Here is a 144,179-nt window from a genome sequence, read left to right on the forward strand (position 1 = left end):
ACGCCTCTGATTCCCCACCTCTGATTCCCCACTTCTGATTCCCCACCTCTGATTTCCCGCCTCTGATTCCACGCCTCTGAATCCCCGCCTATGTTTACCCGCCTCTGTTTACCCGCCTGTTTTCCCGCCTCTGATTGCCCACCTCAGATTCCCTGCCTCAGATTCCCTGCCTCAGATTCCCTGCCTCTGATTCCCTGCCTCTGATTCCCTGCATCTGATTGCCCGCCTCTGATTACCTGCCTCTGATTCCCCGCCTCTGATTCCCCACCTCTGATTCCCCACTCCTGATTCCCCGCCTCTGATTCCCCGTGTCTGATTCCCCGCCTCTGATTCACCTCCTCTGATTCCCCGCCTCTGATTCCCCACCTCTGATTGCCCCGCCTCTGATTCGCTGATTCTGATTCCCCGCCTCTGATTCCCCACCTCTGATTCCCCACTTCTGATTCCCCGCCTCTGATTCCCCGCCTCTGATTCCACGCCTCTGATTCCCCGCCTCTGATTCCCCGCCTCTGATTCCACGCCTCTGATTCCCCTCCTCTGATACCCCGCCTCTGATTCCCCACCTCTGATTCCCCGCATCTGATTCCCCGCCTCTGATTCCCCGCCTCTGATTCCCTGCCTCTGATTCCCTGCCTCTGATTCCGCGCCTCTGATTCCCCGCCTATGTTTACCCACCTCTGTTTACCCACCTGTTTCCCCGCCTCTGATTCCCCACCTCAGATTCCCTGCCTCAGATTCCCCGCCTCTGATTCTCCGCCTCTGATTCCCCGCCTCTGATTCCCCACCTCTGATTCCCCACTTCTGATTCCCCGCCTCTGATTCCCCGCCTCTGATTCCCCGCCTCTGATTCCCCGCCTCTGATTCCCCACCTCTGATTCACTGCCTCCCTTTCCGCTCAACTTTCCTGGCCTACTTTTCCCCACATATCTTTCCCCGCCTCTGATTTCCCGCCTCTGATTCCACGCCTTTGATTCCCCGCCTATGTTTACCCGCCTCTGTTTACCCGCCTGTTTTCCCGCCTCTGATTCCCCACCACAGATTCCCTGCCTCAGATTCCCTGCCTCAGATTCCCTGCATCAGATTCCCTTCATTTAATTCCCTGCGTCTGATTCCCTGCCTCTGATTCCCTGCATCTGATTGCCCGCCTCTGATTCCCCGCCTCTGATTCCCCGCCTCTGATTCCCCACCTCTGATTCCCCACTTCTGATTCCCCGCCTCTGATTCCCCGCCTCTGATTCCCCGCCTCTGATTCCCCGTCTCTGATTCACCGCCTCTGATTCCCCACCTCTGATTCCACGCCTCTGATTACCTGCCTCTGATACCCTGCCTCTCTTTCCCTGCCTCTATTTCCGTGCCTCTTTCTCTGCATCTCGTTTCCAACATCTCATTTCCCCCCTTCTGATAACCCGCATCAGATTCCCTGCCTCCGATTCCCTGCCTCAGATTCCCTGCCTCAGAATCCCTGCATCAGATTCCCTTCATCTGATTCCCTGCCTCTGATTCCCCGCCTCTGATTCCCCGCCACTGATTCGCCACCTCTGTCTCTACGCCTCTATTTTGCCTGCACTCTTTCCCCTCCACTCTTTCTGTGCCTCTCTTTCCCTCCCTCAATTTCAACAACTCTGTTTGATCTGTTCTGTGTACCTAATTTTCAACACACAAGTTCCAACCACTATGTTTCGCCCATCTCTTTCGCTGCCTCTATTTATGCAGCTATGTTTACCCGCTTCTGTTTACCCGCCTGTTTCCCCACATCTCTTTCCCCACCTCTGATTCCACGCCTCTGATTCCCCGCCTCTGATTCCCCGCCTCTGATTCCCCGCCTCTGATTCACCGCCTCCCTTTCCGCGCAACTTTCCTGGCCTACGTTTCCCCACATCTCTTTCCCCACCTCTGATTCCACGCCTCAGATTCACCGCCTCTGATTTCCCGCCTCTGATTCCCTGCCTCTGATTCCCTGCCTCTGATTCCCCACCTCTGATTCCCCCCTCTGATTCCCCGCCTCTGATTCCCAGCCTCTGATTCCCCACCTCTGATTCCCCGCCTCTGATTCCCTGTCTGTCTTTCCCTGCCTCTATTTCCGTGCCTCTTTCTCTGCATCTCGTTTCCCACATCTCATTTCCCCCTTCTGATAACCCGCATCAGATTCCCTGCCACAGATTCCCTGCCTCAGATTCCCTGCCTCAGATTCCCTGCATCAGATTCCCTTCATCTGATTCCCTGCCTCTGATTCCCCGCCTCTGATTCCCCACCTCTGATTCCCTGCCTCAGATTCCCTGCCTCTGATTCCCTGCCTCTGATTCCCTGCCTCAGATTTCCTGCATCTGATTGCCCGCCTCTGATTCTCCGCCTCTGATTCCCCGCCTCTGATTCCCTGCCTCTGATTCGCCACCTCTGATTCCCCGCCTCTGATTTCCCACCTCTGATTCCCTGCCTCTGATAACCTGCCTCTGAATCCCTGCCTCTGATTCCCGGCCTCTGAGTCCCCACCTCTGATTCCCCGTGTCCGATTCCGCACCCATGTTTCACCACCTCTGTTGCTCTGCTTCTGATTTCCCGGCTCAGATTCACCGGATCTGATTCCACGCCTCTCTTTCTGTGTCTCTGATTCCCCGCCTCTGATTCCACGCCTCTGATTACCCGCCTCTGATACCCTGCCTCTCTTTCCCTGCCTCTATTTCCGTGCCTCTTTCTCTGCATCTCGTTTCCCACATCTCATTTCCCCCTTCTGATAACCCGCATCAGATTCCCTGCCACAGATTCCCTGCCTCAGATACCCTGCCTCAGATTCCCTGCATAAGATTCCCTTCATCTGATTCCCTGCCTCTGATTCCCCGCGGCTGATTCCCTGCCTCTGATTCCCCGCCTCTGTTTACCCGACTGTTTCCCCGCCTCTGATTCACCACCTCATATTCGCCATCTCAGGTTCCCTGCCTCTGATTCCCTGCCTCTGATTCCCTGCCTCTGATTCCCTGCATCTGATTGCCCGCCTCTGATACCCTGCCTCTGATTCCCCACCTCTGATTCCCCGCCTCTGATTCCCCGCCTCTGATTCCCCGTCTCTGATTCCACGCCTCTGATTCCCCGCCTCTGATTCCGCGCCTCTGATTCCCCGCCTCTGATACCCCGCCTCTGATTCCCCGCCTCTGATTCCCTGCATCTGATTCCCCGCCTCAGATTCCCCGCCTCTGATTCCCCGCCTCTGATTCCCCGCCTCTGATTCCCCGCCTATGTTTACCCGCCTCTGTTTACCCGCCTGTTTTCCCGCCTCTGATTGCCCACCTCAGATTCCATGCCTCAGATTCCCTGCCTCAGATTCCCTGCCTCTGATTCCCTGCCTCTGATTCCCTGCATCTGATTGCCCGCCTCTGATTACCTGCCTCTGATTCCCCGCCTCTGATTATCCACCTCTTATTCCCCACTTCTGATTCCCCGCCTCTGATTCCCCGCGTCTGATTCCCCGCCTCTGATTCACCTCCTCTGATTCCCCGCCTCTGATTCCCCGCCTCTGATTCCCCACCTCTGATTGCCCCGCCTCTGATTCGCTGATTCTGATTCCCCGGCTCTGATTCCCCACCTCTGATTCCCCACTTCTGATTCCCCACCTCTGATTCCCCGCCTCTGATTGCACGCCTCTGATTCCCCGCCTCTGATTCCCCGCCTCTGATTCCCCGCCTCTGATTCCCCTCCTCTGATACCCCGCCTCTGATTCCCCACCTCTGATTCCCCGCATCTGATTCCCCGCCTCTGATTCCCCGCCTCTGATTCCCTGCCTCTGATTCCCCACCTCTGATTTCGCGCCTCTGATTCCCCGCCTATGTTTACCCGCCTCTGTTTACCCACCTGTTTCCCCGCCTCTGATTCCCCACCTCAGATTCCCTGCCTCAGATTCCCTGCCTCTGATTCCCTGCCTCTGATTCCCTGCCTCTGATTCCCTGCATCTGATTGCCCGCCTCTGATTCTCCGCCTCTGATTCCCCGCCTCTGATTCCCAACCTCTGATTCCCCGCTTCTGATTCCCTGCCTCTGATTCCCCGCCTCTGATTCACCGCCTCTGATTCCCCGCCTCTGATTCCCCACCTCTGATTCAATGCCTCCCTTTCCGCTCAACTTTCCTGGCCTACTTTTCCCCACATATCTTTCCCCGCCTCTGATTTCCCGCCTCTGATTCCACGCCTCTGAATCCCCGCCTATGTTTACCCGCCTCTGTTTAACCGCCTGTTTTCCCGCCTCTGATTCCCCACCACAGATTCCCTGCCTCAGATTCCCTGCCTCAGATTCCCTGCATCAGATTCCCTTCGTTTGATTCCCTGCGTCTGGTTCCCTGCCTCTGATTCCCTGCCTCTGATTCCCTGCATCTGATTGCCCGCCTCTGATTCCCCGCCTCTGATTCCCCACCTCTGATTCCCCACTTCAGATTCCCCGCCTCTGATTCCCCGCCTCTGATTCCCCGCCTCTGATTCACCGCCTCTGATTCCCCGCCTCTGATTCCCCGCCTCTGATTCCCCACTTCTGATTGCCCGCCTCTGATTCCACGCCTCTGATTCCCCGCCTCTGATTCCCCACCTCTGATTCCCCACTTCTGATTCCCCACCTCTGATTCCCCGCCTCTGATTCCACGCCTCTGATTCCCCACCTCTGATTCCCCACTTCTGATTCCCCACCTCTGATTCTCCGCCTCTGATACCCTGCCTCTGATAACTTTTTACTGATTCCCTGCCTCAGATTCCCTGCCTCCGATTCCCTGCCTCAGATTCCCTGCCTCAGTTTCCCTGCATTAGATTCCCTTCATCTGATTCCCTGCCTCTGATTCCCCGCCTCTGATTCCCCGCATCTGATTCCCCACCTCTGTCTCTACGCCTCTATTTTGCCTGCACTCTTTCCCCTCCACTCTTTCCGTGCCTCTCTTTCCCTCCCTCAATTTCAACAACTCTGTTTGATCTGTTCTGTGTAACTAATTTTCAACACAAAAGTTCCAACCACTATGTTTCGCCCATCTCTTTCGCTGCATCTATTGATGCAGCTATGTTTACCCGCTTCTGTTTACCCGCCTGTTTCCCCACATCTCTTTCCCCACCTCTGATTCCACGCCTCTGATTCCCCGCCTCTGATTCCCCGCCTCTGATTCCCGGCCTCTGATTCACCGCCTCCCTTTCCGAGCAACTTTCCTGGCCTACGTTTCCCCACATCTCTTTCCCCACCTCTGATTCCACGCCTCAGATTCGCCGCCTCTGATTTCCTGCCTCTGATTCCCTGCCTCTGATTCCCCGCCTCTGATTCCCCACCTCTGATTCCCCTCTCTGATTTCCCGCCTCTGATTCCCCACCTCTGATTACACGCCTCTGATTACCCGCCTCTGATACCCTGCCTCTCTTTCCCTGCCTCTATTTCCGTGCCTCTTTCTCTGCATCTCGTTTCCCACATCTCATTTCCCCCTTCTGATAACCCGCATCAGATTCCCTGCCACAGATTCCCTGCCTCAGATTCCCTGCCTCAGATTCCCTGCATCAGATTCCCTTCATCTGATTCCCTGCCTCTGATTCCCCGCCTCTGATTCCCTGCATCTGATTCCCAGCCTCTGTTTACCCGCCTGTTTCCCCGCCTCTGATTCACCACCTCATATTCGCCACCTCAGGTTCCCTGCCTCTGATTCCCTGCCTCTGATTCCCTGCCTCTGATTCCCTGCATCTGATTGCCCGCCTCTGATACCCTGCCTCTGATTCCCCGCCTCTGATTCCCCGCCTCTGATTCCCCGCCTCTGATTTCCCACCTCTGATTCCCCACTTCTGATTCCCCGCCTCTGATTCCCCGTCTGTGATTCCACGCCTCTGATTCCCTGCCTCTGATTCCGCGCCTCTGATTCCCCGCCTCTGATACCCCGCCTCTGATTCCCCGCCTCTGATTCCCTGCATCTGATTCCCCGCCTCAGATTCCCCGCCTCTTATTCCCCGACTCTGATTCCCCGCCTCTGATTCCCCGACTCTGATTCCCCGCCTCTGATTCCCCGCCTCTGATTCCCCGCCTATGTTTACCCGCCTCTGTTTACCCGCCTGTTTTCCCGCCTCTGATTGCCCACCTCAGATTCCCTGCCTCAGATTCCCTGCCTCAGATTCCCTGCCTCTGATTCCCTGCCTCTGATTCCCTGCATCTGAATGCCCGCCTCTGATTACCTGCCTCTGATTCCCCGCCTCTGATTCCCCACCTCTGATTCCCCACTTCTGATTCCCCGCCTCTGATTCCCCGCGTCTGATTCCCCGCCTCTGATTCACCGCCTCTGATTCCCCGCCTCTGATTCCCCGCCTCTGATTCCCCACCTCTGATTGCCCCGCCTCTGATTCGCTGATTCTGATTCCCCTCCTCTGATTCCCCACCTCTGATTCCCCACTTCTGATTCCCCGCCTCTGATTCCCCGCCTCTGATTCCACGCCTCTGATTCCCCGCCTCTGATTCCCCGCCTCTGATTCCACGCCTCTGATTCCCCTCCTCTGATACCCCGCCTCTGATTCCCCACCTCTGATTCCCCGCATCTGATTCCCCGCCTCTGATTCCCCGCCTCTGATTCCCTGCCTCTGATTCCCCACCTCTGATTCCGCGCCTCTGATTCCCCGCCTATGTTTACCCACCTCTGTTTACCCACCTGTTTCCCCGCCTCTGATTCCCCACCTCAGATTCCCTGCCTCAGATTCCCCGCCTCTGATTCTCCGCCTCTGATTCCCCGCCTCTGATTCCCCACCTCTGATTCCACACTTCTGATTCCCCGCCTCTGATTCCCCGCCTCTGATTCCCCGCCTCTGATTCCCCGCCTCTGATTCCCCACCTATGATTCACTGCCTCCCTTTCCGCTCAACTTTCCGGCCTACTTTTCCCCACATATCTTTCCCCGCCTCTGATTTCCCGCCTCTGATTCCACGCCTCTGATTCCCCGCCTATGTTTACCCGCCTCTGTTTACCCGCCTGTTTTCCCGCCTCTGATTCCCCACCACAGATTCCCTGCCTCAGATTCCCTGCCTCAGATTCCCTGCATCAGATTCCCTTCATTTGATTCCCTGCGTCTGATTCCCTGCCTCTGATTCCCTGCATCTGATTGCCCGCCTCTGATTCCCCGCCTCTGATTCCCCGCCTCTGATTCCCCACCTCTGATTCCCCACTTCTGATTCCACGCCTCTGATTCCCCGCCTCTGATTCCCCGCCTCTGATTCACCGCCTCTGATTCCCCGCCCCTGATTCACCGCCTCTGATTCCCCACTTCTGATTGCCCGCCTCTGATTCCACGCCTCTGATTCCCCGCCTCTGATTCCCCACCTCTGATTCCCCACTTCTGATTCCCCACCTCTGATTCCCCGCCTCTGATTCCACGCCTCTGATTCCCCACCTCTGATTCCCCACTTCTGATTCCCCACCTCTGATTCTCCGCCTCTGATACCCTGCCTCTGATAACTTTTTACTGATTCCCTGCCTCAGATTCCCTGCCTCCGATTCCCTGCCTCTGATTCCCCGCCTCTGATTCCCAGCCTCTGATTCCCCACCTCTGATTCCCCGCCTCTGATTCCCTGCCTCTCTTTCCCTACCTCTATTTCCGTGCCTCTTTCTCTGCATCTCGTTTCCCACATCTCATTTCCCCCTTCTGATAACCCGCATCAGATTCCCTGCCACAGATTCCCTGCCTCAGATTCCCTGCCTCAGATTCCCTGCATCAGATTCCCTTCATATGATTCCCTGCCTCTGATTCCACGCCTCTGATTGCCCGCCTCTGATTCTCCGCCTCTGATTCCCTGCCTCTGATTCCCCGCCTCTGATTCCCCGCCTCTTGATTCCCCGCCTCTGATTCCCCACCTCTGAATCCCTGCCTCTGATAACCTGCCTCTGATTCCCTGCCTCTGATTCCCGGCCTCTGAATCCCCACCTCTGATTCCCCGTGTCCGATTCCTCACCCATGTTTCACCACCTCTGTTGCTCTGCTTCTGATTTCCCGGCTCAGATTCAGCGGCTCTGATTCCGCACCTCTGATTCCACGCCTCTCTTTCTGTGTCTCTGATTCCCCGCCTCTGATTCCACGCCTCTGATTACCCGCCTCTGATACCCTGCCTCTCTTTCCCTGCCTCTATATCCGTGCCTCTTTCTCTGCATCTCGTTTCCCACATCTCATTTCCCCCTTCTGATAACCCGCATCAGATTCCCTGCCACAGATTCCCTGCCTCAGATACCCTGCCTCAGATTCCCTGCATGAGATTCCCTTCATCTGATTCCCTGCCTCTGATTCCCCGCGGCTGATTCCCTGCATCTGATTCCCCGCCTCTGTTTACCCGCCTGTTTCCCCGCCTCTGATTCACCACCTCATATTCGCCACCTCAGGTTCCCTGCCTCTGATTCCCTGCCTCTGATTCCCTGCCTCTGATTCCCTGCATCTGATTGCCCGCCTCTGATACCCTGCCTCTGATTCCCCGCCTCTGATTCCCCGCCTCTGATTCCCCGCGTCTGATTTCCCACCTCTGATTCCCCACTTCTGATTCCCCGCCTCTGATTCCCCGTCTCTGATTCCACGCCTCTGATTCCCCGCCTCTGATTCCCTGCATCTGATTCCCCGCCTCAGATTCCCCGCCTCTGATTCCCCGACTCTGATTCCCCGCCTGATTCCCCGCCTCTGATTCCCCGCCTCTGATTCCCCGCCTCTGATTCCCCGCCTATGTTTACCCGCCTCTGTTTACCCGCCTGATTTCCCGCCTCTGATTGCCCACCTCAGATTCCCTGCCTCAGATTCCCTGCCTCAGATTCCCTGCCTCTGATTCCCTGCCTCTGATTCCCTGCATCTGATTGCCCGCCTCCGATTACCTGCCTCTGATTCCCCGCCTCTGATTCCCCACCTCTGATTCCCCACTTCTGATTCCCCGCCTCTGATTCCCCGCGTCTGATTCCCCGCCTCTGATTCACCGCCTCTGATTCCCCGCCTCTGATTCCCCGCCTCTGATTCCCCACCTCTGATTGCCCCGCCTCTGATTCGCTGATTCTGATTCCCCGCCTCTGATTCCCCACCTCTGATTCCCCACTTCTGATTCCCCGCCTCTGATACCCCGCCTCTGATTCCATGCCTCTGATTCCCCGCCTCTTATTCCCCGCCTCTGATTCCCCGCCTCTGATTCCCCACCTCTGATTCCCCGCATCTGATTCCCCGCCTCTGATTCCCCGCCTCTGATTCCCTGCCTCTGATTCCGCGCCTCTGATTCCGCGCCTCTGATTCCCCGCCTATGTTTACCCACCTCTGTTTACCCACCTGTTTCCCCGCCTCTGATTCCGCACCTCAGATTCCCTGCCTCAGATTCCCCGCCTCTGATTCTCTGCCTCTGAATCCCCGCCTCTGATTCCCCACCTCTGATTCCCCACTTCTGATTCCCCGCCTCTGATTCCCCGCCTCTGATTCCCCGCCTCTGATTCCCCGCCTCTGATTCCCCACCTCTGATTCAGTGCCTCCCTTTCCGCTCAACTTTCCTGGCCTTCTTTTCCCCACATATCTTTCCCCGCCTCTGATTTCCCGCCTCTGATTCCACGCCTCTGATTCCCCGCCTATGTTTACCCGCCTCTGTTTACCCGCCTGTTTTCCCTCCTCTGATTCCCCACCACAGATTCCCTTCCTCAGATTCCCTGCCTCAGATTCCCTGCATCAGATTCCCTTCATTTGATTCCCTGCGACTGATTCCCTGCCTCTGATTCCCTGCATCTGATTGCCCGCCTCTGATTCCCCGCCTCTGATTCCCCGCCTCTGATTCCCCACGTCTGATTCCCCACTTCTGATTCCCCGCCTCTGATTCCCCGCCTCTGATTCCCCACCTCTGATTCACCGCCTCTGATTCCCCGCCTCTGATTCCCCGCCTCTGATTCCCCACTTCTGATGGCCCGCCTCTGATTCCACGCCTCTGATTCCCCGCCTCTGATTCCCCACCTCTGATTCCCCACTTCTGATTCCCCACCTCTGATTCCCCGCCTCTGATTCCACGCCTCTGATTCCCCACCTCTGATTCCCCACTTCTGAATCCCCACCTCTGATTCTCCGCCTCTGATACCCTGCCTCTGATAACTTTTTACTGATTCCCTGCCTCAGATTCCCTGCCTCCGATTCCCTGCCTCAGATTCCCTGCCTCAGATTCCCTGCATCAGATTCCCTTCATCTGATTCCCTGCCTCTGATTCCCCGCCTCTGAATCCCCGCCTCTGATTCCCCACCTCTGTCTCTACGCCTCTATTTTGACTGCACTCTTTCCCCTCCACTCTTTCTGTGCCTCTATTTCCCTCCCTCAATTTCAACAACTCTGTTTTATCTGTTCTGTGTACCTAATTTTCAACACACAAGTTCCAACCACTATGTTTCGCCCATCTCTTTCGCTGCCTCTATTTATGCAGCTATGTTTACCCGCTTCTGTTTACCCGCCTGTTTCCCCACATCTCTTTCGCCACCTCTGATTCCACGCCTCTGATTCCCCGCCTCTGATTCCCCGCCTCTGAATCCCCGCCTCTGATACACCGCCTCCCTTTCCGCGCAACTTTCCTGGCCTACGTTTCCCCACATCTCTTTCCCCACCTCTGATTCCACGCCTCAGATTCGCCGCCTCTGATTTCCCGCCTCTGATTCCCTGCCTCTGATTCCCTGCCTCTGATTCCCCACCTCTGATTCCCCCCTCTGATTCCCCGCCTCTGATTCCCAGCCTCTGATTCCCCACCTCTGATTCCCCGCCTCTGATTCCCTGCCTGTCTTTCCCTGCCTCTATTTCCGTGTCTCTTTCTCTGCATCTCGTTTCCCACATCTCATTTCCCCCTTCTGATAACCCGCATCAGATTCCCTGACACAGATTCCCTGCCTCAGATTCCCTGCCTCAGATTCCCTGCATCAGATTCCCTTCATCTGATTCCCTGCCTCTGATTCCCCGCCTCTGATTCCCCACCTCTGATTCCCTGCCTCAGATTCCCTGCCTCTGATTCCCTGCCTCTGATTCCCTGCCTCTGATTTCCTGCATCAGATTCCCCGCCTCTGATTCTCCGCCTCTGATTCCCCGCCTCTGATTCCCCGCCTCTGATTCGCCGCCTCTGATTCCCCGCCTCTGATTTCCCACCTCAGATTCCCTGCCTCAGATTCCCTGCCTCAGATTCCCTGCATCAGATTCCCTTCATCTGATTCCCTGCCTCTGATTCCCCACCTCTGATTCCCTGCCTCAGATTCCCTGCCTCTGATTCCCTGCCTCTGATTCCCTGCCTCTGATTTCCTGCATCAGATTCCCCACCTCTGATTCTCCGCCTCTGATTCCCCGCCTCTGATTCCCCGCCTCTGATTCGCCGCCTCTGATTCCCTGCCTCTGAGTCCCCACCTCTGATTCCCCGTGTCCGATTCCGCACCCATGTTTCACCACCTCTGTTGCTCTGCTTCTGATTTCCCGGCTCAGATTCACCGGCTCTGATTCCGCACCTCTGATTCCACGCCTCTCTTTCTGCGTCTCTGATTCCCCGCCTCTGATTCCACGCCTCTGATTACCCGCCTCTGATACCCTGCCTCTCTTTCCCTGCCTCTATATCCGTGCCTCTTTCTCTGCATCTCGTTTCCCACATCTCATTTCCCCTTCTGATAACCCGCATCATATTCCCTGCCACAGATTCCCTGCCTCAGATTCCCTGCCTCAGATTCCCTGCATCAGATTCCCTTCATCTGATTCCCTGCCTCTGATTCCCCGCCTCTGATTCCCCACCTCTGATTCCCCACCTCTGATTCCCCGCCTCTGATTCCCTGCCTCTGATTCCCCATATCTGATTCCCCGCCTCTGATTCCCCAACTCTGATTCCCCGCTTCTGATTCCCCAGCTCTGAATCCCCGCCTCTGATTCCCCGCGTCTGATTCCCTGCCTCTGATTCCCCGCCTCTGATTCCCCATCTGTGATTCACAACCTCTGATGCCCCACCTCTGGTTCCCCATATCTGATTCCCTGCCTCTCTTTCCCCGCCTCTGATTCCCCGCCTCTGATTCCACGCCTCTGATTCCCCTCCTCTGATACCCCGCCTCTGATTCCCCACCTCTGATTCCCCGCATCTGATTCCCCGCCTCTGATTCCCCGCCTCTGATTCCCTGCCTCTGATTCCCTGCCTCTGATTCCGCGCCTCTGATTCCCCGCCTATGTTTACCCACCTCTGTTTACCCACCTGTTTCCCCGCCTCTGATTCCCCACCTCAGATTCCCTGCCTCAGATTCCCCGCCTCTGATTCTCCGCCTCTGATTCCCCGCCTCTGATTCCCCACCTCTGATTCCCCACTTCTTATTCCCCGCCTCTGATTCCCCGCCTCTGATTCCCCGCCTCTGATTCCCCGCCTCTGATTCCCCACCTCTGATTCACTGCCTCCCTTTCCGCTCAACTTTCCTGGCCTACTTTTCCCCACATATCTTTCCCCGCCTCTGATTTCCCGCCTCTGATTCCACGCCTTTGATTCCCCGCCTATGTTTACCCACCTCTGTTTACCCGCCTGTTTTCCCGCCTCTGATTCCCCACCACAGATTCCCTGCCTCAGATTCCCTGCCTCAGATTCCCTGCATCAGATTCCCTTCATTTGATTCCCTGCGTCTGATTCCCTGCCTCTGATTCCCTGCATCTGATTGCCCGCCTCTGATTCCCCGCCTCTGATTCCCCGCCTCTGATTCCCCACCTCTGATTCCCCACTTCTGATTCACCGCCTCTGATTCCCCGCCTCTGATTCCCCGCCTCTGATTCCCCGTCTCTGATTCACCGCCTCTGATTCCCCACCTCTGATTCCACGCCTCTGATTACCTGCCTCTGATACCCTGCCTCTCTTTCCCTGCCTCTATTTCCGTGCCTCTTTCTCTGCATCTCGTTTCCAACATCTCATTTCCCCCCTTCTGATAACCCGCATCAGATTCCCTGCCTCCGATTCCCTGCCTCAGATTCCCTGCCTCAGAATCCCTGCATCAGATTCCCTTCATCTGATTCCCTGCCTCTGATTCCCCGCCTCTGATTCCCCGCCACTGATTCGCCACCTCTGTCTCTACGCCTCTATTTTGCCTGCACTCTTTCCCCTCCACTCTTTCTGTGCCTCTCTTTCCCTCCCTCAATTTCAACAACTCTGTTTGATCTGTTCTGTGTACCTAATTTTCAACACACAAGTTCCAACCACTATGTTTCGCCCATCTCTTTCGCTGCCTCTATTTATGCAGCTATGTTTACCCGCTTCTGTTTACCCGCCTGTTTCCCCACATCTCTTTCCCCACCTCTGATTCCACGCCTCTGATTCCCCGCCTCTGATTCCCCGCCTCTGATTCCCCGCCTCTGATTCACCGCCTCCCTTTCCGCGCAACTTTCCTGGCCTACGTTTCCCCACATCTCTTTCCCCACCTCTGATTCCACGCCTCAGATTCACCGCCTCTGATTTCCCGCCTCTGATTCCCTGCCTCTGATTCCCTGCCTCTGATTCCCCACCTCTGATTCCCCCCTCTGATTCCCCGCCTCTGATTCCCAGCCTCTGATTCCCCACCTCTGATTCCCCGCCTCTGATTCCCTGTCTGTCTTTCCCTGCCTCTATTTCCGTGCCTCTTTCTCTGCATCTCGTTTCCCACATCTCATTTCCCCCTTCTGATAACCCGCATCAGATTCCCTGCCACAGATTCCCTGCCTCAGATTCCCTGCCTCAGATTCCCTGCATCAGATTCCCTTCATCTGATTCCCTGCCTCTGATTCCCCGCCTCTGATTCCCCACCTCTGATTCCCTGCCTCAGATTCCCTGCCTCTGATTCCCTGCCTCTGATTCCCTGCCTCAGATTTCCTGCATCTGATTGCCCGCCTCTGATTCTCCGCCTCTGATTCCCCGCCTCTGATTCCCTGCCTCTGATTCGCCACCTCTGATTCCCCGCCTCTGATTTCCCACCTCTGATTCCCTGCCTCTGATAACCTGCCTCTGAATCCCTGCCTCTGATTCCCGGCCTCTGAGTCCCCACTTCTGATTCCCCGTGTCCGATTCCGCACCCATGTTTCACCACCTCTGTTGCTCTGCTTCTGATTTCCCGGCTCAGATTCACCGGATCTGATTCCACGCCTCTCTTTCTGTGTCTCTGATTCCCCGCCTCTGATTCCACGCCTCTGATTACCCGCCTCTGATACCCTGCCTCTCTTTCCCTGCCTCTATTTCCGTGCCTCTTTCTCTGCATCTCGTTTCCCACATCTCATTTCCCCCTTCTGATAACCCGCATCAGATTCCCTGCCACAGATTCCCTGCCTCAGATACCCTGCCTCAGATTCCCTGCATAAGATTCCCTTCATCTGATTCCCTGCCTCTGATTCCCCGCGGCTGATTCCCTGCCTCTGATTCCCCGCCTCTGTTTACCCGACTGTTTCCCCGCCTCTGATTCACCACCTCATATTCGCCATCTCAGGTTCCCTGCCTCTGATTCCCTGCCTCTGATTCCCTGCCTCTGATTCCCTGCATCTGATTGCCCGCCTCTGATACCCTGCCTCTGATTCCCCACCTCTGATTCCCCGCCTCTGATTCCCCGCCTCTGATTCCCCGTCTCTGATTCCACGCCTCTGATTCCCCGCCTCTGATTCCGCGCCTCTGATTCCCCGCCTCTGATACCCCGCCTCTGATTCCCCGCCTCTGATTCCCTGCATCTGATTCCCCGCCTCAGATTCCCCGCCTCTGATTCCCCGCCTCTGATTCCCCGCCTCTGATTCCCCGCCTATGTTTACCCGCCTCTGTTTACCCGCCTGTTTTCCCGCCTCTGATTGCCCACCTCAGATTCCCTGCCTCAGATTCCCTGCCTCAGATTCCCTGCCTCTGATTCCCTGCCTCTGATTCCCTGCATCTGATTGCCCGCCTCTGATTACCTGCCTCTGATTCCCCGCCTCTGATTATCCACCTCTTATTCCCCACTTCTGATTCCCCGCCTCTGATTCCCCGCGTCTGATTCCCCGCCTCTGATTCACCTCCTCTGATTCCCCGCCTCTGATTCCCCGCCTCTGATTCCCCACCTCTGATTGCCCCGCCTCTGATTCGCTGATTCTGATTCCCCGGCTCTGATTCCCCACCTCTGATTCCCCACTTCTGATTCCCCACCTCTGATTCCCCGCCTCTGATTGCACGCCTCTGATTCCCCGCCTCTGATTCCCCGCCTCTGATTCCCCGCCTCTGATTCCCCTCCTCTGATACCCCGCCTCTGATTCCCCACCTCTGATTCCCCGCATCTGATTCCCCGCCTCTGATTCCCCGCCTCTGATTCCCTGCCTCTGATTCCCCACCTCTGAATTCGCGCCTCTGATTCCCCGCCTATGTTTACCCGCCTCTGTTTACCCACCTGTTTCCCCGCCTCTGATTCCCCACCTCAGATTCCCTGCCTCAGATTCCCTGCCTCTGATTCCCTGCCTCTGATTCCCTGCCTCTGATTCCCTGCATCTGATTGCCCGCCTCTGATTCTCCGCCTCTGATTCCCCGCCTCTGATTCCCAACCTCTGATTCCCCGCTTCTGATTCCCTGCCTCTGATTCCCCGCCTCTGATTCACCGCCTCTGATTCCCCGCCTCTGATTCCCCACCTCTGATTCAATGCCTCCCTTTCCGCTCAACTTTCCTGGCCTACTTTTCCCCACATATCTTTCCCCGCCTCTGATTTCCCGCCTCTGATTCCACGCCTCTGAATCCCCGCCTATGTTTACCCGCCTCTGTTTAACCGCCTGTTTTCCCGCCTCTGATTCCCCACCACAGATTCCCTGCCTCAGATTCCCTGCCTCAGATTCCCTGCATCAGATTCCCTTCGTTTGATTCCCTGCGTCTGGTTCCCTGCCTCTGATTCCCTGCCTCTGATTCCCTGCATCTGATTGCCCGCCTCTGATTCCCCGCCTCTGATTCCCCACCTCTGATTCCCCACTTCAGATTCCCCGCCTCTGATTCCCCGCCTCTGATTCCCCGCCTCTGATTCACCGCCTCTGATTCCCCGCCTCTGATTCCCCGCCTCTGATTCCCCACTTCTGATTGCCCGCCTCTGATTCCACGCCTCTGATTCCCCGCCTCTGATTCCCCACCTCTGATTCCCCACTTCTGATTCCCCACCTCTGATTCCCCGCCTCTGATTCCACGCCTCTGATTCCCCACCTCTGATTCCCCACTTCTGATTCCCCACCTCTGATTTCCCGCCTCTGATTCCACGCCTCTGAATCCCCGCCTATGTTTACCCGCCTCTGTTTACCCGCCTGTTTTCCCGCCTCTGATTGCCCACCTCAGATTCCCTGCCTCAGATTCCCTGCCTCAGATTCCCTGCCTCTGATTCCCTGCCTCTGATTCCCTGCATCTGATTGCCCGCCTCTGATTACCTGCCTCTGATTCCCCGCCTCTGATTCCCCACCTCTGATTCCCCACTCCTGATTCCCCGCCTCTGATTCCCCGTGTCTGATTCCCCGCCTCTGATTCACCTCCTCTGATTCCCCGCCTCTGATTCCCCACCTCTGATTGCCCCGCCTCTGATTCGCTGATTCTGATTCCCCGCCTCTGATTCCCCACCTCTGATTCCCCACTTCTGATTCCCCGCCTCTGATTCCCCGCCTCTGATTCCACGCCTCTGATTCCCCGCCTCTGATTCCCCGCCTCTGATTCCACGCCTCTGATTCCCCTCCTCTGATACCCCGCCTCTGATTCCCCACCTCTGATTCCCCGCATCTGATTCCCCGCCTCTGATTCCCCGCCTCTGATTCCCTGCCTCTGATTCCCTGCCTCTGATTCCGCGCCTCTGATTCCCCGCCTATGTTTACCCACCTCTGTTTACCCACCTGTTTCCCCGCCTCTGATTCCCCACCTCAGATTCCCTGCCTCAGATTCCCCGCCTCTGATTCTCCGCCTCTGATTCCCCGCCTCTGATTCCCCACCTCTGATTCCCCACTTCTGATTCCCCGCCTCTGATTCCCCGCCTCTGATTCCCCGCCTCTGATTCCCCACCTCTGATTCACTGCCTCCCTTTCCGCTCAACTTTCCTGGCCTACTTTTCCCCACATATCTTTCCCCGCCTCTGATTTCCCGCCTCTGATTCCACGCCTTTGATTCCCCGCCTATGTTTACCCGCCTCTGTTTACCCGCCTGTTTTCCCGCCTCTGATTCCCCACCACAGATTCCCTGCCTCAGATTCCCTGCCTCAGATTCCCTGCATCAGATTCCCTTCATTTGATTCCCTGCGTCTGATTCCCTGCCTCTGATTCCCTGCATCTGATTGCCCGCCTCTGATTCCCCGCCTCTGATTCCCCGCCTCTGATTCCCCACCTCTGATTCCCCACTTCTGATTCCCCGCCTCTGATTCCCCGCCTCTGATTCCCCGCCTCTGATTCCCCGTCTCTGATTCACCGCCTCTGATTCCCCACCTCTGATTCCACGCCTCTGATTACCTGCCTCTGATACCCTGCCTCTCTTTCCCTGCCTCTATTTCCGTGCCTCTTTCTCTGCATCTCGTTTCCAACATCTCATTTCCCCCCTTCTGATAACCCGCATCAGATTCCCTGCCTCCGATTCCCTGCCTCAGATTCCCTGCCTCAGAATCCCTGCATCAGATTCCCTTCATCTGATTCCCTGCCTCTGATTCCCCGCCTCTGATTCCCCGCCACTGATTCGCCACCTCTGTCTCTACGCCTCTATTTTGCCTGCACTCTTTCCCCTCCACTCTTTCTGTGCCTCTCTTTCCCTCCCTCAATTTCAACAACTCTGTTTGATCTGTTCTGTGTACCTAATTTTCAACACACAAGTTCCAACCACTATGTTTCGCCCATCTCTTTCGCTGCCTCTATTTATGCAGCTATGTTTACCCGCTTCTGTTTACCCGCCTGTTTCCCCACATCTCTTTCCCCACCTCTGATTCCACGCCTCTGATTCCCCGCCTCTGATTCCCCGCCTCTGATTCCCCGCCTCTGATTCACCGCCTCCCTTTCCGCGCAACTTTCCTGGCCTACGTTTCCCCACATCTCTTTCCCCACCTCTGATTCCACGCCTCAGATTCACCGCCTCTGATTTCCCGCCTCTGATTCCCTGCCTCTGATTCCCTGCCTCTGATTCCCCACCTCTGATTCCCCCCTCTGATTCCCCGCCTCTGATTCCCAGCCTCTGATTCCCCACCTCTGATTCCCCGCCTCTGATTCCCTGTCTGTCTTTCCCTGCCTCTATTTCCGTGCCTCTTTCTCTGCATCTCGTTTCCCACATCTCATTTCCCCCTTCTGATAACCCGCATCAGATTCCCTGCCACAGATTCCCTGCCTCAGATTCCCTGCCTCAGATTCCCTGCATCAGATTCCCTTCATCTGATTCCCTGCCTCTGATTCCCCGCCTCTGATTCCCCACCTCTGATTCCCTGCCTCAGATTCCCTGCCTCTGATTCCCTGCCTCTGATTCCCTGCCTCAGATTTCCTGCATCTGATTGCCCGCCTCTGATTCTCCGCCTCTGATTCCCCGCCTCTGATTCCCTGCCTCTGATTCGCCACCTCTGATTCCCCGCCTCTGATTTCCCACCTCTGATTCCCTGCCTCTGATAACCTGCCTCTGAATCCCTGCCTCTGATTCCCGGCCTCTGAGTCCCCACCTCTGATTCCCCGTGTCCGATTCCGCACCCATGTTTCACCACCTCTGTTGCTCTGCTTCTGATTTCCCGGCTCAGATTCACCGGATCTGATTCCACGCCTCTCTTTCTGTGTCTCTGATTCCCCGCCTCTGATTCCACGCCTCTGATTACCCGCCTCTGATACCCTGCCTCTCTTTCCCTGCCTCTATTTCCGTGCCTCTTTCTCTGCATCTCGTTTCCCACATCTCATTTCCCCCTTCTGATAACCCGCATCAGATTCCCTGCCACAGATTCCCTGCCTCAGATACCCTGCCTCAGATTCCCTGCATAAGATTCCCTTCATCTGATTCCCTGCCTCTGATTCCCCGCGGCTGATTCCCTGCCTCTGATTCCCCGCCTCTGTTTACCCGACTGTTTCCCCGCCTCTGATTCACCACCTCATATTCGCCATCTCAGGTTCCCTGCCTCTGATTCCCTGCCTCTGATTCCCTGCCTCTGATTCCCTGCATCTGATTGCCCGCCTCTGATACCCTGCCTCTGATTCCCCACCTCTGATTCCCCGCCTCTGATTCCCCGCCTCTGATTCCCCGTCTCTGATTCCACGCCTCTGATTCCCCGCCTCTGATTCCGCGCCTCTGATTCCCCGCCTCTGATACCCCGCCTCTGATTCCCCGCCTCTGATTCCCTGCATCTGATTCCCCGCCTCAGATTCCCCGCCTCTGATTCCCCGCCTCTGATTCCCCGCCTCTGATTCCCCGCCTATGTTTACCCGCCTCTGTTTACCCGCCTGTTTTCCCGCCTCTGATTGCCCACCTCAGATTCCCTGCCTCAGATTCCCTGCCTCAGATTCCCTGCCTCTGATTCCCTGCCTCTGATTCCCTGCATCTGATTGCCCGCCTCTGATTACCTGCCTCTGATTCCCCGCCTCTGATTATCCACCTCTTATTCCCCACTTCTGATTCCCCGCCTCTGATTCCCCGCGTCTGATTCCCCGCCTCTGATTCACCTCCTCTGATTCCCCGCCTCTGATTCCCCGCCTCTGATTCCCCACCTCTGATTGCCCCGCCTCTGATTCGCTGATTCTGATTCCCCGGCTCTGATTCCCCACCTCTGATTCCCCACTTCTGATTCCCCACCTCTGATTCCCCGCCTCTGATTGCACGCCTCTGATTCCCCGCCTCTGATTCCCCGCCTCTGATTCCCCGCCTCTGATTCCCCTCCTCTGATACCCCGCCTCTGATTCCCCACCTCTGATTCCCCGCATCTGATTCCCCGCCTCTGATTCCCCGCCTCTGATTCCCTGCCTCTGATTCCCCACCTCTGATTTCGCGCCTCTGATTCCCCGCCTATGTTTACCCGCCTCTGTTTACCCACCTGTTTCCCCGCCTCTGATTCCCCACCTCAGATTCCCTGCCTCAGATTCCCTGCCTCTGATTCCCTGCCTCTGATTCCCTGCCTCTGATTCCCTGCATCTGATTGCCCGCCTCTGATTCTCCGCCTCTGATTCCCCGCCTCTGATTCCCAACCTCTGATTCCCCGCTTCTGATTCCCTGCCTCTGATTCCCCGCCTCTGATTCACCGCCTCTGATTCCCCGCCTCTGATTCCCCACCTCTGATTCAATGCCTCCCTTTCCGCTCAACTTTCCTGGCCTACTTTTCCCCACATATCTTTCCCCGCCTCTGATTTCCCGCCTCTGATTCCACGCCTCTGAATCCCCGCCTATGTTTACCCGCCTCTGTTTAACCGCCTGTTTTCCCGCCTCTGATTCCCCACCACAGATTCCCTGCCTCAGATTCCCTGCCTCAGATTCCCTGCATCAGATTCCCTTCGTTTGATTCCCTGCGTCTGGTTCCCTGCCTCTGATTCCCTGCCTCTGATTCCCTGCATCTGATTGCCCGCCTCTGATTCCCCGCCTCTGATTCCCCACCTCTGATTCCCCACTTCAGATTCCCCGCCTCTGATTCCCCGCCTCTGATTCCCCGCCTCTGATTCACCGCCTCTGATTCCCCGCCTCTGATTCCCCGCCTCTGATTCCCCACTTCTGATTGCCCGCCTCTGATTCCACGCCTCTGATTCCCCGCCTCTGATTCCCCACCTCTGATTCCCCACTTCTGATTCCCCACCTCTGATTCCCCGCCTCTGATTCCACGCCTCTGATTCCCCACCTCTGATTCCCCACTTCTGATTCCCCACCTCTGATTCTCCGCCTCTGATACCCTGCCTCTGATAACTTTTTACTGATTCCCTGCCTCAGATTCCCTGCCTCCGATTCCCTGCCTCAGATTCCCTGCCTCAGTTTCCCTGCATTAGATTCCCTTCATCTGATTCCCTGCCTCTGATTCCCCGCCTCTGATTCCCCGCATCTGATTCCCCACCTCTGTCTCTACGCCTCTATTTTGCCTGCACTCTTTCCCCTCCACTCTTTCCGTGCCTCTCTTTCCCTCCCTCAATTTCAACAACTCTGTTTGATCTGTTCTGTGTAACTAATTTTCAACACAAAAGTTCCAACCACTATGTTTCGCCCATCTCTTTCGCTGCATCTATTGATGCAGCTATGTTTACCCGCTTCTGTTTACCCGCCTGTTTCCCCACATCTCTTTCCCCACCTCTGATTCCACGCCTCTGATTCCCCGCCTCTGATTCCCCGCCTCTGATTCCCGGCCTCTGATTCACCGCCTCCCTTTCCGAGCAACTTTCCTGGCCTACGTTTCCCCACATCTCTTTCCCCACCTCTGATTCCACGCCTCAGATTCGCCGCCTCTGATTTCCTGCCTCTGATTCCCTGCCTCTGATTCCCCGCCTCTGATTCCCCACCTCTGATTCCCCTCTCTGATTTCCCGCCTCTGATTCCCCACCTCTGATTCCACGCCTCTGATTACCCGCCTCTGATACCCTGCCTCTCTTTCCCTGCCTCTATTTCCGTGCCTCTTTCTCTGCATCTCGTTTCCCACATCTCATTTCCCCCTTCTGATAACCCGCATCAGATTCCCTGCCACAGATTCCCTGCCTCAGATTCCCTGCCTCAGATTCCCTGCATCAGATTCCCTTCATCTGATTCCCTGCCTCTGATTCCCCGCCTCTGATTCCCTGCATCTGATTCCCAGCCTCTGTTTACCCGCCTGTTTCCCCGCCTCTGATTCACCACCTCATATTCGCCACCTCAGGTTCCCTGCCTCTGATTCCCTGCCTCTGATTCCCTGCCTCTGATTCCCTGCATCTGATTGCCCGCCTCTGATACCCTGCCTCTGATTCCCCGCCTCTGATTCCCCGCCTCTGATTCCCCGCCTCTGATTTCCCACCTCTGATTCCCCACTTCTGATTCCCCGCCTCTGATTCCCCGTCTGTGATTCCACGCCTCTGATTCCCTGCCTCTGATTCCGCGCCTCTGATTCCCCGCCTCTGATACCCCGCCTCTGATTCCCCGCCTCTGATTCCCTGCATCTGATTCCCCGCCTCAGATTCCCCGCCTCTTATTCCCCGACTCTGATTCCCCGCCTCTGATTCCCCGACTCTGATTCCCCGCCTCTGATTCCCCGCCTCTGATTCCCCGCCTATGTTTACCCGCCTCTGTTTACCCGCCTGTTTTCCCGCCTCTGATTGCCCACCTCAGATTCCCTGCCTCAGATTCCCTGCCTCAGATTCCCTGCCTCTGATTCCCTGCCTCTGATTCCCTGCATCTGAATGCCCGCCTCTGATTACCTGCCTCTGATTCCCCGCCTCTGATTCCCCACCTCTGATTCCCCACTTCTGATTCCCCGCCTCTGATTCCCCGCGTCTGATTCCCCGCCTCTGATTCACCGCCTCTGATTCCCCGCCTCTGATTCCCCGCCTCTGATTCCCCACCTCTGATTGCCCCGCCTCTGATTCGCTGATTCTGATTCCCCGCCTCTGATTCCCCACCTCTGATTCCCCACTTCTGATTCCCCGCCTCTGATTCCCCGCCTCTGATTCCACGCCTCTGATTCCCCGCCTCTGATTCCCCGCCTCTGATTCCACGCCTCTGATTCCCCTCCTCTGATACCCCGCCTCTGATTCCCCACCTCTGATTCCCCGCATCTGATTCCCCGCCTCTGATTCCCCGCCTCTGATTCCCTGCCTCTGATTCCCCACCTCTGATTCCGCGCCTCTGATTCCCCGCCTATGTTTACCCACCTCTGTTTACCCACCTGTTTCCCCGCCTCTGATTCCCCACCTCAGATTCCCTGCCTCAGATTCCCCGCCTCTGATTCTCCGCCTCTGATTCCCCGCCTCTGATTCCCCACCTCTGATTCCACACTTCTGATTCCCCGCCTCTGATTCCCCGCCTCTGATTCCCCGCCTCTGATTCCCCGCCTCTGATTCCCCACCTATGATTCACTGCCTCCCTTTCCGCTCAACTTTCCGGCCTACTTTTCCCCACATATCTTTCCCCGCCTCTGATTTCCCGCCTCTGATTCCACGCCTCTGATTCCCCGCCTATGTTTACCCGCCTCTGTTTACCCGCCTGTTTTCCCGCCTCTGATTCCCCACCACAGATTCCCTGCCTCAGATTCCCTGCCTCAGATTCCCTGCATCAGATTCCCTTCATTTGATTCCCTGCGTCTGATTCCCTGCCTCTGATTCCCTGCATCTGATTGCCCGCCTCTGATTCCCCGCCTCTGATTCCCCGCCTCTGATTCCCCACCTCTGATTCCCCACTTCTGATTCCACGCCTCTGATTCCCCGCCTCTGATTCCCCGCCTCTGATTCACCGCCTCTGATTCCCCGCCTCTGATTCCCCGCCTCTGATTCCCCACTTCTGATTGCCCGCCTCTGATTCCACGCCTCTGATTCCCCGCCTCTGATTCCCCACCTCTGATTCCCCACTTCTGATTCCCCACCTCTGATTCCCCGCCTCTGATTCCACGCCTCTGATTCCCCACCTCTGATTCCCCACTTCTGATTCCCCACCTCTGATTCTCCGCCTCTGATACCCTGCCTCTGATAACTTTTTACTGATTCCCTGCCTCAGATTCCCTGCCTCCGATTCCCTGCCTCTGATTCCCCGCCTCTGATTCCCAGCCTCTGATTCCCCACCTCTGATTCCCCGCCTCTGATTCCCTGCCTCTCTTTCCCTACCTCTATTTCCGTGCCTCTTTCTCTGCATCTCGTTTCCCACATCTCATTTCCCCCTTCTGATAACCCGCATCAGATTCCCTGCCACAGATTCCCTGCCTCAGATTCCCTGCCTCAGATTCCCTGCATCAGATTCCCTTCATATGATTCCCTGCCTCTGATTCCACGCCTCTGATTGCCCGCCTCTGATCCTCCGCCTCTGATTCCCTGCCTCTGATTCCCCGCCTCTGATTCCCCGCCTCTTGATTCCCCGCCTCTGATTCCCCACCTCTGAATCCCTGCCTCTGATAACCTGCCTCTGATTCCCTGCCTCTGATTCCCGGCCTCTGAATCCCCACCTCTGATTCCCCGTGTCCGATTCCTCACCCATGTTTCACCACCTCTGTTGCTCTGCTTCTGATTTCCCGGCTCAGATTCAGCGGCTCTGATTCCGCACCTCTGATTCCACGCCTCTCTTTCTGTGTCTCTGATTCCCCGCCTCTGATTCCACGCCTCTGATTACCCGCCTCTGATACCCTGCCTCTCTTTCCCTGCCTCTATATCCGTGCCTCTTTCTCTGCATCTCGTTTCCCACATCTCATTTCCCCCTTCTGATAACCCGCATCAGATTCCCTGCCACAGATTCCCTGCCTCAGATACCCTGCCTCAGATTCCCTGCATGAGATTCCCTTCATCTGATTCCCTGCCTCTGATTCCCCGCGGCTGACTCCCTGCATCTGATTCCCCGCCTCTGTTTACCCGCCTGTTTCCCCGCCTCTGATTCACCACCTCATATTCGCCACCTCAGGTTCCCTGCCTCTGATTCCCTGCCTCTGATTCCCTGCCTCTGATTCCCTGCATCTGATTGCCCGCCTCTGATACCCTGCCTCTGATTCCCCGCCTCTGATTCCCCGCCTCTGATTCCCCGCGTCTGATTTCCCACCTCTGATTCCCCACTTCTGATTCCCCGCCTCTGATTCCCCGTCTCTGATTCCACGCCTCTGATTCCCCGCCTCTGATTCCCTGCATCTGATTCCCCGCCTCAGATTCCCCGCCTCTGATTCCCCGACTCTGATTCCCCGCCTGATTCCCCGCCTCTGATTCCCCGCCTCTGATTCACTGCCTCCCTTTCCGCTCAACTTTCCTGGCCTACTTTTCCCCACATATCTTTCCCCGCCTCTGATTTCCCGCCTCTGATTCCACGCCTTTGATTCCCCGCCTATGTTTACCCGCCTCTGTTTACCCGCCTGTTTTCCCGCCTCTGATTCCCCACCACAGATTCCCTGCCTCAGATTCCCTGCCTCAGATTCCCTGCATCAGATTCCCTTCATTTGATTCCCTGCGTCTGATTCCCTGCCTCTGATTCCCTGCATCTGATTGCCCGCCTCTGATTCCCCGCCTCTGATTCCCCGCCTCTGATTCCCCACCTCTGATTCCCCACTTCTGATTCCCCGCCTCTGATTCCCCGCCTCTGATTCCCCGCCTCTGATTCCCCGTCTCTGATTCACCGCCTCTGATTCCCCACCTCTGATTCCACGCCTCTGATTACCTGCCTCTGATACCCTGCCTCTCTTTCCCTGCCTCTATTTCCGTGCCTCTTTCTCTGCATCTCGTTTCCAACATCTCATTTCCCCCCTTCTGATAACCCGCATCAGATTCCCTGCCTCCGATTCCCTGCCTCAGATTCCCTGCCTCAGAATCCCTGCATCAGATTCCCTTCATCTGATTCCCTGCCTCTGATTCCCCGCCTCTGATTCCCCGCCACTGATTCGCCACCTCTGTCTCTACGCCTCTATTTTGCCTGCACTCTTTCCCCTCCACTCTTTCTGTGCCTCTCTTTCCCTCCCTCAATTTCAACAACTCTGTTTGATCTGTTCTGTGTACCTAATTTTCAACACACAAGTTCCAACCACTATGTTTCGCCCATCTCTTTCGCTGCCTCTATTTATGCAGCTATGTTTACCCGCTTCTGTTTACCCGCCTGTTTCCCCACATCTCTTTCCCCACCTCTGATTCCACGCCTCTGATTCCCCGCCTCTGATTCCCCGCCTCTGATTCCCCGCCTCTGATTCACCGCCTCCCTTTCCGCGCAACTTTCCTGGCCTACGTTTCCCCACATCTCTTTCCCCACCTCTGATTCCACGCCTCAGATTCACCGCCTCTGATTTCCCGCCTCTGATTCCCTGCCTCTGATTCCCTGCCTCTGATTCCCCACCTCTGATTCCCCCCTCTGATTCCCCGCCTCTGATTCCCAGCCTCTGATTCCCCACCTCTGATTCCCCGCCTCTGATTCCCTGTCTGTCTTTCCCTGCCTCTATTTCCGTGCCTCTTTCTCTGCATCTCGTTTCCCACATCTCATTTCCCCCTTCTGATAACCCGCATCAGATTCCCTGCCACAGATTCCCTGCCTCAGATTCCCTGCCTCAGATTCCCTGCATCAGATTCCCTTCATCTGATTCCCTGCCTCTGATTCCCCGCCTCTGATTCCCCACCTCTGATTCCCTGCCTCAGATTCCCTGCCTCTGATTCCCTGCCTCTGATTCCCTGCCTCAGATTTCCTGCATCTGATTGCCCGCCTCTGATTCTCCGCCTCTGATTCCCCGCCTCTGATTCCCTGCCTCTGATTCGCCACCTCTGATTCCCCGCCTCTGATTTCCCACCTCTGATTCCCTGCCTCTGATAACCTGCCTCTGAATCCCTGCCTCTGATTCCCGGCCTCTGAGTCCCCACTTCTGATTCCCCGTGTCCGATTCCGCACCCATGTTTCACCACCTCTGTTGCTCTGCTTCTGATTTCCCGGCTCAGATTCACCGGATCTGATTCCACGCCTCTCTTTCTGTGTCTCTGATTCCCCGCCTCTGATTCCACGCCTCTGATTACCCGCCTCTGATACCCTGCCTCTCTTTCCCTGCCTCTATTTCCGTGCCTCTTTCTCTGCATCTCGTTTCCCACATCTCATTTCCCCCTTCTGATAACCCGCATCAGATTCCCTGCCACAGATTCCCTGCCTCAGATACCCTGCCTCAGATTCCCTGCATAAGATTCCCTTCATCTGATTCCCTGCCTCTGATTCCCCGCGGCTGATTCCCTGCCTCTGATTCCCCGCCTCTGTTTACCCGACTGTTTCCCCGCCTCTGATTCACCACCTCATATTCGCCATCTCAGGTTCCCTGCCTCTGATTCCCTGCCTCTGATTCCCTGCCTCTGATTCCCTGCATCTGATTGCCCGCCTCTGATACCCTGCCTCTGATTCCCCACCTCTGATTCCCCGCCTCTGATTCCCCGCCTCTGATTCCCCGTCTCTGATTCCACGCCTCTGATTCCCCGCCTCTGATTCCGCGCCTCTGATTCCCCGCCTCTGATACCCCGCCTCTGATTCCCCGCCTCTGATTCCCTGCATCTGATTCCCCGCCTCAGATTCCCCGCCTCTGATTCCCCGCCTCTGATTCCCCGCCTCTGATTCCCCGCCTATGTTTACCCGCCTCTGTTTACCCGCCTGTTTTCCCGCCTCTGATTGCCCACCTCAGATTCCCTGCCTCAGATTCCCTGCCTCAGATTCCCTGCCTCTGATTCCCTGCCTCTGATTCCCTGCATCTGATTGCCCGCCTCTGATTACCTGCCTCTGATTCCCCGCCTCTGATTATCCACCTCTTATTCCCCACTTCTGATTCCCCGCCTCTGATTCCCCGCGTCTGATTCCCCGCCTCTGATTCACCTCCTCTGATTCCCCGCCTCTGATTCCCCGCCTCTGATTCCCCAACTCTGATTGCCCCGCCTCTGATTCGCTGATTCTGATTCCCCGGCTCTGATTCCCCACCTCTGATTCCCCACTTCTGATTCCCCACCTCTGATTCCCCGCCTCTGATTGCACGCCTCTGATTCCCCGCCTCTGATTCCCCGCCTCTGATTCCCCGCCTCTGATTCCCCTCCTCTGATACCCCGCCTCTGATTCCCCACCTCTGATTCCCCGCATCTGATTCCCCGCCTCTGATTCCCCGCCTCTGATTCCCTGCCTCTGATTCCCCACCTCTGATTTCGCGCCTCTGATTCCCCGCCTATGTTTACCCGCCTCTGTTTACCCACCTGTTTCCCCGCCTCTGATTCCCCACCTCAGATTCCCTGCCTCAGATTCCCTGCCTCTGATTCCCTGCCTCTGATTCCCTGCCTCTGATTCCCTGCATCTGATTGCCCGCCTCTGATTCTCCGCCTCTGATTCCTCGCCTCTGATTCCCAACCTCTGATTCCCCGCTTCTGATTCCCTGCCTCTGATTCCCCGCCTCTGATTCACCGCCTCTGATTCCCCGCCTCTGATTCCCCACCTCTGATTCAATGCCTCCCTTTCCGCTCAACTTTCCTGGCCTACTTTTCCCCACATATCTTTCCCCGCCTCTGATTTCCCGCCTCTGATTCCACGCCTCTGAATCCCCGCCTATGTTTACCCGCCTCTGTTTAACCGCCTGTTTTCCCGCCTCTGATTCCCCACCACAGATTCCCTGCCTCAGATTCCCTGCCTCAGATTCCCTGCATCAGATTCCCTTCGTTTGATTCCCTGCGTCTGGTTCCCTGCCTCTGATTCCCTGCCTCTGATTCCCTGCATCTGATTGCCCGCCTCTGATTCCCCGCCTCTGATTCCCCACCTCTGATTCCCCACTTCAGATTCCCCGCCTCTGATTCCCCGCCTCTGATTCCCCGCCTCTGATTCACCGCCTCTGATTCCCCGCCTCTGATTCCCCGCCTCTGATTCCCCACTTCTGATTGCCCGCCTCTGATTCCACGCCTCTGATTCCCCGCCTCTGATTCCCCACCTCTGATTCCCCACTTCTGATTCCCCACCTCTGATTCCCCGCCTCTGATTCCACGCCTCTGATTCCCCACCTCTGATTCCCCACTTCTGATTCCCCACCTCTGATTTCCCGCCTCTGATTCCACGCCTCTGAATCCCCGCCTATGTTTACCCGCCTCTGTTTACCCGCCTGTTTTCCCGCCTCTGATTGCCCACCTCAGATTCCCTGCCTCAGATTCCCTGCCTCAGATTCCCTGCCTCTGATTCCCTGCCTCTGATTCCCTGCATCTGATTGCCCGCCTCTGATTACCTGCCTCTGATTCCCCGCCTCTGATTCCCCACCTCTGATTCCCCACTCCTGATTCCCCGCCTCTGATTCCCCGTGTCTGATTCCCCGCCTCTGATTCACCTCCTCTGATTCCCCGCCTCTGATTCCCCACCTCTGATTGCCCCGCCTCTGATTCGCTGATTCTGATTCCCCGCCTCTGATTCCCCACCTCTGATTCCCCACTTCTGATTCCCCGCCTCTGATTCCCCGCCTCTGATTCCACGCCTCTGATTCCCCGCCTCTGATTCCCCGCCTCTGATTCCACGCCTCTGATTCCCCTCCTCTGATACCCCGCCTCTGATTCCCCACCTCTGATTCCCCGCATCTGATTCCCCGCCTCTGATTCCCCGCCTCTGATTCCCTGCCTCTGATTCCCTGCCTCTGATTCCGCGCCTCTGATTCCCCGCCTATGTTTACCCACCTCTGTTTACCCACCTGTTTCCCCGCCTCTGATTCCCCACCTCAGATTCCCTGCCTCAGATTCCCCGCCTCTGATTCTCCGCCTCTGATTCCCCGCCTCTGATTCCCCACCTCTGATTCCCCACTTCTGATTCCCCGCCTCTGATTCCCCGCCTCTGATTCCCCGCCTCTGATTCCCCGCCTCTGATTCCCCACCTCTGATTCACTGCCTCCCTTTCCGCTCAACTTTCCTGGCCTACTTTTCCCCACATATCTTTCCCCGCCTCTGATTTCCCGCCTCTGATTCCACGCCTTTGATTCCCCGCCTATGTTTACCCGCCTCTGTTTACCCGCCTGTTTTCCCGCCTCTGATTCCCCACCACAGATTCCCTGCCTCAGATTCCCTGCCTCAGATTCCCTGCATCAGATTCCCTTCATTTGATTCCCTGCGTCTGATTCCCTGCCTCTGATTCCCTGCATCTGATTGCCCGCCTCTGATTCCCCGCCTCTGATTCCCCGCCTCTGATTCCCCACCTCTGATTCCCCACTTCTGATTCCCCGCCTCTGATTCCCCGCCTCTGATTCCCCGCCTCTGATTCCCCGTCTCTGATTCACCGCCTCTGATTCCCCACCTCTGATTCCACGCCTCTGATTACCTGCCTCTGATACCCTGCCTCTCTTTCCCTGCCTCTATTTCCGTGCCTCTTTCTCTGCATCTCGTTTCCAACATCTCATTTCCCCCCTTCTGATAACCCGCATCAGATTCCCTGCCTCCGATTCCCTGCCTCAGATTCCCTGCCTCAGAATCCCTGCATCAGATTCCCTTCATCTGATTCCCTGCCTCTGATTCCCCGCCTCTGATTCCCCGCCACTGATTCGCCACCTCTGTCTCTACGCCTCTATTTTGCCTGCACTCTTTCCCCTCCACTCTTTCTGAGCCTCTCTTTCCCTCCCTCAATTTCAACAACTCTGTTTGATCTGTTCTGTGTACCTAATTTTCAACACACAAGTTCCAACCACTATGTTTCGCCCATCTCTTTCGCTGCCTCTATTTATGCAGCTATGTTTACCCGCTTCTGTTTACCCGCCTGTTTCCCCACATCTCTTTCCCCACCTCTGATTCCACGCCTCTGATTCCCCGCCTCTGATTCCCCGCCTCTGATTCCCCGCCTCTGATTCACCGCCTCCCTTTCCGCGCAACTTTCCTGGCCTACGTTTCCCCACATCTCTTTCCCCACCTCTGATTCCACGCCTCAGATTCACCGCCTCTGATTTCCCGCCTCTGATTCCCTGCCTCTGATTCCCTGCCTCTGATTCCCCACCTCTGATTCCCCCCTCTGATTCCCCGCCTCTGATTCCCAGCCTCTGATTCCCCACCTCTGATTCCCCGCCTCTGATTCCCTGTCTGTCTTTCCCTGCCTCTATTTCCGTGCCTCTTTCTCTGCATCTCGTTTCCCACATCTCATTTCCCCCTTCTGATAACCCGCATCAGATTCCCTGCCACAGATTCCCTGCCTCAGATTCCCTGCCTCAGATTCCCTGCATCAGATTCCCTTCATCTGATTCCCTGCCTCTGATTCCCCGCCTCTGATTCCCCACCTCTGATTCCCTGCCTCAGATTCCCTGCCTCTGATTCCCTGCCTCTGATTCCCTGCCTCAGATTTCCTGCATCTGATTGCCCGCCTCTGATTCTCCGCCTCTGATTCCCCGCCTCTGATTCCCTGCCTCTGATTCGCCACCTCTGATTCCCCGCCTCTGATTTCCCACCTCTGATTCCCTGCCTCTGATAACCTGCCTCTGAATCCCTGCCTCTGATTCCCGGCCTCTGAGTCCCCACCTCTGATTCCCCGTGTCCGATTCCGCACCCATGTTTCACCACCTCTGTTGCTCTGCTTCTGATTTCCCGGCTCAGATTCACCGGATCTGATTCCACGCCTCTCTTTCTGTGTCTCTGATTCCCCGCCTCTGATTCCACGCCTCTGATTACCCGCCTCTGATACCCTGCCTCTCTTTCCCTGCCTCTATTTCCGTGCCTCTTTCTCTGCATCTCGTTTCCCACATCTCATTTCCCCCTTCTGATAACCCGCATCAGATTCCCTGCCACAGATTCCCTGCCTCAGATACCCTGCCTCAGATTCCCTGCATAAGATTCCCTTCATCTGATTCCCTGCCTCTGATTCCCCGCGGCTGATTCCCTGCCTCTGATTCCCCGCCTCTGTTTACCCGACTGTTTCCCCGCCTCTGATTCACCACCTCATATTCGCCATCTCAGGTTCCCTGCCTCTGATTCCCTGCCTCTGATTCCCTGCCTCTGATTCCCTGCATCTGATTGCCCGCCTCTGATACCCTGCCTCTGATTCCCCACCTCTGATTCCCCGCCTCTGATTCCCCGCCTCTGATTCCCCGTCTCTGATTCCACGCCTCTGATTCCCCGCCTCTGATTCCGCGCCTCTGATTCCCCGCCTCTGATACCCCGCCTCTGATTCCCCGCCTCTGATTCCCTGCATCTGATTCCCCGCCTCAGATTCCCCGCCTCTGATTCCCCGCCTCTGATTCCCCGCCTCTGATTCCCCGCCTATGTTTACCCGCCTCTGTTTACCCGCCTGTTTTCCCGCCTCTGATTGCCCACCTCAGATTCCCTGCCTCAGATTCCCTGCCTCAGATTCCCTGCCTCTGATTCCCTGCCTCTGATTCCCTGCATCTGATTGCCCGCCTCTGATTACCTGCCTCTGATTCCCCGCCTCTGATTATCCACCTCTTATTCCCCACTTCTGATTCCCCGCCTCTGATTCCCCGCGTCTGATTCCCCGCCTCTGATTCACCTCCTCTGATTCCCCGCCTCTGATTCCCCGCCTCTGATTCCCCACCTCTGATTGCCCCGCCTCTGATTCGCTGATTCTGATTCCCCGGCTCTGATTCCCCACCTCTGATTCCCCACTTCTGATTCCCCACCTCTGATTCCCCGCCTCTGATTGCACGCCTCTGATTCCCCGCCTCTGATTCCCCGCCTCTGATTCCCCGCCTCTGATTCCCCTCCTCTGATACCCCGCCTCTGATTCCCCACCTCTGATTCCCCGCATCTGATTCCCCGCCTCTGATTCCCCGCCTCTGATTCCCTGCCTCTGATTCCCCACCTCTGATTTCGCGCCTCTGATTCCCCGCCTATGTTTACCCGCCTCTGTTTACCCACCTGTTTCCCCGCCTCTGATTCCCCACCTCAGATTCCCTGCCTCAGATTCCCTGCCTCTGATTCCCTGCCTCTGATTCCCTGCCTCTGATTCCCTGCATCTGATTGCCCGCCTCTGATTCTCCGCCTCTGATTCCCCGCCTCTGATTCCCAACCTCTGATTCCCCGCTTCTGATTCCCTGCCTCTGATTCCCCGCCTCTGATTCACCGCCTCTGATTCCCCGCCTCTGATTCCCCACCTCTGATTCAATGCCTCCCTTTCCGCTCAACTTTCCTGGCCTACTTTTCCCCACATATCTTGCCCCGCCTCTGATTTCCCGCCTCTGATTCCACGCCTCTGAATCCCCGCCTATGTTTACCCGCCTCTGTTTAACCGCCTGTTTTCCCGCCTCTGATTCCCCACCACAGATTCCCTGCCTCAGATTCCCTGCCTCAGATTCCCTGCATCAGATTCCCTTCGTTTGATTCCCTGCGTCTGGTTCCCTGCCTCTGATTCCCTGCCTCTGATTCCCTGCATCTGATTGCCCGCCTCTGATTCCCCGCCTCTGATTCCCCACCTCTGATTCCCCACTTCAGATTCCCCGCCTCTGATTCCCCGCCTCTGATTCCCCGCCTCTGATTCACCGCCTCTGATTCCCCGCCTCTGATTCCCCGCCTCTGATTCCCCACTTCTGATTGCCCGCCTCTGATTCCACGCCTCTGATTCCCCGCCTCTGATTCCCCACCTCTGATTCCCCACTTCTGATTCCCCACCTCTGATTCCCCGCCTCTGATTCCACGCCTCTGATTCCCCACCTCTGATTCCCCACTTCTGATTCCCCACCTCTGATTCTCCGCCTCTGATACCCTGCCTCTGATAACTTTTTACTGATTCCCTGCCTCAGATTCCCTGCCTCCGATTCCCTGCCTCAGATTCCCTGCCTCAGTTTCCCTGCATTAGATTCCCTTCATCTGATTCCCTGCCTCTGATTCCCCGCCTCTGATTCCCCGCATCTGATTCCCCACCTCTGTCTCTACGCCTCTATTTTGCCTGCACTCTTTCCCCTCCACTCTTTCCGTGCCTCTCTTTCCCTCCCTCAATTTCAACAACTCTGTTTGATCTGTTCTGTGTAACTAATTTTCAACACAAAAGTTCCAACCACTATGTTTCGCCCATCTCTTTCGCTGCATCTATTGATGCAGCTATGTTTACCCGCTTCTGTTTACCCGCCTGTTTCCCCACATCTCTTTCCCCACCTCTGATTCCACGCCTCTGATTCCCCGCCTCTGATTCCCCGCCTCTGATTCCCGGCCTCTGATTCACCGCCTCCCTTTCCGAGCAACTTTCCTGGCCTACGTTTCCCCACATCTCTTTCCCCACCTCTGATTCCACGCCTCAGATTCGCCGCCTCTGATTTCCTGCCTCTGATTCCCTGCCTCTGATTCCCCGCCTCTGATTCCCCACCTCTGATTCCCCTCTCTGATTTCCCGCCTCTGATTCCCCACCTCTGATTCCACGCCTCTGATTACCCGCCTCTGATACCCTGCCTCTCTTTCCCTGCCTCTATTTCCGTGCCTCTTTCTCTGCATCTCGTTTCCCACATCTCATTTCCCCCTTCTGATAACCCGCATCAGATTCCCTGCCACAGATTCCCTGCCTCAGATTCCCTGCCTCAGATTCCCTGCATCAGATTCCCTTCATCTGATTCCCTGCCTCTGATTCCCCACCTCTGATTCCCTGCATCTGATTCCCAGCCTCTGTTTACCCGCCTGTTTCCCCGCCTCTGATTCACCACCTCATATTCGCCACCTCAGGTTCCCTGCCTCTGATTCCCTGCCTCTGATTCCCTGCCTCTGATTCCCTGCATCTGATTGCCCGCCTCTGATACCCTGCCTCTGATTCCCCGCCTCTGATTCCCCGCCTCTGATTCCCCGCCTCTGATTTCCCACCTCTGATTCCCCACTTCTGATTCCCCGCCTCTGATTCCCCGTCTGTGATTCCACGCCTCTGATTCCCTGCCTCTGATTCCGCGCCTCTGATTCCCCGCCTCTGATACCCCGCCTCTGATTCCCCGCCTCTGATTCCCTGCATCTGATTCCCCGCCTCAGATTCCCCGCCTCTTATTCCCCGACTCTGATTGCCCGCCTCTGATTCCCCGACTCTGATTCCCCGCCTCTGATTCCCCGCCTCTGATTCCCCGCCTATGTTTACCCGCCTCTGTTTACCCGCCTGTTTTCCCGCCTCTGATTGCCCACCTCAGATTCCCTGCCTCAGATTCCCTGCCTCAGATTCCCTGCCTCTGATTCCCTGCCTCTGATTCCCTGCATCTGAATGCCCGCCTCTGATTACCTGCCTCTGATTCCCCGCCTCTGATTCCCCACCTCTGATTCCCCACTTCTGATTCCCCGCCTCTGATTCCCCGCGTCTGATTCCCCGCCTCTGATTCACCGCCTCTGATTCCCCGCCTCTGATTCCCCGCCTCTGATTCCCCACCTCTGATTGCCCCGCCTCTGATTCGCTGATTCTGATTCCCCGCCTCTGATTCCCCACCTCTGATTCCCCACTTCTGATTCCCCGCCTCTGATTCCCCGCCTCTGATTCCACGCCTCTGATTCCCCGCCTCTGATTCCCCGCCTCTGATTCCACGCCTCTGATTCCCCTCCTCTGATACCCCGCCTCTGATTCCCCACCTCTGATTCCCCGCATCTGATTCCCCGCCTCTGATTCCCCGCCTCTGATTCCCTGCCTCTGATTCCCCACCTCTGATTCCGCGCCTCTGATTCCCCGCCTATGTTTACCCACCTCTGTTTACCCACCTGTTTCCCCGCCTCTGATTCCCCACCTCAGATTCCCTGCCTCAGATTCCCCGCCTCTGATTCTCCGCCTCTGATTCCCCGCCTCTGATTCCCCACCTCTGATTCCACACTTCTGATTCCCCGCCTCTGATTCCCCGCCTCTGATTCCCCGCCTCTGATTCCCCGCCTCTGATTCCCCACCTATGATTCACTGCCTCCCTTTCCGCTCAACTTTCCGGCCTACTTTTCCCCACATATCTTTCCCCGCCTCTGATTTCCCGCCTCTGATTCCACGCCTCTGATTCCCCGCCTATGTTTACCCGCCTCTGTTTACCCGCCTGTTTTCCCGCCTCTGATTCCCCACCACAGATTCCCTGCCTCAGATTCCCTGCCTCAGATTCCCTGCATCAGATTCCCTTCATTTGATTCCCTGCGTCTGATTCCCTGCCTCTGATTCCCTGCATCTGATTGCCCGCCTCTGATTCCCCGCCTCTGATTCCCCGCCTCTGATTCCCCACCTCTGATTCCCCACTTCTGATTCCACGCCTCTGATTCCCCGCCTCTGATTCCCCGCCTCTGATTCACCGCCTCTGATTCCCCGCCTCTGATTCCCCGCCTCTGATTCCCCACTTCTGATTGCCCGCCTCTGATTCCACGCCTCTGATTCCCCGCCTCTGATTCCCCACCTCTGATTCCCCACTTCTGATTCCCCACCTCTGATTCCCCGCCTCTGATTCCACGCCTCTGATTCCCCACCTCTGATTCCCCACTTCTGATTCCCCACCTCTGATTCTCCGCCTCTGATACCCTGCCTCTGATAACTTTTTACTGATTCCCTGCCTCAGATTCCCTGCCTCCGATTCCCTGCCTCTGATTCCCCGCCTCTGATTCCCAGCCTCTGATTCCCCACCTCTGATTCCCCGCCTCTGATTCCCTGCCTCTCTTTCCCTACCTCTATTTCCGTGCCTCTTTCTCTGCATCTCGTTTCCCACATCTCATTTCCCCCTTCTGATAACCCGCATCAGATTCCCTGCCACAGATTCCCTGCCTCAGATTCCCTGCCTCAGATTCCCTGCATCAGATTCCCTTCATATGATTCCCTGCCTCTGATTCCACGCCTCTGATTGCCCGCCTCTGATTCTCCGCCTCTGATTCCCTGCCTCTGATTCCCCGCCTCTGATTCCCCGCCTCTTGATTCCCCGCCTCTGATTCCCCACCTCTGAATCCCTGCCTCTGATAACCTGCCTCTGATTCCCTGCCTCTGATTCCCGGCCTCTGAATCCCCACCTCTGATTCCCCGTGTCCGATTCCTCACCCATGTTTCACCACCTCTGTTGCTCTGCTTCTGATTTCCCGGCTCAGATTCAGCGGCTCTGATTCCGCACCTCTGATTCCACGCCTCTCTTTCTGTGTCTCTGATTCCCCGCCTCTGATTCCACGCCTCTGATTACCCGCCTCTGATACCCTGCCTCTCTTTCCCTGCCTCTATATCCGTGCCTCTTTCTCTGCATCTCGTTTCCCACATCTCATTTCCCCCTTCTGATAACCCGCATCAGATTCCCTGCCACAGATTCCCTGCCTCAGATACCCTGCCTCAGATTCCCTGCATGAGATTCCCTTCATCTGATTCCCTGCCTCTGATTCCCCGCGGCTGACTCCCTGCATCTGATTCCCCGCCTCTGTTTACCCGCCTGTTTCCCCGCCTCTGATTCACCACCTCATATTCGCCACCTCAGGTTCCCTGCCTCTGATTCCCTGCCTCTGATTCCCTGCCTCTGATTCCCTGCATCTGATTGCCCGCCTCTGATACCCTGCCTCTGATTCCCCGCCTCTGATTCCCCGCCTCTGATTCCCCGCGTCTGATTTCCCACCTCTGATTCCCCACTTCTGATTCCCCGCCTCTGATTCCCCGTCTCTGATTCCACGCCTCTGATTCCCCGCCTCTGATTCCCTGCATCTGATTCCCCGCCTCAGATTCCCCGCCTCTGATTCCCCGACTCTGATTCCCCGCCTGATTCCCCGCCTCTGATTCCCCGCCTCTGATTCCCCGCCTCTGATTCCCCGCCTATGTTTACCCGCCTCTGTTTACCCGCCTGTTTTCCCGCCTCTGATTGCCCACCTCAGATTCCCTGCCTCAGATTCCCTGCCTCAGATTCCCTGCCTCTGATTCCCTGCCTCTGATTCCCTGCATCTGATTGCCCGCCTCCGATTACCTGCCTCTGATTCCCCGCCTCTGATTCCCCACCTCTGATTCCCCACTTCTGATTCCCCGCCTCTGATTCCCCGCGTCTGATTCCCCGCCTCTGATTCACCGCCTCTGATTCCCCGCCTCTGATTCCCCGCCTCTGATTCCCCACCTCTGATTGCCCCGCCTCTGATTCGCTGATTCTGATTCCCCGCCTCTGATTCCCCACCTCTGATTCCCCACTTCTGATTCCCCGCCTCTGATACCCCGCCTCTGATTCCATGCCTCTGATTCCCCGCCTCTTATTCCCCGCCTCTGATTCCCCGCCTCTGATTCCCCACCTCTGATTCCCCGCATCTGATTCCCCGCCTCTGATTCCCCGCCTCTGATTCCCTGCCTCTGATTCCGCGCCTCTGATTCCGCGCCTCTGATTCCCCGCCTATGTTTACCCACCTCTGTTTACCCACCTGTTTCCCCGCCTCTGATTCCGCACCTCAGATTCCCTGCCTCAGATTCCCCGCCTCTGATTCTCTGCCTCTGAATCCCCGCCTCTGATTCCCCACCTCTGATTCCCCACTTCTGATTCCCCGCCTCTGATTCCCCGCCTCTGATTCCCCGCCTCTGATTCCCCGCCTCTGATTCCCCACCTCTGATTCAGTGCCTCCCTTTCCGCTCAACTTTCCTGGCCTTCTTTTCCCCACATATCTTTCCCCGCCTCTGATTTCCCGCCTCTGATTCCACGCCTCTGATTCCCCGCCTATGTTTACCCGCCTCTGTTTACCCGCCTGTTTTCCCTCCTCTGATTCCCCACCACAGATTCCCTTCCTCAGATTCCCTGCCTCAGATTCCCTGCATCAGATTCCCTTCATTTGATTCCCTGCGACTGATTCCCTGCCTCTGATTCCCTGCATCTGATTGCCTGCCTCTGATTCCCCGCCTCTGATTCCCCGCCTCTGATTCCCCACGTCTGATTCCCCACTTCTGATTCCCCGCCTCTGATTCCCCGCCTCTGATTCCCCACCTCTGATTCACCGCCTCTGATTCCCCGCCTCTGATTCCCCGCCTCTGATTCCCCACTTCTGATGGCCCGCCTCTGATTCCACGCCTCTGATTCCCCGCCTCTGATTCCCCACCTCTGATTCCCCACTTCTGATTCCCCACCTCTGATTCCCCGCCTCTGATTCCACGCCTCTGATTCCCCACCTCTGATTCCCCACTTCTGAATCCCCACCTCTGATTCTCCGCCTCTGATACCCTGCCTCTGATAACTTTTTACTGATTCCCTGCCTCAGATTCCCTGCCTCCGATTCCCTGCCTCAGATTCCCTGCCTCAGATTCCCTGCATCAGATTCCCTTCATCTGATTCCCTGCCTCTGATTCCCCGCCTCTGAATCCCCGCCTCTGATTCCCCACCTCTGTCTCTACGCCTCTATTTTGACTGCACTCTTTCCCCTCCACTCTTTCTGTGCCTCTATTTCCCTCCCTCAATTTCAACAACTCTGTTTTATCTGTTCTGTGTACCTAATTTTCAACACACAAGTTCCAACCACTATGTTTCGCCCATCTCTTTCGCTGCCTCTATTTATGCAGCTATGTTTACCCGCTTCTGTTTACCCGCCTGTTTCCCCACATCTCTTTCCCCACCTCTGATTCCACGCCTCTGATTCCCCGCCTCTGATTCCCCGCCTCTGAATCCCCGCCTCTGATACACCGCCTCCCTTTCCGCGCAACTTTCCTGGCCTACGTTTCCCCACATCTCTTTCCCCACCTCTGATTCCACGCCTCAGATTCGCCGCCTCTGATTTCCCGCCTCTGATTCCCTGCCTCTGATTCCCTGCCTCTGATTCCCCACCTCTGATTCCCCCCTCTGATTCCCCGCCTCTGATTCCCAGCCTCTGATTCCCCACCTCTGATTCCCCGCCTCTGATTCCCTGCCTGTCTTTCCCTGCCTCTATTTCCGTGTCTCTTTCTCTGCATCTCGTTTCCCACATCTCATTTCCCCCTTCTGATAACCCGCATCAGATTCCCTGACACAGATTCCCTGCCTCAGATTCCCTGCCTCAGATTCCCTGCATCAGATTCCCTTCATCTGATTCCCTGCCTCTGATTCCCCGCCTCTGATTCCCCACCTCTGATTCCCTGCCTCAGATTCCCTGCCTCTGATTCCCTGCCTCTGATTCCCTGCCTCTGATTTCCTGCATCAGATTCCCCGCCTCTGATTCTCCGCCTCTGATTCCCCGCCTCTGATTCCCCGCCTCTGATTCGCCGCCTCTGATTCCCCGCCTCTGATTTCCCACCTCAGATTCCCTGCCTCAGATTCCCTGCCTCAGATTCCCTGCATCAGATTCCCTTCATCTGATTCCCTGCCTCTGATTCCCCACCTCTGATTCCCTGCCTCAGATTCCCTGCCTCTGATTCCCTGCCTCTGATTCCCTGCCTCTGATTTCCTGCATCAGATTCCCCGCCTCTGATTCTCCGCCTCTGATTCCCCGCCTCTGATTCCCCGCCTCTGATTCGCCGCCTCTGATTCCCTGCCTCTGAGTCCCCACCTCTGATTCCCCGTGTCCGATTCCGCACCCATGTTTCACCACCTCTGTTGCTCTGCTTCTGATTTCCCGGCTCAGATTCACCGGCTCTGATTCCGCACCTCTGATTCCACGCCTCTCTTTCTGCGTCTCTGATTCCCCGCCTCTGATTCCACGCCTCTGATTACCCGCCTCTGATACCCTGCCTCTCTTTCCCTGCCTCTATATCCGTGCCTCTTTCTCTGCATCTCGTTTCCCACATCTCATTTCCCCTTCTGATAACCCGCATCATATTCCCTGCCACAGATTCCCTGCCTCAGATTCCCTGCCTCAGATTCCCTGCATCAGATTCCCTTCATCTGATTCCCTGCCTCTGATTCCCCGCCTCTGATTCCCCACCTCTGATTCCCCACCTCTGATTCCCCGCCTCTGATTCCCTGCCTCTGATTCCCCATATCTGATTCCCCGCCTCTGATTCCCCAACTCTGATTCCCCGCTTCTGATTCCCCAGCTCTGAATCCCCGCCTCTGATTCCCCGCCTCTGATTCCCCATCTGTGATTCACAACCTCTGATGCCCCACCTCTGGTTCCCCATATCTGATTCCCTGCCTCTCTTTCCCCGCCTCTGATTCCCCACCTCTGTTTCCCCATATCTGATTCCCCGCCTCTGATTCCCCAACTCTAATAACCCGCCTCTGATTCCCCAGCTCTGATTCCCCGCCTCTGATTCCCCGCATCTGATTCCCCGCCTCTGATTCCCCGCCTCTGATTCCCTGCCTCTGATTCCCCGCCTCTGATTCCGCGCCTCTGATTCCCCGCCTATGTTTACCCACCTCTGTTTACCCACCTGTTTCCCCGCCTCTGATTCCCCACCTCAGATTCCCTGCCTCAGATTCCCCGCCTCTGATTCTCCGCCTCTGATTCCCCGCCTCTGATTCCCCACCTCTGATTCCCCACTTCTGATTCCCCGCCTCTGATTCCCCGCCTCTGATTCCCCGCCTCTGATTCCCCGCCTCTGATTCCCCACCTCTGATTCACTGCCTCCCTTTCCGCTCAACTTTCCTGGCCTACTTTTCCCCACATATCTTTCCCCGCCTCTGATTTCCCGCCTCTGATTCCACGCCTCTGATTCCCCGCCTATGTTTACCCGCCTCTGTTTACCCGCCTGTTTTCCCGCCTCTGATTCCCCACCACAGATTCCCTGCCTCAGATTCCCTGCCTCAGATTCCCTGCATCAGATTCCCTTCATTTGATTCCCTGCGTCTGATTCCCTGCCTCTGATTCCCTGCATCTGATTGCCCGCCTCTGATTCCCCGCCTCTGATTCCCCGCCTCTGATTCCCCACCTCTGATTCCCCACTTCTGATTCCCCGCCTCTGATTCCCCGCCTCTGATTCCCCGCCTCTGATTCACCGCCTCTGATTCCCCACCTCTGATTCCACGCCACTGATTACCTGCCTCTGATACCCTGCCTCTCTTTCCCTGCCTCTATTTCCGTGCCTCTTTCTCTGCATCTCGTTTCCAACATCTCATTTCCCCCTTCTGATAACCCGCATCAGATTCCCTGCCTCCGATTCCCTGCCTCAGATTCCCTGCCTCAGATTCCCTGCATCAGATTCCCTTCATCTGATTCCCTGCCTCTGATTCCCCGCCTCTGATTCCCCGCCACTGATTCGCCACCTCTGTCTCCACGCCTCTATTTTGCCTGCACTCTTTCCCCTCCACTCTTTCTGTGCCTCTCTTTCCCTCCCTCAATTTCAACAACTCTGTTTGATCTGTTCTGTGTACCTAATTTTCAACACACAAGTTCCAACCACTATGTTTCGCCCATCTCTTTCGCTGCCTCTATTTATGCAGCTAAGTTTACCCGCTTCTGTTTACCCGCCTGTTTCCCCACATCTCTTTCCCCACCTCTGATTCCACGCCTCTGATTCCCCGCCTCTGATTCCCCGCCTCTGATTCCCCGCCTCTGATTCCCCGCCTCCCTTTCCGCGCAACTTTCCTGGCCTACGTTTCCCCACATCTCTTTCCCCACCTCTGATTCCACGCCTCAGATTCGCCGCCTCTGATTTCCCGCCTCTGATTCCCTGCCTCTGATTCCCTGCCTCTGATTCCCCACCTCTGATTCCCCCCTCTGATTCCCCGCCTCTGATTCCCAGCCTCTGATTCCCCACCTCTGATTCCCCGCCTCTGATTCCCTGCCAGTCTTTCCCTGCCTCTATTTCCGTGCCTCTTTCTCTGCATCTCGTTTCCCACATCTCATTTCCCCCTTCTGATAACCCGCATCAGATTCCCTGCCACAGATTCCCTGCCTCAGATTCCCTGCCTCAGATTCCCTGCATCAGATTCCCTTCATCTGATTCCCTGCCTCTGATTCCCCGCCTCTGATTCCCCACCTCTGATTCCCTGCCTCAGATTCCCTGCCTCTGATTCCCTGCCTCTGATTCCCTGCCTCTGATTTCCTGCATCTGATTGCCCGCCTCTGATTCTCCGCCTCTGATTCCCCGCCTCTGATTCCCCGCCTCTGATTCGCCGCCTCTGATTCCCCGCCTCTGATTTCCCACCTCTGATTCCCTGCCTCTGATAACCTGCCTCTGAATCCCTGCCTCTGATTCCCGGCCTCTGAGTCCCCACCTCTGATTCCCAGTGTCCGATTCCGCACCCATGCTTCACCACCTCTGTTGCTCTGCTTCTGATTTCCCGGCTCAGATTCACCGGCTCTGATTCCGCACATCTGATTCCACGCCTCTCTTTCTGTGTCTCTGATTCCCCGCCTCTGATTCCACGCCTCTGATTACCCGCCTCTGATACCCTGCCTCTCTTTCCCTGCCTCTATTTCCGTGCCTCTTTCTCTGCATCTCGTTTCCCACATCTCATTTCCCCCTTCTGATAACCCGCATCAGATTCCCTGCCACAGATTCCCTGCCTCAGATACCCTGCCTCAGATTCCCTGCATCAGATTCCCTTCATCTGATTCCCTGCCTCTGATTCCCCGCGGCTGATTCCCTGCCTCTGATTCCCCGCCTCTGTTTACCCGACTGTTTCCCCGCCTCTGATTCACCACCTCATATTCGCCATCTCAGGTTCCCTGCCTCTGATTCCCTGCCTCTGATTCCCTGCCTCTGATTCCCTGCATCTGATTGCCCGCCTCTGATACCCTGCCTCTGATTCCCCACCTCTGATTCCCCGCCTCTGATTCCCCGCCTCTGATTCCCCGTCTCTGATTCCACGCCTCTGATTCCCCGCCTCTGATTCCGCGCCTCTGATTCCCCGCCTCTGATACCCCGCCTCTGATTCCCCGCCTCTGATTCCCTGCATCTGATTCCCCGCCTCAGATTCCCCGCCTCTGATTCCCCGCCTCTGATTCCCCGCCTCTGATTCCCCGCCTATGTTTACCCGCCTCTGTTTACCCGCCTGTTTTCCCGCCTCTGATTGACCACCTCAGATTCCCTGCCTCAGATTCCCTGCCTCAGATTCCCTGCCTCTGATTCCCTGCCTCTGATTCCCTGCATCTGATTGCCCGCCTCTGATTACCTGCCTCTGATTCCCCGCCTCTGATTCCCCACCTCTTATTCCCCACTTCTGATTCCCCGCCTCTGATTCCCCGCGTCTGATTCCCCGCCTCTGATTCACCTCCTCTGATTCCCCGCCTCTGATTCCCCGCCTCTGATTCCCCACCTCTGATTGCCCCGCCTCTGATTCGCTGATTCTGATTCCCCGGCTCTGATTCCCCACCTCTGATTCCCCACTTCTGATTCCCCACCTCTGATTCCCCGCCTCTGATTGCACGCCTCTGATTCCCCGCCTCTGATTCCCCGCCTCTGATTCCCCGCCTCTGATTCCCCTCCTCTGATACCCCGCCTCTGATTCCCCACCTCTGATTCCCCGCATCTGATACCCCGCCTCTGATTCCCCGCCTCTGATTCCCTGCCTCTGATTCCCCACCTCTGATTTCGCGCCTCTGATTCCCCGCCTATGTTTACCCGCCTCTGTTTACCCACCTGTTTCCCCGCCTCTGATTCCCCACCTCAGATTCCCTGCCTCAGATTCCCTGCCTCTGATTCCCTGCCTCTGATTCCCTGCCTCTGATTCCCTGCATCTGATTGCCCGCCTCTGATTCTCCGCCTCTGATTCCCCGCCTCTGATTCCCAACCTCTGATTCCCCGCTTCTGATTCCCTGCCTCTGATTCCCCGCCTCTGATTCACCGCCTCTGATTCCCCGCCTCTGATTCCCCACCTCTGATTCAATGCCTCCCTTTCCGCTCAACTTTCCTGGCCTACTTTTCCCCACATATCTTTCCCCGCCTCTGATTTCCCGCCTCTGATTCCATGCCTCTGAATCCCCGCCTATGTTTACCCGCCTCTGTTTAACCGCCTGTTTTCCCGCCTCTGATTCCCCACCACAGATTCCCTGCCTCAGATTCCCTGCCTCAGATTCCCTGCATCAGATTCCCTTCATTTGATTCCCTGCGTCTGGTTCCCTGCCTCTGATTCCCTGCCTCTGATTTCCTGCATCTGATTGCCCGCCTCTGATTCCCCGCCTCTGATTCCCCACCTCTGATTCCCCACTTCTGATTCCTCGCCTCTGATTCCCCGCCTCTGATACCCCGCCTCTGATTCACCGCCTCTGATTCCCCGCCTCTGATTCCCCGCCTCTGATTCCCCACTTCTGATTGCCCGCCTCTGATTCCACGCCTCTGATTCCCCGCCTCTGATTCCCCACCTCTGATTCCCCACTTCTGATTCCCCACCTCTGATTCCCCGCCTCTGATTCCACGCCTCTGATTCCCCACCTCTGATTCCCCACTTCTGATTCCCCACCTCTGATTCTCCGCCTCTGATACCCTGCCTCTGATAACTTTTTACTGATTCCCTGCCTCAGATTCCCTGCCTCCGATTCCCTGCCTCAGATTCCCTGCCTCAGTTTCCCTGCATTAGATTCCCTTCATCTGATTCCCTGCCTCTGATTCCCCGCCTCTGATTCCCCGCATCTGATTGCCCGCCTCTGATTCCCCGCCTCTGATACCCCGCCTCTGATTCCCCGCCTCTGATTCCCTGCATCTGATTCCCCGCCTCAGATTCCCTGCCTCTGATTCCCCGACTCTGATTCCCCGCCTCTGATTCCCCGCCTCTGATTCCCCGCCTATGTTTACCCGCCTCTGTTTACCCGCCTGTTTTCCCGCCTCTGGTTGCCCACCTCAGATTCCCTGCCTCAGATTCCCTGCCTCAGATTCCCTGCCTCTGATTCCCTGCCTCTGATTCCCTGCATCTGATTGCCCGCCTCTGATTACCTGCCTCTGATTCCCCGCCTCTGATTCCCCACCTCTGATTCCCCACTCCTGATTCCCCGCCTCTGATTCCCCGCGTCTGATTCCCCGCCTCTGATTCACCTCCTCTGATTCCCCGCCTCTGATTCCCCGCCTCTGATTCCCCACCTCTGATTGCCCCGCCTCTGATTCGCTGATTCTGATTCCCCGCCTCTGATTCCCCACCTCTGATTCCCCACTTCTGATTCCCCACCTCTGATTCCCCGCCTCTGATTCCACGCCTCTGATTCCCCGCCTCTGATTACCCGCCTCTGATTCCACGCCTCTGATTCCCCTCCTCTGATACCCCGCCTCTGATTCCCCACCTCTGATTCCCCGCATCTGATTCCCCGCCTCTGATTCCCCGCCTCTGATTCCCTGCCTCTGATTCCCTGCCTCTGATTCCGCGCCTCTGATTCCCCGCCTATGTTTACCCACCTCTGTTTACCCACCTGTTTCCCCGCCTCTGATTCCCCACCTCAGATTCCCTGCCTCAGATTCCCCGCCTCTGATTCTCCGCCTCTGATTCCCCGCCTCTGATTCCCCACCTCTGATTCCCCACTTCTGATTCCCCGCCTCTGATTCCCCGCCTCTGATTCCCCGCCTCTGATTCCCCGCCTCTGATTCCCCACCTCTGATTCACTGCCTCCCTTTCCGCTCAACTTTCCTGGCCTACTTTTCCCCACATATCTTTCCCCGCCTCTGATTTCCCGCCTCTGATTCCACGCCTTTGATTCCCCGCCTATGTTTACCCGCCTCTGTTTACCCGCCTGTTTTCCCGCCTCTGATTCCCCACCACAGATTCCCTGCCTCAGATTCCCTGCCTCAGATTCCCTGCATCAGATTCCCTTCATTTGATTCCCTGCGTCTGATTCCCTGCCTCTGATTCCCTGCATCTGATTGCCCGCCTCTGATTCCCCGCCTCTGATTCCCCGCCTCTGATTCCCCACCTCTGATTCCCCACTTCTGATTCCCCGCCTCTGATTCCCCGCCTCTGATTCCCCGCCTCTGATTCCCCGTCTCTGATTCACCGCCTCTGATTCCCCACCTCTGATTCCACGCCTCTGATTACCTGCCTCTGATACCCTGCCTCTCTTTCCCTGCCTCTATTTCCGTGCCTCTTTCTCTGCATCTCGTTTCCAACATCTCATTTCCCCCTTCTGATAACCCGCATCAGATTCCCTGCCTCCGATTCCCTGCCTCAGATTCCCTGCCTCAGAATCCCTGCATCAGATTCCCTTCATCTGATTCCCTGCCTCTGATTCCCCGCCTCTGATTCCCCGCCACTGATTCGCCACCTCTGTCTCTACGCCTCTATTTTGCCTGCACTCTTTCCCCTCCACTCTTTCTGTGCCTCTCTTTCCCTCCCTCAATTTCAACAACTCTGTTTGATCTGTTCTGTGTACCTAATTTTCAACACACAAGTTCCAACCACTATGTTTCGCCAATCTCTTTCGCTGCCTCTATTTATGCAGCTATGTTTACCCGCTTCTGTTTACCCGCCTGTTTCCCCACATCTCTTTCCCCACCTCTGATTCCACGCCTCTGATTCCCCGCCTCTGATTCCCCGCCTCTGATTCCCCGCCTCTGATTCACCGCCTCCCTTTCCGCGCAACTTTCCTGGCCTACGTTTCCCCACATCTCTTTCCCCACCTCTGATTCCACGCCTCAGATTCACCGCCTCTGATTTCCCGCCTCTGATTCCCTGCCTCTGATTCCCTGCCTCTGATTCCCCACCTCTGATTCCCCCCTCTGATTCCCCGCCTCTGATTCCCAGCCTCTGATTCCCCACCTCTGATTCCCCGCCTCTGATTCCCTGCCTGTCTTTCCCTGCCTCTATTTCCGTGCCTCTTTCTCTGCATCTCGTTTCCCACATCTCATTTCCCCCTTCTGATAACCCGCATCAGATTCCCTGCCACAGATTCCCTGCCTCAGATTCCCTGCCTCAGATTCCCTGCATCAGATTCCCTTCATCTGATTCCCTGCCTCTGATTCCCCGCCTCTGATTCCCCACCTCTGATTCCCTGCCTCAGATTCCCTGCCTCTGATTCCCTGCCTCTGATTCCCTGCCTCAGATTTCCTGCATCTGATTGCCCGCCTCTGATTCTCCGCCTCTGATTCCCCGCCTCTGATTCCCTGCCTCTGATTCGCAACCTCTGATTCCCCGCCTCTGATTTCCCACCTCTGATTCCCTGCCTCTGATAACCTGCCTCTGAATCCCTGCCTCTGATTCCCGGCCTCTGAGTCCCCACCTCTGATTCCCCGTGTCCGATTCCGCACCCATGTTTCACCACCTCTGTTGCTCTGCTTCTGATTTCCCGGCTCAGATTCACCGGCTCTGATTCCGCACATCTGATTCCACGCCTCTCTTTCTGTGTCTCTGATTCCCCGCCTCTGATTCCACGCCTCTGATTACCCGCCTCTGATACCCTGCCTCTCTTTCCCTGCCTCTATTTCCGTGCCTCTTTCTCTGCATCTCGTTTCCCACATCTCATTTCCCCCTTCTGATAACCCGCATCAGATTCCCTGCCACAGATTCCCTGCCTCAGATACCCTGCCTCAGATTCCCTGCATAAGATTCCCTTCATCTGATTCCCTGCCTCTGATTCCCCGCGGCTGATTCCCTGCCTCTGATTCCCCGCCTCTGTTTACCCGACTGTTTCCCCGCCTCTGATTCACCACCTCATATTCGCCATCTCAGGTTCCCTGCCTCTGATTCCCTGCCTCTGATTCCCTGCCTCTGATTCCCTGCATCTGATTGCCCGCCTCTGATACCCTGCCTCTGATTCCCCACCTCTGATTCCCCGCCTCTGATTCCCCGCCTCTGATTCCCCGTCTCTGATTCCACGCCTCTGACTCCCCGCCTCTGATTCCGCGCCTCTGATTCCCCGCCTCTGATACCCCGCCTCTGATTCCCCGCCTCTGATTCCCTGCATCTGATTCCCCGCCTCAGATTCCCCGCCTCTGATTCCCCGCCTCTGATTCCCCGCCTCTGATTCCCCGCCTATGTTTACCCGCCTCTGTTTACCCGCCTGTTTTCCCGCCTCTGATTGCCCACCTCAGATTCCCTGCCTCAGATTCCCTGCCTCAGATTCCCTGCCTCTGATTCCCTGCCTCTGATTCCCTGCATCTGATTGCCCGCCTCTGATTACCTGCCTCTGATTCCCCGCCTCTGATTCCCCACCTCTTATTCCCCACTTCTGATTCCCCGCCTCTGATTCCCCGCGTCTGATTCCCCGCCCCTGATTCACCTCCTCTGATTCCCCGCCTCTGATTCCCCGCCTCTGATTCCCCACCTCTGATTGCCCCGCCTCTGATTCGCTGATTCTGATTCCCCGGCTCTGATTCCCCACCTCTGATTCCCCACCTCTGATTCCCCACCTCTGATTCCCCGCCTCTGATTGCACGCCTCTGATTCCCCGCCTCTGATTCCCCGCCTCTGATTCCCCGCCTCTGATTCCCCTCCTCTGATACCCCGCCTCTGATTCCCCACCTCTGATTCCCTGCATCTGATTCCCCGCCTCTGATTCCCCGCCTCTGATTCCCTGCCTCTGATTCCCCACCTCTGATTTCGCGCCTCTGATTCCCCGCCTATGTTTACCCGCCTCTGTTTACCCACCTGTTTCCCCGCCTCTGATTCCCCACCTCAGATTCCCTGCCTCAGATTCCCTGCCTCTGATTCCCTGCCTCTGATTCCCTGCCTCTGATTCCCTGCATCTGATTGCCCGCCTCTGATTCTCCGCCTCTGATTCCCCGCCTCTGATTCCCAACCTCTGATCCCCCGCTTCTGATTCCCTGCCTCTGATTCCCCGCCTCTGATTCACCGCCTCTGATTCCCCGCCTCTGATTCCCCACCTCTGATTCAATGCCTCCCTTTCCGCTCAACTTTCCTGGCCTACTTTTCCCCACATATCTTTCCCCGCCTCTGATTTCCCGCCTCTGATTCCACGCCTCTGAATCCCCGCCTATGTTTACCCGCCTCTGTTTAACCGCCTGTTTTCCCGCCTCTGATTCCCCACCACAGATTCCCTGCCTCAGATTCCCTGCCTCAGATTCCCTGCATCAGATTCCCTTCATTTGATTCCCTGCGTCTGGTTCCCTGCCTCTGATTCCCTGCCTCTGATTCCCTGCATCTGATTGCCCGCCTCTGATTCCCCGCCTCTGATTCCCCACCTCTGATTCCCCACTTCTGATTGCCCGCCTCTGATTCCCCGCCTCTGATTCCCCGCCTCTGATTCACCGCCTCTGATTCCCCGCCTCTGATTCCCCGCCTCTGATTCCCCACTTCTGATTGCCCGCCTCTGATTCCACGCCTCTGATTCCCCGCCTCTGATTCCCCACCTCTGATTCCCCACTTCTGATTCCCCACCTCTGATTCCCCGCCTCTGATTCCACGCCTCTGATTCCCCACCTCTGATTCCCCACTTCTGATTCCCCACCTCTGATTCTCCGCCTCTGATACCCTGCCTCTGATAACTTTTTACTGATTCCCTGCCTCAGATTCCCTGCCTCCGATTCCCTGCCTCAGATTCCCTGCCTCAGTTTCCCTGCATTAGATTCCCTTCATCTGATTCCCTGCCTCTGATTCCCCGCCTCTGATTCCCCGCATCTGATTCCCCACCTCTGTCTCTACGCCTGTATTTTGCCTGCACTCTTTCCCCTCCACTCTTTCCGTGCCTCTCTTTCCCTCCCTCAATTTCAACAACTCTGTTTGATCTGTTCTGTGTAACTAATTTTCAACACAAAAGTTCCAACCACTATGTTTCGCCCATCTCTTTCGCTGCATCTATTGATGCAGCTATGTTTACCCGCTTCTGTTTACCCGCCTGTTTCCCCACATCTCTTTCCCCACCTCTGATTCCACGCCTCTGATTCCCCGCCTCTGATTCCCCGCCTCTGATTCCCCGCCTCTGATTCACCGCCTCCCTTTCCGAGCAACTTTCCTGGCCTACGTTTCCCCACATCTCTTTCCCCACCTCTGATTCCACGCCTCAGATTCGCCGCCTCTGATTTCCTGCCTCTCATTCCCTGCCTCTGATTCCCCGCCTCTGATTCCCCACCTCTGATTCCCCTCTCTGATTTCCCGCCTCTGATTCCCCACCTCTGATTCCACGCCTCTGATTACCCGCCTCTGATACCCTGCCTCTCTTTCCCTGCCTCTATTTCCGTGCCTCTTTCTCTGCATCTCGTTTCCCACATCTCATTTCCCCCTTCTGATAACCCGCATCAGATTCCCTGCCACAGATTCCCTGCCTCAGATTCCCTGCCTCAGATTCCCTGCATCAGATTCCCTTCATCTGATTCCCTGCCTCTGATTCCCCGCCTCTGATTCCCTGCATCTGATTCCCAGCCTCTGTTTACCCGCCTGTTTCCCCGCCTCTGATTCACCACCTCATATTCGCCACCTCAGGTTCCCTGCCTCTGATTCCCTGCCTCTGATTCCCTGCCTCTGATTCCCTGCATCTGATTGCCCGCCTCTGATACCCTGCCTCTGATTCCCCGCCTCTGATTCCCCGCCTCTGATTCCCCGCCTCTGATTTCCCACCTCTGATTCCCCACTTCTGATTCCACGCCTCTGATTCCCCGTCTGTGATTCCACGCCTCTGATTCCCTGCCTCTGATTCCGCGCCTCTGATTCCCCGCCTCTGATACCCCGCCTCTGATTCCCCGCCTCTGATTCCCTGCATCTGATTCCCCGCCTCAGATTCCCCGCCTCTTATTCCCCGACTCTGATTCCCCGCCTCTGATTCCCCGACTCTGATTCCCCGCCTCTGATTCCCCGCCTCTGATTCCCCGCCTATGTTTACCCGCCTCTGTTTACCCGCCTGTTTTCCCGCCTCTGATTGCCCACCTCAGATTCCCTGCCTCAGATTCCCTGCCTCAGATTCCCTGCCTCTGATTCCCTGCCTCTGATTCCCTGCATCTGAATGCCCGCCTCTGATTACCTGCCTCTGATTCCCCGCCTCTGATTCCCCACCTCTGATTCCCCACTTCTGATTCCCCGCCTCTGATTCCCCGCGTCTGATTCCCCGCCTCTGATTCACCGCCTCTGATTCCCCGCCTCTGATTCCCCGCCTCTGATTCCCCACCTCTGATTGCCCCGCCTCTGATTCGCTGATTCTGATTCCCCGCCTCTGATTCCCCACCTCTGATTCCCCACTTCTGATTCCCCGCCTCTGATTCCCCGCCTCTGATTCCACGCCTCTGATTCCCCGCCTCTGATTCCCCGCCTCTGATTCCACGCCTCTGATTCCCCTCCTCTGATACCCCGCCTCTGATTCACCGCCTCTGATTCCCCGCCTCTGATTCCCCGCCTCTGATTCCCCACCTCTGATTGCCCCGCCTCTGATTCGCTGATTCTGATTCCCCGCCTCTGATTCCCCACCTCTGATTCCCCACTTCTGATTCCCCGCCTCTGATTCCCCGCCTCTGATTCCACGCCTCTGATTCCCCGCCTCTGATTCCCCGCCTCTGATTCCACGCCTCTGATTCCCCTCCTCTGATACCCCGCCTCTGATTCCCCACCTCTGATTCCCCGCATCTGATTCCCCGCCTCTGATTCCCCGCCTCTGATTCCCTGCCTCTGATTCCCCGCCTCTGATTCCGCGCCTCTGATTCCCCGCCTATGTTTACCCACCTCTGTTTACCCACCTGTTTCCCCGCCTCTGATTCCCCACCTCAGATTCCCTGCCTCAGATTCCCCGCCTCTGATTCTCCGCCTCTGATTCCCCGCCTCTGATTCCCCACCTCTGATTCCCCACTTCTGATTCCCCGCCTCTGATTCCCCGCCTCTGATTCCCCGCCTCTGATTCCCCGCCTCTGATTCCCCACCTATGATTCACTGCCTCCCTTTCCGCTCAACTTTCCGGCCTACTTTTCCCCACATATCTTTCCCCGCCTCTGATTTCCCGCCTCTGATTCCACGCCTCTGATTCCCCGCCTATGTTTACCCGCCTCTGTTTACCCGCCTGTTTTCCCGCCTCTGATTCCCCACCACTGATTCCCTGCCTCAGATTCCCTGCCTCAGATTCCCTGCATCAGATTCCCTTCATTTGATTCCCTGCGTCTGATTCCCTGCCTCTGATTCCCTGCATCTGATTGCCCGCCTCTGATTCCCCGCCTCTGATTCCCCGCCTCTGATTCCCCACCTCTGATTCCCCACTTCTGATTCCACGCCTCTGATTCCCCGCCTCTGATTCCCCGCCTCTGATTCACCGCCTCTGATTCCCCGCCTCTGATTCCCCGCCTCTGATTCCCCACTTCTGATTGCCCGCCTCTGATTCCACGCCTCTGATTCCCCGCCTCTGATTCCCCGCCTCTGATTCACCGCCTCTGATTCCCCGCCTCTGATTCCCCGCCTCTGATTCCCCACTTCTGATTGCCCGCCTCTGATTCCACGCCTCTGATTCCCCGCCTCTGATTCCCCACCTCTGATTCCCCACTTCTGATTCCCCACCTCTGATTCCCCGCCTCTGATTCCACGCCTCTGATTCCCCACCTCTGATTCCCCACTTCTGATTCCCCACCTCTGATTCTCCGCCTCTGATACCCTGCCTCTGATAACTTTTTACTGATTCCCTGCCTCAGATTCCCTGCCTCCGATTCCCTGCCTCAGATTCCCTGCCTCAGATTCCCTGCATCAGATTCCCTTCATCTGATTCCCTGCCTCTGATTCCCCGCCTCTGATTCCCCGCCTCTGATTCCCCACCTCTGTCTCTACGCCTCTATTTTGCCTGCACTCTTTCCCCTCCACTCTTTCTGTGCCTCTCTTTCCCTCCCTCAATTTCAACAACTCTGTTTGATCTGTTCTGTGTACCTAATTTTCAACACACAAGTTCCAACCACTATGTTTCGCCCATCTCTTTCGCTGCCTCTATTTATGCAGCTATGTTTACCCGCTTCTGTTTACCCGCCTGTTTCCCCACATCTCTTTCCCCACCTCTGATTCCACGCCTCTGATTCCCCGCCTCTGATTCCCCGCCTCTGATTCCCAGCCTCTGATTCACCGCCTCCCTTTCCGCGCAACTTTCCTGGCCTAGGTTTCCCCACATCTCTTTCCCCACCTCTGATTCCACGCCTCAGATTTGCCGCCTCTGATTTCCTGCCTCTGATTCCCTGCCTCTGATTCCCTGCCTCTGATTCCCCAACTCTGATTCCCCCCTCTGATTCCCCGCCTCTGATTCCCAGCCTCTGATTCCCCACCTCTGATTCCCCGCCTCTGATTCCCTGCCTCTCTTTCCCTACCTCTATTTCCGTGCCTCTTTCTCTGCATCTCGTTTCCCACATCTCATTTCCCCCTTCTGATAACCCGCATCAGATTCCCTGCCACAGATTCCCTGCCTCAGATTCCCTGCCTCAGATTCCCTGCATCAGATTCCCTTCATATGATTCCCTGCCTCTGATTCCACGCCTCTGATTCCCCACCTCTGATTCCCTGCCTCAGATTCCCTGCCTCTGATTCCCTGCCTCTGATTTCCTGCATCTGATTGCCCGCCTCTGATTCTCCGCCTCTGATTCCCTTTCTCTGATTCCCCGCCTCTGATTCCCCGCCTCTTGATTCCCCGCCTCTGATTCCCCACCTCTGAATCCCTGCCTCTGATAACCTGCCTCTGATTCCCTGCCTCTGATTCCCGGCCTCTGAATCCCCACCTCTGATTCTCCGTGTCCGATTCCTCACCCATGTTTCACCACCTCTGTTGCTCTGCTTCTGATTTCCCGGCTCAGATTCAGCGGCTCTGATTCCGCACCTCTGATTCCACGCCTCTCTTTCTGTGTCTCTGATTCCCCGCCTCTGATTCCACGCCTCTGATTACCCGCCTCTGATACCCTGCCTCTCTTTCCCTGCCTCTATATCCGTGCCTCTTTCTCTGCATCTCGTTTCCCACATCTCATTTCCCCCTTCTGATAACCCGCATCAGATTCCCTGCCACAGATTCCCTGCCTCAGATACCCTGCCTCAGATTCCCTGCATGAGATTCCCTTCATCTGATTCCCTGCCTCTGATTCCCCGCGGCTGATTCCCTGCATCTGATTCCCCGCCTCTGTTTACCCGCCTGTTTCCCCGCCTCTGATTCACCACCTCATATTCGCCACCTCAGGTTCCCTGCCTCTGATTCCCTGCCTCTGATTCCCTGCCTCTGATTCCCTGCATCTGATTGCCCGCCTCTAATACCCTGCCTCTGATTCCCCGCCTCTGATTCCCCGCCTCTGATTCCCCGCGTCTGATTTCCCACCTCTGATTCCCCACTTCTGATTCCCCGCCTCTGATTCCCCGTCTCTGATTCCACGCCTCTGATTCCCCGCCTCTGATTCCCTGCATCTGATTCCCCGCCTCAGATTCCCCGCCTCTGATTCCCCGACTCTGATTCCCCGCCTCTGATTCCCCGCCTCTGATTCCCCGCCTCTGATTCCCCGCCTCTGATTCCCCGCCTATGTTTACCCGCCTCTGTTTACCCGCCTGTTTTCCCGCCTCTGATTGCCCACCTCAGATTCCCTGCCTCAGATTCCCTGCCTCAGATTCCCTGCCTCTGATTCCCTGCCTCTGATTCCCTGCATCTGATTGCCCGCCTCCGATTACCTGCCTCTGATTCCCCGCCTCTGATTCCCCACCTCTGATTCCCCACTTCTGATTCCCCGCCTCTGATTCCCCGCGTCTGATTCCCCGCCTCTGATTCACCGCCTTCTGATTCCCCGCTTCTGATTCCCCGCCTCTGATTCCCCACCTCTGATTGCCCCGCCTCTGATTCGCTGATTCTGATTCCCCGCCTCTGATTCCCCACCTCTGATTCCCCACTTCTGATTCCCCGCCTCTGATTCCCCGCCTCTGATTCCATGCCTCTGATTCCCCGCCTCTGATTCCCCGCCTCTGATTCCCCGCCTCTGATTCCCCTCCTCTGATACCCCGCCTCTGATTCCCCACCTCTGATTCCCCGCATCTGATTCCCCGCCTCTGATTCCCCGCCTCTGATTCCCCTCCTCTGATACCCCGCCTCTGATTCCCCACCTCTGATTCCCCGCATCTGATTCCCCGCCTCTGATTCCCCGCCTCTGATTCCCTGCCTCTGATTCCCCACCTCTGATTTCGCGCCTCTGATTCCCCGCCTATGTTTACCCGCCTCTGTTTACCCACCTGTTTCCCCGCCTCTGATTCCCCACCTCAGATTCCCTGCCTCAGATTCCCTGCCTCTGATTCCCTGCCTCTGATTCCCTGCCTCTGATTCCCTGCATCTGATTGCCCGCCTCTGATTCTCCGCCTCTGATTCCCCGCCTCTGATTCCCAACCTCTGATTCCCCGCTTCTGATTCCCTGCCTCTGATTCCCCGCCTCTGATTCACCGCCTCTGATTCCCCGCCTCTGATTCCCCACCTCTGATTCAATGCCTCCCTTTCCGCTCAACTCTCCTGGCCTACTTTTCCCCACATATCTTTCCCCGCCTCTGATTTCCCGCCTCTGATTCCACGCCTCTGAATCCCCGCCTATGTTTACCCGCCTCTGTTTAACCGCCTGTTTTCCCGCCTCTGATTCCCCACCACAGATTCCCTGCCTCAGATTCCCTGCCTCAGATTCCCTGCATCAGATTCCCTTCATTTGATTCCCTGCGTCTGGTTCCCTGCCTCTGATTCCCTGCCTCTGATTCCCTGCATCTGATTGCCCGCCTCTGATTCCCCGCCTCTGATTCCCCACCTCTGATTCCCCACTTCTGATTGCCCGCCTCTGATTCCCCGCCTCTGATTCCCCGCCTCTGATTCACCGCCTCTGATTCCCCGCCTCTGATTCCCCGCCTCTGATTCCCCACTTCTGATTGCCCGCCTCTGATTCCACGCCTCTGATTCCCCGCCTCTGATTCCCCACCTCTGATTCCCCACTTCTGATTCCCCACCTCTGATTCCCCGCCTCTGATTCCACGCCTCTGATTCCCCACCTCTGATTCCCCACTTCTGATTCCCCACCTCTGATTCTCCGCCTCTGATACCCTGCCTCTGATAACTTTTTACTGATTCCCTGCCTCAGATTCCCTGCCTCCGATTACCTGCCTCAGATTCCCTGCCTCAGTTTCCCTGCATTAGATTCCCTTCATCTGATTCCCTGCCTCTGATTCCCCGCCTCTGATTCCCCGCATCTGATTCCCCACCTCTGTCTCTACGCCTCTATTTTGCCTGCACTCTTTCCCCTCCACTCTTTCCGTGCCTCTCTTTCCCTCCCTCAATTTCAACAACTCTGTTTGATCTGTTCTGTGTAACTAATTTTCAACACAAAAGTTCCAACCACTATGTTTCGCCCATCTCTTTCGCTGCATCTATTGATGCAGCTATGTTTACCCGCTTCTGTTTACCCGCCTGTTTCCCCACATCTCTTTCCCCACCTCTGATTCCACGCCTCTGATTCCCCGCCTCTGATTCCCCGCCTCTGATTCCCCGCCTCTGATTCACCGCCTCCCTTTCCGAGCAACTTTCCTGGCCTACGTTTCCCCACATCTCTTTCCCCACCTCTGATTCCACGCCTCAGATTCGCCGCCTCTGATTTCCTGCCTCTCATTCCCTGCCTCTGATTCCCCGCCTCTGATTCCCCACCTCTGATTCCCCTCTCTGATTTCCCGCCTCTGATTCCCCACCTCTGATTCCACGCCTCTGATTACCCGCCTCTGATACCCTGCCTCTCTTTCCCTGCCTCTATTTCCGTGCCTCTTTCTCTGCATCTCGTTTCCCACATCTCATTTCCCCCTTCTGATAACCCGCATCAGATTCCCTGCCACAGATTCCCTGCCTCAGATTCCCTGCCTCAGATTCCCTGCATCAGATTCCCTTCATCTGATTCCCTGCCTCTGATTCCCCGCCTCTGATTCCCTGCATCTGATTCCCAGCCTCTGTTTACCCGCCTGTTTCCCCGCCTCTGATTCACCACCTCATATTCGCCACCTCAGGTTCCCTGCCTCTGATTCCCTGCCTCTGATTCCCTGCCTCTGATTCCCTGCATCTGATTGCCCGCCTCTGATACCCTGCCTCTGATTCCCCGCCTCTGATTCCCCGCCTCTGATTCCCCGCCTCTGATTTCCCACCTCTGATTCCCCACTTCTGATTCCCCGCCTCTGATTCCCCGTCTGTGATTCCACGCCTCTGATTCCCTGCCTCTGATTCCGCGCCTCTGATTCCCCGCCTCTGATACCCCGCCTCTGATTCCCCGCCTCTGATTCCCTGCATCTGATTCCCCGCCTCAGATTCCCCGCCTCTTATTCCCCGACTCTGATTCCCCGCCTCTGATTCCCCGACTCTGATTCCCCGCCTCTGATTCCCCGCCTCTGATTCCCCGCCTATGTTTACCCGCCTCTGTTTACCCGCCTGTTTTCCCGCCTCTGATTGCCCACCTCAGATTCCCTGCCTCAGATTCCCTGCCTCAGATTCCCTGCCTCTGATTCCCTGCCTCTGATTCCCTGCATCTGAATGCCCGCCTCTGATTACCTGCCTCTGATTCCCCGCCTCTGATTCCCCACCTCTGATTCCCCACTTCTGATTCCCCGCCTCTGATTCCCCGCGTCTGATTCCCCGCCTCTGATTCACCGCCTCTGATTCCCCGCCTCTGATTCCCCGCCTCTGATTCCCCACCTCTGATTGCCCCGCCTCTGATTCGCTGATTCTGATTCCCCGCCCCTGATTCCCCACCTCTGATTCCCCACTTCTGATTCCCCGCCTCTGATTCCCCGCCTCTGATTCCACGCCTCTGATTCCCCGCCTCTGATTCCCCGACTCTGATTCCACGCCTCTGATTCCCCGCCTCTGATTCCCCGCCTCTGATTCCCCGCCTCTTATTCCCCACCTCTGATTCAGTGCCTCCCTTTCCGCTCAACTTTCCTGGCCTTCTTTTCCCCACATATCTTTCCCCGCCTCTGATTTCCCGCCTCTGATTCCACGCCTCTGATTCCCCGCCTATGTTTACCCGCCTCTGTTTACCCGCCTGTTTTCCCTCCTCTGATTCCCCACCACAGATTCCCTTCCTCAGATTCCCTGCCTCAGATTCCCTGCATCAGATTCCCTTCATTTGATTCCCTGCGACTGATTCCCTGCCTCTGATTCCCTGCATCTGATTGCCCACCTCTGATTCCCCGCCTCTGATTCCCCGCCTCTGATTCCCCACGTCTGATTCCCCACTTCTGATTCCCCGCCTCTGATTCCCCGCCTCTGATTCCCCACCTCTGATTCACCGCCTCTGATTCCCCGCCTCTGATTCCCCGCCTCTGATTCCCCACTTCTGATTGCCCGTCTCTGATTCCACGCCTCTGATTCCCCGCCTCTGATTCCCCACCTCTGATTCCCCACTTCTGATTCCCCACCTCTGATTCCCCGCCTCTGATTCCACGCCTCTGATTCCCCACCTCTGATTCCCCACTTCTGAATCCCCACCTCTGATTCTCCGCCTCTGATACCCTGCCTCTGATAACTTTTTACTGATTCCCTGCCTCAGATTCCCTGCCTCCGATTCCCTGCCTCAGATTCCCTGCCTCAGATTCCCTGCATCAGATTCCCTTCATCTGATTCCCTGCCTCTGATTCCCCGCCTCTGAATCCCCGCCTCTGATTCCCCACCTCTGTCTCTACGCCTCTATTTTGACTGCACTCTTTCCCCTCCACTCTTTCTGTGCCTCTATTTCCCTCCCTCAATTTCAACAACTCTGTTTTATCTGTTCTGTGTACCTAATTTTCAACACACAAGTTCCAACCACTATGTTTCGCCCATCTCTTTCGCTGCCTCTATTTATGCAGCTATGTTTACCCGCTTCTGTTTACCCGCCTGTTTCCCCACATCTCTTTCCCCACCTCTGATTCCACGCCTCTGATTCCCCGCCTCTGATTCCCCGCCTCTGAATCCCCGCCTCTGATACACCGCCTCCCTTTCCGCGCAACATTCCTGGCCTACGTTTCCCCACATCTCTTTCCCCACCTCTGATTCCACGCCTCAGATTCGCCGCCTCTGATTTCCCGCCTCTGATTCCCTGCCTCTGATTCCCTGCCTCTGATTCCCCACCTCTGATTCCCCCCTCTGATTCCCCGCCTCTGATTCCCTGCCTCTGATTCCCCACCTCTGATTCCCCGCCTCTGATTCCCTGCCTGTCTTTCCCTGCCTCTATTTCCGTGTCTCTTTCTCTGCATCTCGTTTCCCACATCTCATTTCCCCCTTCTGATAACCCGCATCAGATTCCCTGACACAGATTCCCTGCCTCAGATTCCCTGCCTCAGATTCCCTGCATCAGATTCCCTTCATCTGATTCCCTGCCTCTGATTCCCCGCCTCTGATTCCCCACCTCTGATTCCCTGCCTCAGATTCCCTGCCTCTGATTCCCTGCCTCTGATTCCCTGCCTCTGATTTCCTGCATCAGATTCCCCGCCTCTGATTCTCCGCCTCTGATTCCCCGCCTCTGATTCCCCGCCTCTGATTCGCCGCCTCTGATTCCCCGCCTCTGATTTCCCACCTCAGATTCCCTGCCTCAGATTCCCTGCCTCAGATTCCCTGCATCAGATTCCCTTCATCTGATTCCCTGCCTCTGATTCCCCACCTCTGATTCCCTGCCTCAGATTCCCTGCCTCTGATTCCCTGCCTCTGATTCCCTGCCTCTGATTTCCTGCATCAGATTCCCCGCCTCTGATTCTCCGCCTCTGATTCCCCGCCTCTGATTCCCCGCCTCTGATTCGCCGCCTCTGATTCCCTGCCTCTGAGTCCCCACCTCTGATTCCCCGTGTCCGATTCCGCACCCATGTTTCGCCACCTCTGTTGCTCTGCTTCTGATTTCCCGGCTCAGATTCACCGGCTCTGATTCCGCACCTCTGATTCCACGCCTCTCTTTCTGCGTCTCTGATTCCCCGCCTCTGATTCCACGCCTCTGATTACCCGCCTCTGATACCCTGCCTCTCTTTCCCTGCCTCTATATCCGTGCCTCTTTCTCTGCATCTCGTTTCCCACATCTCATTTCCCCTTCTGATAACCCGCATCAGATTCCCTGCCACAGATTCCCTGCCTCAGATTCCCTGCCTCAGATTCCCTGCATCAGATTCCCTTCATCTGATTCCCTGCCTCTGATTCCCCGCCTCTGATTCCCCACCTCTGATTCCCCACCTCTGATTCCCCGCCTCTGATTCCCTGCCTCTGATTCCCCATATCTGATTCCCCGCCTCTGATTCCCCAACTCTGATTCCCCGCTTCTGATTCCCCAGCTCTGAATCCCCGCCTCTGATTCCCCGCGTCTGATTCCCTGCCTCTGATTCCCCGCCTCTGATTCCCCATCTGTGATTCACAATCTCTGATGCCCCACCTCTGGTTCCCCATATCTGATTCCCTGCCTCTCTTTCCCCGCCTCTGATTCCCCACCTCTGTTTCCCCATATCTGATTCCCCGCCTCTGATTCCCCAACTCTAATACCCCGCCTCTGATTCCCCAGCTCTGATTCCCCGCCTCTGATTCCCCGCATCTGATTCCCCGCCTCTGATTCCCCGCCTCTGATTCCCTGCCTCTGATTCCCCGCCTCTGATTCCGCGCCTCTGATTCCCCGCCTATGTTTACCCACCTCTGTTTACCCACCTGTTTCCCCGCCTCTGATTCCCCACCTCAGATTCCCTGCCTCAGATTCCCCGCCTCTGATTCTCCGCCTCTGATTCCCCGCCTCTGATTCCCCACCTCTGATTCCCCACTTCTGATTCCCCGCCTCTGATTCCCCGCCTCTGATTCCCCGCCTCTGATTCCCCGCCTCTGATTCCCCACCTCTGATTCACTGCCTCCCTTTCCGCTCAACTTTCCTGGCCTACTTTTCCCCACATATCTTTCCCCGCCTCTGATTTCCCGCCTCTGATTCCACGCCTCTGATTCCCCGCCTATGTTTACCCGCCTCTGTTTACCCGCCTGTTTTCCCGCCTCTGATTCCCCACCACAGATTCCCTGCCTCAGATTCCCTGCCTCAGATTCCCTGCATCAGATTCCCTTCATTTGATTCCCTGCGTCTGATTCCCTGCCTCTGATTCCCTGCATCTGATTGCCCGCCTCTGATTCCCCGCCTCTGATTCCCCGCCTCTGATTCCCCACCTCTGATTCCCCACTTCTGATTCCCCGCCTCTGATTCCCCGCCTCTGATTCCCCGCCTCTGATTCACCGCCTCTGATTCCCCACCTCTGATTCCACGCCTCTGTTTACCTGCCTCTGATACCCTGCCTCTCTGTCCCTGCCTCTATTTCCGTGCCTCTTTCTCTGCATCTCGTTTCCAACATCTCATTTCCCCCTTCTGATAACCCGCATCAGATTCCCTGCCTCCGATTCCCTGCCTCAGATTCCCTGCCTCAGATTCCCTGCATCAGATTCCCTTCATCTGATTCCCTGCCTCTGATTCCCCGCCTCTGATTCCCCGCCACTGATTCGCCACCTCTGTCTCTACGCCTCTATTTTGCCTGCACTCTTTCCCCTCCACTCTTTCTGTGCCTCTCTTTCCCTCCCTCAATTTCAACAACTCTGTTTGATCTGTTCTGTGTACCTAATTTTCAACACACAAGTTCCAACCACTATGTTTCGCCCATCTCTTTCGCTGCCTCTATTTATGCAGCTAAGTTTACCCGCTTCTGTTTACCCGCCTGTTTCCCCACATCTCTTTCCCCACCTCTGATTCCACGCCTCTGATTCCCCGCCTCTGATTCCCCGCCTCTGATTCCCCGCCTCTGATTCCCCGCCTCCCTTTCCGCGCAACTTTCCTGGCCTACGTTTCCCCACATCTCTTTCCCCACCTCTGATTCCACGCCTCAGATTCGCCGCCTCTGATTTCCCGCCTCTGATTCTCTGCCTCTGATTCCCTGCCTCTGATTCCCCACCTCTGATTCCCCCCTCTGATTCCCCGCCTCTGATTCCCAGCCTCTGATTCCCCACCTCTGATTCCCCGCCTCTGATTCCCTGCCTGTCTTTCCCTGCCTCTATTTCCGTGCCTCTTTCTCTGCATCTCGTTTCCCACATCTCATTTCCCCCTTCTGATAACCCGCATCAGATTCCCTGCCACAGATTCCCTGCCTCAGATTCCCTGCCTCAGATTCCCTGCATCAGATTCCCTTCGTCTGATTCCCTGCCTCTGATTCCCCGCCTCTGATTCCCCACCTCTGATTCCCTGCCTCAGATTCCCTGCCTCTGATTCCCTGCCTCTGATTCCCTGCCTCTGATTTCCTGCATCTGATTGCCCGCCTCTGATTCTCCGCCTCTGATTCCCCGCCTCTGATTCCCCGCCTCTGATTCGCCGCCTCTGATTCCCCGCCTCTGATTTCCCACCTCTGATTCGCTGCCTCTGATAACCTGCCTCTGAATCCCTGCCTCTGATTCCCGGCCTCTGAGTCCCCACCTCTGATTCCCCGTGTCCGATTCCGCACCCATGCTTCACCACCTCTGTTGCTCTGCTTCTGATTTCCCGGCTCAGATTCACCGGCTCTGATTCCCCGCCTCTGATTCCCCACCTCTGATTCCCCACTTCTGATTCCCCACCTCTGATTCCCCGCCTCTGATTCCACGCCTCTGATTCCCCACCTCTGATTCCCCACTTCTGATTCCCCACCTCTGATTCTCCGCCTCTGATACCCTGCCTCTGATAACTTTTTACTGATTCCCTGCCTCAGATTCCCTGCCTCCGATTCCCTGCCTCAGATTCCCTGCCTCAGATTCCCTGCATCAGATTCCCTTCATCTGATTCCCTGCCTCTGATTCCCCGCCTCTGATTCCCCGCCTCTGATTCCCCACCTCTGTCTCTACGCCTCTATTTTGCCTGCACTCTTTCCCCTCCACTCTTTCTGTGCCTCTCTTTCCCTCCCTCAATTTCAACAACTCTGTTTGATCTGTTCTGTGTACCTAATTTTCAACACACAAGTTCCAACCACTATGTTTCGCCCATCTCTTTCGCTGCCTCTATTTATGCAGCTATGTTTACCCGCTTCTGTTTACCCGCCTGTTTCCCCACATCTCTTTCCCCACCTCTGATTCCACGCCTCTGATTCCCCGCCTCTGATTCCCCGCCTCTGATTCCCAGCCTCTGATTCACCGCCTCCCTTTCCGCGCAACTTTCCTGGCCTAGGTTTCCCCACATCTCTTTCCCCACCTCTGATTCCACGCCTCAGATTTGCCGCCTCTGATTTCCTGCCTCTGATTCCCTGCCTCTGATTCCCTGCCTCTGATTCCCCAACTCTGATTCCCCCCTCTGATTCCCCGCCTCTGATTCCCAGCCTCTGATTCCCCACCTCTGATTCCCCGCCTCTGATTCCCTGCCTCTCTTTCCCTACCTCTATTTCCGTGCCTCTTTCTCTGCATCTCGTTTCCCACATCTCATTTCCCCCTTCTGATAACCCGCATCAGATTCCCTGCCACAGATTCCCTGCCTCAGATTCCCTGCCTCAGATTCCCTGCATCAGATTCCCTTCATATGATTCCCTGCCTCTGATTCCACGCCTCTGATTCCCCACCTCTGATTCCCTGCCTCAGATTCCCTGCCTCTGATTCCCTGCCTCTGATTTCCTGCATCTGATTGCCCGCCTCTGATTCTCCGCCTCTGATTCCCTTTCTCTGATTCCCCGCCTCTGATTCCCCGCCTCTTGATTCCCCGCCTCTGATTCCCCACCTCTGAATCCCTGCCTCTGATAACCTGCCTCTGATTCCCTGCCTCTGATTCCCGGCCTCTGAATCCCCACCTCTGATTCTCCGTGTCCGATTCCTCACCCATGTTTCACCACCTCTGTTGCTCTGCTTCTGATTTCCCGGCTCAGATTCAGCGGCTCTGATTCCGCACCTCTGATTCCACGCCTCTCTTTCTGTGTCTCTGATTCCCCGCCTCTGATTCCACGCCTCTGATTACCCGCCTCTGATACCCTGCCTCTCTTTCCCTGCCTCTATATCCGTGCCTCTTTCTCTGCATCTCGTTTCCCACATCTCATTTCCCCCTTCTGATAACCCGCATCAGATTCCCTGCCACAGATTCCCTGCCTCAGATACCCTGCCTCAGATTCCCTGCATGAGATTCCCTTCATCTGATTCCCTGCCTCTGATTCCCCGCGGCTGATTCCCTGCATCTGATTCCCCGCCTCTGTTTACCCGCCTGTTTCCCCGCCTCTGATTCACCACCTCATATTCGCCACCTCAGGTTCCCTGCCTCTGATTCCCTGCCTCTGATTCCCTGCCTCTGATTCCCTGCATCTGATTGCCCGCCTCTAATACCCTGCCTCTGATTCCCCGCCTCTGATTCCCCGCCTCTGATTCCCCGCGTCTGATTTCCCACCTCTGATTCCCCACTTCTGATTCCCCGCCTCTGATTCCCCGTCTCTGATTCCACGCCTCTGATTCCCCGCCTCTGATTCCCTGCATCTGATTCCCCGCCTCAGATTCCCCGCCTCTGATTCCCCGACTCTGATTCCCCGCCTCTGATTCCCCGCCTCTGATTCCCCGCCTCTGATTCCCCGCCTCTGATTCCCCGCCTATGTTTACCCGCCTCTGTTTACCCGCCTGTTTTCCCGCCTCTGATTGCCCACCTCAGATTCCCTGCCTCAGATTCCCTGCCTCAGATTCCCTGCCTCTGATTCCCTGCCTCTGATTCCCTGCATCTGATTGCCCGCCTCCGATTACCTGCCTCTGATTCCCCGCCTCTGATTCCCCACCTCTGATTCCCCACTTCTGATTCCCCGCCTCTGATTCCCCGCGTCTGATTCCCCGCCTCTGATTCACCGCCTTCTGATTCCCCGCTTCTGATTCCCCGCCTCTGATTCCCCACCTCTGATTGCCCCGCCTCTGATTCGCTGATTCTGATTCCCCGCCTCTGATTCCCCACCTCTGATTCCCCACTTCTGATTCCCCGCCTCTGATTCCCCGCCTCTGATTCCATGCCTCTGATTCCCCGCCTCTGATTCCCCGCCTCTGAATCCCCGCCTCTGATTCCCCTCCTCTGATACCCCGCCTCTGATTCCCCACCTCTGATTCCCCGCATCTGATTCCCCGCCTCTGATTCCCCGCCTCTGATTCCCCTCCTCTGATACCCCGCCTCTGATTCCCCACCTCTGATTCCCCGCATCTGATTCCCCGCCTCTGATTCCCCGCCTCTGATTCCCTGCCTCTGATTCCCCACCTCTGATTTCGCGCCTCTGATTCCCCGCCTATGTTTACCCGCCTCTGTTTACCCACCTGTTTCCCCGCCTCTGATTCCCCACCTCAGATTCCCTGCCTCAGATTCCCTGCCTCTGATTCCCTGCCTCTGATTCCCTGCCTCTGATTCCCTGCATCTGATTGCCCGCCTCTGATTCTCCGCCTCTGATTCCCCGCCTCTGATTCCCAACCTCTGATTCCCCGCTTCTGATTCCCTGCCTCTGATTCCCCGCCTCTGATTCACCGCCTCTGATTCCCCGCCTCTGATTCCCCACCTCTGATTCAATGCCTCCCTTTCCGCTCAACTCTCCTGGCCTACTTTTCCCCACATATCTTTCCCCGCCTCTGATTTCCCGCCTCTGATTCCACGCCTCTGAATCCCCGCCTATGTTTACCCGCCTCTGTTTAACCGCCTGTTTTCCCGCCTCTGATTCCCCACCACAGATTCCCTGCCTCAGATTCCCTGCCTCAGATTCCCTGCATCAGATTCCCTTCATTTGATTCCCTGCGTCTGGTTCCCTGCCTCTGATTCCCTGCCTCTGATTCCCTGCATCTGATTGCCCGCCTCTGATTCCCCGCCTCTGATTCCCCACCTCTGATTCCCCACTTCTGATTGCCCGCCTCTGATTCCCCGCCTCTGATTCCCCGCCTCTGATTCACCGCCTCTGATTCCCCGCCTCTGATTCCCCGCCTCTGATTCCCCACTTCTGATTGCCCGCCTCTGATTCCACGCCTCTGATTCCCCGCCTCTGATTCCCCACCTCTGATTCCCCACTTCTGATTCCCCACCTCTGATTCCCCGCCTCTGATTCCACGCCTCTGATTCCCCACCTCTGATTCCCCACTTCTGATTCCCCACCTCTGATTCTCCGCCTCTGATACCCTGCCTCTGATAACTTTTTACTGATTCCCTGCCTCAGATTCCCTGCCTCCGATTACCTGCCTCAGATTCCCTGCCTCAGTTTCCCTGCATTAGATTCCCTTCATCTGATTCCCTGCCTCTGATTCCCCGCCTCTGATTCCCCGCATCTGATTCCCCACCTCTGTCTCTACGCCTCTATTTTGCCTGCACTCTTTCCCCTCCACTCTTTCCGTGCCTCTCTTTCCCTCCCTCAATTTCAACAACTCTGTTTGATCTGTTCTGTGTAACTAATTTTCAACACAAAAGTTCCAACCACTATGTTTCGCCCATCTCTTTCGCTGCATCTATTGATGCAGCTATGTTTACCCGCTTCTGTTTACCCGCCTGTTTCCCCACATCTCTTTCCCCACCTCTGATTCCACGCCTCTGATTCCCCGCCTCTGATTCCCCGCCTCTGATTCCCCGCCTCTGATTCACCGCCTCCCTTTCCGAGCAACTTTCCTGGCCTACGTTTCCCCACATCTCTTTCCCCACCTCTGATTCCACGCCTCAGATTCGCCGCCTCTGATTTCCTGCCTCTCATTCCCTGCCTCTGATTCCCCGCCTCTGATTCCCCACCTCTGATTCCCCTCTCTGATTTCCCGCCTCTGATTCCCCACCTCTGATTCCACGCCTCTGATTACCCGCCTCTGATACCCTGCCTCTCTTTCCCTGCCTCTATTTCCGTGCCTCTTTCTCTGCATCTCGTTTCCCACATCTCATTTCCCCCTTCTGATAACCCGCATCAGATTCCCTGCCACAGATTCCCTGCCTCAGATTCCCTGCCTCAGATTCCCTGCATCAGATTCCCTTCATCTGATTCCCTGCCTCTGATTCCCCGCCTCTGATTCCCTGCATCTGATTCCCAGCCTCTGTTTACCCGCCTGTTTCCCCGCCTCTGATTCACCACCTCATATTCGCCACCTCAGGTTCCCTGCCTCTGATTCCCTGCCTCTGATTCCCTGCCTCTGATTCCCTGCATCTGATTGCCCGCCTCTGATACCCTGCCTCTGATTCCCCGCCTCTGATTCCCCGCCTCTGATTCCCCGCCTCTGATTTCCCACCTCTGATTCCCCACTTCTGATTCCCCGCCTCTGATTCCCCGTCTGTGATTCCACGCCTCTGATTCCCTGCCTCTGATTCCGCGCCTCTGATTCCCCGCCTCTGATACCCCGCCTCTGATTCCCCGCCTCTGATTCCCTGCATCTGATTCCCCGCCTCAGATTCCCCGCCTCTTATTCCCCGACTCTGATTCCCCGCCTCTGATTCCCCGACTCTGATTCCCCGCCTCTGATTCCCCGCCTCTGATTCCCCGCCTATGTTTACCCGCCTCTGTTTACCCGCCTGTTTTCCCGCCTCTGATTGCCCACCTCAGATTCCCTGCCTCAGATTCCCTGCCTCAGATTCCCTGCCTCTGATTCCCTGCCTCTGATTCCCTGCATCTGAATGCCCGCCTCTGATTACCTGCCTCTGATTCCCCGCCTCTGATTCCCCACCTCTGATTCCCCACTTCTGATTCCCCGCCTCTGATTCCCCGCGTCTGATTCCCCGCCTCTGATTCACCGCCTCTGATTCCCCGCCTCTGATTCCCCGCCTCTGATTCCCCACCTCTGATGGCCCCGCCTCTGATTCGCTGATTCTGATTCCCCGCCCCTGATTCCCCACCTCTGATTCCCCACTTCTGATTCCCCGCCTCTGATTCCCCGCCTCTGATTCCACGCCTCTGATTCCCCGCCTCTGATTCCCCGACTCTGATTCCACGCCTCTGATTCCCCTCCTCTGATACCCCGCCTCTGATTCACCGCCTCTGATTCCCCGCCTCTGATTCCCCGCCTCTGATTCCCCACCTCTGATTGCCCCGCCTCTGATTCGCTGATTCTGATTCCCCGCCTCTGATTCCCCACCTCTGATTCCCCACTTCTGATTCCCCGCCTCTGATTCCCCGCCTCTGATTCCACGCCTTTGATTCCCCGCCTCTGATTCCCCGCCTCTGATTCCACGCCTCTGATTCCCCTCCTCTGATACCCCGCCTCTGATTCCCCACCTCTGATTCCCCGCATCTGATTCCCCGCCTCTGATTCCCCGCCTCTGATTCCCTGCCTCTGATTCCCCGCCTCTGATTCCGCGCCTCTGATTCCCCGCCTATGTTTACCCACCTCTGTTTACCCACCTGTTTCCCCGCCTCTGATTCCCCACCTCAGATTCCCTGCCTCAGATTCCCCGCCTCTGATTCTCCGCCTCTGATTCCCCGCCTCTGATTCCCCACCTCTGATTCCCCACTTCTGATTCCCCGCCTCTGATTCCCCGCCTCTGATTCCCCGCCTCTGATTCCCCGCCTCTGATTCCCCACCTATGATTCACTGCCTCCCTTTCCGCTCAACTTTCCGGCCTACTTTTCCCCACATATCTTTCCCCGCCTCTGATTTCCCGCCTCTGATTCCACGCCTCTGATTCCCCGCCTATGTTTACCCGCCTCTGTTTACCCGCCTGTTTTCCCGCCTCTGATTCCCCACCACAGATTCCCTGCCTCAGATTCCCTGCCTCAGATTCCCTGCATCAGATTCCCTTCATTTGATTCCCTGCGTCTGATTCCCTGCCTCTGATTCCCTGCATCTGATTGCCCGCCTCTGATTCCCCGCCTCTGATTCCCCGCCTCTGATTCCCCACCTCTGATTCCCCACTTCTGATTCCACGCCTCTGATTCCCCGCCTCTGATTCCCCGCCTCTGATTCACCGCCTCTGATTCCCCGCCTCTGATTCCCCGCCTCTGATTCCCCACTTCTGATTGCCCGCCTCTGATTCCACGCCTCTGATTCCCCGCCTCTGATTCCCCACCTCTGATTCCCCACTTCTGATTCCCCACCTCTGATTCCCCACCTCTGATTCCACGCCTCTGATTCCCCACCTCTGATTCCCCACTTCTGATTCCCCACCTCTGATTCTCCGCCTCTGATACCCTGCCTCTGATAACTTTTTACTGATTCCCTGCCTCAGATTCCCTGCCTCCGATTCCCTGCCTCAGATTCCCTGCCTCAGATTCCCTGCATCAGATTCCCTTCATCTGATTCCCTGCCTCTGATTCCCCGCCTCTGATTCCCCGCCTCTGATTCCCCACCTCTGTCTCTACGCCTCTATTTTGCGTGCACTCTTTCCCCTCCACTCTTTCTGTGCCTCTCTTTCCCTCCATCAATTTCAACAACTCTGTTTGATCTGTTCTGTGTACCTAATTTTCAACACACAAGTTCCAACCACTATGTTTCGCCCATCTCTTTCGCTGCCTCTATTTATGCAGCTATGTTTACCCGCTTCTGTTTACCCGCCTGTTTCCCCACATCTCTTTCCCCACCTCTGATTCCACGCCTCTGATTCCCCGCCTCTGATTCCCCGCCTCTGATTCCCCGCCTCTGATTCACCGCCTCCCTTTCCGCGCAACTTTCCTGGCCTAGGTTTCCCCACATCTCTTTTCCCACCTCTGATTCCACGCCTCAGATTTGCCGCCTCTGATTTCCTGCCTCTGATTCCCTGCCTCTGATTCCCTGCCTCTGATTCCCCAACTCTGATTCCCCCCTCTGATTCCCCGCCTCTGATTCCCAGCCTCTGATTCCCCACCTCTGATTCCCCGCCTCTGATTCCCTGCCTCTCTTTCCCTACCTCTATTTCCGTGCCTCTTTCTCTGCATCTCGTTTCCCACATCTCATTTCCCCCTTCTGATAACCCGCATCAGATTCCCTGCCACAGATTCCCTGCCTCAGATTCCCTGCCTCAGATTCCCTGCATCAGATTCCCTTCATATGATTCCCTGCCTCTGATTCCACGCCTCTGATTCCCCACCTCTGATTCCCTGCCTCAGATTCCCTGCCTCTGATTCCCTGCCTCTGATTTCCTGCATCTGATTGCCCGCCTCTGATTCTCCGCCTCTGATTCCCTGCCTCTGATTCCCCGCCTCTGATTCCCCGCCTCTTGATTCCCCGCCTCTGATTCCCCACCTCTGAATCCCTGCCTCTGATAACCTGCCTCTGATTCCCTGCCTCTGATTCCCGGCCTCTGAATCCCCACCTCTGATTCCCCGTGTCCGATTCCTCACCCATGTTTCACCACCTCTGTTGCTCTGCTTCTGATTTCCCGGCTCAGATTCAGCGGCTCCGATTCCGCACCTCTGATTCCACGCCTCTCTTTCTGTGTCTCTGATTCCCCGCCTCTGATTCCACGCCTCTGATTACCCGCCTCTGATACCCTGCCTCTCTTTCCCTGCCTCTATATCCGTGCCTCTTTCTCTGCATCTCGTTTCCCACATCTCATTTCCCCCTTCTGATAACCCGCATCAGATTCCCTGCCACAGATTCCCTGCCTCAGATACCCTGCCTCAGATTCCCTGCATGAGATTCCCTTCATCTGATTCCCTGCCTCTGATTCCCCGCGGCTGATTCCCTGCATCTGATTCCCCGCCTCTGTTTACCCGCCTGTTTCCCCGCCTCTGATTCACCACCTCATATTCGCCACCACAGGGTCCCTGCCTCTGATTCCCTGCCTCTGATTCCCTGCCTCTGATTCCCTGCATCTGATTGCCCGCCTCTGATACCCTGCCTCTGATTCCCCGCCTCTGATTCCCCGCCTCTGATTCCCCGCGTCTGATTTCCCACCTCTGATTCCCCACTTCTGATTCCCCGCCTCTGATTCCCCGTCTCTGATTCCACGCCTCTGATTCCCCGCCTCTGATTCCCTGCATCTGATTCCCCGCCTCAGATTCCCCGCCTCTGATTCCCCGACTCTGATTCCCCGCCTCTGATTCCCCGCCTCTGATTCCCCGCCTCTGATTCCCCGCCTCTGATTCCCCGCCTATGTTTACCCGCCTCTGTTTACCCGCCTGTTTTCCCGCCTCTGATTGCCCACCTCAGATTCCCTGCCTCAGATTCCCTGCCTCAGATTCCCTGCCTCTGATTCCCTGCCTCTGATTCCCTGCATCTGATTGCCCGCCTCCGATTACCTGCCTCTGATTCCCCGCCTCTGATTCCCCACCTCTGATTCCCCACTTCTGATTCCCCGCCTCTGATTCCCCGCGTCTGATTCCCCGCCTCTGATTCACCGCCTCTGATTCCCCGCCTCTGATTCCCCGCCTCTGATTCCCCACCTCTGATTGCCCCGCCTCTGATTCGCTGATTCTGATTCCCCGCCTCTGATTCCCCACCTCTGATTCCCCGCCTCTGATTCCGCGCCTCTGATTCCGCGCCTCTGATTCCCCGCCTATGTTTACCCACCTCTGTTTACCCACCTGTTTCCCCGCCTCTGATTCCGCACCTCAGATTCCCTGCCTCAGATTCCCCGCCTCTGATTCTCTGCCTCTGAATCCCCGCCTCTGATTCCCCACCTCTGATTCCCCACTTCTGATTCCCCGCCTCTGATTCCCCGCCTCTGATTCCCCGCCTCTGATTCCCCGCCTCTGATTCCCCACCTCTGATTCAGTGCCTCCCTTTCCGCTCAACTTTCCTGGCCTTCTTTTCCCCACATATCTTTCCCCGCCTCTGATTTCCCGCCTCTGATTCCACGCCTCTGATTCCCCGCCTATGTTTACCCGCCTCTGTTTACCCGCCTGTTTTCCCTCCTCTGATTCCCCACCACAGATTCCCTTCCTCAGATTCCCTGCCTCAGATTCCCTGCATCAGATTCCCTTCATTTGATTCCCTGCGACTGATTCCCTGCCTCTGATTCCCTGCATCTGATTGCCCACCTCTGATTCCCCGCCTCTGATTCCCCGCCTCTGATTCCCCACGTCTGATTCCCCACTTCTGATTCCCCGCCTCTGATTCCCCGCCTCTGATTCCCCACCTCTGATTCACCGCCTCTGATTCCCCGCCTCTGATTCCCCGCCTCTGATTCCCCACTTCTGATTGCCCGTCTCTGATTCCACGCCTCTGATTCCCCGCCTCTGATTCCCCACCTCTGATTCCCCACTTCTGATTCCCCACCTCTGATTCCCCGCCTCTGATTCCACGCCTCTGATTCCCCACCTCTGATTCCCCACTTCTGAATCCCCACCTCTGATTCTCCGCCTCTGATACCCTGCCTCTGATAACTTTTTACTGATTCCCTGCCTCAGATTCCCTGCCTCCGATTCCCTGCCTCAGATTCCCTGCCTCAGATTCCCTGCATCAGATTCCCTTCATCTGATTCCCTGCCTCTGATTCCCCGCCTCTGAATCCCCGCCTCTGATTCCCCACCTCTGTCTCTACGCCTCTATTTTGACTGCACTCTTTCCCCTCCACTCTTTCTGTGCCTCTATTTCCCTCCCTCAATTTCAACAACTCTGTTTTATCTGTTCTGTGTACCTAATTTTCAACACACAAGTTCCAACCACTATGTTTCGCCCATCTCTTTCGCTGCCTCTATTTATGCAGCTATGTTTACCCGCTTCTGTTTACCCGCCTGTTTCCCCACATCTCTTTCCCCACCTCTGATTCCACGCCTCTGATTCCCCGCCTCTGATTCCCCGCCTCTGAATCCCCGCCTCTGATACACCGCCTCCCTTTCCGCGCAACATTCCTGGCCTACGTTTCCCCACATCTCTTTCCCCACCTCTGATTCCACGCCTCAGATTCGCTGCCTCTGATTTCCCGCCTCTGATTCCCTGCCTCTGATTCCCTGCCTCTGATTCCCCACCTCTGATTCCCCCCTCTGATTCCCCGCCTCTGATTCCCTGCCTCTGATTCCCCACCTCTGATTCCCCGCCTCTGATTCCCTGCCTGTCTTTCCCTGCCTCTATTTCCGTGTCTCTTTCTCTGCATCTCGTTTCCCACATCTCATTTCCCCCTTCTGATAACCCGCATCAGATTCCCTGACACAGATTCCCTGCCTCAGATTCCCTGCCTCAGATTCCCTGCATCAGATTCCCTTCATCTGATTCCCTGCCTCTGATTCCCCGCCTCTGATTCCCCACCTCTGATTCCCTGCCTCAGATTCCCTGCCTCTGATTCCCTGCCTCTGATTCCCTGCCTCTGATTTCCTGCATCAGATTCCCCGCCTCTGATTCTCCGCCTCTGATTCCCCGCCTCTGATTCCCCGCCTCTGATTCGCCGCCTCTGATTCCCCGCCTCTGATTTCCCACCTCAGATTCCCTGCCTCAGATTCCCTGCCTCAGATTCCCTGCATCAGATTCCCTTCATCTGATTCCCTGCCTCTGATTCCCCACCTCTGATTCCCTGCCTCAGATTCCCTGCCTCTGATTCCCTGCCTCTGATTCCCTGCCTCTGATTTCCTGCATCAGATTCCCCGCCTCTGATTCTCCGCCTCTGATTCCCCGCCTCTGATTCCCCGCCTCTGATTCGCCGCCTCTGATTCCCTGCCTCTGAGTCCCCACCTCTGATTCCCCGTGTCCGATTCCGCACCCATGTTTCGCCACCTCTGTTGCTCTGCTTCTGATTTCCCGGCTCAGATTCACCGGCTCTGATTCCGCACCTCTGATTCCACGCCTCTCTTTCTGCGTCTCTGATTCCCCGCCTCTGATTCCACGCCTCTGATTACCCGCCTCTGATACCCTGCCTCTCTTTCCCTGCCTCTATATCCGTGCCTCTTTCTCTGCATCTCGTTTCCCACATCTCATTTCCCCTTCTGATAACCCGCATCAGATTCCCTGCCACAGATTCCCTGCCTCAGATTCCCTGCCTCAGATTCCCTGCATCAGATTCCCTTCATCTGATTCCCTGCCTCTGATTCCCCGCCTCTGATTCCCCACCTCTGATTCCCCACCTCTGATTCCCCGCCTCTGATTCCCTGCCTCTGATTCCCCATATCTGATTCCCCGCCTCTGATTCCCCAACTCTGATTCCCCGCTTCTGATTCCCCAGCTCTGAATCCCCGCCTCTGATTCCCCGCGTCTGATTCCCTGCCTCTGATTCCCCGCCTCTGATTCCCCATCTGTGATTCACAATCTCTGATGCCCCACCTCTGGTTCCCCATATCTGATTCCCTGCCTCTCTTTCCCCGCCTCTGATTCCCCACCTCTGTTTCCCCATATCTGATTCCCCGCCTCTGATTCCCCAACTCTAATACCCCGCCTCTGATTCCCCAGCTCTGATTCCCCGCCTCTGATTCCCCGCATCTGATTCCCCGCCTCTGATTCCCCGCCTCTGATTCCCTGCCTCTGATTCCCCGCCTCTGATTCCGCGCCTCTGATTCCCCGCCTATGTTTACCCACCTCTGTTTACCCACCTGTTTCCCCGCCTCTGATTCCCCACCTCAGATTCCCTGCCTCAGATTCCCCGCCTCTGATTCTCCGCCTCTGATTCCCCGCCTCTGATTCCCCACCTCTGATTCCCCACTTCTGATTCCCCGCCTCTGATTCCCCGCCTCTGATTCCCCGCCTCTGATTCCCCGCCTCTGATTCCCCACCTCTGATTCACTGCCTCCCTTTCCGCTCAACTTTCCTGGCCTACTTTTCCCCACATATCTTTCCCCGCCTCTGATTTCCCGCCTCTGATTCCACGCCTCTGATTCCCCGCCTATGTTTACCCGCCTCTGTTTACCCGCCTGTTTTCCCGCCTCTGATTCCCCACCACAGATTCCCTGCCTCAGATTCCCTGCCTCAGATTCCCTGCATCAGATTCCCTTCATTTGATTCCCTGCGTCTGATTCCCTGCCTCTGATTCCCTGCATCTGATTGCCCGCCTCTGATTCCCCGCCTCTGATTCCCCGCCTCTGATTCCCCACCTCTGATTCCCCACTTCTGATTCCCCGCCTCTGATTCCCCGCCTCTGATTCCCCGCCTCTGATTCACCGCCTCTGATTCCCCACCTCTGATTCCACGCCTCTGATTACCTGCCTCTGATACCCTGCCTCTCTTTCCCTGCCTCTATTTCCGTGCCTCTTTCTCTGCATCTCGTTTCCAACATCTCATTTCCCCCTTCTGATAACCCGCATCAGATTCCCTGCCTCCGATTCCCTGCCTCAGATTCCCTGCCTCAGATTCCCTGCATCAGATTCCCTTCATCTGATTCCCTGCCTCTGATTCCCCGCCTCTGATTCCCCGCCACTGATTCGCCACCTCTGTCTCTACGCCTCTATTTTGCCTGCACTCTTTCCCCTCCACTCTTTCTGTGCCTCTCTTTCCCTCCCTCAATTTCAACAACTCTGTTTGATCTGTTCTGTGTACCTAATTTTCAACACACAAGTTCCAACCACTATGTTTCGCCCATCTCTTTCGCTGCCTCTATTTATGCAGCTAAGTTTACCCGCTTCTGTTTACCCGCCTGTTTCCCCACATCTCTTTCCCCACCTCTGATTCCACGCCTCTGATTCCCCGCCTCTGATTCCCCGCCTCTGATTCCCCGCCTCTGATTCCCCGCCTCCCTTTCCGCGCAACTTTCCTGGCCTACGTTTCCCCACATCTCTTTCCCCACCTCTGATTCCACGCCTCAGATTCGCCGCCTCTGATTTCCCGCCTCTGATTCTCTGCCTCTGATTCCCTGCCTCTGATTCCCCACCTCTGATTCCCCCCTCTGATTCCCCGCCTCTGATTCCCAGCCTCTGATTCCCCACCTCTGATTCCCCGCCTCTGATTCCCTGCCTGTCTTTCCCTGCCTCTATTTCCGTGCCTCTTTCTCTGCATCTCGTTTCCCACATCTCATTTCCCCCTTCTGATAACCCGCATCAGATTCCCTGCCACAGATTCCCTGCCTCAGATTCCCTGCCTCAGATTCCCTGCATCAGATTCCCTTCGTCTGATTCCCTGCCTCTGATTCCCCGCCTCTGATTCCCCACCTCTGATTCCCTGCCTCAGATTCCCTGCCTCTGATTCCCTGCCTCTGATTCCCTGCCTCTGATTTCCTGCATCTGATTGCCCGCCTCTGATTCTCCGCCTCTGATTCCCCGCCTCTGATTCCCCGCCTCTGATTCGCCGCCTCTGATTCCCCGCCTCTGATTTCCCACCTCTGATTCGCTGCCTCTGATAACCTGCCTCTGAATCCCTGCCTCTGATTCCCGGCCTCTGAGTCCCCACCTCTGATTCCCCGTGTCCGATTCCGCACCCATGCTTCACCACCTCTGTTGCTCTGCTTCTGATTTCCCGGCTCAGATTCACCGGCTCTGATTCCGCACATCTGATTCCACGCCTCTCTTTCTGTGTCTCTGATTCCCCGCCTCTGATTCCACGCCTCTGATTACCCGCCTCTGATACCCTGCCTCTCTTTCCCTGCCTCTATTTCCGTGCCTCTTTCTCTGCATCTCGTTTCCCACATCTCATTTCCCCCTTCTGATAACCCGCATCAGATTCCCTGCCACAGATTCCCTGCCTCAGATACCCTGCCTCAGATTCCCTGCATCAGATTCCCTTCATCTGATTCCCTGCCTCTGATTCCCCGCGGCTGATTCCCTGCCTCTGATTCCCCGCCTCTGTTTACCCGACTGTTTCCCCGCCTCTGATTCACCACCTCATATTCGCCATCTCAGGTTCCCTGCCTCTGATTCCCTGCCTCTGATTCCCTGCCTCTGATTCCCTGCATCTGATTGCCCGCCTCTGATACCCTGCCTCTGATTCCCCACCTCTGATTCCCCGCCTCTGATTCCCCGCCTCTGATTCCCCGTCTCTGATTCCACGCCTCTGATTCCCCGCCTCTGATTCCGCGCCTCTGATTCCCCGCCTCTGATACCCCGCCTCTGATTCCCCGCCTCTGATTCCCTGCATCTGATTCCCCGCCTCAGATTCCCCGCCTCTGATTCCCCGCCTCTGATTCCCCGCCTCTGATTCCCCGCCTATGTTTACCCGCCTCTGTTTACCCGCCTGTTTTCCCGCCTCTGATTGCCCACCTCAGATTCCCTGCCTCAGATTCCCTGCCTCAGATTCCCTGCCTCTGATTCCCTGCCTCTGATTCCCTGCATCTGATTGCCCGCCTCTGATTACCTGCCTCTGATTCCCCGCCTCTGATTCCCCACCTCTTATTCCCCACTTCTGATTCCCCGCCTCTGATTCCCCGCGTCTGATTCCCCGCCTCTGATTCACCTCCTCTGATTCCCCGCCTCTGATTCCCCGCCTCTGATTCCCCACCTCTGATTGCCCCGCCTCTGATTCGCTGATTCTGATTCCCCGGCTCTGATTCCCCACCTCTGATTCCCCACCTCTGATTCCCCACCTCTGATTCCCCGCCTCTGATTGCACGCCTCTGATTCCCCGCCTCTGATTCCCCGCCTCTGATTCCCCGCCTCTGATTCCCCTCCTCTGATACCCCGCCTCTGATTCCCCACCTCTGATTCCCCGCATCTGATTCCCCGCCTCTGATTCCCCGCCTCTGATTCCCTGCCTCTGATTCCCCACCTCTGATTTCGCGCCTCTGATTCCCCGCCTATGTTTACCCGCCTCTGTTTACCCACCTGTTTCCCCGCCTCTGATTCCCCACCTCAGATTCCCTGCCTCAGATTCCCTGCCTCTGATTCCCTGCCTCTGATTCCCTGCCTCTGATTCCCTGCATCTGATTGCCCGCCTCTGATTCTCCGCCTCTGATTCCCCGCCTCTGATTCCCAACCTCTGATTCCCCGCTTCTGATTCCCTGCCTCTGATTCCCCGCCTCTGATTCACCGCCTCTGATTCCCCGCCTCTGATTCCCCACCTCTGATTCAATGCCTCCCTTTCCGCTCAACTTTCCTGGCCTACTTTTCCCCACATATCTTTCCCCGCCTCTGATTTCCCGCCTCTGATTCCACGCCTCTGAATCCCCGCCTATGTTTACCCGCCTCTGTTTAACCGCCTGTTTTCCCGCCTCTGATTCCACACCACAGATTCCCTGCCTCAGATTCCCTGCCTCAGATTCCCTGCATCAGATTCCCTTCATTTGATTCCCTGCGTCTGGTTCCCTGCCTCTGATTCCCTGCCTCTGATTCCCTGCATCTGATTGCCCGCCTCTGATTCCCCGCCTCTGATTCCCCACCTCTGATTCCCCACTTCTGATTCCCCGCCTCTGATTCCCCGCCTCTGATTCCCCGCCTCTGATTCACCGCCTCTGATTCCCCGCCTCTGATTCCCCGCCTCTGATTCCCCACTTCTGATTGCCCGCCTCTGATTCCACGCCTCTGATTCCCCGCCTCTGATTCCCCACCTCTGATTCCCCACTTCTGATTCCCCACCTCTGATTCCCCGCCTCTGATTCCACGCCTCTGATTCCCCACCTCTGATTCCCCACTTCTGATTCCCCACCTCTGATTCTCCGCCTCTGATACCCTGCCTCTGATAACTTTTTACTGATTCCCTGCCTCAGATTCCCTGCCTCCGATTCCCTGCCTCAGATTCCCTGCCTCAGTTTCCCTGCATTAGATTCCCTTCATCTGATTCCCTGCCTCTGATTCCCCGCCTCTGATTCCCCGCATCTGATTCCCCACCTCTGTCTCTACGCCTCTATTTTGCCTGCACTCTTTCCCCTCCACTCTTTCCGTGCCTCTCTTTCCCTCCCTCAATTTCAACAACTCTGTTTGATCTGTTCTGTGTAACTAATTTTCAACACAAAAGTTCCAACCACTATGTTTCGCCCATCTCTTTCGCTGCATCTATTGATGCAGCTATGTTTACCCGCTTCTGTTTACCCGCCTGTTTCCCCACATCTCTTTCCCCACCTCTGATTCCACGCCTCTGATTCCCCGCCTCTGATTCCCCGCCTCTGATTCCCCGCCTCTGATTCACCGCCTCCCTTTCCGAGCAACTTTCCTGGCCTACGTTTCCCCACATCTCTTTCCCCACCTCTGATTCCACGCCTCAGATTCGCCGCCTCTGATTTCCTGCCTCTGATTCCCTGCCTCTGATTCCCCGCCTCTGATTCCCCACCTCTGATTCCCCTCTCTGATTTCCCGCCTCTGATTCCCCACCTCTGATTCCACGCCTCTGATTACCCGCCTCTGATACCCTGCCTCTCTTTCCCTGCCTCTATTTCCGTGCCTCTTTCTCTGCATCTCGTTTCCCACATCTCATTTCCCCCTTCTGATAACCCGCATCAGATTCCCTGCCACAGATTCCCTGCCTCAGATTCCCTGCCTCAGATTCCCTGCATCAGATTCCCTTCATCTGATTCCCTGCCTCTGATTCCCCGCCTCTGATTCCCTGCATCTGATTCCCAGCCTCTGTTTACCCGCCTGTTTCCCCGCCTCTGATTCACCACCTCATATTCGCCACCTCAGGTTCCCTGCCTCTGATTCCCTGCCTCTGATTCCCTGCCTCTGATTCCCTGCATCTGATTGCCCGCCTCTGATACCCTGCCTCTGATTCCCCGCCTCTGATTCCCCGCCTCTGATTCCCCGCCTCTGATTTCCCACCTCTGATTCCCCACTTCTGATTCCCCGCCTCTGATTCCCCGTCTGTGATTCCACGCCTCTGATTCCCTGCCTCTGATTCCGCGCCTCTGATTCCCCGCCTCTGATACCCCGCCTCTGATTCCCCGCCTCTGATTCCCTGCATCTGATTCCCCGCCTCAGATTCCCCGCCTCTTATTCCCCGACTCTGATTCCCCGCCTCTGATTCCCCGACTCTGATTCCCCGCCTCTGATTCCCCGCCTCTGATTCCCCGCCTATGTTTACCCGCCTCTGTTTACCCGCCTGTTTTCCCGCCTCTGATTGCCCACCTCAGATTCCCTGCCTCAGATTCCCTGCCTCAGATTCCCTGCCTCTGATTCCCTGCCTCTGATTCCCTGCATCTGAATGCCCGCCTCTGATTACCTGCCTCTGATTCCCCGCCTCTGATTCCCCACCTCTGATTCCCCACTTCTGATTCCCCGCCTCTGATTCCCCGCGTCTGATTCCCCGCCTCTGATTCACCGCCTCTGATTCCCCGCCTCTGATTCCCCGCCTCTGATTCCCCACCTCTGATTGCCCCGCCTCTGATTCGCTGATTCTGATTCCCCGCCTCTGATTCCCCACCTCTGATTCCCCACTTCTGATTCCCCGCCTCTGATTCCCCGCCTCTGATTCCACGCCTCTGATTCCCCGCCTCTGATTCCCCGCCTCTAATTCCACGCCTCTGATTCCCCTCCTCTGATACCCCGCCTCTGATTCACCGCCTCTGATTCCCCGCCTCTGATTCCCCGCCTCTGATTCCCCACCTCTGATTGCCCCGCCTCTGATTCGCTGATTCTGATTCCCCGCCTCTGATTCCCCACCTCTGATTCCCCACTTCTGATTCCCTGCCTCTGATTCCCCGCCTCTGATTCCACGCCTCTGATTCCCCGCCTCTGATTCCCCGCCTCTGATTCCACGCCTCTGATTCCCCTCCTCTGATACCCCGCCTCTGATTCCCCACCTCTGATTCCCCGCATCTGATTCCCCGCCTCTGATTCCCCGCCTCTGATTCCCTGCCTCTGATTCCCCGCCTCTGATTCCGCGCCTCTGATTCCCTGCCTATGTTTACCCACCTCTGTTTACCCACCTGTTTCCCCGCCTCTGATTCCCCACCTCAGATTCCCTGCCTCAGATTCCCCGCCTCTGATTCTCCGCCTCTGATTCCCCGCCTCTGATTCCCCACCTCTGATTCCCCACTTCTGATTCCCCGCCTCTGATTCCCCGCCTCTGATTCCCCGCCTCTGATTCCCCGCCTCTGATTCCCCACCTATGATTCACTGCCTCCCTTTCCGCTCAACTTTCCGGCCTACTTTTCCCCACATATCTTTCCCCGCCTCTGATTTCCCGCCTCTGATTCCACGCCTCTGATTCCCCGCCTATGTTTACCCGCCTCTGTTTACCCGCCTGTTTTCCCGCCTCTGATTCCCCACCACAGATTCCCTGCCTCAGATTCCCTGCCTCAGATTCCCTGCATCAGATTCCCTTCATTTGATTCCCTGCGTCTGATTCCCTGCCTCTGATTCCCTGCATCTGATTGCCCGCCTCTGATTCCCCGCCTCTGATTCCCCGCCTCTGATTCCCCACCTCTGATTCCCCACTTCTGATTCCACGCCTCTGATTCCCCGCCTCTGATTCCCCGCCTCTGATTCACCGCCTCTGATTCCCCGCCTCTGATTCCCCGCCTCTGATTCCCCACTTCTGATTGCCCGCCTCTGATTCCACGCCTCTGATTCCCCGCCTCTGATTCCCCACCTCTGATTCCCCACTTCTGATTCCCCACCTCTGATTCCCCGCCTCTGATTCCACGCCTCTGATTCCCCACCTCTGATTCCCCACTTCTGATTCCCCACCTCTGATTCTCCGCCTCTGATACCCTGCCTCTGATAACTTTTTACTGATTCCCTGCCTCAGATTCCCTGCCTCCGATTCACTGCCTCAGATTCCCTGCCTCAGATTCCCTGCATCAGATTCCCTTCATCTGATTCCCTGCCTCTGATTCCCCGCCTCCGATTCCCCGCCTCTGATTCCCCACCTCTGTCTCTACGCCTCTATTTTGCCTGCACTCTTTCCCCTCCACTCTTTCTGTGCCTCTCTTTCCCTCCCTCAATTTCAACAACTCTGTTTGATCTGTTCTGTGTACCTAATTTTCAACACACAAGTTCCAACCACTATGTTTCGCCCATCTCTTTCGCTGCCTCTATTTATGCAGCTATGTTTACCCGCTTCTGTTTACCCGCCTGTTTCCCCACATCTCTTTCCCCACCTCTGATTCCACGCCTCTGATTCCCCGCCTCTGATTCCCCGCCTCTGATTCCCCGCCTCTGATTCACCGCCTCCCTTTCCGCGCAACTTTCCTGGCCTAGGTTTCCCCACATCTCTTTCCCCACCTCTGATTCCACGCCTCAGATTTGCCGCCTCTGATTTCCTGCCTCTGATTCCCTGCCTCTGATTCCCTGCCTCTGATTCCCCAACTCTGATTCCCCCCTCTGATTCCCCGCCTCTGATTCCCAGCCTCTGATTCCCCACCTCTGATTCCCCGCCTCTGATTCCCTGCCTCTCTTTCCCTACCTCTATTTCCGTGCCTCTTTCTCTGCATCTCGTTTCCCACATCTCATTTCCCCCTTCTGATAACCCGCATCAGATTCCCTGCCACAGATTCCCTGCCTCAGATTCCCTGCCTCAGATTCCCTGCATCAGATTCCCTTCATATGATTCCCTGCCTCTGATTCCACGCCTCTGATTCCCCACCTCTGATTCCCTGCCTCAGATTCCCTGCCTCTGATTCCCTGCCTCTGATTTCCTGCATCTGATTGCCCGCCTCTGATTCTCCGCCTCTGATTCCCTGCCTCTGATTCCCCGCCTCTGATTCCCCGCCTCTTGATTCCCCGCCTCTGATTCCCCACCTCTGAATCCCTGCCTCTGATAACCTGCCTCTGATTCCCTGCCTCTGATTCCCGGCCTCTGAATCCCCACCTCTGATTCCCCGTGTCCGATTCCTCACCCATGTTTCACCACCTCTGTTGCTCTGCTTCTGATTTCCCGGCTCAGATTCAGCGGCTCTGATTCCGCACCTCTGATTCCACGCCTCTCTTTCTGTGTCTCTGATTCCCCGCCTCTGATTCCACGCCTCTGATTACCCGCCTCTGATACCCTGCCTCTCTTTCCCTGCCTCTATATCCGTGCCTCTTTCTCTGCATCTCGTTTCCCACATCTCATTTCCCCCTTCTGATAACCCGCATCAGATTCCCTGCCACAGATTCCCTGCCTCAGGTACCCTGCCTCAGATTCCCTGCATGAGATTCCCTTCATCTGATTCCCTGCCTCTGATACCCCGCGGCTGATTCCCTGCATCTGATTCCCCGCCTCTGTTTACCCGCCTGTTTCCCCGCCTCTGATTCACCACCTCATATTCGCCACCTCAGGTTCCCTGCCTCTGATTCCCTGCCTCTGATTCCCTGCCTCTGATTCCCTGCATCTGATTGCCCGCCTCTGATACCCTGCCTCTGATTCCCCGCCTCTGATTCCCCGCCTCTGATTCCCCGCGTCTGATTTCCCACCTCTGATTCCCCACTTCTGATTCCCCGCCTCTGATTCCCCGTCTCTGATTCCACGCCTCTGATTCCCCGCCTCTGATTCCCTGCATCTGATTCCCCGCCTCAGATTCCCCGCCTCTGATTCCCCGACTCTGATTCCCCGCCTCTGATTCCCCGCCTCTGATTCCCCGCCTCTGATTCCCCGCCTCTGATTCCCCGCCTATGTTTACCCGCCTCTGTTTACCCGCCTGTTTTCCCGCCTCTGATTGCCCACCTCAGATTCCCTGCCTCAGATTCCCTGCCTCAGATTCCCTGCCTCTGATTCCCTGCCTCTGATTCCCTGCATCTGATTGCCCGCCTCCGATTACCTGCCTCTGATTCCCCGCCTCTGATTCCCCACCTCTGATTCCCCACTTCTGATTCCCCGCCTCTGATTCCCCGCGTCTGATTCCCCGCCTCTGATTCACCGCCTCTGATTCCCCGCCTCTGATTCCCCGCCTCTGATTCCCCACCTCTGATTGCCCCGCCTCTGATTCGCTGATTCTGATTCCCCGCCTCTGATTCCCCACCTCTGATTCCCCACTTCTGATTCCCCGCCTCTGATTCCCCGCCTCTGATTCCATGCCTCTGATTCCCCGCCTCTGATTCCCCGCCTCTGATTCCCCGCCTTTGATTCCCCTCCTCTGATACCCCGCCTCTGATTCCCCACCTCTGATTCCCCGCATCTGATTCCCCGCCTCTGATTCCCCGCCTCTGATTCCCTGCCTCTGATTCCGCGCCTCTGATTCCGCGCCTCTGATTCCCCGCCTATGTTTACCCACCTCTGTTTACCCACCTGTTTCCCCGCCTCTGATTCCGCACCTCAGATTCCCTGCCTCAGATTCCCCGCCTCTGATTCTCTGCCTCTGACTCCCCGCCTCTGATTCCCCACCTCTGATTCCCCACTTCTGATTCCCCGCCTCTGATTCCCCGCCTCTGATTCCCCGCCTCTGATTCCCCGCCTCTGATTCCCCACCTCTGATTCAGTGCCTCCCTTTCCGCTCAACTTTCCTGGCCTTCTTTTCCCCACATATCTTTCCCCGCCTCTGATTTCCCGCCTCTGATTCCACGCCTCTGATTCCCCGCCTATGTTTACCCGCCTCTGTTTACCCGCCTGTTTTCCCTCCTCTGATTCCCCACCACAGATTCCCTTCCTCAGATTCCCTGCCTCAGATTCCCTGCATCAGATTCCCTTCATTTGATTCCCTGCGACTGATTCCCTGCCTCTGATTCCCTGCATCTGATTGCCCGCCTCTGATTCCCCGCCTCTGATTCCCCGCCTCTGATTCCCCACGTCTGATTCCCCACTTCTGATTCCCCGCCTCTGATTCCCCGCCTCTGATTCCCCACCTCTGATTCACCGCCTCTGATTCCCCGCCTCTGATTCCCCGCCTCTGATTCCCCACTTCTGATTGCCCGCCTCTGATTCCACGCCTCTGATTCCCCGCCTCTGATTCCCCACCTCTGATTCCCCACTTCTGATTCCCCACCTCTGATTCCCTGCCTCTGATTCCACGCCTCTGATTCCCCACCTCTGATTCCCCACTTCTGAATCCCCACCTCTGATTCTCCGCCTCTGATACCCTGCCTCTGATAACTTTTTACTGATTCCCTGCCTCAGATTCCCTGCCTCCGATTCCCTGCCTCAGATTCCCTGCCTCAGATTCCCTGCATCAGATTCCCTTCATCTGATTCCCTGCCTCTGATTCCCCGCCTCTGAATCCCCGCCTCTGATTCCCCACCTCTGTCTCTATGCCTCTATTTTGACTGCACTCTTTCCCCTCCACTCTTTCTGTGCCTCTATTTCCCTCCCTCAATTTCAACAACTCTGTTTTATCTGTTCTGTGTACCTAATTTTCAACACACAAGTTCCAACCACTATGTTTCGCCCATCTCTTTCGCTGCCTCTATTTATGCAGCTATGTTTACCCGCTTCTGTTTACCCGCCTGTTTCCCCACATCTCTTTCCCCACCTCTGATTCCACGCCTCTGATTCCCCGCCTCTGATTCCCCGCCTCTGAATCCCCGCCTCTGATACACCGCCTCCCTTTCCGCGCAACTTTCCTGGCCTACGTTTCCCCACATCTCTTTCCCAACCTCTGATTCCACGCCTCAGATTCGCCGCCTCTGATTTCCCGCCTCTGATTCCCTGCCTCTGATTCCCTGCCTCTGATTCCCCACCTCTGATTCCCCCCTCTGATTCCCCGCCTCTGATTCCCAGCCTCTGATTCCCCACCTCTGATTCCCCGCCTCTGATTCCCTGCCTGTCTTTCCCTGCCTCTATTTCCGTGTCTCTTTCTCTGCATCTCGTTTCCCACATCTCATTTCCCCCTTCTGATAACCCGCATCAGATTCCCTGACACAGATTCCCTGCCTCAGATTCCCTGCCTCAGATTCCCTGCATCAGATTCCCTTCATCTGATTCCCTGCCTCTGATTCCCCGCCTCTGATTCCCCACCTCTGATTCCCTGCCTCAGATTCCCTGCCTCTGATTCCCTGCCTCTGATTCCCTGCCTCTGATTTCCTGCATCAGATTCCCCGCCTCTGATTCTCCGCCTCTGATTCCCCGCCTCTGATTCCCCGCCTCTGATTCGCCGCCTCTGATTCCCCGCCTCTGATTTCCCACCTCAGATTCCCTGCCTCAGATTCCCTGCCTCAGATTCCCTACATCAGATTCCCTTCATCTGATTCCCTGCCTCTGATTCCCCACCTCTGATTCCCTGCCTCAGATTCCCTGCCTCTGATTCCCTGCCTCTGATTCCCTGCCTCTGATTTCCTGCATCAGATTCCCCGCCTCTGATTCTCCGCCTCTGATTCCCCGCCTCTGATTCCCCGCCTCTGATTCGCCGCCTCTGATTCCCTGCCTCTGAGTCCCCACCTCTGATTCCCCGTGTCCGATTCCGCACCCATGTTTCACCACCTCTGTTGCTCTGCTTCTGATTTCCCGGCTCAGATTCACCGGCTCTGATTCCGCACCTCTGATTCCACGCCTCTCTTTCTGCGTCTCTGATTCCCCGCCTCTGATTCCACGCCTCTGATTACCCGCCTCTGATACCCTGCCTCTCTTTCCCTGCCTCTATATCCGTGCCTCTTTCTCTGCATCTCGTTTCCCACATCTCATTTCCCCTTCTGATAACCCGCATCAGATTCCCTGCCACAGATTCCCTGCCTCAGATTCCCTGCCTCAGATTCCCTGCATCAGATTCCCTTCATCTGATTCCCTGCCTCTGATTCCCCGCCTCTGATTCCCCACCTCTGATTCCCCACCTCTGATTCCCCGCCTCTGATTCCCTGCCTCTGATTCCCCATATCTGATTCCCCGCCTCTCATTCCCCAACTCTGATTCCCCGCTTCTGATTCCCCAGCTCTGAATCCCCGCCTCTGATTCCCCGCGTCTGATTCCCTACCTCTGATTCCCCGCCTCTGATTCCCCATCTGTGATTCACAACCTCTGATGCCCCACCTCTGGTTCCCCATATCTGATTCCCTGCCTCTCTTTCCCCGCCTCTGATTCCCCACCTCTGTTTCCCCATATCTGATTCCCCGCCTCTGATTCCCCAACTCTAATACCCCGCCTCTGATTCCCCAGCTCTGATTCCCCAGCTCTGATTCCCCGCCTCTGATTCCCCGCATCTGATTCCCCGCCTCTGATTCCCTGCCTCTGATTCCCCGCCTCTGAATCCGCGCCTCTGATTCCCCGCCTATGTTTACCCACCTCTGTTTACCCACCTGTTTCCCCGCCTCTGATTCCCCACCTCAGATTCCCTGCCTCAGATTCCCCGCCTCTGATTCTCCGCCTCTGATTCCCCGCCTCTGATTCCCCACCTCTGATTCCCCACTTCTGATTCCCCGCCTCTGATTCCCCGCCTCTGATTCCCCGCCTCTGATTCCCCGCCTCTGATTCCCCACCTCTGATTCACTGCCTCCCTTTCCGCTCAACTTTCCTGGCCTACTTTTCCCCACATATCTTTCCCCGCCTCTGATTTCCCGCCTCTGATTCCACGCCTCTGATTCCCCGCCTATGTTTACCCGCCTCTGTTTACCCGCCTGTTTTCCCGCCTCTGATTCCCCACCACAGATTCCCTGCCTCAGATTCCCTGCCTCAGATTCCCTGCATCAGATTCCCTTCATTTGATTCCCTGCGTCTGATTCCCTGCCTCTGATTCCCTGCATCTGATTGCCCGCCTCTGATTCCCCGCCTCTGATTCCCCGCCTCTGATTCCCCACCTCTGATTCCCCACTTCTGATTCCCCGCCTCTGATTCCCCGCATCTGATTCCCCGCCTCTGATTCACCGCCTCTGATTCCCCACCTCTGATTCCACGCCTCTGATTACCTGCCTCTGATACCCTGCCTCTCTTTCCCTGCCTCTATTTCCGTGCCTCTTTCTCTGCATCTCGTTTCCAACATCTCATTTCCCCCTTCTGATAACCCGCATCAGATTCCCTGCCTCCGATTCCCTGCCTCAGATTCCCTGCCTCAGATTCCCTGAATCAGATTCCCTTCATCTGATTCCCTGCCTCTGATTTCCCGCCTCTGATTCCCCGCCACTGATTCGCCACCTCTGTCTCTACGCCTCTATTTTGCCTGCACTCTTTCCCCTCCACTCTTTCTATGCCTCTCTTTCCCTCCCTCAATTTCAACAACTCTGTTTGATCTGTTCTGTGTACCTAATTTTCAACACACAAGTTCCAACCACTATGTTTCGCCCATCTCTTTCGCTGCCTCTATTTATGCAGCTAAGTTTACCCGCTTCTGTTTACCCGCCTGTTTCCCCACATCTCTTTCCCCACCTCTGATTCCACGCCTCTGATTCCCCGCCTCTGATTCCCCGCCTCTGATTCCCTGCCTCTGATTCCCCGCCTCCCTTTCCGCGCAACATTCCTGGCCTACGTTTCCCCACATCTCTTTCCCCACCTCTGATTCCACGCCTCAGATTCGCCGCCTCTGATTTCCCGCCTCTGATTCCCTGCCTCTGATTCCCTGCCTCTGATTCCCCACCTCTGATTCCCCCCTCTGATTCCCCGCCTCTGATTCCCAGCCTCTGATTCCCCACCTCTGATTCCCCGCCTCTGATTCCCTGCCTGTCTTTCCCTGCCTCTATTTCCGTGCCTCTTTCTCTGCATCTCGTTTCCCACATCTCATTTCCCCCTTCTGATAACCCGCATCAGATTCCCTGCCACAGATTCCCTGCCTCAGATTCCCTGCCTCAGATTCCCTGCATCAGATTCCCTTCATCTGATTCCCTGCCTCTGATTCCCCGCCTCTGATTCCCCACCTCTGATTCCCTGCCTCAGATTCCCTGCCTCTGATTCCCTGCCTCTGATTCCCTGCCTCTGATTTCCTGCATCTGATTGCCCGCCTCTGATTCTCCGCCTCTGATTCCCCGCCTCTGATTCCCCGCCTCTGATTCGCCACCTCTGATTCCCCGCCTCTGATTTCCCACCTCTGATTCCCTGCCTCTGATAACCTGCCTCTGAATCCCTGCCTCTGATTCCCGGCCTCTGAGTCCCCACCTCTGATTCCCCGTGTCCGATTCCGCACCCATGCTTCACCACCTCTGTTGCTCTGCTTCTGATTTCCCGGCTCAGATTCACCGGCTCTGATTCCGCACATCTGATTCCACGCCTCTCTTTCTGTGTCTCTGATTCCCCGCCTCTGATTCCACGCCTCTGATTACCCGCCTCTGATACCCTGCCTCTCTTTCCCTGCCTCTATTTCCGTGCCTCTTTCTCTGCATCTCGTTTCCCACATCTCATTTCCCCCTTCTGATAACCCGCATCAGATTCCCTGCCACAGATTCCCTGCCTCAGATACCCTGCCTCAGATTCCCTGCATCAGATTCCCTTCATCTGATTCCCTGCCTCTGATTCCCCGCGGCTGATTCCCTGCCTCTGATTCCCCGCCTCTGTTTACCCGACTGTTTCCCCGCCTCTGATTCACCACCTCATATTCGCCATCTCAGGTTCCCTGCCTCTGATTCCCTGCCTCTGATTCCCTGCCTCTGATTCCCTGCATCTGATTGCCCGCCTCTGATACCCTGCCTCTGATTCCCCGCCTCTGATTCCCCGCCTCTGATTCCCAGCCTCTGATTTCCCACCTCTGATTCCCCACTTCTGATTCCCCGCCTCTGATTCCCCGTCTCTGATTCCACGCCTCTGATTCCCCGTCTCTGATTCCGCGCCTCTGATTCCCCGCCTCTGATACCCCGCCTCTAATTCCCCGCCTCTGATTCCCTGCATCTGATTCCCCGCCTCAGATTCCCCGCCTCTGATTCCCCGACTCTGATTCCCCGCCTCTGATTCCCCGCCTCTGATTCCCCGCCTCTGATTCCCCGCCTATGTTTACCCGCCTCTGTTTACCCGCCTGTTTTCCCGCCTCTGATTGCCCACCTCAGATTCCCTGCCTCAGATTCCCTGCCTCAGATTCCCTGCCTCTGATTCCCTGCCTCTGATTCCCTGCATCTGATTGCCCGCCTCTGATTACCTGCCTCTGATTCCCCGCCTCTGATTCCCCACCTCTGATTCCCCACTTCTGATTCCCCGCCTCTGATTCCCCGCGTCTGATTCCCCGCCTCTGATTCACCTCCTCTGATTCCCCGCCTCTGATTCCCCGCCTCTGATTCCCCACCTCTGATTGCCCCGCCTCTGATTCGCTGATTCTGATTCCCCGGCTCTGATTCCCCACCTCTGATTCCCCACTTCTGATTCCCCACCTCTGATTCCCCGCCTCTGATTGCACGCCTCTGATTCCCCGCCTCTGATTCCCCGCCTCTGATTCCCCTCCTCTGATACCCCGCCTCTGATTCCCCACCTCTGATTCCCCGCATCTGATTCCCCGCCTCTGATTCCCCGCCTCTGATTCCCTGCCTCTGATTCCCCACCTCTGATTTCGCGCCTCTGATTCCCCGCCTATGTTTACCCGCCTCTGTTTACCCACCTGTTTCCCCGCCTCTGATACCCACCTCAGATTCCCTGCCTCAGATTCCCTGCCTCTGATTCCCTGCCTCTGATTCCCTGCCTCTGATTCCCTGCATCTGATTGCCCGCCTCTGATTCTCCGCCTCTGATTCCCCGCCTCTGATTCCCAACCTCTGATTCCCCGCTTCTGATTCCCTGCCTCTGATTCCCCGCCTCTGATTCACCGCCTCTGATTCCCCGCCTCTGATTCCCCACCTCTGATTCAATGCCTCCCTTTCCGCTCAACTTTCCTGGCCTACTTTTCCCCACATATCTTTCCCCGCCTCTGATTTCCCGCCTCTGATTCCACGCCTCTGAATCCCCGCCTATGTTTACCCGCCTCTGTTTAACCGCCTGTTTTCCCGCCTCTGATTCCCCACCACAGATTCCCTGCCTCAGATTCCCTGCCTCAGATTCCCTGCATCAGATTCCCTTCATTTGATTCCCTGCGTCTGGTTCCCTGCCTCTGATTCCCTGCCTCTGATTCCCTGCATCTGATTGCCCGCCTCTGATACCCCGCCTCTGATTCCCCACCTCTGATTCCCCACTTCTGATTCCCCGCCTCTGATTCCCCGCCTCTGATTCCCCGCCTCTGATTCCCCGCCTCTGATTCCCCGCCTCTGATTCCCCACTTCTGATTGCCCGCCTCTGATTCCACGCCTCTGATTCCCCGCCTCTGATTCCCCACCTCTGATTCCCCACTTCTGATTCCCCACCTCTGATTCCCCGCCTCTGATTCCACGCCTCTGATTCCCCACCTCTGATTCCCCACTTCTGATTCCCCACCTCTGATTCTCCGCCTCTGATACCCTGCCTCTGATAACTTTTTACTGATTCCCTGCCTCAGATTCCCTGCCTCCGATTCCCTGCCTCAGATTCCCTGCCTCAGTTTCCCTGCATTAGATTCCCTTCATCTGATTCCCTGCCTCTGATTCCCCGCCTCTGATTCCCCGCATCTGATTCCCCACCTCTGTCTCTACGCCTCTATTTTGCCTGCACTCTTTCCCCTCCACTCTTTCCGTGCCTCTCTTTCCCTCCCTCAATTTCAACAACTCTGTTTGATCTGTTCTGTGTAACTAATTTTCAACACAAAAGTTCCAACCACTATGTTTCGCCCATCTCTTTCGCTGCATCTATTGATGCAGCTATGTTTACCCGCTTCTGTTTACCCGCCTGTTTCCCCACATCTCTTTCCCCACCTCTGATTCCACGCCTCTGATTCCCCGCCTCTGATTCCCCGCCTCTGATTCCCCGCCTCTGATTCACCGCCTCCCTTTCCGAGCAACTTTCCTGGCCTACGTTTCCCCACATCTCTTTCCCCACCTCTGATTCCACGCCTCAGATTCGCCGCCTCTGATTTCCTGCCTCTGATTCCCTGCCTCTGATTCCACGCCTCTGATTCCCCACCTCTGATTCCCCTCTCTGATTTCCCGCCTCTAATTCCCCGCCTCTGATTCCACGCCTCTGATTACCCGCCTCTGATACCCTGCCTCTCTTTCCCTGCCTCTATTTCCGTGCCTCTTTCTCTGCATCTCGTTTCCCACATCTCATTTCCCCCTTCTGATAACCCGTATCAGATTCCCTGCCACAGATTCCCTGCCTCAGATTCCCTGCCTCAGATTCCCTGCATCAGATTCCCTTCATCTGATTCCCTGCCTCTGATTCCCCGCCTCTGATTCCCTGCATCTGATTCCCAGCCTCTGTTTACCCGCCTGTTTCCCCGCCTCTGATTCACCACCTCATATTCGCCACCTCAGGTTCCCTGCCTCTGATTCCCTGCCTCTGATTCCCTGCCTCTGATTCCCTGCATCTGATTGCTCGCCTCTGATACCCTGCCTCTGATTCCCCGCCTCTGATTCCCCGCCTCTGATTCCCCGCCTCTGATTTCCCACCTCTGATTCCCCACTTCTGATTCCCCGCCTCTGATTCCCCGTCTGTGATTCCACGCCTCTGATTCCCCGCCTCTGATTCCGCGCCTCTGATACCCCGCCTCTGATACCCCGCCTCTGATTCCCCGCCTCTGATTCCCTGCATCTGAATCCCCGCCTCAGATTCCCCGCCTCTTATTCCCCGACTCTGATTCCCCGCCTCTGATTCCCCGACTCTGATTCCCCGCCTCTGATTCCCCGCCTCTGATTCCCCGCCTATGTTTACCCGCCTCTGTTTACCCGCCTGTTTTCCCGCCTCTGATTGCCCACCTCAGATTCCCTGCCTCAGATTCCCTGCCTCAGATTCCCTGCCTCTGATTCCCTGCCTCTGATTCCCTGCATCTGATTGCCCGCCTCTGATTACCTGCCTCTGATTCCCCGCCTCTGATTCCCCACCTCTGATTCCCCACTTCTGATTCCCCGCCTCTGATTTCCCGCGTCTGATTCCCCGCCTCTGATTCACCGCCTCTGATTCCCCGCCTCTGATTCCCCGCCTCTGATTCCCCACCTCTGATTGCCCCGCCACTGATTCGCTGATTCTGATTCCCCGCCTCTGATTCCCCACCTCTGATTCCCCACTTCTGATTCCCCGCCTCTGATTCCCCGCCTCTGATTCCACGCCTCTGATTCCCCGCCTCTGATTCCCCGCCTCTGATTCCACGCCTCTGATTCCCCTCCTCTGATACCCCGCCTCTGATTCCCCACCTCTGATTCCCCGCATCTGATTCCCCGCCTCTGATTCCCCGCCTCTGATTCCCTGCCTCTGATTCCCCGCCTCTGATTCCGCGCCTCTGATTCCCCGCCTATGTTTACCCACCTCTGTTTACCCACCTGTTTCCCCGCCTCTGATTCCCCACCTCAGATTCCCTGCCTCAGATTCCCCGCCTCTGATTTTCCGCCTCTGATTCCCCGCCTCTGATTCCCCACCTCTGATTCCCCACTTCTGATTCCCCGCCTCTGATTCCCCGCCTCTGATTCCCCGCCTCTGATTCCCCGCCTCTGATTCCCCACCTCTGATTCACTGCCTCCCTTTCCGCTCAACTTTCCGGCCTACTTTTCCCCACATATCTTTCCCCGCCTCTGATTTCCCGCCTCTGATTCCCCGCCTATGTTTACCCGCCTCTGTTTACCCGCCTGTTTTCCCGCCTCTGATTCCCCACCACAGATTCCCTGCCTCAGATTCCCTGCCTCAGATTCCCTGCATCAGATTCCCTTCATTTGATTCCCTGCGTCTGATTCCCTGCCTCTGATTCCCTGCATCTGATTGCCTGCCTCTGATTCCCCGCCTCTGATTCCCCGCCTCTGATTCCCCACCTCTGATTCCCCCCTTCTGATTCCACGCCTCTGATTCCCCGCCTCTGATTCCCCACCTCTGATTCACCGCCTCTGATTCCCCGCCTCTGATTCCCCGCCTCTGATTCCCCACTTCTGATTGCCTGCCTCTGATTCCACGCCTCTGATTCCCCGCCTCTGATTCCCCACCTCTGATTCCCCACTTCTGATTCCCCACCTCTGATTCCCCGCCTCTGATTCCACGCCTCTGATTCCCCACCTCTGATTCCCCACTTCTGATTCCCCACCTCTGATTCTCCGCCTCTGATACCCTGCCTCTGATAACTTTTTACTGATTCCCTGCCTCAGATTCCCTGCCTCCGATTCCCTGCCTCAGATTCCCTGCCTCAGATTCCCTGCATCAGATTCCCTTCATCTGATTCCCTGCCTCTGATTCCCCGCCTCTGATTCCCCGCCTCTGATTCCCCACCTCTGTCTCTACGCCTCTATTTTGCCTGCACTCTTTCCCCTCCACTCTTTCTGTGCCTCTCTTTCCCTCCCTCAATTTCAACAACTCTGTTTGATCTGTTCTGTGTACCTAATTTTCAACACACAAGTTCCAACCACTATGTTTCGCCCATCTCTTTCGCTGCCTCTATTTATGCAGCTATGTTTACCCGCTTCTGTTTACCCGCCTGTTTCCCCACATCTCTTTCCCCACCTCTGATTCCACGCCTCTGATTCCCCGCCTCTGATTCCCCGCCTCTGATTCCCCGCCTCTGATTCACCGCCTCCCTTTCCGCGCAACTTTCCTGGCCTAGGTTTCCCCACATCTCTTTCCCCACCTCTGATTCCACGCCTCAGATTTGCCGCCTCTGATTTCCTGCCTCTGATTCCCTGCCTCTGATTCCCTGCCTCTGATTCCCCACCTCTGATTCTCCCCTCTGATTCCCCGCCTCTGATTCCCAGCCTCTGATTCCCCACCTCTGATTCCCCGCCTCTGATTCCCTGCCTCTCTTTCCCTACCTCTATTTCCGTGCCTCTTTCTCTGCATCTCGTTTCCCACATCTCATTTCCCCCTTCTGATAACCCGCATCAGATTCCCTGCCACAGATTCCCTGCCTCAGATTCCCTGCCTCAGATTCCCTGCATCAGATTCCCTTCATATGATTCCCTGCCTCTGATTCCACGCCTCTGATTCCCCACCTCTGATTCCCTGCCTCAGATTCCCTGCCTCTGATTCCCTGCCTCTGATTCCCTGCCTCTGATTTCCTGCATCTGATTGCCCGCCTCTGATTCTCCGCCTCTGATTCCCCGCCTCTGATTCCCCGCCTCTGATTCCCCGCCTCTTGATTCCCCGCCTCTGATTCCCCACCTCTGATTCCCTGCCTCTGATAACCTGCCTCTGATTCCCTGCCTCTGATTCCCGGCCTCTGAATCCCCACCTCTGATTCCCCGCGGCTGATTCCCTGCATCTGATTCCCCGCCTCTATTTACCCGCCTGTTTCCCCGCCTCTGATTCACCACCTCATATTCGCCACCTCAGGTTCCCTGCCTCTGATTCCCTGCCTCTGATTCCCTGCCTCTGATTCCCTGCATCTGATTGCCCGCCTCTGATACCCTGCCTCTGATTCCCTGCCTCTGATTCCCCGCCTTGATTCCCCGCGTCTGATTTCCCACCTCTGATTCCCCACTTCTGATTCCCCGCCTCTGATTCCCCGTCTCTGATTCCACACCTCTGATTCCCCGCCTCTGATTCAGCGCCTCTGATTCCCCGCCTCTGATACCCCGCCTCTGATTCCCCGCCTCTGATTCCCTGCATCTGATTCCCCGCCTCAGATTCCCTGCCTCTGATTCCCCGACTCTGATTCCCCGCCTCTGATTCCCCGCCTCTGATTCCCCGCCTCTGATTCCCCGCCTCTGATTCCCCGCCTATGTTTACCCGCCTGTTTTCCCGCCTCTGATTGCCCACCTCAGATTCCCTGCCTCAGATTCCCTGCCTCAGATTCCCTGCCTCTGATTCCCTGCCTCTGATTCCCTGCATCTGATTGCCCGCCTCCGATTACCTGCCTCTGATTCCCCGCCTCTGATTCCCCACCTCTGATTCCCCACTTCTGATTCCCCGCCTCTGATTCCCCGCGTCTGATTCCCCGCCTCTGATTCACCGCCTCTGATTCCCCGCCTCTGATTCCCCGCCTCTGATTCCCCACCTCTGATTGCCCCACCTCTGATTCGCTGATTCTGATTCCCCGCCTCTGATTCCCCACCTCTGATTACCCACTTCTGATTCCCCGCCTCTGATTCCCCGCCTCTGATTCCCCGCCTCTGATTCCCCGCCTCTCATTCCCCACCTCTGATTCAGTGCCTCCCTTTCCGCTCAACTTTCCTGGCCTTCTTTTCCCCACATATCTTTCCCCGCCTCTGATTTCCCGCCTCTGATTCCACGCCTCTGATTCCCCGCCTATGTTTACCCACCTCTGTTTACCCGCCTGTTTTCCCTCCTCTGATTCCCCACCACAGATTCCCTGCCTCAGATTCCCTGCCTCAGATTCCCTGCTTCAGATTCCCTTCATTTGATTCCCTGCGTCTGATTCCCTGCCTCTGATTCCCTGCATCTGATTGCCCGCCACTGATTCCCCGCATCTGATTCCCCGCCTCTGATTCCCCACGTCTGATTCCACACTTCTGATTCCCCGCCTCTGATTCCCCGCCTCTGATTCCCCACCTCTGATTCACCGCCTCTGATTCCCCGCCTCTGATTCCCCGCCTCTGATTCCCCACTTCTGATTGCCCGCCTCTGATTCCACGCCTCTGATTCCCCGCCTCTGATTCCCCACCTCTGATTCCCCACTTCTGATTCCCCACCTCTGATTACCCGCCTCTGATTCCACGCCTCTGATTCCCCACCTCTGATTCCCCACTTCTGAATCCCCACCTCTGATTCTCTGCCTCTGATACCCTGCCTCTGATAACTTTTTACTGATTCCCTGCCTCAGATTCCCTGCCTCCGATTCCCTGCCTCAGATTCCCTGCCTCAGATTCCCTGCATCAGATTCCCTTCATCTGATTCCCTGCCTCTGATTCCCCGCCTCTGAATCCCCGCCTCTGATTCCCCACCTCTGTCTCTACGCCTCTATTTTGACTGCACTCTTTCCCCTCCACTCTTTCTGTGCCTCTCTTTCCCTCCCTCAATTTCAACAACTCTGTTTGATCTGTTCTGTGTACCTAATTTTCAACACACAAGTTCCAACCACTATGTTTCGCCCATCTCTTTCGCTGCCTCTATTTATGCAGCTATGTTTACCCGCTTCTGTTTACCCGCCTGTTTCCCCACATCTCTTTCCCCACCTCTGATTCCACGCCTCTGATTCCCCGCCACTGATTCCCCGCCACTGAATCCCCGCCTCTGATACACCGCCTCCCTTTCCGCGCAACTTTCCTGGCCTACGTTTCCCCACATCTCTTTCCCCACCTCTGATTCCACGCCTCAGATTCGCCGCCTCTGATTTCCCGCCTCTGATTCCCTGCCTCTGATTCCCTGCCTCTGATTCCCCACCTCTGATTCCCCCCTCTGATTCCCCGCCTCTGATTCCCAGCCTCTGATTCCCCACCTCTGATTCCCCGCCTCTGATTCCCTGCCTGTCTTTCCCTGCCTCTATTTCCGTGTCTCTTTCTCTGCATCTCGTTTCCCACATCTCATTTCCCCCTTCTGATAACCCGCATCAGATTCCCTGACACAGATTCCCTGCCTCAGATTCCCTGCCTCAGATTCCCTGCATCAGATTCCCTTCATCTGATTCCCTGCCTCTGATTCCCCGCCTCTGATTCCCCACCTCTGATTCCCTGCCTCAGATTCCCTGCCTCTGATTCCCTGCCTCTGATTCCCTGCCTCTGATTTCCTGCATCAGATTCCCCGCCTCTGATTCTCCGCCTCTGATTCCCCGCCTCTGATTCCCCGCCTCTGATTCGCCGCCTCTGATTCCCCGCCTCTGATTTCCCACCTCTGATTCCCCGCCTCTGATTCCCCACCTCTTATTCCCTGCCTCAGATTCCCTGCCTCTGATTCCCTGCCTCTGATTCCCTGCCTCTGATTTCCTGCATCAGATTCCCCGCCTCTGATTCTCCACCTCTGATTCCCCACCTCTGATTCCCCGCCTCTGATTCGCCGCCTCTGATTCCCCGCCTCTGATTTCCCACCTCTGATTCCCTGCCTCTGATAACCTGCCTCTGATTCCCTGCCTCTGATTCTCTGCCTCTGATTCCCGGCCTCTGAGTCCCCACCTCTGATTCCCCGTGTCCGATTCCGCACCCATGTTTCACCACCTCTGTTGCTCTGCTTCTGATTTCCCGGCTCAGATTCACCGGCTCTGATTCCGCACCTCTGATTCCACGCCTCTCTTTCTGTGTCTCTGATTCCCCGCCTCTAATTCCACGCCTCTGATTACCCGCCTCTGATACCCTGCCTCTCTTTCCCTGCCTCTATATCCGTGCCTCTTTCTCTGCATCTCGTTTCCCACATCTCATTTCCCCCTTCTGATAACCCGCATCAGATTCCCTGCCACAGATTCCCTGCCTCAGATTCCCTGCCTCAGATTCCCTGCATCAGATTCCCTTCATCTGATTCCCTGCCTCTGATTCCCCGCCTCTGATTCCCCACCTCTGATTCCCCACCTCTGATTTCCCGCCTCTGATTCCCTGCCTCTGATTCCCCATATCTGATTCCCCGCCTCTGATTCCCGGCCTCTGATTCCCCGCCTCTGATTCGCCGCCTGTGATTCCCTGCCTCTGAGTCCCCACCTCTGATTCCCCGTGACCGATTCTGCACCCATGTTTCACCACCTCTGTTGCTCTGCTTCTGATTTCCCGGCTCAGATTCACCGGCTCTGATTCCGCACCTCTGATTCCACGCCTCTCTTTCTGTGTCTCTGATTCCCCGCCTCTGATTCCACGCCTCTGATTACCCGCCTCTGATACCCTGCCTCTCTTTCCCTGCCTCTATATCCGTGCCTCTTTCTCTGCATCTCGTTTCCCACATCTCATTTCCCCCTTCTGATAACCCGCATCAGATTCCCTGCCACAGATTCCCTGCCTCAGATTCCCTGCCTCAGATTCCCTGCATCAGATTCCCTTCATCTGATTCCCTGCCTCTGATTCCCCGCCTCTGATTCCCCACCTCTGATTCCCCACCTCAGATTCCCCGCCTCTGATTCCCTGCCTCTGATTCCCCATATCTGATTCCCCGCCTCTGATTCCCCAACTCTGATTCCCCGCTTCTGATTCCCCAGCTCTGAATCCCCGCCTCTGATTCCCCGCGTCTGATTCCCTGCCTCTGATTCCCCGCCTCTGATTCCCCATCTGTGATTCACAACCTCTGATGCCCCACCTCTGATTCCCCATATCTGATTCCCTGCCTCTCTTTCCCCGCCTCTGATTCCCCACATCTGTTTCCCCATATCAGATTCCCCGCCTCTGATTCCCCAACTCTAATACCCCGCCTCTGATTCCCCAGCTCTGATTCCCCGCCTCTGATTCCCCGCATCTGATTCCCTGCCTCTGATTCCCCGCCTCTGATTCCAGGCCTCTGATTCCCAGCATCTGATTCCGGCCTCTGATTCCCGGCCTCTGATTCCCTGCTTCTGATTCTGATTCCCTGCCTCTGATTCCCCATCTCTGATTCCGCACATCTGATTCCCTGCCTCTGATTCCCCACCTCTGATTCCCGATATCTGATTCCCCGCCTCTGTTTCCCCGCCTCTGATTCCCCGCCTCCTTTTCCCAATATCTAAGTCCCCACCTCTGATTCCCCAAATCTGATTCCCCACCTCTGATTCCCCAGCTCTGATTCCCCGCCTCTGATTCCCCGCATCTGATACCCTGCATCTGATTCCAAGCCTCTGATTCCCTGCCTCTGATTCCCAACCTCTGATTCCCCACCTCTGATTCCCCATATCTGATTCCCCGCCTCTGTTTCCCCGCCTCGGATTCCCCGCCTCTGTTTCCCCATATCTGATTCCCGGCCTCTGATTCCCCTCCTCTGATTCCCCATATCTGATTCCCTGCCTCTGATTCCCCAACTCTGATTCCCCGCCTCTGATTCCCCAGCTCTGAATCCCCGCCTCTGATTCCCCGCGTCTGATTCCCTGCCTCTGATTCCCCGCCTTGATTCCCCATCTCTGATTCACAACCTCTGATTCCCCACCTCTGATTCCCTATATTTGATTCCCCACCTCTGTTTCCCCGCCTCTGATTCCCCGCCTCTGATTCCCCATATCTGATTCCCCGCCTCTGATTGCCCACCTCTGATTCCCAGCCTCTGATTCGCCAGCTCTGATTCCCCGCCTCTGATTCCCCGCATCTGATTCCCTGCCTCTGATTCCCCGCCTCTGATTCCCCATCTCTGATTCACCGCCTTTGATTCGCCAGCTCTGATTCCCCATATCTGATTCCCCACCTCTGTTTCCCCGCCTCTGATTCCCCGCCTCTGATTCTCCATATCTCATTCCCCGCCTCTGAATCCCCATCTCTGATTCCCGGACTCTGATTCCCCTCCTCTGATTCCCGGCCTCTTATTCCCAGCATCTGATTCCCGGCCTCTGATTCCCGGCCTCTGATTCCACGCTTCTGATTCCCTGCCTCTGATTCCCCATCTCTGATTCCGCACATCTGATTCCCTGCCTCTGATTCCCCACCTCTGATTCCCCATATCTGATTCCCCGCCTCTGTTTCCCCGCCTCTGATTCCCCGCCTCTGTTTCCCTATATCTAATTCCCCACCTCTGATGCCCCAACTCTGATTCCCCGCCTCTGATTCCCCAGCTCCGATTCCCCGCCTCTGATTCCCTGCATCCGATTCCCCATATCTGATTCCCCGCCTCTGTTTCCCCGCCTCTGATTCCCCGCCTCTGTTTCCCCATATCTGATTCCCGCCTCTGATTCCCAACTATGATTCCCCGCCTCTGATTCCCCAGCTCTGATTCCCTGCCTCTAATTCCCCGCGTTCTATTCCCTGCCTCTGATTCCCCGCCTGTGATTCCCCATCACTGATTCACCACCTCTGATTCCCTACCTCTGATTCCCCATATCTAATTCCCCACCTCTGTTTGCCCGCCTCTGATTCCCCGCCTCTGTTTCCCCATATCTGATTCCCCGCCTCTGAATCCCCAACTCTGATTCCCTGCCTCAGATTCCCCAGCTCTGATTCCCCGCCTTTGATTCCCCCCGTCTGATTCCCAGCCTCTGAATCCCCGTGTCTGATTTCCTGCCTCTGATTCCCCGCCTCTGATTCCCCATCTCTGATTCACCGCCTCTGATTCCCCACCTCTGATTCCCCATCTTTGATTCCGCACATCCAATTACCTGCCTCTGATTCCCCAACTCTGATTCCCCACCTCTGATTCCCCAGCTCTGATTCCCCGCCTCAGATTCCCCGCGTCTGATTCCCTGCCTCTGATTCCCCGCCTCTGATTCCCTGCCTCTGATTCCCCATATCTGATTCCCCGCCTCTGATTCCCCAACTCTGATTCCCCGCTTCTGATTCCCCAGCTCTGAATCCCCGCCTCTGATTCCCAGCGTCTGATTCCCTGCCTCTGATTCCCCGCCTCTGATTCCCCATCTGTGATTCACAACCTCTGATGCCCCACCTCTGATTCCCCATATCTGATTCCCCGCCTCTGTTTCCCTGCCTCTGATTCCCCGCCTCTGATTCCCCATATCTGATTCCCCGCCTCTGATTGCCCACCTCTGATTCCCCGCGTCTGATACCCTGCCTCTGATTCCCCGCCTCTGATTTCCCATCTCTGATTCACCACCTCTGATTCCCGGCCTCTGATTCCCCATCTCTGATTCCGCACATCCGATTCCCTGCCTATGATTCCCCACCTCTGATTCCCCGCCTCTGATTCCCCATATCTGATTCCCTGCCTCTGTTTCCCCGCCTCTGATTCCCTACCTCTGTTTCCCCATATCTGATTCCCCGCCTCTGATTCCCCAACTCTAATACCCCGCCTCTGATTCCCCAGCTCTGATTCCCCGCCTCTGATTCCCCGCATCTGATTCCCTGCCTCTGATTCCCCGCCTCTGATTCCAGGCCTCTGATTCCCATCATCTGATTCCGGCCTCTGATTCCCGGCCTCTGATTCCCTGCTTCTGATTCTGATTCCCTGCCTCTGATTCCCCATCTCTGATTCCGCACATCTGATTCCCTGCCTCTGATTCCCCACCTCTGATTCCCCATATCTGATTCCCCGCCTCTGTTTCCCCGCCTCTGATTCCCCGCCTCTGTTTCCCAATATCTAAGTCCCCACCTCTGATTCCCCAAATCTGATTCCCCACCTCTGATTCCCCAGCTCTGATTCCCCGCCTCTGATTCCCCGCATCTGATTCCCTGCATCTGATTCCAAGCCTCTGATTCCCTGCCTCTGATTCCCAACCTCTGATTCCCCACCTCTGATTCCCCATATCTGATTCCCCGCCTCTGTTTCCCCGCCTCGGATTCCCCGCTTCAGTTTCCCCATATCTGATTCCCGGCCTCTGATTCCCGGCCTCTGATTCCCCGCCTCTGATTCCCTGCCTCTGATTCCCCATCTCCGATTCCCTGCCTCTGATTCCCAACCTCTGATTCCCCACCTCTGATTCCCCATATCTGATTCCCCGCCTCTGTTTCCCCGCCTCTGATTCCCCGCCTCTGATTCCCAACTCTGATTCCCCGCCTCTGATTCCCCAGCTCTGATTCCCCGTGTTTGATTCCCTGCCTCTGATTCCCTGCCCTGATTCCCCATCTCTGTTTCACCGCCTTTGATTCGCCACCTCTGATTCCACATATCTGATTCCCCGCCTCTGTTTCCCCGACTCTGATTCCCTTCCTCTGATTCCCAACCTCTGATTCCACACCTCTGATTCCCCATATCTGATTGCCCGCCTCTATTTCCCCATATCTGAATCCCCGCCTCTGATTCCCCAACTCTGATTCCCCGCCTCTGATTCCCCAGCTCTGATTCCCTGCCTCTGATTCCCCGCCTCTGATTCCCTGCCTCTGATTCCCTGCATCTGATTGCCCGCCTCTGATTCCCCGCCTCTGATTCCCCGCCTCTGATTCCCCACCTCTGATTCCCCACTTCTGATTCCCCGCCTCTGATTCACCGCCTCTGTTTCCCCGCCTCTGATTCCCCGCTTCTGATTCCCCACTTCTGATTGCCCGCCTCTGATTCCCTGCCTCTGATTCCCCGCCTCTGATTCCCCACATCTGATTCCCCACTTCTGATTCCCCGCCTCTGATTCCCCGCCTCTGATTCCACGCCTCTGATTCCCCGCCTCTGATTCCCCGCCTCTGATTCCCCGCCTCTGATTCCCCTCATCTAATACCCCACCTCTGATTCCCCGCCTCTGATTCCCCGCATCTGATTCCCCGCCTCTGATTCCCCGCCTCTGATTCACCGCCTCTGATTCCCCGCCTCTGATTCCCTGCCTCTAATTCCCCACCTATGTTTACCCGCCTCTGTTTACCCGCCTGTTTCCCCGCCTCTGATTCCCCACCTCAGATTCCCTACCTCAGATTCCGTGACTCTGATTCCCTGCCTCTGATTCCCTGCCTCTGATTCCCTGCATCTGAATGCCCATCTCTGATTCTCAACCTCTGATACCCCGCCTCTGATTCCCCACCTCTGATTCCCCGCTTCTGATTCCCCGCCTCTGATTCCCCGCCTCTGATTCCCCGCCTCTGATTCCCCGCCTCTGATTCCCCACCTCTGATTCACTGCCTCCCTTTCCGCTCAACTTTCCTGGCCTACGTTTCCCCACATATCTTTCCCCGCCTCTGATTCCCTGCCTCTGATTCCCCGCCTCTGATTCCCCGCCTCTGATTCCCCACCACTGTCTCTACGCCTCTCTTTTGCCTGCACTCTTTCCCCTCCACTCTTTCCGTGCCTCTCTTTCCCTCCCTCAATTTCAACAACTCTGTTTGATCTGTTCTGTGTAACTCATTTTCAACATACAAGTTCCAACCACTATGTTTCGCCCATCTCTTTCGCCGCCTCTATTTATGCACCTATGTTTACCCGCTTCTGTTTACCCGCCTGTTTCCCCACATCTCTTTCCCCACCTCTGATTCCACGCCTCTGATTCGCCGCCTCTGATTGCCCCCCTCTGATTCCCTGCCTCTGATTCCCCGCCTCTGATTCCCCGCCTCTGATTCACCGCCTCCCTTTCCGTGCATCTTTCCTGGCCTACGTTTCCCCACATCTCTTTCCCCACCTCTGATTCCACGCCTCAGATTCGCCGTCTCTGATTTCCCGCCTCTGATTCCCTGCCTCTGATTCCCCGCCTCTGATTCCCCGCCTCTCATTCCCCACCTCTGATTCAGTGCCTCCCTTTCCGCTCAACTTTCCTGGCCTTCTTTTCCCCACATATCTTTCCCCGCCTCTGATTTCCCGCCTCTGATTCCACGCCTCTGATTCCCCGCCTATGTTTACCCACCTCTGTTTACCCGCCTGTTTTCCCTCCTCTGATTCCCCACCACAGATTCCCTGCCTCAGATTCCCGGCCTCAGATTCCCTGCTTCAGATTCCCTTCATTTGATTCCCTGCGTCTGATTCCCTGCCTCTGATTCCCTGCATCTGATTGCCCGCCACTGATTCCCCGCATCTGATTCCCCGCCTCTGATTCCCCACGTCTGATTCCACACTTCTGATTCCCCGCCTCTGATTCCCCGCCTCTGATTCCCCACCTCTGATTCACCGCCTCTGATTCCCCGCCTCTGATTCCCCGCCTCTGATTCCCCACTTCTGATTGCCCGCCTCTGATTCCACGCCTCTGATTCCCCGCCTCTGATTCCCCACCTCTGATTCCCCACTTCTGATTCCCCACCTCTGATTACCCGCCTCTGATTCCACGCCTCTGATTCCCCACCTCTGATTCCCCACTTCTGAATCCCCACCTCTGATTCTCTGCCTCTGATACCCTGCCTCTGATAACTTTTTACTGATTCCCTGCCTCAGATTCCCTGCCTCCGATTCCCTGCCTCAGATTCCCTGCCTCAGATTCCCTGCATCAGATTCCCTTCATCTGATTCCCTGCCTCTGATTCCCCGCCTCTGAATCCCCGCCTCTGATTCCCCACCTCTGTCTCTATGCCTCTATTTTGACTGCACTCTTTCCCCTCCACTCCTTCTGTGCCTCTCTTTCCCTCCCTCAATTTCAACAACTCTGTTTGATCTGTTCTGTGTACCTAATTTTCAACACACAAGTTCCAACCACTATGTTTCGCCCATCTCTTTCGCTGCCTCTATTTATGCAGCTATGTTTACCCGCTTCTGTTTACCCGCCTGTTTCCCCACATCTCTTTCCCCACCTCTGATTCCACGCCTCTGATTCCCCGCCACTGATTCCCCGCCACTGAATCCCCGCCTCTGATACACCGCCTCCCTTTCCGCGCAACTTTCCTGGCCTACGTTTCCCCACATCTCTTTCCCCACCTCTGATTCCACGCCTCAGATTCGCCGCCTCTGATTTCCCGCCTCTGATTCCCTGCCTCTGATTCCCTGCCTCTGATTCCCCACCTCTGATTCCCCCCTCTGATTCCCCGCCTCTGATTCCCAGCCTCTGATTCCCCACCTCTGATTCCCCGCCTCTGATTCCCTGCCTGTCTTTCCCTGCCTCTATTTCCGTGTCTCTTTCTCTGCATCTCGTTTCCCACATCTCATTTCCCCCTTCTGATAACCCGCATCAGATTCCCTGACACAGATTCCCTGCCTCAGATTCCCCGCCTCAGATTCCCTGCATCAGATTCCCTTCATCTGATTCCCTGCCTCTGATTCCCCGCCTCTGATTCCCCACCTCTGATTCCCTGCCTCAGATTCCCTGCCTCTGATTCCCTGCCTCTGATTCCCTGCCTCTGATTTCCTGCATCAGATTCCCCGCCTCTGATTCTCCGCCTCTGATTCCCCGCCTCTGATTCCCCGCCTCTGATTCGCCGCCTCTGATTCCCCGCCTCTGATTTCCCACCTCTGATTCCCCGCCTCTGATTCCCCACCTCTGATTCCCTGCCTCAGATTCCCTGCCTCTGATTCCCTGCCTCTGATTCCCTGCCTCTGATTTCCTGCATCAGATTCCCCGCCTCTGATTCTCCACCTCTGATTCCCCACCTCTGATTCCCCGCCTCTGATTCGCCTCCTCTGATTCCCCGCCTCTGATTTCCCACCTCTGATTCCCTGCCTCTGATAACCTGCCTCTGATTCCCTACCTCTGATTCTCTGCCTCTGATTCCCGGCCTCTGAGTCCCCACCTCTGATTCCCCGTGTCCGATTCCGCACCCATGTTTCACCACCTCTGTTGCTCTGCTTCTGATTTCCCGGCTCAGATTCACCGGCTCTGATTCCGCACCTCTGATTCCACGCCTCTCTTTCTGTGTCTCTGATTCCCCGCCTCTAATTCCACGCCTCTGATTACCCGCCTCTGATACCCTGCCTCTCTTTCCCTGCCTCTATATCCGTGCCTCTTTCTCTGCATCTCGTTTCCCACATCTCATTTCCCCCTTCTGATAACCCGCATCAGATTCCCTGCCACAGATTCCCTGCCTCAGATTCCCTGCCTCAGATTCCCTGCATCAGATTCCCTTCATCTGATTCCCTGCCTCTGATTCCCCGCCTCTGATTCCCCACCTCTGATTCCCCACCTCTGATTTCCCGCCTCTGATTCCCTGCCTCTGATTCCCCATATCTGATTCCCCGCCTCTGATTCCCGGCCTCTGATTCCCCGCCTCTGATTCGCCGCCTGTGATTCCCTGCCTCTGAGTCCCCACCTCTGATTCCCCGTGTCCGATTCTGCACCCATGTTTCACCACCTCTGTTGCTCTGCTTCTGATTTCCCGGCTCAGATTCACCGGCTCTGATTCCGCACCTCTGATTCCACGCCTCTCTTTCTGTGTCTCTGATTCCCCGCCTCTGATTCCACGCCTCTGATTACCCGCCTCTGATACCCTGCCTCTCTTTCCCTGCCTCTATATCCGTGCCTCTTTCTCTGCATCTCGTTTCCCACATCTCATTTCCCCCTTCTGATAACCCGCATCAGATTCCCTGCCACAGATTCCCTGCCTCAGATTCCCTGCCTCAGATTCCCTGCATCAGATTCCCTTCATCTGATTCCCTGCCTCTGATTCCCCGCCTCTGATTCCCCACCTCTGATTCCCCACCTCAGATTCCCCGCCTCTGATTCCCTGCCTCTGATTCCCCATATCTGATTCCCCGCCTCTGATTCCCCAACTCTGATTCCCCGCTTCTGATTCCCCAGCTCTGAATCCCCGCCTCTGATTCCCCGCGTCTGATTCCCTGCCTCTGATTCCCCGCCTCTGATTCCCCATCTGTGATTCACAACCTCTGATGCCCCACCTCTGATTCCCCATATCTGATTCCCTGCCTCTCTTTCCCCGCCTCTGATTCCCCACATCTGTTTCCCCATATCAGATTCCCCGCCTCTGATTCCCCAACTCTAATACCCCGCCTCTGATTCCCCAGCTCTGATTCCCCGCCTCTGATTCCCCGCATCTGATTCCCTGCCTCTGATTCCCCGCCTCTGATTCCAGGCCTCTGATTCCCAGCATCTGATTCCGGCCTCTGATTCCCGGCCTCTGATTCCCTGCTTCTGATTCTGATTCCCTGCCTCTGATTCCCCATCTCTGATTCCGCACATCTGATTCCCTGCCTCTGATTCCCCACCTCTGATTCCCGATATCTGATTCCCCGCCTCTGTTTCCCCGCCTCTGATTCCCCGCCTCCTTTTCCCAATATCTAAGTCCCCACCTCTGATTCCCCAAATCTGATTCCCCACCTCTGATTCCCCAGCTCTGATTCCCCGCCTCTGATTCCCCGCATCTGATACCCTGCATCTGATTCCAAGCCTCTGATTCCCTGCCTCTGATTCCCAACCTCTGATTCCCCACCTCTGATTCCCCATATCTGATTCCCCGCCTCTGTTTCCCCGCCTCGGATTCCCCGCCTCTGTTTCCCCATATCTGATTCCCGGCCTCTGATTCCCCTCCTCTGATTCCCCATATCTGATTCCCTGCCTCTGATTCCCCAACTCTGATTCCCCGCCTCTGATTCCCCAGCTCTGAATCCCCGCCTCTGATTCCCCGCGTCTGATTCCCTGCCTCTGATTCCCCGCCTTGATTCCCCATCTCTGATTCACAACCTCTGATTCCCCACCTCTGATTCCCTATATTTGATTCCCCACCTCTGTTTCCCCGCCTCTGATTCCCCGCCTCTGATTCCCCATATCTGATTCCCCGCCTCTGATTGCCCACCTCTGATTCCCAGCCTCTGATTCGCCAGCTCTGATTCCCCGCCTCTGATTCCCCGCATCTGATTTCCTGCCTCTGATTCCCCGCCTCTGATTCCCCATCTCTGATTCACCGCCTTTGATTCGCCAGCTCTGATTCCCCATATCTGATTCCCCACCTCTGTTTCCCCGCCTCTGATTCCCCGCCTCTGATTCTCCATATCTCATTCCCCGCCTCTGAATCCCCATCTCTGATTCCCGGACTCTGATTCCCCTCCTCTGATTCCCGGCCTCTTATTCCCAGCATCTGATTCCCGGCCTCTGATTCCCGGCCTCTGATTCCACGCTTCTGATTCCCTGCCTCTGATTCCCCATCTCTGATTCCGCACATCTGATTCCCTGCCTCTGATTCCCCACCTCTGATTCCCCATATCTGATTCCCCGCCTCTGTTTCCCCGCCTCTGATTCCCCGCCTCTCTTTCCCTATATCTAATTCCCCACCTCTGATGCCCCAACTCTGATTCCCCGCCTCTGATTCCCCAGCTCCGATTCCCCGCCTCTGATTCCCTGCATCCGATTCCCCATATCTGATTCCCCGCCTCTGTTTCCCCGCCTCTGATTCCCCGCCTCTGTTTCCCCATATCTGATTCCCGCCTCTGATTCCCAACTATGATTCCCCGCCTCTGATTCCCCAGCTCTGATTCCCTGCCTCTAATTCCCCGCGTTCTATTCCCTGCCTCTGATTCCCCGCCTGTGATTCCCCATCACTGATTCACCACCTCTGATTCCCTACCTCTGATTCCCCATATCTAATTCCCCGCCTCCGTTTGCCCGCCTCTGATTCCCCGCCTCTGTTTCCCCATATCTGATTCCCCGCCTCTGAATCCCCAACTCTGATTCCCTGCCTCAGATTCCCCAGCTCTGATTCCCCGCCTTTGATTCCCCCCGTCTGATTCCCAGCCTCTGAATCCCCGTGTCTGATTTCCTGCCTCTGATTCCCCGCCTCTGATTCCCCATCTCTGATTCACCGCCTCTGATTCCCCACCTCTGATTCCCCATCTCTGATTCCGCACATCCAATTACCTGCCTCTGATTCCCCAACTCTGATTCCCCACCTCTGATTCCCCAGCTCTGATTCCCCGCCTCAGATTCCCCGCGTCTGATTCCCTGCCTCTGATTCCCCGCCTCTGATTCCCTGCCTCTGATTCCCCATATCTGATTCCCCGCCTCTGATTCCCCAACTCTGATTCCCCGCTTCTGATTCCCCAGCTCTGAATCCCCGCCTCTGATTCCCAGCGTCTGATTCCCTGCCTCTGATTCCCCGCCTCTGATTCCCCATCTGTGATTCACAACCTCTGATGCCCCACCTCTGATTCCCCATATCTGATTCCCCGCCTCTGTTTCCCCGCCTCTGATTCCCCGCCTCTGATTCCCCATATCTGATTCCCCGCCTCTGATTGCCCACCTCTGATTCCCCGCGTCTGATACCCTGCCTCTGATTCCCCGCCTCTGATTTCCCATCTCTGATTCACCACCTCTGATTCCCGGCCTCTGATTCCCCATCTCTGATTCCGCACATCCGATTCCCTGCCTATGATTCCCCACCTCTGATTCCCCGCCTCTGATTCCCCATATCTGATTCCCTGCCTCTGTTTCCCCGCCTCTGATTCCCTACCTCTGTTTCCCCATATCTGATTCCCCGCCTCTGATTCCCCAACTCTAATACCCCGCCTCTGATTCCCCAGCTCTGATTCCCCGCCTCTGATTCCCCGCATCTGATTCCCTGCCTCTGATTCCCCGCCTCTGATTCCAGGCCTCTGATTCCCATCATCTGATTCCGGCCTCTGATTCCCGGCCTCTGATTCCCTGCTTCTGATTCTGATTCCCTGCCTCTGATTCCCCATCTCTGATTCCGCACATCTGATTCCCTGCCTCTGATTCCCCACCTCTGATTCCCCATATCTGATTCCCCGCCTCTGTTTCCCCGCCTCTGATTCCCCGCCTCTGTTTCCCAATATCTAAGTCCCCACCTCTGATTCCCCAAATCTGATTCCCCACCTCTGATTCCCCAGCTCTGATTCCCCGCCTCTGATTCCCCGCATCTGATTCCCTGCATCTGATTCCAAGCCTCTGATTCCCTGCCTCTGATTCCCAACCTCTGATTCCCCACCTCTGATTCCCCATATCTGATTCCCCGCCTCTGTTTCCCCGCCTCGGATTCCCCGCTTCAGTTTCCCCATATCTGATTCCCGGCCTCTGATTCCCGGCCTCTGATTCCCCGCCTCTGATTCCCTGCCTCTGATTCCCCATCTCCGATTCCCTGCCTCTGATTCCCAACCTCTGATTCCCCACCTCTGATTCCCCATATCTGATTCCCCGCCTCTGTTTCCCCGCCTCTGATTCCCCGCCTCTGATTCCCAACTCTGATTCCCCGCCTCTGATTCCCCAGCTCTGATTCCCCGTGTTTGATTCCCTGCCTCTGATTCCCTGCCCTGATTCCCCATCTCTGTTTCACCGCCTTTGATTCGCCACCTCTGATTCCACATATCTGATTCCCCGCCTCTGTTTCCCCGACTCTGATTCCCTTCCTCTGATTCCCAACCTCTGATTCCACACCTCTGATTCCCCATATCTGATTGCCCGCCTCTATTTCCCCATATCTGAATCCCCGCCTCTGATTCCCCAACTCTGATTCCCCGCCTCTGATTCCCCAGCTCTGATTCCCTGCCTCTGATTCCCCGCCTCTGATTCCCTGCCTCTGATTCCCTGCATCTGATTGCCCGCCTCTGATTCCCCGCCTCTGATTCCCCGCCTCTGATTCCCCACCTCTGATTCCCCACTTCTGATTCCCCGCCTCTGATTCACCGCCTCTGTTTCCCCGCCTCTGATTCCCCGCTTCTGATTCCCCACTTCTGATTGCCCGCCTCTGATTCCCTGCCTCTGATTCCCCGCCTCTGATTCCCCACATCTGATTCCCCACTTCTGATTCCCCGCCTCTGATTCCCCGCCTCTGATTCCACGCCTCTGATTCCCCGCCTCTGATTCCCCGCCTCTGATTCCCCGCCTCTGATTCCCCTCATCTAATACCCCACCTCTGATTCCCCGCCTCTGATTCCCCGCATCTGATTCCCCGCCTCTGATTCCCCGCCTCTGATTCACCGCCTCTGATTCCCCGCCTCTGATTCCCTGCCTCTAATTCCCCACCTATGTTTACCCGCCTCTGTTTACCCGCCTGTTTCCCCGCCTCTGATTCCCCACCTCAGATTCCCTACCTCAGATTCCGTGACTCTGATTCCCTGCCTCTGATTCCCTGCCTCTGATTCCCTGCATCTGAATGCCCATCTCTGATTCTCAACCTCTGATACCCCGCCTCTGATTCCCCACCTCTGATTCCCCGCTTCTGATTCCCCGCCTCTGATTCCCCGCCTCTGATTCCCCGCCTCTGATTCCCCGCCTCTGATTCCCCACCTCTGATTCACTGCCTCCCTTTCCGCTCAACTTTCCTGGCCTACGTTTCCCCACATATCTTTCCCCGCCTCTGATTCCCTGCCTCTGATTCCCCGCCTCTGATTCCCCGCCTCTGATTCCCCACCACTGTCTCTACGCCTCTCTTTTGCCTGCACTCTTTCCCCTCCACTCTTTCCGTGCCTCTCTTTCCCTCCCTCAATTTCAACAACTCTGTTTGATCTGTTCTGTGTAACTCATTTTCAACATACAAGTTCCAACCACTATGTTTCGCCCATCTCTTTCGCCGCCTCTATTTATGCACCTATGTTTACCCGCTTCTGTTTACCCGCCTGTTTCCCCACATCTCTTTCCCCACCTCTGATTCCACGCCTCTGATTCGCCGCCTCTGATTGCCCCCCTCTGATTCCCTGCCTCTGATTCCCCGCCTCTGATTCCCCGCCTCTGATTCACCGCCTCCCTTTCCGTGCATCTTTCCTGGCCTACGTTTCCCCACATCTCTTTCCCCACCTCTGATTCCACGCCTCAGATTCGCCGTCTCTGATTTCCCGCCTCTGATTCCCTGCCTCTGATTCCCCGCCTCTGATTCCCCGCCTCTGATTCCCCGCCTCTGATTCCATGCCTCTGATTCCCCGCCTCTGATTCCCCGCCTCTGATTCCCCGCCTCTGATTCCCCTCCTCTGATACCCTGCCTCTGATTCCCCACCTCTGATTCCCCGCATCTGATTCCCCGCCTCTGATTCCCCGCCTCTGATTCACTCCCTCTGATTCCGCGCCTCTGATTCCGCGCCTCTGATTCCCCGCCTATGTTTACCCACCTCTGTTTACCCACCTGTTTCCCCGCCTCTGATTCCGCACCTCAGATTCCCTGCCTCAGATTCCCCGCCTCTGATTCTCTGCCTCTGAATCCCCGCCTCTGATTCCCCACCTCTGATTCCCCACTTCTGATTCCCCGCCTCTGATTCCCCGCCTCTGATTCCCCGCCTCTGATTCCCCGCCTCTGATTCCCCACCTCTGATTCAGTGCCTCCCTTTCCGCTCAACTTTCCTGGCCTTCTTTTCCCCACATATCTTTCCCCGCCTCTGATTTCCCGCCTCTGATTCAACGCCTCTGATTCCCCGCCTATGTTTACCCACCTCTGTTTACCCGCCTGTTTTCCCTCCTCTGATTCCCCACCACAGATTCCCTGCCTCAGATTCCCTGCCTCAGATTCTCTGCATCAGATTCCCTTCATTTGATTCCCTGCGTCTGATTCCCTGCCTCTGATTCCCTGCATCTGATTGCCCGCCTCTGATTCCCCGCCTCTGATTCCCCGCCTCTGATTCCCCACGTCTGATTCCCCACTTCTGATTCCCCGCCTCTGATTCCCCGCCTCTGATTCCCCACCTCTGATTCACCGCCTCTGATTCCCCGCCTCTGATTCCCCGCCTCTGATTCCCCACTTCTGATTGCCCGCCTCTGATTCCACGCCTCTGATTCCCCGCCTCTGATTCCCCACCTCTGATTCCCCACTTCTGATTCCCCACCTCTGATTCTCCGCCTCTGATACCCTGCCTCTGATAACTTTTTACTGATTCCCTGCCTCAGATTCCCTGCCTCCGATTCCCTGCCTCAGATTCCCTGCCTCAGATTCCCTGCATCAGATTCCCTTCATCTGATTCCCTGCCTCTGATTCCCCGCCTCTGAATCCCCGCCTCTGATTCCCCACCTCTGTCTCTACGCCTCTATTTTGACTGCACTCTTTCCCCTCCACTCTTTCTGTGCCTCTCTTTCCCTCCCTCAATTTCAACAACTCTGTTTGATCTGTTCTGTGTACCTAATTTTCAACACACAAGTTCCAACCACTATGTTTCGCCCATCTCTTTCGCTGCATCTATTTATGCAGCTATGTTTACCCGCTTCTGTTTACCCGCCTGTTTCCCCACATCTCTTTCCCCACCTCTGATTCCACGCCTCTGATTCCCCGCCTCTGATTCCCCGCCTCTGAATCCCCGCCTCTGATACACCGCCTCCCTTTCCGCGCAACTTTCCTGGCCTACGTTTCCCCACATCTCTTTCCCCACCTCTGATTCCACGCCTCAGATTCGCCGCCTCTGATTTCCCGCCTCTGATTCCCTGCCTCTGATTCCCTGCCTCTGATTCCCCACCTCTGATTCCCCCCTCTGATTCCCCGCCTCTGATTCCCAGCCTCTGATTCCCCACCTCTGATTCCCCGCCTCTGATTCCCTGCCTGTCTTTCCCTGCCTCTATTTCCGTGTCTCTTTCTCTGCATCTCGTTTCCCACATCTCATTTCCCCCTTCTGATAACCCGCATCAGATTCCCTGACACAGATTCCCTGCCTCAGATTCCCTGCCTCAGATTCCCTGCATCAGATTCCCTTCATCTGATTCCCTGCCTCTGATTCCCCGCCTCTGATTCCCCACCTCTGATTCCCTGCCTCAGATTCCCTGCCTCTGATTCCCTGCCTCTGATTCCCTGCCTCTGATTTCCTGCATCAGATACCCCGCCTCTGATTCTCCGCCTCTGATTCCCCGCCTCTGATTCCCCGCCTCAGATTGCCGCCTCTGATTCCCCGCCTCTGATTTCCCACCTCTGATTCCCTGCCTCTGATAACCTGCCTCTGATTCCCTGCCTCTGATTCTCTGCCTCTGATTCCCGGCCTCTGAGTCCCCACCTCTGATTCCCCGTGTCCGATTCCGCACCCATGTTTCACCACCTCTGTTGCTCTGCTTCTGATTTCCCGGCTCAGATTCACCGGCTCTGATTCCGTACCTCTGAATCCACGCCTCTCTTTCTGTGTCTCTGATTCCCCGCCTCTGATTCCACGCCTCTGATTACCCGCCTCTGATACCCTGCCTCTCTTTCCCTGCCTCTATATCCGTGCCTCTTTCTCTGCATCTCGTTTCCCACATCTCATTTCCCCCTTCTGATAACCCGCATCAGATTCCCTGCCACAGATTCCCTGCCTCAGATTCCCTGCCTCAGATTCCCTGCATCAGATTCCCTTCATCTGATTCCCTGCCTCTGATTCCCCGCCTCTGATTCCCCACCTCTGATTCCCCACCTCTGATTCCCCGCCTCTGATTCCCTGCCTCTGATTCCCCATATCTGATTCCCCGCCTCTGATTCCCCAACTCTGATTACCCGCTTCTGATTCCCCAGCTCTGAATCCCCGCCTCTGATTCCCCGCGTCTGATTCCCTGCCTCTGATTCCCCGCCTCTGATTCCCCATCTGTGATTCACAACCTCTGATGCCCCACCTCTGATTCCCCATATCTGATTCCCTGCCTCTCTTTCCCCGCCTCTGATTCCCCACCTCTGTTTCCCCATATCTGATTCCCCGCCTCTGATTCCCCAACTCTAATACCCCGCCTCTGATTCCCCAGCTCTGATTCCCTGCCTCTGATTCCCCGCCTCTGATTCCAGGCCTCTGATTCCCAGCATCTGATTCCGGCCTCTGATTCCCGGCCTCTGATTCCCTGCTTCTGATTCTGATTCCCTGCCTCTGATTCCCCATCTCTGATTCCGCACATATGATTCCCTGCCTCTGATTCCCCACCTCTGATTCCCCGTATCTGATTCCCCGCCTCTGTTTCCCCGCCTCTGATTCCCCGCCTCTGTTTCCCAATATCTAAGTCCCCACCTCTGATTCCCCAAATCTGATTCCCCACCTCTGATTCCCCTGCTCTGATTCCCCGCCTCTGATTCCCCGCATCTGATACCCTGCATCCGATTCCAAGCCTCTGATTCCCTGCCTCTGATTCCCAACCTCTGATTCCCCACCTCTGATTCCCCATATCTGATTCCCCGCCTCTGTTTCCCCGCCTCGGATTCCCCGCCTCTGTTTCCCCATATCTGATTCCCGGCCTCTGATTCCCCGCCTCTGATTCCCCATATCTGATTCCCTGCCTCTGATTCCCCAACTCTGATTCCCCGCCTCTGATTCCCCAGCTCTGAATCCCCGCCTCTGATTCCCCGCGTCTGATTCCCTGCTTCTGATTCCCCGCCTTGATTCCCCATCTCTGATTCACAACCTCTGATTCCCCACCTCTGATTCCCTATATTTGATTCCCCGCCTCTGTTTCCCCACCTCTGATTCCCCGCCTCTGATTCCCCATATCTGATTCCCCGCCTCTGATTGCCCACCTCTGATTCCCAGCCTCTGATTCGCCAGCTCTGATTCCCCGCTTCTGATTCCCCGCATCTGATTCCCTGCCTCTGATTCCCCGCCTCTGATTCCCCATCTCTGATTCACCGCCTTTGATTCGCCACCTCTGATTCCCCATATCTGATTCCCCACCTCTGTTTCCCCGCCTCTGATTCCCCGCCTCTGATTCTCCATATCTCATTCCCCGCCACTGAATCCCCATCTCTGATTCCCGGACTCTGATTCCCCTCCTCTGATTTTCGGCCTCTTATTCCCAGCATCTGATTCCCGGCCTCTGATTCCCGGCCTCTGATTCCCTGCTTCTGATTCCCTGCCTCTGATTCCCCATCTCTGATTCCGCACATCTGATTCCCTGCCTCTGATTCCCCACCTCTGATTCCCCATATTTGATTCCCCGCCTCTGTTTCCCCGCCTCTGATTCCCCGCCTCTGTTTCCCTATATCTAATTCCCCACCTCTGATGCCCCAACTCTGATTCCCCGCCTCTGATTCCCCAGCTCTGATTCCCCGCCTCTGATTCCCTGCATCCGATTCCCCATATCTGATTCCCCGCCTCTGTTTCCCCGCCTCTGATTCCCCGCCTCTGTTTCCCCATATCTGATTCCCGCCTCTGATTCCCAACTATGATTCCCCGCCTCTGATTCCCCAGCTCTGATTCCCTGCCTCTGATTCCCCGCGTTCTATTCCCTGCCTCTGATTCCCCGCCTGTGATTCCCCATCACTGATTCACCACCTCTGATTCCCTACCTCTGATTCCCCATATCTAATTCCCCGCCTCTGTTTGCCCAACTCTGATTCCCCGCCTCTGATTCCCCAGCTCTGATTCCCCGCCTCTGATTCCCCGCATCCGATTCCCCATATCTGAATCCCCGCCTCTGTTTCCCCGCCTCTGATTCCCCGCCTCTGTTTCCCCATATCTGATTCCCAGCCTCTGATTCCCAACTATGATTCCCCGCCTCTGATTCCCCAGCTCTGATTCCCTGCGTCTGATTCCCTGCGGTCTATTCCCTGCCTCTGATTCCCCGCCTGTGATTCCCCATCACTGATTCACCACCTCTGATTCCCCACCTCTGATTCCCCATATCTAATTCCCCGCCTCTTTTTGCCCGCCTCTGATTCCCCGCCTCTGTTTCCCCATATCTGATTCCCCGTCTCTGAATCCCCAACTCTGATTCCCTGCCTCTGATTCCCCAGCTCTGATTCCCCGCCATTGATTCCCCCGTCTGATTCCCAGCCTCTGAATCCCCGTATCTGATTTCCTGCCTCTGATTCCCCGCCTCTGATTCCCCATCTCTGATTCCTCTGATTCCCCACATCTGATTCCCCATCTCTGATTCCGCACATCCGATTCCCTGCCTCTGATTCCCCAACTCTGATTCCCCACCTCTGATTCCCCAGCTCTGATTCCCCGCCTCAGATTCCCCGCGTCTGATTCCCTGCCTCTGATTCCCCGCCTCTGATTCCCCATCTCTGATTCCCCACCTCTGATTCCCCGTGTCTGATTCCCTGCCTCTGATTCCCCACCTCTGAATCCCAGCCTCTGATTCCCCATATCTGATTCCCCGCCTCTGATTCCCTGCCTCTGATTCCCCAGCTCTGATTCCCCGCCTTTGATTCCCCCCGTCTGATTCCCAGCCTCTGAATCCCCGTGTCTGATTTCCTGCCTCTGATTCCCCGCCTCTGATTCCCCATCTCTGATTCACCGCCTCTGATTCCCCATCTCTGATTCCCCACCTCTGATTCCCCATATCTGATTCCCTGCCTCTGTTTCCCCGCCTCTGATTCCCCACCTCTGTTTCCCCATATCTGATTCCCCGCCTCTGATTCCCCAACTCTAATACCCCACCTCTGATTCCCCAGCTCTGATTCCCCGCCTCTGATTCCCCGCATCTGATTCCCTGCCTCTGATTCCCCGCCTCTGATTCCAGGCCTCTGATTCCCAGCATCTGATTCCGGCCTCTGATTCCCGGCCTCTGATTCCCTGCTTCTGATTCTGATTCCCTGCCTCTGATTCCCCATCTCTGATTCCGCACATCTGATTCCTTGCCTCTGATTCCCCACCTCTGATTCCCCATATCTGATTCCCCGCCTGGGTTTCCCCGCCTCTGATTCCCCGCCTCTGTTTCCCAATATCTAAGTCCCCGCCTCTGATTCCCCAAATCTGATTCCCCACCTCTGATTCCCCAGCTCTGATTCCCCGCCTCTGATTCCCCGCATCTGATTCCCTGCATCTGATTCCAAGCCTCTGATTCCCTGCCTCTGATTCCCAACCTCTGATTCCCCACCTCTGATTCCCCATATCTGATTCCCTGCCTCTGTTTCCCCGCCTCGGATTCCCCGCCTCTGTTTCCCCATATCTGATTCCCGGCCTCTGATTCCCCGCCTCTGATTCCCCGCCTCTGATTCACTGCCTCTGATTCCCCATCTCCGATTCCCCTCGTCTAATACCCCGCCTCTGATTCTCCGCCACTGATTCACCGCATCTGATTCCACGCCTCTGATTCCCCGCCTCTGATTCCCCGCCTCTGATTCCCCGCCTCTGATTCCCCACCTCTGATTCCCCGCCTATGTTTACCCGCCTCTGATTCCCCGCCTCTGATTCCACGCCTCTGATTCCCCGCCTCTGATTCCCCGCCTCTAATTCCCCGCCTCTGATACCGCACCTCTGATGTCCCGCATCTGATTCCCTGCATCTGATTCCCCGCCTCAGATTCCCCGCCTCTGATTTCCCGGCTCTGGTTCCCCGCCTCTGATTCCCCACCTATGTTTACCCGCCTCTGTTTACTCGCCTGTTTTCCCGCCTCTGGTTCCCCAACACAGATTCCCTGCCTCAGATTCCCTGCCTCTGATTCCCTGCCTCTGATTCCCTGCCTCTGATTCCCTGCATCTGATTGCCCGCCTCTGATTCCCCGCCTCTGATTCCCCGCCTCTGATTCCCCACCTCTGATTCCCCACTTCTGATTCCCCGCCTCTGATTCACCGCCTCTGTTTCCCCGCCTCTGATTCCCCGCTTCTGATTCCCCACTTCTGATTGCCCGCCTCTGATTCCCTGCCTCTGATTCCCCGCCTCTGATTCCCCACATCTGATTCCCCACTTCTGATTCCCCGCCTCTGATTCCCCGCCTCTGATTCCACGCCTCTGATTCCCCGCCTCTGATTCCCCGCCTCTGATTCCCCACCTCTGATTCCCCTCATCTAATACCCCACCTCTGATTCCCCGCCTCTGATTCCCCTTATCTGATTCCCCGCCTCTGATTCCCCGCCTCTGATTCACCGCCTCTGATTCCCCGCCTCTGATTCCCTGCCTCTGATTCCCCGCCTATGTTTACCCGCCTTTGTTTACCCGCCTGTTTCCCCGCCTCTGATTCCCCACCTCAGATTCCCTACCTCAGATTCCGTGACTCTGATTCCCTGCCTCTGATTCCCTGCCTCTGATTCCCTGCATCTGAATGCCCATCTCTGATTCTCAACCTCTGATACCCCGCCTCTGATTCCCCACCTCTGATTCCCCGCTTCTGATTCCACGCCTCTGATTCCCCGCCTCTGATTCCCCGCCTCTGATTCCCCGCCTCTGATTCCCCGCCTCTGATTCCCCACCTCTGATTCACTGCCTCCCTTTCCGCTCAACTTTCCTGGCCTACGTTTCCCCACATATCTTTCCCCGCCTCTGATTCCCTGCCTCTGATTCCCCGCCTCTGATTCCCCGCCTCTGATTCCCCACCACTGTCTCTACGCCTCTCTTTTGCCTGCACTCTTTCCCCTCCACTCTTTCCGTGCCTCTCTTTCCCTTCCTCAATTTCAACAACTCTGTTTGATCTGTTCTGTGTAACTCATTTTCAACATACAAGTTCCAACCACTATGTTTCGCCCATCTCTTTCGCCGCCTCTATTTATGCACCTATGTTTACCCGCTTCTGTTTACCCGCCTGTTTCCCCACATCTCTTTCCCCACCTCTGATTCCACGCCTCTGATTCGCCGCCTCTGATTGCCCCCCTCTGATTCCCTGCCTCTGATTCCCCGCCTCTGATTCCCCGCCTCTGATTCACCGCCTCCCTTTCCGTGCATCTTTCCTGGCCTACGTTTCCCCACATCTCTTTCCCCACCTCTGATTCCACGCCTCAGATTCGCCGTCTCTGATTTCCCGCCTCTGATTCCCTGCCTCTGATTCCCCGCCTCTGATTCCCCGCCTCTGATTCCATGCCTCTGATTCCCCGCCTCTGATTCCCCGCCTCTGATTCCCCGCCTCTGATTCCCCTCCTCTGATACCCCGCCTCTGATTCCCCACCTCTGATTCCCCGCATCTGATTCCCCGCCTCTGATTCCCCGCCTCTGATTCCCTGCCTCTGATTCCGCGCCTCTGATTCCGCGCCTCTGATTCCCCGCCTATGTTTACCCACCTCTGTTTACCCACCTGTTTCCCCGCCTCTGATTCCGCACCTTAGATTCCCTGCCTCAGATTCCCCGCCTCTGATTCTCTGCCTCTGAATCCCCGCCTCTGATTCCCCACCTCTGATTCCCCACTTCTGATTCCCCGCCTCTGATTCCCCGCCTCTGATTCCCCGCCTCTGATTCCCCGCCTCTGATTCCCCACCTCTGATTCAGTGCCTCCCTTTCCGCTCAACTTTCCTGGCCTTCTTTTCCCCACATATCTTTCCCCGCCTCTGATTTCCCGCCTCTGATTCCACGCCTCTGATTCCCCGCCTATGTTTACCCACCTCTGTTTACCCGCCTGTTTTCCCTCCTCTGATTCCCCACCACAGATTCCCTGCCTCAGATTCCCTGCCTCAGATTCCCTGCATCAAATTCCCTTCATTTGATTCCCTGCGTCTGATTCCCTGCCTCTGATTCCCTGCCTCTGATTCCCCGCCTCTGATTCCCCCCTCTGATTCCCCGCCTCTGATTCCCAGCCTCTGATTCCCCACCTCTGATTCCCCGCCTCTGATTCCCCGCCTCTGATTCCCCGCCTCTGATTCCCCGCCTCTGATTCCCCACCTCTGATTCAGTGCCTCCCTTTCCGCGCAACTTTCCTGGCCTACGTTTCCCCACATCTCTTTCCCCACCTCTGATTCCACGCCTCAGATTCGCCGCCTCTGATTTCCCGCCTCTGATTCCCTGCCTCTGATTCCCTGCCTCTGATTCCCCACCTCTGATTCCCCCCTCTGATTCCCCGCCTCTGATTCCCAGCCTCTGATTCCCCACCTCTGATTCCCCGCCTCTGATTCCCCCCTCTGATTCCCCGCCTCTGATTCCCAGCCTCTGATTCCCCACCTCTGATTCCCCGCCTCTGATTCCCTGCCTGTCTTTCCCTGCCTCTATTTCCGTGTCTCTTTCTCTGCATCTCGTTTCCCACATCTCATTTCCCCCTTCTGATAACCCGCATCAGATTCCCTGACACAGATTCCCTGCCTCAGATTCCCTGCCTCAGATTCCCTGCATCAGATTCCCTTCATCTGATTCCCTGCCTCTGATTCCCCGCCTCTGATTCCCCACCTCTGATTCCCTGCCTCAGATTCCCTGCCTCTGATTCCCTGCCTCTGATTCCCTGCCTCTGATTTCCTGCATCAGATTCCCCGCCTCTGATTCTCCACCTCTGATTCCCCACCTCTGATTCCCCGCCTCTGATTCGCCGCCTCTGATTCCCCGCCTCTGATTTCCCACCTCTGATTCCCTGCCTCTGATAACCTGCCTCTGATTCCCTGCCTCTGATTCTCTGCCTCTGATTCCCGGCCTCTGAGTCCCCACCTCTGATTCCCCGTGTCCGATTCCGCACCCATGTTTCACCACCTCTGTTGCTCTGCTTCTGATTTCCCGGCTCAGATTCACCGGCTCTGATTCCGCACCTCTGATTCCTCGCCTCTCTTTCTGTGTCTCTGATTCCCCGCCTCTGATTCCACGCCTCTGATTACCCGCCTCTGATACCCTGCCTCTCTTTCCCTGCCTCTATATCCGTGCCTCTTTCTCTGCATCTCGTTTCCCACATCTCATTTCCCCCTTCTGATAACCCGCATCAGATTCCCTGCCACAGATTCCCTGCCTCAGATTCCCTGCCTCAGATTCCCTGCATCAGATTCCCTTCATCTGATTCCCTGCCTCTGATTCCCCGCCTCTGATTCCCCACCTCTGATTCCCCACCTCTGATTCCCCGCCTCTGATTCCCTGCCTCTGATTCCCCATATCTGATTCCCCGCCTCTGATTCCCCAACTCTGATTCCCCGCTTCTGATTCCCCAGCTCTGAATCCCCGCCTCTGATTCCCCGTGTCTGATTCCCTGCCTCTGATTCCCCGCCTCTGATTCCCCATCTGTGATTCACAACCTCTGATGCCCCACCTCTGATTCCCCATATCTGATTCCCTGCCTCTCTTTCCCCGCCTCTGATTCCCCACCTCTGTTTCCCCATATCTGACTCCCCACCTCTGATTCCCCAACTCTAATACCCCGCCTCTGATTCCCCAGCTCTGATTCCCCGCCTCTGATTCCCCGCATCTGATTCCCTGCCTCTGATTCCCCGCCTCTGATTCCAGGCCTCTGATTCCCAGCATCTGATTCCGGCCTCTGATTCCCGGCCTCTGATTCCCTGCTTCTGATTCTGATTCCCTGCCTCTGATTCCCCATCTCTGATTCCGCACATCTGATTCCCTGCCTCTGATTCCCCACCTCTGATTCCCCATATCTGATTCCCCGCCTCTGTTTCCCCACCTCTGATTCCCCGCCTCTGTTTCCCAATATCTAAGTCCCCACCTCTGATTCCCCAAATCTGATTCCCCACCTCTGATTCCCCAGCTCTGATTCCCCGCCTCTGATTCCCCGCATCTGATACCCTGCATCTGATTCCAAGCCTCTGATTCCCTGCCTCTGATTCCCAACCTCTGATTCCCCACCTCTGATTCCCCATATCTGATTCCCCGCCTCTGTTTCCCCGCCTCGGATTCCCCGCCTCTGTTTCCCCATATCTGATTCCCGGCCTCTGATTCCCCGCCTCTGATTCCCCATATCTGATTCCCTGCCTCTGATTCCCCAACTCTGATTCCCCGCCTCTGATTCCCCAGCTCTGAATCCCCGCCTCTGATTCCGCGCGTCTGATTCCCTGCCTCTGATTCCCCGCCTTGATTCCCCATCTCTGATTCACAACCTCTGATTCCCCACCTCTGATTCCCTATATTTGATTCCCCGCCTCTGTTTCCCCGCCTCTGATTCCCCGCCTCTGATTCCCCATATCTGATTCCCCGCCTCTGATTGCCCACCTCTGATTCCCAGCCTCTGATTCGCCAGCTCTGATTCCCCGCCTCTGATTCCCCGCATCTGATTCCGTGCCTCTGATTCCCCGCCTCTGATTCCCCATCTCTGATTCACCGCCTTTGATTCGCCACCTCTGATTCCCCATATCTGATTCCCCACCTCTGTTTCCCCGCCTCTGATTCCCCGCCTCTGATTCTCCATATCTCATTCCCCGCCTCTGAATCCCCATCTCTGATTCCCGGACTCTGATTCCCCTCCTCTGATTCCCGGCCTCTTATTCCCAGCATCTGATTCCCGGCCTCTGATTCCCGGCCTCTGATTCCCTGCTTCTGATTCCCTGCCTCTGATTCCCCATCTCTGATTCCGCACATCTGATTCCCTGCCTCTGATTCCCCACCTCTGATTCCCCATATCTGATTCCCCACCTCTGTTTCCCCGCCTCTGATTCCCCGCCTCTGTTTCCCTATATCTAATTCCCCACCTCTGATGCCCCAACTCTGATTCCCCGCCTCTGATTCCCCAGCTCTGATTCCCCGCCTCTGATTCCCTGCATCCGATTCCCCATATCTGATTCCCCGCCTCTGTTTCCCCGCCTCTGATTCCCCGCCTCTGTTTCCCCATATCTGATTCCCGCCTCTGATTCCCAACTATGATTCCCCGCCTCTGATTCCCCAGCTCTGATTCCCTGTCTCTGATTCCCCGCGTTCTATTCCCTGCCTCTGATTCCCCGCCTGTGATTCCCCATCACTGATTCACCACCTCTGATTCCCTACCTCTGATTCCCCATATCTAATTCCCCGCCTCTCTTTGCCCGCCTCTGATTCCCCGCCTCTGTTTCCCCATATCTGATTCCCCGCCTCTCAATCCCCAACTCTGATTCCCTGCCTCAGATTCCTCAGCTCTGATTCCCCGCCTTTGATTCCCCCCGTCTGATTCCCAGCCTCTGAATCCCCGTGTCTGATTTCCTGCCTCTGATTCCCCGCCTCTGATTCCCCATCTCTGATTCACCGCCTCTAATTCCCCACCTCTGATTCCCCATCTCTGATTCCGCACATCCAATTCCCTGCCTCTGATTCCCCAACTCTGATTCCCCACCTCTGATTCCCCAGCTCTGATTCCCCGCCTCAGATTCCCCGCGTCTGATTCCCTGCCTCTGATTCCCCGCCTCTGATTCCCTGCCTCTGATTCCCCATATCTGATTCCCCGCCTCTGATTCCCCAACTCTGATTCCCCGCTTCTGATTCCCCAGCTCTGAATCCCCGCCTCTGATTCCCAGCGTCTGATTCCCTGCCTCTGATTCCCCGCCTCTGATTCCCCATCTGTGATTCACAACCTCTGATGCCCCACCTCTGATTCCCCATATCTGATTCCCCGCCTCTGTTTCCCCGCCTCTGATTCCCCGCCTCTGATTCCCCATATCTGATTCCCCGCCTCTGATTCCACGCCTCTGATTCCCCGCCTATGTTTACCCACCTCTGTTTACCCGCCTGTTTTCCCTCCTCTGATTCCCCACCACAGATTCCCTGCCTCAGATTCCCTGCCTCAGATTCCCTGCATCAGATTCCCTTCATTTGATTCCCTGCGTCTGATTCCCCGCCTCTGATTCCCCACCTCTGATTCACCGCCTCTGATTCCCCGCCTCTGATTCCCCGCCTCTGATTCCCCACTTCTGATTGCCCGCCTCTGATTCCACGCCTCTGATTCCCCGCCTCTGATTCCCCACCTCTGATTCCCCACTTCTGATTCCCCACCTCTGATTCCCCGCCTCTGATTCCACGCCTCTGATTCCCCACCTCTGATTCCCCACTTCTGAATCCCCACCTCTGATTCTCCGCCTCTGATACCCTGCCTCTGATAACTTTTTACTGATTCCCTGCCTCAGATTCCCTGCCTCCGATTCCCTGCCTCAGATTCCCTGCCTCAGATTCCCTGCATCAGATTCCCTTCATCTGATTCCCTGCCTCTGATTCCCCGCCTCTGAATCCCCGCCTCTGATTCCCCACCTCTGTCTCTACGCCTCTATTTTGACTGCACTCTTTCCCCTCCACTCTTTCTGTGCCTCTCTTTCCCTCCCTCAATTTCAACAACTCTGTTTGATCTGTTCTGTGTACCTAATTTTCAACACACAAGTTCCAACCACTATGTTTCGCCCATCTCTTTCGCTGCCTCTATTTATGCAGCTATGTTTACCCGCTTCTGTTTACCCGCCTGTTTCCCCACATCTCTTTCCCCACCTCTGATTCCACGCCTCTGATTCCCCGCCTCTGATTCCCAACCTCTGATTCCCCACCTCTGATTCCCCATATCTGATTCCCCGCCTCTGTTTCCCCGCCTCGGATTCCCCGCTTCAGTTTCCCCATATCTGATTCCCCGCCTCTGATTCCCCGCCTCTGATTCCCCGCCTCTGATTCCCCGCCTCTGATTCCCCACCTCTGATTCACTGCCTCCCTTTCCGCTCAACTTTCCTGGCCTACGTTTCCCCACATATCTTTCCCCGCCTCTGATTCCCTGCCTCTGATTCCCCGCCTCTGATTCCCCGCCTCTGATTCCCCACCACTGTCTCTACGCCTCTCTTTTGCCTGCACTCTTTCCCCTCCACTCTTTCCGTGCCTCTCTTTCCCTTCCTCAATTTCAACAACTCTGTTTGATCTGTTCTGTGTAACTCATTTTCAACATACAAGTTCCAACCACTATGTTTCGCCCATCTCTTTCGCCGCCTCTATTTATGCACCTATGTTTACCCGCTTCTGTTTACCCGCCTGTTTCCCCACATCTCTTTCCCCACCTCTGATTCCACGCCTCTGATTCGCCGCCTCTGATTGCCCCCCTCTGATTCCCTGCCTCTGATTCCCCGCCTCTGATTCCCCGCCTCTGATTCACCGCCTCCCTTTCCGTGCATCTTTCCTGGCCTACGTTTCCCCACATCTCTTTCCCCACCTCTGATTCCACGCCTCAGATTCGCCGTCTCTGATTTCCCGCCTCTGATTCCCTGCCTCTGATTCCCCGCCTCTGATTCCCCGCCTCTGATTCCATGCCTCTGATTCCCCGCCACTGATTCCCCGCCTCTGATTCCCCGCCTCTGATTCCCCTCCTCTGATACCCCGCCTCTGATTCCCCACCTCTGATTCCCCGCATCTGATTCCCCGCCTCTGATTCCCCGCCTCTGATTCCCTGCCTCTGATTCCGCGCCTCTGATTCCGCGCCTCTGATTCCCCGCCTATGTTTACCCACCTCTGTTTACCCACCTGTTTCCCCGCCTCTGATTCCGCACCTTAGATTCCCTGCCTCAGATTCCCCGCCTCTGATTCTCTGCCTCTGAATCCCCGCCTCTGATTCCCCACCTCTGATTCCCCACTTCTGATTCCCCGCCTCTGATTCCCCGCCTCTGATTCCCCGCCTCTGATTCCCCGCCTCTGATTCCCCACCTCTGATTCAGTGCCTCCCTTTCCGCTCAACTTTCCTGGCCTTCTTTTCCCCACATATCTTTCCCCGCCTCTGATTTCCCGCCTCTGATTCCACGCCTCTGATTCCCCGCCTATGTTTACCCGCTTCTGTTTACCCGCCTGTTTCCCCACATCTCTTTCCCCACCTCTGATTCCACGCCTCTGATTCCCCGCCTCTGATTCCCCGCCTCTGAATCCCCGCCTCTGATACACCGCCTCCCTTTCCGCGCAACTTTCCTGGCCTACGTTTCCCCACATCTCTTTCCCCACCTCTGATTCCACGCCTCAGATTCGCCGCCTCTGATTTCCCGCCTCTGATTCCCTGCCTCTGATTCCCTGCCTCTGATTCCCCACCTCTGATTCCCCCCTCTGATTCCCCGCCTCTGATTCCCAGCCTCTGATTCCCCACCTCTGATTCCCCGCCTCTGATTCCCTGCCTGTCTTTCCCTGCCTCTATTTCCGTGTCTCTTTCTCTGCATCTCGTTTCCCACATCTCATTTCCCCCTTCTGATAACCCGCATCAGATTCCCTGACACAGATTCCCTGCCTCAGATTCCCTGCCTCAGATTCCCTGCATCAGATTCCCTTCATCTGATTCCCTGCCTCTGATTCCCCGCCTCTGATTCCCCACCTCTGATTCCCTGCCTCAGATTCCCTGCCTCTGATTCCCTGCATCTGATTCCCTGCCTCTGATTTCCTGCATCAGATTCCCCGCCTCTGATTCTCCACCTCTGATTCCCCACCTCTGATTCCCCGCCTCTGATTCGCCGCCTCTGATTCCCCGCCTCTGATTTCCCACCTCTGATTCCCTGCCTCTGATAACCTGCCTCTGATTCCCTGCCTCTGATTCTCTGCCTCTGATTCCCGGCCTCTGAGTCCCCACCTCTGATTCCCCGTGTCCGATTCCGCACCCATGTTTCACCACCTGTGTTGCTCTGCTTCTGATTTCCCGGCTCAGATTCACCGGCTCTGATTCCGCACCTCTGATTCCACGCCTCTCTTTCTGTGTCTCTGATTCCCCGCCTCTGATTCCACGCCTCTGATTACCCGCCTCTGATACCCTGCCTCTCTTTCCCTGCCTCTATATCCGTGCCTCTTTCTCTGCATCTCGTTTCCCACATCTCATTTCCCCCTTCTGATAACCCGCATCAGATTCCCTGCCACAGATTCCCTGCCTCAGATTCCCTGCCTCAGATTCCCTGCATCAGATTCCCTTCATCTGATTCCCTGCCTCTGATTCCCTGCCTCTGATTCCCCACCTCTGATTCCCCACCTCTGATTCCCCACCTCTGATTCCCTGCCTCTGATTCCCCATATCTGATTCCCCGCCTCTGATTCCCCAACTCTGATTCCCCGCTTCTGATTCCCCAGCTCTGAATCCCCGCCTCTGATTCCCCACTTCTGAATCCCCACCTCTGATTCTCCGCCTCTGATACCCTGCCTCTGATAACTTTTTACTGATTCCCTGCCTCAGATTCCCTGCCTCCGATTCCCTGCCTCAGATTCCCTGCCTCAGATTCCCTGCATCAGATTCCCTTCATCTGATTCCCTGCCTCTGATTCCCCGCCTCTGAATCCCCGCCTCTGATTCCCCACCTCTGTCTCTACGCCTCTATTTTGACTGCACTCTTTCCCCTCCACTCTTTCTGTGCCTCTCTTTCCCTCCCTCAATTTCAACAACTCTGTTTGATCTGTTCTGTGTACCTAATTTTCAACACACAAGTTCCAACCACTATGTTTCGCCCATCTCTTTCGCTGCCTCTATATATGCAGCTATGTTTACCCGCTTCTGTTTACCCGCCTGTTTCCCCACATCTCTTTCCCCACCTCTGATTCCACGCCTCTGATTCCCCGCCTCTGATTCCCCGCCTCTGAATCCCCGCCTCTGATACACCGCCTCCCTTTCCGCGCAACTTTCCTGGCCTACGTTTCCCCACATCTCTTTCCCCACCTCTGATTCCACGCCTCAGATTCGCCGCCTCTGATTTCCCGCCTCTGATTCCCTGCCTCTGATTCCCTGCCTCTGATTCCCCACCTCTGATTCCCCCCTCTGATTCCCCGCCTCTGATTCCCAGCCTCTGATTCCCCACCTCTGATTCCCCGCCTCTGATTCCCTGCCTGTCTTTCCCTGCCTCTATTTCCGTGTCTCTTTCTCTGCATCTCGTTTCCCACATCTCATTTCCCCCTTCTGATAACCCGCATCAGATTCCCTGACACAGATTCCCTGCCTCAGATTCCCTGCCTCAGATTCCCTGCATCAGATTCCCTTCATCTGATTCCCTGCCTCTGATTCCCCGCCTCTGATTCCCCACCTCTGATTCCCTGCCTCAGATTCCCTGCCTCTGATTCCCTGCCTCTGATTCCCTGCCTCTGATTTCCTGCATCAGATTCCCCGCCTCTGATTCTCCACCTCTGATTCCCCACCTCTGATTCCCCGCCTCTGATTCGCCGCCTCTGATTCCCCGCCTCTGATTTCCCACCTCTGATTCCCTGCCTCTGATAACCTGCCTCTGATTCCCTGCCTCTGATTCTCTGCCTCTGATTCCCGGCCTCTGAGTCCCCACCTCTGATTCCCCGTGTCCGATTCCGCACCCATGTTTCACCACCTGTGTTGCTCTGCTTCTGATTTCCCGGCTCAGATTCACCGGCTCTGATTCCGCACCTCTGATTCCACGCCTCTCTTTCTGTGTCTCTGATTCCCCGCCTCTGATTCCACGCCTCTGATTACCCGCCTCTGATACCCTGCCTCTCTTTCCCTGCCTCTATATCCGTGCCTCTTTCTCTGCATCTCGTTTCCCACATCTCATTTCCCCCTTCTGATAACCCGCATCAGATTCCCTGCCACAGATTCCCTGCCTCAGATTCCCTGCCTCAGATTCCCTGCATCAGATTCCCTTCATCTGATTCCCTGCCTCTGATTCCCTGCCTCTGATTCCCCACCTCTGATTCCCCACCTCTGATTCCCCACCTCTGATTCCCTGCCTCTGATTCCCCATATCTGATTCCCCGCCTCTGATTCCCCAACTCTGATTCCCCGCTTCTGATTCCCCAGCTCTGAATCCCCGCCTCTGATTCCCCGCGTCTGATTCCCTGCCTCTGATTCCCCGCCTCTGATTCCCCATCTGTGATTCACAACCTCTGATGCCCCACCTCTGATTCCCCATATCTGAATCCCTGCCTCTCTTTCCCCGCCTCTGATTCCCCACATCTGTTTCCCCATATCTGACTCCCCGCCTCTGATTCCCCAACTCTAATACCCCGCCTCTGATTCCCCAGCTCTGATTCCCCGCCTCTGATTCCCTGCATCTGATTCCCTGCCTCTGATTCCCCGCCTCTGATTCCAGGCCTCTGATTCCCAGCATCTGATTCCGGCCTCTGATTCCCGGCCTCTGATTCCCTGCTTCTGATTCTGATTCCCTGCCTCTGATTCCCCATCTCTGATTCCGCATATCTGATTCCCTGCCTCTGATTCCCCACCTCTGATTCCCCATATCTGATTCCCCGCCTCTGTTTCCCCACCTCTGATTCCCCGCCTCTGTTTCCCAATATCTAAGTCCCCACCTCTGATTCCCCAAATCTGATTCCCCACCTCTGATTCCCCAGCTCTGATTCCTCGCCTCTGATTCCCCGCATCTGATACCCTGCATCTGATTCCAAGCCTCTGATTCCCTGCCTCTGATTCCCAACCTCTGATTCCCCACCTCTGATTCCCCATATCTGATTCCCCGCCTCTGTTTCCCCGCCTCGGATTCCCCGCCTCTGTTTCCCCATATCTGATTCCCGGCCTCTGATTCCCCGCCTCTGATTCCCCATATCTGATTCCCTGCCTCTGATTCCCCAACTCTGATTCCCCGCCTCTGATTCCCCAGCTCTGAATCCCCGCCTCTGATTCCCCGCGTCTGATTCCCTGCCTCTGATTCCCCGCCTTGATTCCCCATCTCTGATTCACAACCTCTGATTCCCCACTTCTGATTCCCTATATTTGATTCCCCGCCTCTGTTTCCCCGCCTCTGATTCCCCGCCTCTGATTCCCCATATCTGATTCCCCGCCTCTGATTGCCCACCTCTGATTCCCAGCCTCTGATTCGCCAGCTCTGATTCCCCGCCTCTGATTCCCCGCATCTGATTCCCTGCCTCTGATTCCCCGCCTCTGATTCCCCATCTCTGATTCACCGCCTTTGATTCGCCACCTCTGATTCCCCATATCTGATTCCCCACCTCTGTTTCCCCGCCTCTGATTCCCCGCCTCTGATTCTCCATATCTCATTCCCCGCCTCTGAATCCCCATCTCTGATTCCCGGAATCTGATTCCCCTCCTCTGATTCCCGGCCTCTTATTCCCAGCATCTGATTCCCGGCCTCTGATTCCCGGCCTCTGATTCCCTGCTTCTGATTCCCTGCCTCTGATTCCCCATCTCTGATTCCGCACATCTGATTCCCTGCCTCTGATTCCCCACCTCTGATTCCCCATATCTGATTCCCCGCCTCTGTTTCCCCGCCTCTGATTCCCCGCCTCTGTTTCCCTATATCTAATTCCCCACTTCTGATGCCCCAACTCTGATTCCCCGCCTCTGATTCCCCAGCTCTGATTCCCCGCCTCTGATTCCCTGCATCCGATTCCCCATATCTGATTCCCCGCCTCTGTTTCCCCGCCTCTGATTCCCCGCCTCTGTTTCCCCATATCTGATTCCCGCCTCTGATTCCCAACTATGATTCCCCGCCTCTGATTCCCCAGCTCTGATTCCCTGTCTCTGATTCCCCGCGTTCTATTCCCTGCCTCTGATTCCCCGCCTGTGATTCCCCATCACTGATTCACCACCTCTGATTCCCTACCTCTGATTCCCCATATCTAATTCCCCGCCTCTGTTTGCCCGCCTCTGATTCCCCGCCTCTGTTTCCCCATATCTGATTCCCCGCCTCTGAATCCCCAACTCTGATTCCCTGCCTCAGATTCCCCAGCTCTGATTCCCCGCCTTTGATTCCCCCCGTCTGATTCCCAGCCTCTGAATCCCCGTGTCTGATTTCCTGCCTCTGATTCCCCGCCTCTGATTCCCCATCTCTGATTCACCGCCTCTAATTCCCCACCTCTGATTCCCCATCTCTGATTCCGCACATCCAATTCCCTGCCTCTGATTCCCCAACTCTGATTCCCCACCTCTGATTCCCCAGCTCTGATTCCCCGCCTCAGATTCCCCGCGTCTGATTCCCTGCATCTGATTCCCCGCCTCTGATTCCCTGCCTCTGATTCCCCATATCTGATTCCCCGCCTCTGATTCCCCAACTCTGATTCCCCGCTTCTGATTCCCCAGCTCTGAATCCCCGCCTCTGATTCCCAGCGTCTGATTCCCTGCCTCTGATTCCCCGCCTCTGATTCCCCATCTGTGATTCACAACCTCTGATGCCCCACCTCTGATTCCCCATATCTGATTCCCCGCCTCTGTTTCCCCGCCTCTGATTCCCCGCCTCTGATTCCCCATATCTGATTCCCCGCCTCTGATTCCACGCCTCTGATTCCCCGCCTATGTTTACCCACCTCTGTTTACCCGCCTGTTTTCCCTCCTCTGATTCCCCACCACAGATTCCCTGCCTCAGATTCCCTGCCTCAGATTCCCTGCATCAGATTCCCTTCATTTGATTCCCTGCGTCTGATTCCCTGCCTCTGATTCCCTGCATCTGATTGCCCGCCTCTGATTCCCCGCCTCTGATTCCCCGCCTGTGATTCCCCACGTCTGATTCCCCACTTCTGATTCCCCGCCTCTGATTCCCCGCCTCTGATTCCCCACCTCTGATTCACCGCCTCTGATTCCCCGCCTCTGATTCCCCGCCTCTGATTCCCCACTTCTGATTGCCCGCCTCTGATTCCACGCCTCTGATTCCCCGCCTCTGATTCCCCACCTCTGATTCCCCACTTCTGATTCCCCACCTCTGATTCCCCGCCTCTGATTCCACGCCTCTGATTCCCCACCTCTGATTCCCCACTTCTGAATCCCCACCTCTGATTCTCCGCCTCTGATACCCTGCCTCTGATAACTTTTTACTGATTCCCTGCCTCAGATTCCCTGCCTCCGATTCCCTGCCTCAGATTCCCTGCCTCAGATTCCCTGCATCAGATTCCCTTCATCTGATTCCCTGCCTCTGATTCCCCGCCTCTGAATCCCCGCCTCTGATTCCCCACCTCTGTCTCTACGCCTCTATTTTGACTGCACTCTTTCCCCTCCACTCTTTCTGTGCCTCTCTTTCCCTCCCTCAATTTCAACAACTCTGTTTGATCTGTTCTGTGTACCTAATTTTCAACACACAAGTTCCAACCACTATGTTTCGCCCATCTCTTTCGCTGCCTCTATTTATGCAGCTATGTTTACCCGCTTCTGTTTACCCGCCTGTTTCCCCACATCTCTTTCCCCACCTCTGATTCCACGCCTCTGATTCCCCGCCTCTGATTCCCAACCTCTGATTCCCCACCTCTGATTCCCCATATCTGATTCCCCGCCTCTGTTTCCCCGCCTCGGATTCCCCGCTTCAGTTTCCCCATATCTGATTCCCGGCCTCTGATTCCCCGCCTCTGATTCCCCGCCTCTGATTCCCTGCCTCTGATTCCCCATCTCCGATTCCCTGCCTCTGATTCCCAACCTCTGATTCCCCACCTCTGATTCCCCATATCTGATTCCCCGCCTCTGTTTCCCCGCCTCTGATTCCCCGCCTCTGATTCCCAACTCTGATTCCCCGCCTCTGATTCCCCAGCTCTGATTCCCCGTGTTTGATTCCCTGCCTCTGATTCCCTGCCCTGATTCCCCATCTCTGTTTCACCGCCTTTGATTCGCCACCTCTGATTCCACATATCTGATTCCCCGCCTCTGTTTCCCCGACTCTGATTCCCTTCCTCTGATTCCCAACCTCTGATTCCACACCTCTGATTCCCCATATCTGATTCCCCGCCTCTATTTCCCCATATCTGAATCCCCGCCTCTGATTCCCCAACTCTGATTCCCCGCCTCTGATTCCCCAGCTCTGATTCCCCGACTCTGATTCCCGGCGTCCGATTCCCTGCCTCTGATTCCCCGCCTCTGATTCCCCATCTCTGATTCCCCGCCTCTGATTCCCCGTGTCTGATTCCCTGCCTCTGATTCCCCGCCTCTGATTCCCCTCCTCTGATTCCCTGACACTGAATCCCTGCCCCTGATTCCCCACCTCTGATTCCCCATATCTGATTCCCTGCCTCTTTTTCCCCGCCTCTGATTCCCCGCCTCTGATTCCCCATATCTGATTCCCTGCCTCTGATTCCCCAACTCTGATTCCCCGCCTCTGATTCCCCAGCTCTGTATCCCCGCCTCTGATTCCCCGTGTCTGATTCCCTGCCTCTGATTCCCCGCCTTGATTCCCCATCTCTGATTCAAAACCTCTGATTCCCCACCTCTGATTCCCTATATTTGATTCCGCGCCTCTGTTTCCCCGCCTCTGATTCCCCGCCTCTGATTCCCCATATCTGATTCCCCGCCTCTGATTGCCCACCTTTGATTCCCCGCCTCTGATTCGCCAGCTCTGATTCCCCGCCTCTGATTCCCCGCATCTGATTCCCTGCCTCTGATTCCCCGCCTCTGATTCCCCATCTCTGATTCACCGCCTTTGATTCGCCACCTCTGATTCCCCATATCTGATTCCCCACCTCTGTTTCCCGGCCTCTGATTCCCCGCCTCTGATTCTCCATATCTCATTCCCCGCCTCTGAATCCCCATCTCTGATTCCCGGACTCTGATTCCCCACCTCTGATTCCCGGCCTCTGATTCCCCGCTTCTGATTCTGATTCCCTGCTTCTGATTCCCCATCTCTGATTCCGCACATCTGATTCCCTGCCTCTGATTCCCCACCTCTGATTCCCCATATCTGATTCCTCGCCTCTGTTTCCCCGCCTCTGATTCCCCGCCTCTGTTTCCCTATATCTAATTCCCCACCTCTGATGCCCCAACTCTGATTCCCCGCCTCTGATTCCCCAGCTCTGATTCCCCGCCTCTGATTCCCCGCATCCGATTCCCCATATCTGATTCCCCGCCTCTGTTTCCCCGCCTCTGATTCCCCGCCTCTGTTTCCCCATATCTGATTCCCCGCCTCTGATTCCCAACTATGATTCCCCGCCTCTGATTCCCCAGCTCTGATTCCCTGCGTCTGATTCCCTGCGGTCTATTCCCTGCCTCTGATTCCCCGCCTGTGATTCCCCATCACTGATTCACCACCTCTGATTCCCCACCTCTGATTCCCCATATCTAATTCCCCGCCTCTTTTTGCCCGCCTCTGATTCCCCGCCTCTGTTTCCCCATATCTGATTCCCCGTCTCTGAATCCCCAACTCTGATTCCCTGCCTCTGATTCCCCAGCTCTGATTCCCCGCCATTGATTCCCCCGTCTGATTCCCAGCCTCTGAATCCCCGTGTCTGATTTCCTGCCTCTGATTCCCCGCCTCTGATTCCCCATCTCTGATTCCTCTGATTCCCCACATCTGATTCCCCATCTCTGATTCCGCACATCCGATTCCCTGCCTCTGATTCCCCAACTCTGATTCCCCACCTCTGATTCCCCAGCTCTGAATCCCCGCCTCAGATTCCCCGCGTCTGATTCCCTGCCTCTGATTCCCCGCCTCTGATTCCCCATCTCTGATTCCCCACCTATGATTCCCCGTGTCTGATTCCCTGCCTATGATTCCCCACCTCTGAATCCCAGCCTCTGATTCCCCATATCTGATTCCCCGCCTCTGATTCCCTGCCTCTGATTCCCCAGCTCTGATTCCCCGCCTTTGATTCCCCCCGTCTGATTCCCAGCCTCTGAATCCCCGTGTCTGATTTCCTGCCTCTGATTCCCCGCCTCTGATTCCCCATCTCTGATTCACCGCCTCTGATTCCCCATCTCCGATTCCCCACCTCCGATTCCCCATATCTGATTCCCTGCCTCTGTTTCCCCGCCTCTGATTCCCCACCTCTGTTTCCCCATATCTGATTCCCCGCCTCTGATTCCCCAACTCTAATACCCCACCTCTGATTCCCCAGCTCTGATTCCCCGCCTCTGATTCCCCGCATCTGATTCCCTGCCTCTGATTCCCCGCCTCTGATTCCCCACCTCTGTTTCCCCATATCTGATTCCCCGCCTCTGATTCCCCAACTCTAATACCCCACCTCTGATTCCCCAGCTCTGATTCCCCGCCTCTGATTCCGTCCTCTGATTCCCGGCCTCTGATTCCCTGCTTCTGATTCTGATTCCCTGCCTCTGATTCCCCATCTCTGATTCCGCACATCTGATTCCTTGCCTCTGATTCCCCACCTCTGATTCCCCATATCTGATTCCCCGCCTGGGTTTCCCCGCCTCTGATTCCCCGCCTCTGTTTCCCAATATCTAAGTCCCCGCCTCTGATTCCCCAAATCTGTTTCCCCACCTCTGATTCCCCAGCTCTGATTCCCCGCCTCTGATTCCCCGCATCTGATTCCCTGCATCTGATTCCAAGCCTCTGATTCCCTGCCTCTGATTCCCAATCTCTGATTCCCCACCTCTGATTCCCCATATCTGATTCCCCGCCTCTGTTTCCCCGCCTCGGATTCCCCGCCTCTGTTTCCCCATATCTGATTCCCGGCCTCTGATTCCCCGCCTCTGATTCCCCGCCTCTGATTCACTGCCTCTGATTCCCCATCTCCGATTCCCCTCGTCTAATACCCCGCCTCTGATTCTCCGCCACTGATTCACCGCATCTGATTCCACGCCTCTGATTCCCCGCCTCTGATTCCCCGCCTCTGATTCCCCGCCTCTGATTCCCCACCTCTGATTCCCCGCCTATGTTTACCCGCCTCTGATTCCCCGCCTCTGATTCCACGCCTCTGATTCCCCGCCTCTGATTCCCCGCCTCTAATTCCCCGCCTCTGATACCGCACCTCTGATGTCCCGCATCTGATTCCCTGCATCTGATTCCCCGCCTCAGATTCCCCGCCTCTGATTTCCCGGCTCTGATTCCCCGCCTCTGATTCCCCACCTATGTTTACCCGTCTCTGTTTACTCGCCTGTTTTCCCGCCTCTGGTTCCCCAACACAGATTCCCTGCCTCAGATTCCCTGCCTCTGATTCCCTGCCTCTGATTCCCTGCCTCTGATTCCCTGCATCTGATTGCCCGCCTCTGATTCCCCGCCTCTGATTCCCCGCCTCTGATTCCCCACCTCTGATTCCCCACTTCTGATTCCCCGCCTCTGATTCACCGCCTCTGTTTCCCCGCCTCTGATTCCCCGCTTCTGATTCCCCACTTCAGATTGCCCGCCTCTGATTCCCTGCCTCTGATTCCCCGCCTCTGATTCCCCACATCTCATTCCCCACTTCTGATTCCCCGCCTCTGATTCCCCGCCTCTGATTCCACGCCTCTGATTCCCCGCCTCTGATTCCCCGCCTCTGATTCCCCGCCTCTGATTCCCCTCATCTAATACCCCACCTCTGATTCCCCGCCTCTGATTCCCCTTATCTGATTCCCCGCCTCTGATTCCCCGCCTCTGATTCACCGCCTCTGATTCCCCGCCTCTGATTCCCTGCCTCTGATTCCCCGCCTATGTTTACCCGCCTTTGTTTACCCGCCTGTTTCCCCGCCTCTGATTCCCCACCTCAGATTCCCTACCTCAGATTCCGTGACTCTGATTCCCTGCCTCTGATTCCCTGCCTCTGATTCCCTGCATCTGAATGCCCATCTCTGATTCTCAACCTCTGATACCCCGCCTCTGATTCCCCACCTCTGATTCCCCGCTTCTGATTCCACGCCTCTGATTCCCCGCCTCTGATTCCCCGCCTCTGATTCCCCGCCTCTGATTCCCCGCCTCTGATTCCCCACCTCTGATTCACTGCCTCCCTTTCCGCTCAACTTTCCTGGCCTACGTTTCCCCACATATCTTTCCCCGCCTCTGATTCCCTGCCTCTGATTCCCCGCCTCTGATTCCCCGCCTCTGATTCCCCACCACTGTCTCTACGCCTCTCTTTTGCCTGCACTCTTTCCCCTCCACTCTTTCCGTGCCTCTCTTTCCCTTCCTCAATTTCAACAACTCTGTTTGATCTGTTCTGTGTAACTCATTTTCAACATACAAGTTCCAACCACTATGTTTCGCCCATCTCTTTCGCCGCCTCTATTTATGCACCTATGTTTACCCGCTTCTGTTTACCCGCCTGTTTCCCCACATCTCTTTCCCCACCTCTGATTCCACGCCTCTGATTCGCCGCCTCTGATTGCCCCCCTCTGATTCCCTGCCTCTGATTCCCCGCCTCTGATTCCCCGCCTCTGATTCACCGCCTCCCTTTCCGTGCATCTTTCCTGGCCTACGTTTCCCCACATCTCTTTCCCCACCTCTGATTCCACGCCTCAGATTCGCCGTCTCTGATTTCCCGCCTCTGATTCCCTGCCTCTGATTCCCCGCCTCTGATTCCCCGCCTCTGATTCCATTCCTCTGATTCCCCGCCTCTGATTCCCCGCCTCTGATTCCCCGCCTCTGATTCCCCTCCTCTGATACCCCGCCTCTGATTCCCCACCTCTGATTCCCCACATCTGATTCCCCGCCTCTGATTCCCCGCCTCTGATTCCCTGCCTCTGATTCCGCGCCTCTGATTCCGCGCCTCTGATTCCCCGCCTATGTTTACCCACCTCTGTTTACCCACCTGTTTCCCCGCCTCTGATTCCGCACCTTAGATTCCCTGCCTCAGATTCCCCGCCTCTGATTCTCTGCCTCTGAATCCCCGCCTCTGATTCCCCACCTCTGATTCCCCACTTCTGATTCCCCGCCTCTGATTCCCCGCCTCTGATTCCCCGCCTCTGATTCCCCGCCTCTGATTCCCCACCTCTGATTCAGTGCCTCCCTTTCCGCTCAACTTTCCTGGCCTTCTTTTCCCCACATATCTTTCCCCGCCTCTGATTTCCCGCCTCTGATTCCACGCCTCTGATTCCCCGCCTATGTTTACCCACCTCTGTTTAGCCGCCTGTTTTCCCTCCTCTGATTCCCCACCACAGATTCCCTGCCTCAGATTCCCTGCCTCAGATTCCCTGCATCAGATTCCCTTCATTTGATTCCCTGCGTCTGATTCCCTGCCTCTGATTCCCTGCATCTGATTGCCCGCCTCTGATTCCCCGCCTCTGATTCCCCGCCTGTGATTCCCCACGTCTGATTCCCCACTTCTGATTCCCCGCCTCTGATTCCCCGCCTCTGATTCCCCACCTCTGATTCACCGCCTCTGATTCCCCGCCTCTGATTCCCCGCCTCTGATTCCCCACTTCTGATTGCCCGCCTCTGATTCCACGCCTCTGATTCCCCACCTCTGATTCCCCACTTCTGATTCCCCACCTCTGATTCCCCGCCTCTGATTCCACGCCTCTGATTCCCCACCTCTGATTCCCCACTTCTGAATCCCCACCTCTGATTCTCCGCCTCTGATACCCTGCCTCTGATAACTTTTTACTGATTCCCTGCCTCAGATTCCCTGCCTCCGATTCCCTGCCTCAGATTCCCTGCCTCAGATTCCCTGCATCAGATTCCCTTCATCTGATTCCCTGCCTCTGATTCCCCGCCTCTGAATCCCCGCCTCTGATTCCCCACCTCTGTCTCTACGCCTCTATTTTGACTTCACTCTTTCCCCTCCACTCTTTCTGTGCCTCTCTTTCCCTCCCTCAATTTCAACAACTCTGTTTGATCTGTTCTGTGTACCTAATTTTCAACACACAAGTTCCAACCACTATGTTTCGCCCATCTCTTTCGCTGCCTCTATTTATGCAGCTATGTTTACCCGCTTCTGTTTACCCGCCTGTTTCCCCACATCTCTTTCCCCACCTCTGATTCCACGCCTCTGATTCCCCGCCTCTGATTCCCCGCCTCTGAATCCCCGCCTATGATACACCGCCTCCCTTTCCGCGCAACTTTCCTGGCCTACGTTTCCCCACATCTCTTTCCCCGCCTCTGTTTCCCCATATCTGATTCCCGGCCTCTGATTCCCCGCCTCTGATTCCCCGCCTCTGATTCACTGCCTCTGATTCCCCATCTCCGATTCCCCTCGTCTAATACCCCGCCTCTGATTCTCCGCCACTGATTCACCGCATCTGATTCCACGCCTCTGATTCCCCGCCTCTGATTCCCCGCCTCTGATTCCCCGCCTCTGATTCCCCACCTCTGATTCCCCGCCTATGTTTACCCGCCTCTGATTCCCCGCCTCTGATTCCACGCCTCTGATTCCCCGCCTCTGATTCCCCGCCTCTAATTCCCCGCCTCTGATACCGCACCTCTGATGTCCCGCATCTGATTCCCTGCATCTGATTCCCCGCCTCAGATTCCCCGCCTCTGATTTCCCGGCTCTGATTCCCCGCCTCTGATTCCCCACCTATGTTTACCCGTCTCTGTTTACTCGCCTGTTTTCCCGCCTCTGGTTCCCCAACACAGATTCCCTGCCTCAGATTCCCTGCCTCTGATTCCCTGCCTCTGATTCCCTGCCTCTGATTCCCTGCATCTGATTGCCCGCCTCTGATTCCCCGCCTCTGATTCCCCGCCTCTGATTCCCCACCTCTGATTCCCCACTTCTGATTCCCCGCCTCTGATTCACCGCCTCTGTTTCCCCGCCTCTGATTCCCCGCTTCTGATTCCCCACTTCTGATTGCCCGCCTCTGATTCCCTGCCTCTGATTCCCCGCCTCTGATTCCCCACATCTCATTCCCCACTTCTGATTCCCCGCCTCTGATTCCCCGCCTCTGATTCCACGCCTCTGATTCCCCGCCTCTGATTCCCCGCCTCTGATTCCCCGCCTCTGATTCCCCTCATCTAATACCCCACCTCTGATTCCCCGCCTCTGATTCCCCTTATCTGATTCCCCGCCTCTGATTCCCCGCCTCTGATTCACCGCCTCTGATTCCCCGCCTCTGATTCCCTGCCTCTGATTCCCCGCCTATGTTTACCCGCCTTTGTTTACCCGCCTGTTTCCCCGCCTCTGATTCCCCACCTCAGATTCCCTACCTCAGATTCCGTGACTCTGATTCCCTGCCTCTGATTCCCTGCCTCTGATTCCCTGCATCTGAATGCCCATCTCTGATTCTCAACCTCTGATACCCCGCCTCTGATTCCCCACCTCTGATTCCCCGCTTCTGATTCCACGCCTCTGATTCCCCGCCTCTGATTCCCCGCCTCTGATTCCCCGCCTCTGATTCCCCGCCTCTGATTCCCCACCTCTGATTCACTGCCTCCCTTTCCGCTCAACTTTCCTGGCCTACGTTTCCCCACATATCTTTCCCCGCCTCTGATTCCCTGCCTCTGATTCCCCGCCTCTGATTCCCCGCCTCTGATTCCCCACCACTGTCTCTACGCCTCTCTTTTGCCTGCACTCTTTCCCCTCCACTCTTTCCGTGCCTCTCTTTCCCTTCCTCAATTTCAACAACTCTGTTTGATCTGTTCTGTGTAACTCATTTTCAACATACAAGTTCCAACCACTATGTTTCGCCCATCTCTTTCGCCGCCTCTATTTATGCACCTATGTTTACCCGCTTCTGTTTACCCGCCTGTTTCCCCACATCTCTTTCCCCACCTCTGATTCCACGCCTCTGATTCGCCGCCTCTGATTGCCCCCCTCTGATTCCCTGCCTCTGATTCCCCGCCTCTGATTCCCCGCCTCTGATTCACCGCCTCCCTTTCCGTGCATCTTTCCTGGCCTACGTTTCCCCACATCTCTTTCCCCACCTCTGATTCCACGCCTCAGATTCGCCGTCTCTGATTTCCCGCCTCTGATTCCCTGCCTCTGATTCCCCGCCTCTGATTCCCCGCCTCTGATTCCATTCCTCTGATTCCCCGCCTCTGATTCCCCGCCTCTGATTCCCCGCCTCTGATTCCCCTCCTCTGATACCCCGCCTCTGATTCCCCACCTCTGATTCCCCACATCTGATTCCCCGCCTCTGATTCCCCGCCTCTGATTCCCTGCCTCTGATTCCGCGCCTCTGATTCCGCGCCTCTGATTCCCCGCCTATGTTTACCCACCTCTGTTTACCCACCTGTTTCCCCGCCTCTGATTCCGCACCTTAGATTCCCTGCCTCAGATTCCCCGCCTCTGATTCTCTGCCTCTGAATCCCCGCCTCTGATTCCCCACCTCTGATTCCCCACTTCTGATTCCCCGCCTCTGATTCCCCGCCTCTGATTCCCCGCCTCTGATTCCCCGCCTCTGATTCCCCACCTCTGATTCAGTGCCTCCCTTTCCGCTCAACTTTCCTGGCCTTCTTTTCCCCACATATCTTTCCCCGCCTCTGATTTCCCGCCTCTGATTCCACGCCTCTGATTCCCCGCCTATGTTTACCCACCTCTGTTTAGCCGCCTGTTTTCCCTCCTCTGATTCCCCACCACAGATTCCCTGCCTCAGATTCCCTGCCTCAGATTCCCTGCATCAGATTCCCTTCATTTGATTCCCTGCGTCTGATTCCCTGCCTCTGATTCCCTGCATCTGATTGCCCGCCTCTGATTCCCCGCCTCTGATTCCCCGCCTGTGATTCCCCACGTCTGATTCCCCACTTCTGATTCCCCGCCTCTGATTCCCCGCCTCTGATTCCCCACCTCTGATTCACCGCCTCTGATTCCCCGCCTCTGATTCCCCGCCTCTGATTCCCCACTTCTGATTGCCCGCCTCTGATTCCACGCCTCTGATTCCCCACCTCTGATTCCCCACTTCTGATTCCCCACCTCTGATTCCCCGCCTCTGATTCCACGCCTCTGATTCCCCACCTCTGATTCCCCACTTCTGAATCCCCACCTCTGATTCTCCGCCTCTGATACCCTGCCTCTGATAACTTTTTACTGATTCCCTGCCTCAGATTCCCTGCCTCCGATTCCCTGCCTCAGATTCCCTGCCTCAGATTCCCTGCATCAGATTCCCTTCATCTGATTCCCTGCCTCTGATTCCCCGCCTCTGAATCCCCGCCTCTGATTCCCCACCTCTGTCTCTACGCCTCTATTTTGACTTCACTCTTTCCCCTCCACTCTTTCTGTGCCTCTCTTTCCCTCCCTCAATTTCAACAACTCTGTTTGATCTGTTCTGTGTACCTAATTTTCAACACACAAGTTCCAACCACTATGTTTCGCCCATCTCTTTCGCTGCCTCTATTTATGCAGCTATGTTTACCCGCTTCTGTTTACCCGCCTGTTTCCCCACATCTCTTTCCCCACCTCTGATTCCACGCCTCTGATTCCCCGCCTCTGATTCCCCGCCTCTGAATCCCCGCCTATGATACACCGCCTCCCTTTCCGCGCAACTTTCCTGGCCTACGTTTCCCCACATCTCTTTCCCCACCTCTGATTCCACGCCTCAGATTCGCCGCCTCTGATTTCCCGCCTCTGATTCCCTGCCTCTGATTCCCTGCCTCTGATTCCCCACCTCTGATTCCCCCCTCTGATTCCCCGCCTCTGATTCCCAGCCTCTGATTCCCCACCTCTGATTCCCCGCCTCTGATTCCCTGCCTGTCTTTCCCTGCCTCTATTTCCGTGTCTCTTTCTCTGCATCTCGTTTCCCACATCTCATTTCCCCCTTCTGATAACCCGCATCAGATTCCCTGACACAGATTCCCTGCCTCAGATTCCCTGCCTCAGATTCCCTGCATCAGATTCCCTTCATCTGATTCCCTGCCTCTGATTCCCCGCCTCTGATTCCCCACCTCTGATTCCCTGCCTCAGATTCCCTGCCTCTGATTCCCTGCCTCTGATTCCCTGCCTCTGATTTCCTGCATCAGATTCCCCGCCTCTGATTCTCCACCTCTGATTCCCCACCTCTGATTCCCCGCCTCTGATTCGCCGCCTCTGATTCCCCGCCTCTGATTTCCCACCTCTGATTCCCTGCCTCTGATAACCTGCCTCTGATTCCCTGCCTCTGATTCTCTGCCTCTGATTCCCGGCCTCTGAGTCCCCACCTCTGATTCCCCGTGTCCGATTCCGCACCCATGTTTCACCACCTCTGTTGCTCTGCTTCTGATTTCCCGGCTCAGATTCACCGGCTCTGATTCCGCACCTCTGATTCCACGCCTCTCTTTCTGTGTCTCTGATTCCCCGCCTCTGATTCCACGCCTCTGATTACCCGCCTCTGATACCCTGCCTCTCTTTCCCTGCCTCTATATCCGTGCCTCTTTCTCTGCATCTCGTTTCCCACATCTCATTTCCCCCTTCTGATAACCCGCATCAGATTCCCTGCCACAGATTCCCTGCCTCAGATTCCCTGCCTCAGATTCCCTGCATCAGATTCCCTTCATCTGATTCCCTGCCTCTGATTCCCCGCCTCTGATTCCCCACCTCTGATTCCCCACCTCTGATTCCCCGCCTCTGATTCCCTGCCTCTGATTCCCCATATCTGATTCCCCGCCTCTGATTCCCCAACTCTGATTCCCCGCTTCTGATTCCCCAGCTCTGAATCCCCGCCTCTGATTCCCCGCGTCAGATTCCCTGCCTCTGATTCCCCGCCTCTGATTCCCCATCTGTGATTCACAACCTCTGATGCCCCACCTCTGATTCCCCATATCTGATTCCCTGCCTCTCTTTCCCCGCCTCTGATTCCCCACCTCTGTTTCCCCATATCTGACTCCCCGCCTCTGATTCCCCAACTCTAATACCCCGCCTCTGATTCCCCAGCTCTGATTCCCCGCCTCTGATTCCCCGCATCTGATTCCCTGCCTCTGATTCCCCGCCTCTGATTCCAGGCCTCTGATTCCCAGCATCTGATTCCGGCCTCTGATTCCCGGCCTCTGATTCCCTGCTTCTGATTCTGATTCCCTGCCTCTGATTCCCCATCTCTGATTCCGCACATCTGATTCCCTGCCTCTGATTCCCCACCTCTGATTCCCCATATCTGATTCCCCGCCTCTGTTTCCCCACCTCTGATTCCCCGCCTCTGTTTCCCAATATCTAAGTCCACACCTCTGATTCCCCAAATCTGATTCCCCACCTCTGATTCCCCAGCTCTGATTCCCCGCCTCTGATTCCCCGCATCTGATACCCTGCATCTGATTCCAAGCCTCTGATTCCCTGCCTCTGATTCCCAACCTCTGATTCCCCACCTCTGATTCCCCATATCTGATTCCCCGCCTCTGTTTCCCCGCCTCGGATTCCCCGCCTCTGTTTCCCCATATCTGATTCCCGGCCTCTGATTCCCCGCCTCTGATTCCCCATATCTGATTCCCTGCCTCTGATTCCCCAACTCTGATTCCCCGCCTCTGATTCCCCAGCTCTGAATCCCCGCCTCTGATTCCCCGCGTCTGATTCCCTGCCTCTGATTCCCCGCCTTGATTCCCCATCTCTGATTCACAACCTCTGATTCCCCACCTCTGATTCCCTATATTTGATTCCCCGCCTCTGTTTCCCCGCCTCTGATTCCCCGCCTCTGATTCCCCATATCTGATTCCCCGCCTCTGATTGCCCACCTCTGATTCCCAGCCTCT

Source organism: Narcine bancroftii, chromosome 8 (genome assembly GCF_036971445.1).
Source record: "Narcine bancroftii isolate sNarBan1 chromosome 8, sNarBan1.hap1, whole genome shotgun sequence".
NCBI lineage: Eukaryota > Metazoa > Chordata > Chondrichthyes > Torpediniformes > Narcinidae > Narcine > Narcine bancroftii.